Source organism: Pogonomyrmex barbatus, unplaced genomic scaffold (assembly GCF_055798465.1).
Source record: "Pogonomyrmex barbatus isolate J1 unplaced genomic scaffold, ASM5579846v1 scaffold2, whole genome shotgun sequence".
NCBI lineage: Eukaryota > Metazoa > Arthropoda > Insecta > Hymenoptera > Formicidae > Pogonomyrmex > Pogonomyrmex barbatus.
Window position 1 is genome coordinate 13,156,967 of NW_028297116.1, and position 123,737 is coordinate 13,280,703.

A 123,737-nucleotide genomic window follows, 5' to 3' on the forward strand; every position below is an offset into this window, starting at 1 on the left:
GCCCTTTTCCTTCCTCTCTATCACACATATCACAGAAACGTTTTTGAACGTTGACGTTAAGAAAAAAAGATTGCCATGGAAATATCGCACTATGAAGCACATCGATCCGTTTTATGTATCATTCATCCGGCGCTCCCAAGCGCGACTGAAATGCCGCGAGCGGTTCACAGTTAAGCAAGTGCTCGGCTTAATTGCCGCCATGATACTTTTATTGTGCATTAATTCTGTGATTGTCGTTACGAAATCAATTTGCCACGATACTTGAGGCGTCGTAAAGTTATTTAACGTGTATTATAAAAACAGCGTGCTTACGTGTTCTCCCACTTCGTCTCATTCCTGTTCTTCGGTTCTACACGGCCTATATGACTACGTCGGCTCATAAAGATCTACACATGATGATTTATCCTGATTTGCCGACAAGTTTCAATGTATTTTACCGATTTTACATAGCGTAATAAGGAAATTAATCATAAACAAACATATAACAGACGTGTTGTTAAAATAAGAAAATTATTTGTGTTGAAGCGTCTCAATAAATTTTATTTAGTTGTGATAGAATGACTAAGAAAATGGTGCTCTATCTTAGAATGAACTATTTTTTCTATATTTTTAAATTCTTGAAAGTATACACTCTTTTTAACTGTTTACACTTTTTAATTGTTTATAATATCTTGTGACATTAAAATGTATTTGGAAAATTTAGTAATGCATAAGAAAATGTTTTATTACTGCTTCAGGCAATATACTTTACACATTTCGTATTGGGCAATCAAAATTTTAGATAAAATTAAATAGTATTAAGCGCACCTTAAATAAATAAAATATAATAAATATAATAAATAAATAAAAGATAAAATTAAATAGTATTAAGCGCATCTTAATAGATAAATATTTTTAAAATAAAACTGATTATATAATCACACAGTATAATATTTTATACAATCTCAATTCTTGTTATTCTAAATAATTCTTTTAATCTTCATTCTTTTAATCTTCAAAGTTTTTCAAAAAAATTTGTACAAAGCGTTCATTTGCTGAGAAAAGTGAATGAAAGTTAGCAATGTATTTCAATATATTCCATAAATTCATAATTATCTTAAATACTATTTTATTATACTATAATTCAGATATTCTAATATGTAACATTCCACTAATCTTATATAATACATACTTTTCTCAATAAATAACAAATTATATTTTTTATAACTTTTTCTCATCTATTAATTAAAGTTTCACAAAGACTTCTTTTTTTTATTCCTTTACCTACATTTCTGTCTTCAAAAGATTAAATATATTATTAACTTATATTATTAACTTTATTAATAATATATTATTAACTTAGATTTGCTGTTAATTCTTATTTCTGTTATAATAGAATAATATTTTCTAGAAATTTTAAAAAATATTGTTGAGTTTTAATAATATTGTGAATATTAAATTCGAAACTTTCTCTTGATAGACAACAATTGATTTCGGCTTATCCTAACTCAATCTAACCTAATAATTGCTAATAAATTGTGCAATACTTTAGATCAAAACACTTACCATCTATTAATATCTCAGATCTGTCGAATATTTAATGTTTTCACTCATTTTAAAATAATAAGAGTTATAATAAATTTATAATGGCAGAAACAACACGCTTTTTACACAATTTCTCACTGTTTATGACTTTGATTAGCACTCGCAAATGGATTATGATAAATCGATATTAAAATCACCAAATTTTATTTCTTTTACAGTTTGCAACAGAATATACAATGCAATGTAGTCGGATGTGCCGCTCAAGAGAAACTGATCGTTCGGCTTGGTTACTGGAACCAGTCAAGTCCTTCGAGATCCGACGGCCGTCGCCAAAGACGACTCGTTCATTGTTTGCTCAACTGATTATCGTGATGTACGAACAAATACACGGTGCATCTTTCAAAGTTATGCCGTCGCCTTTCGTAGCCGAAACCAATGCCGTTTTCCCAGATGACTCGAGATGAAGTGTCAATTCAAAAACCTGTCGTGGCGGGAAAAAATTCGAGTCTGTGAAAACGCAACAGAATCTTTCCTTTTCATATACTGATCAAATGAATCTCCATATCTTGTCAGTACGTAAATAATGATGCAATGTACGATCTTTTATGATGTATGATATTTATGATATATGATTATATTTTTTGTACGTAATCTATAATATATAATTTATAAGAAATCTATTTAAGTGAAATATATTATTCAAACAGTTGGATATTTGTACAATTTATTCAGAATAGTATAGAAATATTAAAAATAATAAAAATGAAATGATAAAATTGATAAGTAATGCGACAATTATAAAAATAAAAACAAAAAAACAAAAATTGTGAATGCATATATGATGACAAGTATAACCTATTATTAAGAAACAGTAATTAATTACCAAACGTAATGTTTTTATGTGATATATTTCGTCGCGTAAATAGAAAGTTATTATAACTTTTTAAAAATTAAAATAAAACTTTTTATTTAAAATTTTATCATACCATAAAATCTTTACTTATTACTATAAAATATGTTATGTAATTATATAATATCATTCTCTTTTTGATATATGAAATGTAAATAATTGACAAAAAAAAACAGATACATAAAAAATTTGAATTAAAATTTAATTACTAAAATTTATAAAACTTTTATATTTTTTTATATTCCTTTCCCTGACATTTTTTATTATCATAATAAATTATTTATCATAATAAATTACTTCAAAATTTTTATTACGTGTTGCAAAAATATTGAAAAATTTGTTTTATATTAATTTTTTCTTATTTATATATATTATTTATATATATTTTCTTATTTATATATTTATCTTTTGTTTCCTTTGTTCCTTCTTATTATTACAAAATAAATTTATCATTTATAATTTATCTAGTTTACTGAATTTAAAAAATAAAATTAAAAAATTAAAATAAAAAATTTTCCCATTTCATATTTAAAAAAAAAAATATTTTAATCTTTCTATATAAACTGAGAAAGAATGCACTAAAACTCGTTAAAAACTGCCACCTAGCGACGCTCTTTGTAATGTTAATTCATACATGTTGGAAAAGAAGATACTCAAAAAGATCTTCTGTGGGTACAGCAGGAACTAACAGTTATCTTCTAGCGAATAATTAACTGCGGCATGGTAAATATTTACGTATTTTCAACATTTTTTGCAAAATTAAATAAGACTATATTAAATTTATATAAGATGAGGTCTAATTGTCTTTGAGTTTAATAAGTATGTAGTATAGTAATATTATTAACAAGTATAAATCTTAATATGTAAATAAATAAATATTATAAAAAATGTTTTTTAAAAAAAAAATAATTTTAATTTTTTACATATATATTTATGTAAAACATGGACGTTGACGTCAACTTTAGTAACTTTATGTTTCATGTGCATGAAATATCTTTCTTGTACAATTCAACAACAAAGAAATCGAAGAATCGAATAGAACGGACCAGAGGATTATGCGTTAATGAGACTTCGTATACGTTTATATCGGGGCAGTCTAGAGAAGTTTTAGTATCTGCTGAGCGCTACGCTGTAGGGATATTACCATCCATAAAATTTTACGAACCGAAAATATCAAGCTTACTTGGATACTCGTTTATACGCGTCTTGACGGCTGCCTCTTTTCAACAATTACAAGCGGCTCGCTTGATATTGAAAAATAGCGACGACGTACGCGCGAAAAACATCTCGCTCGCAATTACCGCGATTACAAGGGGGGCAAGATATTTTCTTCTTTTTTCGAAGAAACAATGAACCACTTAATGCCAAGAACCAGGACTGACACGATCCTTCAGGCAATATCTTTAAATTCGTGTAATAGGTTTACACGCACAGCGAATTTTATGAAGCGATAATTGGCGGTTAGTAGACGAACAGCCTTCTAACTTTCTAAGGATCAGGCAATAATTCTAGTCCTCGTTATCGCAACAAAGTCTTGCTAAATGCTCAAGAAATTAAATGTCACACATTATTTAGTACACATTCCCATCTAATTATTTTATTTGTTAGTTGTATGGCTCTGCATGTATTTATACAACTAATAAGCACACGTATCTTTTAAAACATTAAAATTGTACTTTTGAATTGCCAAGCCAAAGAAAATAGGTTTAAATATTTATCGCTGTTAATATTTTCATACAAAAATGTTTTATGTTATATATCTTTTTATAATAAAAATTTATTTTAAACTATTTAATTTATTTAAAAGTTTAAATATCGATTTTTTTTAAATAAAATTATTAAACGATAATATAATTTTCTAATTATTAATTTATTATATGTACGGCTGGCAAGATATTTTACCGAAATTGAATTTTGAGATTAGATTTCTTGCATTTGCATTTTATTGTAATCATTTTGATAATTTTATGAATATTAAACAAATGCATGTAAAGAAAATGCTTGTATGCATTAAATCAAGTTATCTGAGCTAAGAGAAAAATATATGGGTTTTGACGAAGTTGTGTGAGTACATATATCAAATATTATTCGAATACATAAATATTATATTACTCCATGATTATTTTGCCATCATTTGATATCTTTTAATTGTAAGATTTTTTCTGCTCTCAGATTCCTTAGTTGCAATCACATAACATAATACAATACTCATGAAAATACGATCAGTTATGATAATGAACTAATTATATAACAATTATATAACAATCATGCGACGTTTTGTATGACACTTTTGATATTAATTAAGCACGACATACAGCCTATTATGAAAAAATAACATATTCTAAGCTATGATTCATAATGTACCAAATCCATAGGCAACATCAGAGAAACGAAAGCGTCCTTGAGAAAATCGTCATTTGTAAAAATAACGAAATAATAATTTATTATAATTTTTTCTTTATTCTTCTGATTTCTATTTTTTTAAATAAATTACGCGAAATATCTGTTTCGCCGAATAATCGTTATTTCGATGTTGAGCAGTATGTGTATTTTTCCATGCGGGATACGGAGCAATTATAGCATACAATAATTTAGTAATTAGAAACTGTCTATTAACCTAAATGGTTTATCATGGTACTTGACATATATTGATAGATCGTGTATAAATACCGCATACTGAAAATGCAGGCAACAGAAAGCATTAAAATGGCTGGGTGCAAAATTACGTTGCTGCTTCTATTCTTAACGATTACAAGTATGACAGGTAAACCAATTTTTCATTAATTGCTCATAATATTTGATGATATGATCAATGATCTAACGTGTGCATTTTATTAAAAGCACATTAAAAGCACATCGTTAAAAGTATATATATAACACTATATATATATATACAAAAGTATATATACACTCATAATTAATTTTAAATATCGCTATAGTTATAAAATATTTTTTTAAATACTTATTTGTATATCTATAATCATATCAATAGCGAGATTTTGTAATTTGAGCATGAAGAGTTTACAATTTAATATTGTTAGATAAAAGATATTGTTTTAATGATAAAAATACATGCAAACACTATACTTAACTATTTTCTAACATTGGCATCGTTAATTTAAAAAAACTCACTATAAAACTTGATAAACTTTTTTTTGTGCTTTTATTTATTCATGTCGAGATATTAATCCAATCGATTTATTGCTAATATTTTTATTGTATTTATATAAAATAGAAATTATAATAAAAGATATTTTTATATTAAATTACTCTGAACAACATTTTTATTATAATTGTTTATATTAATAAAAATTTTCTGTAATATTTTATGATTTTCTTAGTCGCCAACAGTTCTACATCCAAAATAGAGAATACTGCAATTGGGTCTAAATTTATTCATCATCATTGGATACATAACTTATTGGGCATACATGAAACTCCAAAGACTTCTACAGATTCGAACCAACCAATGATAACGGACAAAGATTCAGAAAATGGTTCTTCGAATGACACAATGACAAAAGAGATTCCGAAAAATTTTGCGGATTTAAATAAGTCAATGGATATATAGACGAAGATTTCGAAAAACTTATTACAACTGGTAAATTGTAATATTTGCAAAAATAATTTTTTTTTCCTGCAAAAATAAATGTAATCTGCCATTCAAATCAGTTTAGAAAAGAATGATTAATAAGTTTAGACTTACAGTGTTTTAGATCATGTACATTAATACGAAATCTTTTTCAATACATAGAGAAAAAAGACAATTTATTTTAGAAATTTTACAAATCATTTTTACTATGAATAATATTGGATAACATATAAAATAACTATATATAATTAACTATATTTTTTGATAAGTGTATTCTCGATTGTTTCTTTAAAAATAAAAAAAAATTAAAAATTTGTCATGATTTTTAACTTTATGGCAGTAAATTTTTTACAAAACGCTGTTAAAATTAAATCTAGAATAAAACCTGTAGAACAAAATTTTTATTCAATTTATTTATTCTTGAAATTCTATTAGCGGTAATTAAATATCTTCACACTTTTATAAAAATTTAATACTGAAAGGTAGTAATTAATTATTTATTTTGAGTATTAAAAGCATTGAATAACAGTGTTTTTAATATTCAAAATGAGTAATTTCTAATGTTGGCCAGTATTAAATTGAATTTCAGTAAGAGCAGTTACATTTTTTTAAAAAATTTTTGTTACGAAAAAATTGAATTAGAAAATTATGTTTGATCCGAAAATATTTCCTAACATATTCAAAGTTGTTGCATTATTTAAATATATATCGCAGGATACAATATAGAAATATAAAATATATGAATATACGTAAAATATAGAAATGTCAGATAAAAATCAATTAATGATGAAAAAACAATATTAAATTGATCGCTTTTACATAATTTAAAAAAATAAGAACATTTTTATGACCTTCTGGATAGATTGGCAAAACCAATTGGCGATTCAGCAGCTGCTACCGCATCAAAAGTACCGGCGGCCAACGACTTTCTTGTTACTTTCACGAGAGACATATTGAAGGACTTCATTGCGAAGAAGGAAGCACATTACGTGATCGTTACCAAGGAAACAGAGCATGTGGCACATTTTTATTGACAAATAAAAGAAATCGTACGCAGCCCTTGTCAAAATGGAGCACGGTTAAGTCACTGGTTGTAATTGTCACTGATGATATTTGCTATCTTTATACATGTTTAGTTTTTAACGCTTTATGAAAATATATTATTTAACATGTAACACGACATTTGTTTCAGAAGAGTAATATGAAAATATTGATTTGCACGCAAAAATGTTTATAATTGCACAGATATGAAATAAATAATATATTTTATATTGTTGTTTTTAACATTTTCTTTATATATAAATATTATTTATAAGCGTATAGATTTATAGAATATAGAAATTTCAAACATAGCTCGATAATACCTTTTCAAAAGTATTCTTCGCCTTTCCGATTATAAAAGATCTTTAGTTATAGAAGAAGAAGCAACTGGAGGTTATAATATTTACAGGCGCAATAAAAATATGCCTTAGCGACCTATTCATCTAAACCTTCTGTTGAAGGAACACCATGTCGCGGAACGTTGACCGTACAATAATGCCAAATACGCGTGAAGAGAATGCGATTCTGAGATGTTCGAGTATCGCATCCGTTCTAGTTTTACTGCTTTTTTAGCTTTTTTTCGCCACGTTCATTCTTTTTATCTCTTATTTTTAGTCTTGGTTATTTTGTCACGCAATTTTATAAGTTACGTGACATTGGTAATCACTGACGATAAAAAAGAAATTCTTTTTTTTGTATATATTTATATGTTAATTATATATATATATATATATATATATATATATATAAAAATTTATTTTTATTATAATAATATTTTTGGATGACAATGTTTGGTAACAATTTTCTGTATCTCTAAAGAAAATTTTTTTATATATATGTTTACTATGTATTTATTAATCTTTAATAAAATATTTTTATGTTAAATTTATTTAATTACTATAAATTCTTTGAATAATTTTGTTAATATTTGTAAAATTAATAGGACACTAAAAATTAATATAATTACAGTGTTTCTATAATTATTTGGCAAGTTTAAGATTTATTATTGAAAAGACTTTTTATTTAAAAAAATATATTCAACAAAAGAATAATATGCATTAAAAAACACAATATTATTTATAAAATATTTAAATATCACAGTATGAGTATAGTATGAGTATATCATGTTTGCAGACGAGTCGCCATTTTGAAATGAAACCGCCAGTTCCCACGTAGTCGCAGTTAATTTATCGGATTTTCCTTCGGTCTATCGTATCTCTCACGCCCATGAACCAAGATGGCCGACCTGGTATCCATGGAAACACTCTTTCGTAGCATCACTCTGCCAGAACGATTCGTCCTGTGGCGTGAAGGGATGAACGAAATAGCGTGCGCACCACGTCAACTAAAGAGGGGTGGCGCACCCAAGGCAATGAGATACGAGCAGATATTTCTCGTATCGCCCATTGAACGAGCCATCTAATCTACAGACCCCGTTTCTTCGACGCGGGATGACGGGGCTGACGACGAGACCGTTATTATGTGCTCGAGAATTTGCAATCCAATGCAGTTTACGCGGTCGTAAAGGGGTGCAACTTAGTCCGTTCTTTTTCTTAATCTGCGGGGAATGTATGCGGAAAACCGCCGAACGGTCTCGTAAACGCGTAGCATCAATAAGCCACCCTTTTCTAAACGAAAGTTACCGTGATGATGTAAACACTACCACTAGTCAGAATGACAACGATAAATTTATGAATTAACAATCGAGCAATGCGCTGACACGTTTTGCCAATATGTACATATCTCGTCATGAGATGCTTGTATGGCAATGCAAAAATCATATAATCGTCGTCAGAATAGTTTTTATGCAGCAGAAATCTTCGTGGATTTATTTGTATATAAATCAAATTTAATAATAATAATGCAGCAAATTAAATTCACGGTATCAAAACATACAAATTGCAACTGTAAAATTGTAATATTTCAGAAGACTCGTATTTGTGCAACAATCTTTTTTGAAAGTAAAATTATCTTTGTAGATACTTATACTCAGATCAAAATATCGAGATAATATGTAATAATATGTAATAATTTCTTAATTGATATCTTTTTTGAATGCTTAATTCAATCTATATAAAACTCAGTTGCAAAATATTTTTGTCTTTAAAAGACGCAATTATATATATTTTTTATCGATACTACTGATATGTAATAATTGTGTCAAGAAATGCTTCAAGATTAAAATATTACACTTCATTGCTTGAATAAACATTAAATTATTGGCTTCGATATAAAAATAATTGTTCTTCTGATATAAAAAAATCAAATTAACAGAATATCAATACCAGATATAAGTTTATAAAATATTTTATGAATCTTATGAATAAGATTCTTAACTATCGAGAATCTATGTCACGAGTTTTTATTCCGCTAAAATTTTAAATTTTGTACAGTTATTTTTGAAATGACTTCACGTTTTGGATAGTATTTACCTTCCGTATTTGATAATATATCTTGCAACAGACTTCCATGTTTGATTCGATTTTAATTTATTTTACATATTCTATTTGCATTGTAATTAATTTGTACCAAAAAAAATTCTATTTAGGATTGAAGCGATTTATTAATTTTTAAATGTATATTTTATGTCTGATATTAGTTTTTATTGGTATTAATTTTATTTTTCGATTTATTTTTAAAAGCCTTGAGCGGCACTGAAGATGACCCTATTAGGGTTGAAACGTTTGCTTTTTCCAACTATTTAATTAATTGTATAATTTGTATTGTTTTATAATATAAATATTGCATATGATATCCGGCATTTACAGTTTACATTTCTTATTATTGCATTGTAAACACCTTTAATTTATTTTATTCTGATATCAATTTTATGTATACATAACTACAAGAGAGAAAGATTTATGAAAAATATTACATTATGGTAAAACTATATCACATTACGCACATTGATATTAATTAAATATTAATTAAAAATTATAATTTAAATTAAAAATGTTGTGTGTCGAAAAAAGCTAATGTATATCGCTCATTTGTTACAATGACACAACTCAGAAACCAAAGATCTCTAGAAAATAAATTTGAAGTAGATAAGAATTCACAATATATTAAATAAAAAGCTTGAATATTTTAAATCATTTAAATTTTGTAATATCATTTTTAAATGCGATTTTGGCATAATAATAGATTAAGAAGGAATAATATCTTACAGTTTTTTATTTAATGTATTACATTTTTCAATTTTTAAACTTTCATTCTAAAAATAAATCCTAAAAAATTATCCTCTTTGACTTATAATATTGTTATGCCCGCGCGCGAGTGTTCTGCGGCCGAGTGAGGTCGAGCCGCCGTTTGGAGTAGAAGTGAAGCGCTCTCCGGGGCAACGGTTGTGTTGTTTATAGATTTACGGCGCGGTGACTCGTAGCGTACAGACGTGTGTCCGCAAAATTGTTGTTGTTGATTAATTTGAATAAAGCCTATTTTATTAAACGGCGTTGTTTATTGCCGAGCGCGACTTCCTCGCGAAACGCGCGTTAAATGAAAACGTTAGTGATCGCTGCGGACGTAATAACAAACGTATATTTGACGCAAAATTCGCTCGAATGAGTTTTAAAAGATCAGTTATATCGTTATATCGTTTAATAATAAGAACTCTATAGACTTAATCTTTTTTTGCAAACAACTAAAAAGATCTAACTAAAAAAAAATATTAGAAATATTTACAATTCTTATTATAAATATATATAATTATTTTTATACTTTATACCGATCCATTTTATGTGTACAGAATGTCGCAATTGTACAAATTAATACAAAGTTTAACAAAGTTTAAATTAATTTTTCTTTGCCAATATGTTTATGGATATCATTATCTGCTTGTTTAAAAGAGAGATAAGAGAATTAGATTATATTTATATTTTGTAAATAAATATATATAATTAATTATGAATAATATTTTACGGACAATTTATTTGCTTAACTTAATATTTTATGATTTTTTTCATTTAATTGAAAAAAATAATGCAAAGTTATAATTAGTGTTATAATTCTAACTAAGAAATTAAACAGAACTTATATAAATGCGATTATAAATGCAACAATATGTTTATTGTGAGTATAAATGTGATAATATTCTAGTTAATAATTTATTATTCAGAAAAGTAATATTATATCTACGTCTAGATATTTATAAATATAAATTGCGTTCGTTTCTTTTACGTTAATTATTAATTATTATCAATATCATTAATATGTATAACAACATGATAAAAGTATTAAAAATGTTAAAAATATATATAATAATAAAAAATGACGTAATATATATCACATATATGTATATGTATATGTACAAAGATTACATAATATTATGTAATAAAGAAATATTTTATAAAATAACGTTCCGTCTTTTGTTTTCACGGAATAAAAAAAATGTTAATGTTTTATTATTTAAATTTATATTATATATTTTGTTCCATACATTTTCGCCAAGACAATTTTGTTTTAGGTTACACGAGTGTTTCGTATCTACGGTTAAGAGCTCATTTCTCGGAGAAAGATACTGGATGACGGCCTCTATAAAACATATTATTAGGTACGACCGGGGGCCACGTTATGACTGAAGCACCAATGCGGAATAAGTCTCGGGAGGGTTGCTACCAGGAGATCAAATGCCTCGCTGCAGCTTGTAAAAGCGTTTGCTCGGCCAATAGCAGCGAGTCACAACGCTCCCCTAACATACGAGTGCGCCCCTTTGCTCCCCGAGTTTTAGTCGTACCGCGGATAATGGCGAACATTCCGCGGCTGATATACTTCTACGACTTCCATCGAATGTTAAGCTGCCGTAAATTAATCTCGTAAAGGAAGAACAAAATGGAAGGAATGCTTGGTAACTTTTTTCTTATCGCTCTAAATGCTGTATTTTAAAAGTAAAATTCACTAATATAAAAAGCGCAATTACTCTAAAATTTATATACGTTTTAAAGGAAAGATAAGTGTTAATTTTTTGTGTGTTTTTTTTACGGCATCGTTTTATGATATACAAATAAATAAGTGAATGTATCAGAATATCGTATCATTGCCATTCTCTCAATTGTATCATCAACGTCAGTGTCTGATGAAAACTATGTCAATTGAAATCTACCATTAATAATAATAATGTAATCGGATTAATGGATTAATTCACACATAATAAACATATAAAAGATATTTTGATATTATTAATAGAACAAATAATCGATATAATTTTTGACATTCTTGGCAAAAATAATATATTCATATATCTTTTGATAATAGCAAATAAGCATGGTAATTGTGATATTCATTACATTTTAGATACACTCGAGAAAAAATACTATAATATAATATAATATATCTGAGATATACAGAATGTCCCTCCCTCCAAAAAAAATGGCCAAGCGGTCATATGCAAGCAGAGCAGACTAAACTGAGTCGAAAAGTCCTGTACTATTTTGCGATTTTCGCAATAGTTAATAAGTTATTAATGCTCTGCATATGACCGCTTGGCCATTTTTTAGGGAACACTCTGTATAGAGATCAAATATAAAGTAAATAAATGACGATTTTTTACGCAATTATATATCTGATAATCACTTTAAAACATATTTAAATTTCCTGCGGACAAAATGTATTTTTAATAATAAATTAATAACAATTGCAAAAAGATTAATACGCTTACCAATATTATCCGTGCCATGATACATCGTTAAATGTCAATGTTTCCTGAACATTGTAAATTATTTAATCATCAGGATGAAGATATAACAATGTATAACAATATGAATAATACCCGTAAATGTATTAAACTTTTAACCGCGGAAGCCTTAAAAGTATTATTAAAAATAGCAATTACATATTTTTTGTTAGGATGCGCGTAGAATCTTGATTAGAAGCTAAATCAAGCTAAAAACTACAAAATAATTATTTTTAAAATTATAATTTAAATATAGATATAGAATTAAATAAATATAGAATATATACAAATAAAACATTTGAGAAAATCTTGAAGAAAATAAAATAAGGTTTTTGTAACCGTAAATGATTATTAGTTACAACATCTGAAGTAGTGAGTATTAATTACAACATCTGAATTCATAACTAGATATTATCATATACTTTAATCTAAAAAGGTATAACAACAAAAATGTTAAAAAAAGCTTTTAACTTAATTCATACTTTTATAAATATAGCATCATCATCAAACATCAAATACAGATTTCATATTTTTAATCTATTGAATTAATTATAGTAATCATAGCTATGTAAACCTGCTGATAATTGCCTAATGATCTACTAAAAAATAATTACTGCTGAAATAATAATTACTAAAAAATAATAATTATTATATATTTTAAATAATTTATACATTAACTCTATAAACTCAACGATTACATTAAACGCAGTGACTGCCGATTACTATATAGTTAAGTTTTTTCACTTATGATGTGTTTAAAGACGGCACAATTTATTTAACTCGTATGTGTATAATATAAAGAACATTTAACATCTCGAGCAGCACTATTAGTTGGTAGAATGTTAGCTAGACGTTAGCCACTGTTGGTGCGACGTTGGCAATGATTCGCCGATTAATTTGTGCTACTCGAGATACTAATTCTACGATTACACGAAGTTCACTTGATAAAACTATTGCATCTATGCAATAAATACTGTACCAGCGCATAACATGCCAATTGGCTGACACTTTTTTTAGCGCTTCCGATGCTGTACATTGTATTTTTATAATTAAAATTTCTTAATTAAAGTTCCAACTCAAATGTGAGAATAATTTTGATGGATCATGGGTGCATAAATAATATTAAACTGCCAATACCGAAATTCAAATGATGACGTCTCTTACAGAAATTTAATTTAATACTGGCCAATATAATACTGAAAATTACTTATTTTGAATATTAAAAACACTGTTGTTTCTTTAGATATTGATTAATTATAATTAATCAATATCTTCCATTATTAAATTTCTATAAGGGATAACAGCAATTATGTACGACATTTAATGCATTACAACAAACATTTGATATTTTATAGAGTAAATATGGAGTATAAGACTCTTCTGATTTTCTTGTACTTTTATAAATTTCTGTCTATTTTCATGCGTAAAATATATTCTGAAAAAAAAAAGTTGTTCAAATCCCGTTTCTTTATTTTCCATTTTTGACGTCAGTCAAAAATTAAAAAAGATAAGATAAGATAGAAAACGATAATTTAATGATAACTTTATCTGCATATTTATCATATTCTTTGCTTTAATTAATTAAAAACAAATTACTTTCTTATATAATTTAAATTATAGTAGAGAATAATTCGTGATTTAAAATTTATACCTTTTATTCTCTTTATATGAATTAAAGTTCAAATATCAAAAAACTTTGAAATTAAAAAAAATCTTTTCACTATCTTTACGCGCATTACGATTTACTTTTGGACGATAATAACTGCAAAAAAATAAGTCGACAGCTTGAATACTCCACGACATAGCGACATAACTGATCGCGACATCTATTGACATTGCGATTTTCGAGCTATCGAATGCATAACCTTTCAGAAGTGTGGCTCGTGCAACTTCATGAGGATCATTTGGTGGTAACAATTTAGTAACGATGATTACTTCACGAGGATTGAACTTATTAAAAATTGTATATAGAAGTAATCAAAGTAAAATCGGCATAAATGCGGCGACGAATCTTCGTCCCGTTAGATTGTCTCATGGGTAAATAAAATTATTATATAACTCTGTGTTAGGTTAGGTCTCTAATATTTTGCTGTTATTGTTCAATAGATCAAGTACATCTCATTACGTGATCATATAAGAGCTCCTGTCAAAAGGAATATGTTATATAACTTAATTCTTTTCTATAAAGTGATTATTATAATTTATTATATAGATTATGTTCCACTATTTTGCTTATTATTCAATATCAAGTCTAGATTTGTTTTTTAAAACTGTGAAATAATGTATATTTATTGTATTTAAAATGAAATAAATATATGTTTGAAATTTAATGAAAGAAAATAAATTTTAGTGCAGTCCAATACAGGAACAAAAAATAGGTTTTATACCTCATTATACTATCATATGAGAACTCTTGTTAAAAGGGATGTCCTATATAATAATTAAGTAATTTTTGCAAAGTTATCATTATAATTTACTGAATTTTTTCTTATCAGTCATGGAGTATATCGTGATATCCCACCAGAAGACAAGACATGGGTATATGCAGCTGAAGTTATGGGAGGAATTATGTGGTGGTGGATATTATGGCATTTCTGGCATGATTTTGGGCACATTGTTGTAAGTATTATAAACAAAGATGTTAATTTTCTATTAAAGTTTGGCCTCTGGCGTTACATAGTAAACTATATATCGTTGGAAATATGTGACCTAGTAAAGTACGAGTATCAAAAGTCAAACTCAATATTTTTTATACAAGTATCACTTCTAGCCCTCCAAAGTTCACTACTGGAAATACCCATGTATGTGCCTATACATGCTCATAGGCGCATGGAAAACATACATACTGATATATTTGCTTCTCCTAAATATAATACAATTATGATTCATGTGTTATAATACATAGATTGTTATTACAAGATTATCAGCTATGATTTATATATATTATGATATATAGACCATTATTGCAAGATTATCAGCTATCCTTCTGGATCACTCAGATTGTTTTGCTTCATCCTGAGTTCCCTCGAATTCGTCAATTATATATGTATATAATGATGTACATACATATAATATAACACACACACACATACACACATGATATACATATTATTATGTATATATTATATATGTATATGTTATATATGTATGATTGTATATGTATGTTTTCCATGCATCTATGGGCATCTCCAGTAGTGAATTTTGGAGGACCAGAAGTGGTATTTATATCAAAAATATTAAGTTTGGACTTACTCGATATTTGTATTCTACTAGGACACATCTTTCCAACAATATATAATTTACTATGTAATGCCGCGAGTCAAAATAAATATCCTTTTTCCAGATTTTTATTTATTTCTAATATCATAATCTAATATCATAAATCCTAACATGAAAAATGTTTTTGTTTAGGGAGAATTTCCATATCCAGATCCATCCCAATGGACAGATGAAGAATTAGGAATACCTCCTGATGATTATTCTGAACCTGCAGTTCATACATTATAGATAATTCTACAACAATGTTATGTGAAGGTAAAAAATATATTTATCATTATATCAAAATAAGAATTTCCAAATTTTAATATTCAAATGGTAGAATAAAAAAATTATATCTAAAGCTTTAAAACATAACTATTTTTTTGTCCTTATTTATAACCTTATGTTACATATGTAATCACATAATTTTTTATATATAACTAAGATGTGTGTAAATATTTATATATAATATGTTTTTTTAAAACAATTTCCTAATTTTACATCATGAATAATAAATTGCATATGTCGTTTCATTAATATTCTGTTATAAAAGTTTTATTTAAGATAATTATAAGAAAAGTAAAATGATAATTAAAAAATTGTATTTCAGGCAACTTGTATATTAATTTCCTCTTGTGATACTGATAGAAACTGTTTTGATCTCGAGATATTCCTTCAAGCCTTCTTCTCCCCTAAAAAAGAAGTTATAAATTCAACAACATACTATTTAGATCAGTCCAGTTTAATCAATTATTACTTACAATTCACGTCCTATACCAGATTGTTTGAATCCACCAAATGGTGTTTGGGGTGTAATAGCATCATAACAATTTACCCTAAAAATTATTGATAGAAATAATTATTACTAATAATATATATTAGAAAGTATTATCATATATATTCTGTCTGCATACCAAACACTACCCGCTTCTACAGCTTGAGCAAATTCTAAAGCTTTATTAATATCTTTAGTAATTACACCGGAAGCCAGACCATAGTTAGTGCTATTGGCACGTTCGATTACTTCATCCATAGTATCAAATTTCAAAATTGTTTGAACCGGGCCGAAAATTTCTTCTTTGGCAATTCTCATGTCATCGGTTACATTTGAGAAAACTGTAGGCTGTACAAAATAGCCAATATCACCCTTGCGATTTCCACCAGCTTCCACAACAGCGCCTTGCTGTTTACCCGAATTGATTAATCCAATAACTTTGTCGAACATCTCTTGATCAATCTGTGGACCCTGATCTGTTTTAGAGTCGAATGGATCTCCCACTTTCCTATCAAGCGCCAACTGTTTAGCATGCTTTACGAATTCATCATATATCTTAGAATGTACGAATGTTCGTGATCCTGCGCAACAATTTTGTCCATGATTGGCAAATATCGCATTAGATGCAATTTTCGCAGCTTCTTTCACTGTAAATAGATGGTGATATAAATAAAAATAATTATCAAAATATTAATAAAATATACTTTAAAATGCCAAACTATTCTCACAATAACATACCATCAACATCATCGAAAACAACAAGTGGGCTCTTGCCACCTAATTCAAGACTGACACGCTTAAGATTACTTTTACCAGCAGCTATCATTATAGCATGTCCAACCTAGAAAAGGAATATAATTTATATCATAATGTCTAATTTATATCATAATGTCATATCTATTTTTTTATAATAATATACATTGCAAAAATATATGTAAATACCTCTGTGGATCCAGTAAAAGCAACTTTACGAATTTCTGGATGTTCAGCAATAGCTGCGCCAGCAGTTGAACCGTAACCTGGAATGACATTTACGACACCCGCTGGAAATCCTGCCTCCTTAGCCAGCGCTGCTGCATAAAGAGCAGTCAAAGGTGTTTGTTCCGCTGGCTTTAAGATCAAAGTGCATCCAGTAGCCAATGCAGGACCCCATTTCCAAACTAGCATCAAGAAGGGATAATTCCAAGGGATAATTTGTCCCACAACGCCAACTGGCTCTTTTCGTGTTAATGTAACATTGGTGTCGCCTAGTCGAATAATAAATAGAATTACGAATCGTTATTCAATCGTATTTCATATTATATCTTTACAGTGAAAAAATAATTGATGCGCGAAATTTAAATAAAGCATAATTTGCTGCATTATTATCTATTTAACTTATATTTAATTAATAAAATTTTTGATATTTATATAAAAAGATATATTGCAGATCAAAATCAAAATTATATTATAAATATAATCACATGCTTATATAATTATCTAAAAGTGACGATAACTTCAAAATAGACACCTGTTGGAATAGTAGTTCCAAGTATCTTATCACACCAGCCTGCATAATAATGAAGAGTAGCGATACTTGCTTCTATATCTTCAACAGCACTTGCATATGTTTTTCCATTATCAAGAGTTTCGAGTGTAGCAATATAATCTAAATCGCGCTTAACGAGATCTGCAAACTATTTTATTGATTTATATTTATTTATTGCGCAGTTAATATTTATTAGATATTAAAAGTTTAATGCAATAAAATTTTACTTTGTGCATAAGTTGTCCACGGACGTATGGATGCATAGTACGCCATTTCGAATTTCTATCAAAAGCTCGTTTAGCAGCTTCTACTGCTTTATCAACATCAGCCTAAAAACATATTTTTTTCTTTAAATTAGCCAATTAATTTCTTATGTAAAATAAGTTTCTCTTATTATTTTATAATACACATAATTTAATAACCTAATATGTAGGAACTTATTAATTTTTAACATTAAGTGTATTGATTATACGCAATTGATGTTCAAGACATTCTTTCTATTAAAGTTTTCTATAATTTTTCATATGTTTTTATACGGGAAACTCAAAAAAGAATTTAAAGTTTAGAAGACTTGTAATATTTACGAATAAAAATACTAAAATGCTTAACTAAAACATGCTTAATCCATAGTTCGAAGCAATTAACCTTGTTAGAGCTAAAACAATTTCATTGGTTTCAGTTTAAGTTATATATATTCTTCTATTCATGGTATATGAAGTGTAAAGGATTACGATACGATTTTTTTATTCTGAAAGATGTTTCAAGCATTCTATTTACCGAATACGTTTTCCATCTTTGTATCTATTAAGTGAAGCAAACAAATTCAGGATTTATGGAGTGCACAATTGTGTCATATAAAAAAATGATTATATAAAAAAATTGACATATATTATTATGTGTCTAAAAACATATCGTAATATTACATACATTTACACGTAAATATTATATATGTTTTCTACATATAAAAATATCAAATAGATAGTAGAACGCAAATATGATAAGATAATTCTTTATTACTCTGACTCCACAGATAGCAAATTATTTGTGCTTAACAAAATTGAGAATCATTTTCAATTTTTTCCAGTTTAATTTTCCAAATTATTAAATTATATAAATTTTTTATTTATTTCAATATTCATCTAAGTTCCAAATCCTTTGTCTAAATTATAGGAAACACAGAGGAATTTAATAAATTTTCAAATGCAGAAATTTTCTTTTAATATAATAAAAAATTTAAGTTTATGTAATTCTTTCTTTTTTCATTTAACTTTTTTTTTATTTAAAGCAAACAAAACTTTTATATTGATTTTTCGATAATTTTGAATTCTCATCTATAATTTTTCTAGTGCAATTATATTCTAGATACAATGATCTATAAAAAATATTACCTTATCCCCTTCAGAGATTTCAGCGATAACTGTACCATCGGAAGGATTTATTGTGGGAAATTTACGACCACTTACAGCATCCACAAATTCATTGTCAATGAATAGCTATAAAAAAAATTTGATATGATGAGATAAGAATAACATGCTAACTTAAAAAGTGCTAAGTTAAAAAATCATGACAAGGAATTGAAATGTCGGTAAATTTAAAAAATATTTTCGGTTTTATTTTTCCTTTTTTATAATTATTTTTTAATTTTAAATAAAATTTAAGATATTTTTATCAAATTCGCACATGCTTTTGTAATTATTTAAAATCAATTTAATTTTAAAATTGATTGTTTTTAAATAAATATTAAAAAGGATGCATACATGTATAATGTAAGGATTGTTTCAATTAAATTTTTTATTTAAGTATCAGTAATTCGTGCTGATTCTATAAAACAATGTAAAATATAAACTTACTTGAGTATATTTAATTTGCACTTGCTTTGCCATTCTCTTCTTTGTGATGTCTACACTCGACAACGGTTGGTGGCTAAATGACTTGGCACGGTGTTTATAGAGACTACCACATGACCATTCGTTGAAAGATTATTTCTGGAGCATATGATAAGATTGCATTGAACATCAACTTTGTCTGTCTATCCCTTTCGAATATTTCGATTGACTGAATATAAAGACTAGATAATATTATATTATGATATCAGTATATTATATATTAATGTAACAAACATGAAAATTTGAATATTAAATATTTATAATAACATATAAATATTTATAAGCATCGCTAATATATCGCAAATATTCATTATTTCAATGTTGATATTTTTATCTTTTTTTTTTTGTATACTTTATTTGCAATTGGTCATGATCAATACTTTCTAATTCTAAAAAAAATTTTTTTGTTATTTTATAATTCTTTATGTTTGTCTACAACATCTATCTAATGATTAAATCGTGCGATTTATTAGAATAATCAAATTATTTCTCAGTGACAGAGATGATACTACATATTCTATTTCTTCTCAAAATTCCACTAAATATAGAACTTTTTGATCTATTTTGATCTATTTTTAGAATATCGTATAAATAGCTTGTTAACTCTTTATCAAATTATCTCATATTTAATTATACCTAAGTAACACGCGATTGTCGCGATAAAGTCAAAATAATATATAATGTAATTTGTAAATTTTGATTGAAAGATGATACAGTTTCAATCAAAATGATATCATCTCGCTCTTCATATAATCGTAATAATCATGTATTGCTTGAGTATTATAATTATTGATTATAGAAAATTACTTTGGATTTAAAATTACTTTGGATTTTCTGTTTTCAATTTTTTAAATATACATTCAAATAAGAAAATTTTGTATTAAATAATAATATAATTAAATTGCTCGAATTTATAATCTGAGTATTGGCAAAGAGATGGAATATTTTCGTGCGTATCCAACTTTGATAGGATAACACCAGGTCATCAATATTTTTGTATGCAAATTACAGTATTACAAAATACTTATACGAATAACATGATAATATTTTAATAAACATTTAATCGAATCATTATTCTATTTTAAAAGGACACATTGATTATTACGTAATGAGATAATATTTTTATATTTTAATATAGATATTTATTTTTATATTAAAAACTAGATATTTAATAAATAATAGATATGTCTAAATATATGAACTTAGTCACTTATAAGTATTTCTCATTAAAGAGAAATTCTTTTGGCAGAAAGACAATACACTAGGTTAATTTAAATCATCTCTTCAAGAGAATGAAACGATTCGTCCAACTGTATGCGTATTAAATCGATAACTCAAGTTTACTAGACGTATTTCCGGGCAGTAGCTTAAATTCACAAAAATTTATATATTTTCTGTGAATATACAATTTAAATATATCACATATTTAGTACTCTTTTAAAATACGAATTATAAAACACGTTACATACATTACTTCGTTCATCTTTAGTCGAAATGTCTGACATTCTGGATGAATGTAATCATTCTGTCGATATCTCACAACATGTCGCGCAACAACAAAATGCGGTAAGTTTTTATGTTATTTATTTACATATGTACGTACCCCAATGTACGTGTTAATGACAATATCTTATTAACATCTTATTAACTGTATAAATAGGCTGTTTTTAGAGAAAAAAAAAAATATATATATATAGAAAAGTATATAAAAGTATATATAAAGTATATATATATATAGACAGACCATGCCGATGAACGTATAAAGAAAGAAAATTGTATTTATTTATTATATTATTCCACACATACACATACATACACAATTTATTGTTTTCATCCCCTAACAAATTTTGAAGCAATCGTGCTGTGCAATGGATCATGAAAATGGTTGCGGAGATATCGAAAAACCTCCGCTTTATTTACCTCAGCCCGAGGATGAATATCCATCAAAGCCGGAACACACAATGGGACCTCTTGGTCCATGGGCTACGGGCAGAATAACCTGTTCTTGCAAGGGTGGAATAACAGGTTTAAGACCAGTTGCAGATCGATATTCCGTCACTCGCTATGGACCGAGTGAATGGCGCGCGCACAATTTGAGTGTCTTTCAACAATCAAATGAGAAAATCTGCGATGCTCAGTACGTGATTTCATTAATTTGTTGTAATTTTCAATTATTTTGAAATCGCGGTTTTAGAATCTAATATGAGAAAGAATTTTGGAAAGAATTTCAAAATATTCTGTACAATAATTACGCATTGAAAGCTAAGCATTTATCCATAAATATGAAATCTAAAATAAAGACATAAGATAGTCTTAAATATTTTGGGTTTTGTGTTATCTCTGGGTATAATCTCATTGATTTATAAAAATGAATTTTTTTAGAGTTACAGCTACCGGTGCAAAGCAATGTGTGGAACAAGCATACACGGCAGCCGATAAAGTGCAATCGGAAACAACGGAACATTTAAAAACACGGGCCAACGTGGTATATCATTGGAAAGCGGAATTAGAAGAGGCGATTGCTGCTATTGCAGAAGAGATTGAATTATTAGAGACCGAACGTCGTCGTGTGCAGCGATCTTTGTCAGTATTACTCATTCCTATGTCGATCGCAAGCGAATTTCTACAATTACGCACCTCTCGTTTGGATTCGGATCTCGTTCGTGACAATGTTGAGAAACAACTTACGAAGGTTGAATCTCGAATTACTTGCCGTCATCAACTCCGTCTCCTTACGCTTTTTCAATTCATACTACGTTTTAGGAAATAGCGCTTTGTTCAGAAATACGAGATTTGCTAAACAAAACTTATGAAGAAATCGAAATGCAGATGGTTGAACTGAAGGCCGCGAAAGCTCGATTAGAGAATGATTGGTCTGATAAAATTCATACTTACAATATAGATTCCGTATGTGTAAATTTATCTAATGATTCTCCGCTCCTATTGTGGAAAGCAGGAGCTACAAGAGTCCCAACAGAGTAAGCGTTGCACTACTTTATATATGCGAGACATGAAACGAAAAAACATCGACAAAGAATAAATTTGAATATAAAAAATAGCGATGATAATTAATAGTAACAGTACACGAATCTAATCCGTGTAATCAGTTTTTCTTTCGTTTCGGAATAATATAACTTTGCTGTTTCCAATGGTATTTGTGATGTAATCACTTTGCATAATCGATATGTGTACATATTTTTCTTTCTTGTTTTTAGTCAGTCTTCTCCTACAAGTTACGAACACTTTACACGAGAAGCACTAGCTGCCAGCGAGACTACCAAATTGAGATCAATAAAATTAAGGTCCACTTTAAACGATATATACGCTAAGTCCATTAAAGATTTACATAACCAAGCGACTCGCGTTGACATTGCACTTGCTGAAAACATAAAACTCACACAAGATTGCCTTCAACAACTAGAAAAGGAATTACTTGGCGTAAGATCAGTAAACGTAATAAAAAAACAAAAGATGTAGAATTTTAGAAAAATCTTAATGCAAAAGAATATTTTTATTTTTAGTGTTTGCATCAATTAGCAAATACAGAAAAATTGATTGAAGAACTTCGAGATTCAACAAGAGGATTAAACAATGCCATGAAATTAGCACAGACGCGATTAGACAACAGATTGGATCGACGTAATGTTGAAAGTTGTCGAGATATACCTCAATTTGCGTAAGTCATTAAAGAAGAAAGATTATTTGGCAAATAGTATTAATGGAGTATTGCCAAAACAAACAAAAGAATATTTATTTTGTTTAGTCTTATTGAAGAAGTGAAATCACTTGGAGAACATACCACTGCTGTGTTGGCAGAATTAAAACATACTGAAGAATCTCAAGCAGAATTAGTCAAAGCAAGAGGTGTTCTTGAACATGAAATAATGGTAAAACGAAAGACTTTTTATATAGATAAGGAACGAGGTCTATTATTGCGTTCATTCTTCCCTTCTACTACAGAGTTATCCGGATTTTAATAAACTTGATATAAATAAGAAGAGAAATTATTTAACATTAAATATATCGATCAATTCTGTTTCATTAATTTATTTAATTTTTTATTATATATCTCTCTGAAATAAGAAATATTAATGTTATATCAATTAAATTTATATGGACTAAATCTATACATCTATACATTTCATATAATATATATTTTCTTTCCAAAATATACAGTCTTTTCATTAAATAAATGCTAATATTTGAAGAAATATGTGTTTTATGATTTTAAATGGTAACTCCTCTGCTGCGTTATATATTATTTTCTTATATTATGAATCAATATATAATTATTTCCTATATATTTATGTATTACTCTTTTACAACAAATTGTTGAGAATATAGTCATTGATATCATTATATTAAATAATATATACATTTTATATTTATATTTTATAATTTCTATTTTATAATTTTAGAATACTTTCTGCGATAATAATGTTTAATCAAAATTATGTATATTTTCTGTATTTATGTATAATAATGATATACACTTATAATGATATACACTTAATAATATACTTATTGTTATCTTTCATTTTACCTCTAAACATATATCTTGATGATAGTATTTTCATCAATAATCATTTTTTCTATGTACTTTCAGATTACTTCCTACACACACACACACACACACACACACACACACACACACACACACACACACACACACACACACACACACACACACACACACACACACACATATATATAAAGTAATTATTGGATATTGAAAGCAATTGTATTCATTATACTATAATATAAAACGCGTCATCAAACGTGCATGGTAATCTTTAAAATCTTTAAATTAATACGTTTAATAACTATTTGCTTTAATCATTTTAAAATATTATAAAACGTAGCAACTTTTATTTAAAATATTTTAAAACGTAGCAACTTTTATTTAAAAAAAATGTTAATAAGTTGAATATTATACAAATACAAATACAAAAACTTGTATATTAAAGTTGCGCATCTAAAATTGGCAACAATTTATTGTTAATAAAATACTTAAAATTTATTGAATAGCAATAAAAAAATTTGATTAAGTCAATTATCAAGTATCATTTTCTCGTTTATAAAAATTGATGTTCGCATTTTTAATAATTTAAAGAGATAATGGAGAAAATTATTGTAAATGTTTTAGATTTTCGCGTTGCATTAAATATTTATCAGATTATATTCTGCCATAAATATACTTGTTAAAAGCCATTTTTATTAAACTTTTGTTTTTATCAAATTTTATTTTGTTATAATTTATTGTTATAGTTATATAACATATTTTATTTAATATTTATTTAATATATTTTATTTGATTATGCACTTTCATTTAGTCTATTATTATTTTTTTAATATTAAATTATATTGTACAAAAAATAATAAAAAATAAATAAAAAATTTAAAATATATATGTAAAGAAAAAAGGACCGCTGATTAAAATCGGCGGGGGTGGTAGAGGACTTTGACACATTTCCATCAAGTTTCATATTGTTACGAATATTCATAACTAATATAAAATTATTAATTGTTGAATTTTTAACCTTTAAATACTATACAATTTTTTAACTAGACTAGAACTATCGGAAACTCTTGAGAGATGTTAAAATATTTAATTCTTCTTGTACTTCAGAAAAGGATGTGTCATGTTGGTCATGAAGATAATATATTTATTTTTTGTTTTTTAATTTAAAAAATACAAAACTTTGTTTAAGATTTATCAAAAATTGCAGAACTACTGAAACTATCATTATTTTTTAAAAATTAATAAAACGTTGTTTCAACTTCACGTAATTTTTTTTGTCATACACTAAAGTACCGATTAATTTTAACATTAGTATATACATTTATCAATATGTTCATTTTATATGAAACGATACATAATATTTTATTTTAATATCATTATTTTGTTAAAAAATGAGAAAATTTCTTTTTTTTAAATATGCTATGTGTATGATATGTATGTACATATAAATATAAACATATTGATAAATAAATATATACTACGATAAAGTTAATTAGTATTTCAATCTATAACAAAAAAAAAAAATTACGCGGAGTTATAAATGTAAACATAATTCTTGATAAAGTTTCTTCGACGGTACGGACGCGACTGTCTATCTTTATCATTCTTGCGTCTAGCACGGAAGAGAACCACAAAAATGTGCACATTACCTACGCGAATAAAGGTACAGCTAAAACGCGTTTATGACCACTCTCAGGCCTCTCTCTGTTTACTGTATTAATTTTTTTAATTGTAAATAATAATTAAAAATATATAACTTTGTAGCTTTGTATTATTTACCAAAATTATTAATTGTATAATTAATAAATATTAAAATAAATTAAAACATGCGTGCGAAAAAGAAAACTGCCAATTAAAATTGGTGAAGATGATGGAGAGCCTTCACGAATTTAGATTTTATTCGATAAATATTCCGATTAAACAATAACAATTTTTATTACCAAACAATACAAATTGTATTATTGTATTGTATTATGTATTATATTATGATATATTAAGTTGTATTATGATGTATTATATTATTGTGTTAATATTGTGTTATGATGTTTCTTTTTTTCGTATTAAACTTTTACTTTTCGTATAAACTTTTGTATTTTTATTGAATATTATTGATTTATATTTTATATTGTAATAATTTTTTTTTATATTGTATAAAAAATAATAAATATAAGAAAATTTAAAATTTGCATATAAAGAAAAGAGGACGTCAAGAAGTGAAATTAGCGGGGGTGGTGGAGGGCCTCTACAAATTGACCAGTTTCTAAAAACGCAAGACAAATTATAGTATAGAAGTTTACTATAACTAACGAGATTTGTTAGAATTGTGATAAATAATCAATACGACACAATTCCGATTTTATGAGACAAAGACGGATAGAGATTGATCGTCCCTCTCTATCTAACTAACTGTCAGTTCTGCATATAGCAGACAGCACGGAACAAAACCACAAAATCGTGAACATAGCACGAATGAGAACTATCCAATCGTGAACATTGCCTACAGAATCATGGACGTTGGTTATGTAGTTCAATGTCCATGTTTTTATGGACATAGAGGCGCTTCGAAAAAAGTTACAGCTAAATCGCGGACATGCCTACTCTCAGACTTCTCTCTGGTTTTATTTCTCTTTGTCAGATGGGATATTCAACATATTCAGTTTAATCACCATTTGCAGAACATTTATTTTGCAATTAATTGAAAGTTTTCTGTGCTGAGGTTATATTTCTAGATTTAGGAGAATAATCCAATTTCAGTGCAAGGAATTTCCAACAGTTACAAAATAAACAGTCTACTGAACGTAACCAATAACGATTGATATTTGTAGTTGCTAATGGTTGCCTTTGTTGACATACAACTTTAATCAACATGATACGTTCATACTCAGTAAGATCTAGTAAGGTTATCTGACAGGATTGAAAAATTAACTGTTATAAATGGCAGAGGCAAAGCGAATAAATCAGTCTATGAAACATGATCCAAAACAAGATTCAACAGACACAGCACAGGAAGAAGAAAAAAAGCACATGAATTTGGAAACTTTTGAGGATGTTGGAGAGACAGTTCAGCAGCCAGTTTATCAGATTCGACCACATCTTCATGAAAAGTAAACTATTTATATTTACAAATGACATTGTATTTATAAGATGGATTAATTTTGATTGAAACTAATACCTGGTAAAACTAATAATATTACATTAATATTACAATTTCCTACTTATCAATATGTAACACAATATATACACGTAACAGTTACATTGCTGAATGGAAAATTATAACATTATACTAATACTAAATATGATTAAAATACATTAATACATATATTAAATATGATTAAAATTTGAATACTTAGGTTTAAACCTCTAAGTGCAAAAGAAATAATACATGACGTGCTATTTGATCAACTTGCTATGAAATCATATGATGCTCAGGCAGCTGCTCAATGGACCAAAGATATAGCAGATATTATTGAAATAAAAATTAAAGGTAATATTTTTTTGTACATATGTGTAATTTAAATTTATATTAATCCTTTCACTATCAAGGATGAGATATCTTGGTTCCACGATGTCATAGATACAATACTATGGATGTCTTGCTATCATGATGTCTATACAACATACTATGAACAAGATATCTTGCATCACAAGTGAGAGTATTAATCCTATTACAGGGCAATATATAAGAAAATTCAATATTATATTAGATTATAATAAATACTTGGGTGGTATAGATCATTTAGTTCAAATATTACACTAGCATTAATCTATATGGAAACATTGAAATTATACAAAAAAATTTTTTATTCATTTAATCGACATTATCATTTTTAACAGTATGGCAATTTAGAACTGTTTGCATAAAAACCAAAAATTTATCTATAAGGAAGAAATTATTTTGAGTTTAGTGGAAAAATACTGCATGAGGGACAATTACGATTGAAGTAGATAGTCTAATATAAGAACACCATTCCATTTTACTTCTCATTGCTTTCCAAGTAAAATACCACCCACAGAAAAAAATCTCATCCAACAAGACGATGTATAGTTTATACAAACAATAGTATATTTCAATGGAAATAAAGGTACGCCAGATATCCATATCATTGTATAGATGACATCATGGAACTGAGATATCTTTCTTAGTAGTGAAAAGGCTAATCATCATTTTTAAAGTCCTATATAAATATTTATCATACAGCACTTTTTTTCTTTTTATATGTTCTCAGAATTACAATTTAAGAGATATAAGTATATTGTCAATGTTGTTTTGGGACAGCAACATGGTGCTGGAATAAAAATAGGTACACGATGTATTTGGGATGCTGAAGCTGATACATATGCCTATGATAGTTTTATTAATGTAAGAAAATGATAAATATTTTATATATAATTTATTATTATACAGTGGGATGTTATTTTTATATTCTTCTTTCTGATTTGATTGCATGTGGTTTTTCAGGATACTATATTTTGTGTGGCTATAGTATATGCAGTTTATTTTTATTGAAAAACATTTTCTAGAAGAATGTAAGTTTATGAAATGTACATGGACAAAATGCATGAATGGAAAAATATTGTTTAGAAATATCAGCAAATTTATTAAAATACAACTTATTATTGCCATACATTAATACATGTGCGACACATGTTAGATGCCATAATATGACACAATTTTTACATATAATTACAAATAACATCCATATAACACATAACGTTATGTGCACGATTATATTTGCAGTGATATTTTCCATTTACATGGTTCTTTTACATACTAAAATTATTATAGCACCATAATTCACGGTAGTATATTATAATTAAGATTCGTTTATCCTATTTATTACAATATTTGTCATGATTTGTTCTTATTTATTTTTAGCAAGTCACTGTTTTAATAAATAATTTAAATGTATTTAATGTAATTTTGTGTTCAGAATAACATTAATTGTAGGAATTTTGCAAAAGAAACATCTTACAATTTGATTTAAATAATCCATTATCAATATTATACGAAATACTATATTTGCGTTTCTTGCATGAAAGTTATACATTGCAACAGGCAATGTAAATAAAAATATAAAAATATACTCATATATTAATAAAAATTTTAATATATGAAAATATTTTATATACTATTAATTAATTTATTATTCATTTTGTTTATTATATATATATATATATATGTCTATTATTGTGAAATATATAATAATAGAAACTTGAAACATATACAAAAGCAAATGTTATATTGCATTTAAAAATTCTTAATAATTTGTCACTGGAAAAAATAATATTTATAAAAATAAAATAAATAGCTTTTTGATATATTTCTGCTATATTTATAAATAACTATACTTATGTTAACATAAAATTTCTCTTAATAAGTATGTATTAACGACTATTTTTATGTAACAGGACAATTTACTTTGATTATTTGCCTGCTAAATAATCTGTCACGTATTAAATATTAACACATATATATGTAAAATTGTTCCTTTTAACCATTTAACCAGTTTTTATATTTAAAATGAGATAAATGTATAGCTTAAAGAAAAAAAGAAAAAAAAAAAAGCATAACATGTAACTCGACGAACATATCTCATATTGGCAAGGAAGAATTATGAAATTTATAAAATTCTACTCTAAAACTATATATTTTTCTGTTAACTTTTCTGTTTTCTTTTGATTATATCAATAACAAATTTAAATTGTGTAAATGTATATGTGTCAAGTACTTCATTAAATTATTAATGTAATAATAAGTTACATGATGACGCATGGTAATGCGCAGCATAATGGGAGGCAAACTGGGACAACGGCACCTCCTTTGCTGCTTTTACTTTTGCTTTTGCTAGAAGCCTCGTGTTCGTATTTTGCGCTAGCTTTTTCCCATCCTCCCTGAAAGTTTGTAGAAAAGATTGATTAATTGAATATCGTGAATTTAAAAATTATTTCATATAACGCATAAAATATTCTTTAACTTACACTAGATTGTGATATGGCTGAACTAGATTCTTCCTTTTTGGTGAATTCTGCCGAACCTGGAGGATAATAGACCGGTGGCCCAGCAACATTTTTGCTTTTAACTTTCGGTGGTGTATGTGGGACGAAATCAACTTCTTTTTTCGTAGCCGGTGATCCCTTTTTCTTCTGACGTTCTTGTTTCTCTATATCTTCCAATACTTCTCGCTGGAATAAAATACATACATAGAATCATTATCGCATAAATAAAATACGATATCGCATAAATAAAATACGATATAAATTATTACTTTACCTCAGAATCAGAGAACGAAGCCATTAGATCTTCCAATTTTGTTGGTGGTCCTTCGCCATTAGCGACTGGCTTAGTAGGATATACTTGAGCACCAGTTGGAAATGGTTTTGGCAGAAGGACCTCGTGGTCATCGGCATTCTTGCTCGGCGGTACTGTCGTTGTAGTATTCGAAAACTTGTAAATCGTTGTGTTAGATTGTGGCGGTGTACTTTGCCGCGGATAATAGCTCGTGTCTGGTTTGTCGGATATCGGATGACGTCCACTGGACGGCGGCTTGCCAGATCTATACTCTTCGAAACGATTAATGGTCCTAGTGTGCGTCTCGCTTACAGTAGGTGGTTGATTTTGATATATGACGGTCGTGCTGTCGGGATGATCGCCTGGTTCATGACCATTAGGGTAATTACCGTCAACCTGGTAATACTTCTCGGTCACAGTAGTTTTAGTTTCAATGTTCGACGGTGGACTGCGATAAGAGTAAGAAGGCTGCGTCGGTTGACCATGGTGCTCCTCACGGTAGAACTTCGATTCCTTGTGGAAGGTTTTCGACTTCTCGGTGATATCGGTTGGTGAACTGCTGTATCTGATCGGTGTACCGGGATGTCCCTCCGTCACGGTCTGATAAGTGATTGTCTTATCTGCGGTGGTAGTTCCGCTTCTTGGTAGGGTGTACGTGATCGTTTGATCGCCAGGCAGCACAACGCTCCCTGGCACATTGCCACCTGGTAAATATGTCTCTGGCGCTCCCGGTAGCTCATAGGTGTAAGTCTTTATGGTAGTGGTTACCTTTGTGTTTGGACCAGGTGCCAGATTGATTGGTATCGATGGACTTGGCGACGGGACTACATATTCGATGGTTTTATATTCTTGCGGACTTTGTGTCGGTCGTGGCTCGACAGTTTGGTAACCTTTGAAAACAAAAGATCACTCGTTTACTCTAAATGGTAGATTAAAAAGTAGTTATAATTTTTTAATATTCTTTTTAAATTACCAGTCTCGTGAAGATACTTGACATCTTTTTGAATTCCTGGCAGAGGAGAAGTTTGTTTCGAACCAGACGTTGAACTGTCGCCGTAGATCTATATAGTAGATAAATATAATATAATTATGTTAGTGTTAATTGGATTATATTTATTAATATTTATTAATAAAAATGTTTCTAAAAATTGATTTTTTGACATGTAACATATATTTATAATAATTTTGCTCACCAGTTCTTTATTAACTACTGTTTTTTTAATAATCGGTTCCGTACTTTGATATGTATATGGGCTTGCTGGAATTTTAGTCTCCTCGTAAGTAGTTTCATGGATGTCGTCCCTGTAAAGATAAATTTTGTTATGTCTATACTGCAAAATTAATAAAAATAGTTTTAGATGAATTATTTGCACCGTCTGCAATAAATTTCTTTCAAACGACATGCATAAATTACAGACAATTGAGAAATATGAGTTTATTTCTATTTTAACGGAAAATATATGTTACGCGATCGAGTCGAGTCACTTGGCATCCATTCAGGAAATGAAGGTATTTTGGAACTATGAGGCAGAACTGTGTGTACTTACATCAAGGGCGCGCCAGTGAGAGGCTGTTTGCTTTCTGATATGACCCATGAATCTAGAATAATAAATCATACGGTATGTTATTATTATGAGTGTCCAAAACACGATAATAAATTTAGAAAAATAAAAATAAAAAAATCTCAAATTATCCTTAAAAATAGTCCTCAAGTGGATTTTATTGATACAAATATTTCTGATCGAGATAAATATTCTCACCAACAGTCGTCCTTATCCTTATAATATAGTAACTCGCGTGTGTATCTCTTTTCTATTAGTTCTCTTTCACGGTCTTTTTCTCTTATCTTTCTTTTCGGAGAGCAATGGAGTCATGAAGAAATCGGGTCAACCTTCTGCCATAAGCGGTCCTAATATGGCTACACTTGTGTGTTATGCGTGACCGCAAAGAACATGAGCGTACCACCTCTGCCAAATACAGAGATACAGGGAAAACCTTCTTACTTCCAATACGTTTTCTTTACGACGAAGATGAATAATGCTTTGAAAAGTTCTCTCTATTCTTCCGATTTCTATAATATTTAATGTTGCAAAGATATCGCAAACAAATGTACTTGAAAACATTTTTAAAAATTAAATTTAATAATAATTAAAAAGATTTTCCACGCTTGGCGTGGAAAATATAAAAAGATGAGCCGATTGCTTAATATAATATAAAAAAATCAATTCCGTGAGGTATTTCTTTATTTAAAATATTCCTCATTAATTCGATATATTATTTTTGCTAAATTCTTGTTTCCATTAAGAATCCTGTTATACACGTGTTTGAGCATCTTTATTGAATTTCATGAAAATAAACGCAACTTCGAACTTTAATCTTTGGAAAACAGCGATAATTAAGATAGGATAAATATGTTATCTCGTTCTTATACTCCTTTCCTTCGCAGTACAAGTAGTTTGCACTAAAGATACGAATAACGCTCAAGTCTGATTCGTTTGATTTTTTCATCAATTAACCGTAAACCAGCAAGGCCGTTGCATTCCTTAAAAGGCGTGACATGAGCAACCGGCTTTCCTACCTTCCTTGATCGCTTCACGTTCGTGCGCTATTCAACGCGACCCGACGGTATTATTTGTCTTAGTTAATTCAAAGAATCTTATAAAAATCCGTTTTGCGACAATATCGCTAAACTCTATGCAAAGCTGTGTATAATATAATAAACAACAAATATATGTTATTTATCAAATTTCAAATTACATTATGTATCAATTAACGTAAATTTTCCTACCTGGTTTCCCGTCCAAATCTTTGTTATAATGATATGAGACCTGCTTGTATGCTATCGTTTTGCTTTGACCGGGTTGGACCTGCAAACGTAAAAAGAAAACGTCACGAGGCAGAATCTCGCATGTATCTCGGTATGCATAGGCATTCAGGTCATCCGTTTTTATAGCAACGATCCGATCGTAACAAATTAGTGCGAGCGATGCGTGGGCAGTGTCAGCACCGGACTCTCCTTATAAGACTTTGATTATGACGGTCCTACGTAAGACACATGGGCGGATCGGTAACAATATCTGAATTCCGGAGAACAACTCAGGAATGAAGATTATTTTAACTGCAAAACGCAGCCACGCAGTAAAGTTATTAAAGTGTGAAATAAAATAAATTATTTTTAAGTAAAACAAATTATTTTTGTTTTAAATAAATAATTATTTTTTAAATGTACCTTTTTAAATGCTATAACTTTTTAAATGTATAATTTTTGCATAACGCGTTATTTTGTGTGCGATAAAATTTTGACACGTTGATTCCATAAATTGCAATGGCACGTAAATAAGAGGTGTGAGAATTTTATAGATTGTTTCGTTACATTCTATCGTTTCAGCTAACGATAGGCAACGTTGCTTAAAGATCTTAGAGCCCATTAAGTTTAAAGATATATCCGGTTGAAATGCAAGGAGTGTAAGAGCAAACCAATTTATTTTCATTGAACGTCGGATTACAAGCCATACGATCAGCGAGCGCTGCAATTACCTACCTCGAGGCCTCTGTTACACGCAAGACTGATTCTGTGCCTTATCATGATCCTCTAATGTCCAGTATATCGCGTAAAATGGTAATATCATTACTATAATTACGTGGCTGTCCCGAGCATCATTATCGAGTCGAACGTTTTAACGCGTTTCTATTTTCTCTTTTCTCTAGTTAGGAAACTGTCTCTGAAAATTACCAATGTATGAGGAATATATCATTGCTTGCAAGCATTTTAGAAAGTGGAAAATCACATCCAGTCAGACATTTAGAATATAAATCCTAATCTTTATCATAATTTAGATATCGTCATACAAAAAGTAATGCAACAATATTGCAAACAAAATCAAATTTTAATTATTGTAATAATTATAAAAGAAAAAAAACTTGAGATTTATAACGTTTTACTTATTTAAACCATTATTCTCTTCACTTATTAAAGTATCGTTCGAAACTTCGCATCCAGGTAAGAGGTCAGTAGATAAATACGAAAGCGAGGGTGTGGTGATTATGATCGTTGGGCATCATAATTTGGCTTCCAATTAGACAGTTTTACGAGCAATTATTCTAATATAATTACACGTCTGATTAAACTATTTTTGCTTAATGCTCGATTGATTCTTCGAATATCATGGAAATCGCGATTTTAAATATACGAATGATCTCGCTTATTCCTCGCAGAGGAATGTCTTTAACGAGAGATAACATTGAGCGTTCGCTAGATGCATTTGGAACCCCCGGGGCAAATAGATGCAATCTACATGGCGTATAATTGGAGCCACGGCGTCCAGCGGGACGCATAAAACTCGGTGAATGTTAACATAGAAGTGATTTAATACTTTGCATTTAACAATCTACCGCGCTTAATTTATATGTATAATACTGTGTACGAGTGTTGTAAATTTGCTTTTAATAATAATGTCGTTGGATTAATGTCACTGATAAATGAATACACGGTACGATTTATTAATGCTAATCGATTTTCTATTGTTATCTACGTTTTACCTCAGTAAATAATATTAATATGTATATATATTTTTAAGTGTGTATTAATTTATTTATTTACGACTTTTAAGTAGCAAAATCAAATAATTGGACATGTTGAACATAAAAATACAATCTATTTTTTTTTATGAAATATTAAAAATATATAAATGATTAAATTTTTAAATCAATTAAATTTTAAAATAATAATTTTTGCGACTCAATATTTTCTTTTGAAAAAATTGTCTATTGTATATATCTATTATATTGTCTATTATATATATCGAAAATATAATTTATTAAATTTTTATTTTTTGCTTGGTTACGCTTCGACCGGTATTAACTTTTATCTGCTCTTAAGTAGCTTTACTTAATTAACATAAAATAATCGAAATAATCGTTTTCTCTTCAAGAACACATCCAGTAATCTCGGCAAAAGCATGGCAGTATGCGAAACTAGTTTCTTGCATGCATTAATCACGCAACGCATTCCTTTTTTTTAAGAAACCAGTACCGTCAACATCTACGTGATTTCATCCAACACGTGTCGAGATTATCGTTTCCCATTTTTAAATTTTATCCGCGGGCTAATAATCGATTTTTTGTAGCAAGCAATAATATGGAAACTCATATTTTAAATTTAACTCCTATATTTTCATGTTTTGTAATCTGTTAGTTAATAAAATCTGTTAGTTAATAAAAAATGTATTCATTTTTTTGGAAAGTAGTAACGCGATATTAAATGATATTGAATGAGACAGAATAAAATTCACTTGTACCTATAAAACTATAACTTCTCAGGACATAAATTTATTTGTGCAGTAAGATAAGATTTCTTTGTAAAAGCAGAATTGTGTACAAATCCAAAATTGTTCTTCAATTAATAAGTAAACAGTCATACTACATTTTCTAATTAGACGTTAAATAAGCTATTGAATATTCAATTTACAATATTCTAATAACGCAAATTCTTTTGAATTTAAGAACTTACATCTTGCAGCTCCGCGTCCAGATGTTCCAGTCCCGGTATACCGCTCGGTGTACCAGTTGGACCGGTACTGACGAATTTTTCAGTGGTAGTCACCCTCGAACGAGTCGGAGACATGGGTCTGGAAAATAATTTTTAAATTAATATTTATTATGATATATTTTTACATAAAAAAAGATACTATTGATCGCATAAGAGATATGTCATTATTGGATTATCGTTCAACTTGATTTCTCACCTGCCCTCAGAGACCACTCTAGTGGGATTGGCAGCTACCCGATATTCAACTTGAGGCAAAAGTGTTCTGTCTCGGCTAGGAGTGGCACTTCTCGAAACACTCGTCTGCAGATCCTCGAGAAGTGCGTCTAAAAGAGCCAAATGAATCAATTTAACATGTCATCATTAACGAAAAATAGAGAGAGGAGAAAGATCTGAGAAGATGAATCTGAGTATCTGAACGATTTCGATAGTTCTTAATTCTCTAATTAAAATTATGTATTACATAAATTTTGTTTTACATAAATATTATTATCAATCAACAGAAAGAAGAATAATTACATCATTAAAAGTTTGATAAATCGTTTGTGTGTGCGTTGTGCGCGCGTAACTAATTTATTCGATGAAAAAAGAGAGGGGCGGAAACGAACAACGGATGGATAGGGTTACACATCTCTGGTGGCACATTTAAAGGTTTACCCAAGTTGTTTTCGAGGCTGCTGGCCGTGGCTGCTCCGTCTCTCTGGCCAGATATAGGACCGCCATGACTCACGATCTTTCTGCTGGTGTGCGTCGTCGTTCGCTCCCTCACGGCTGCTGACATTGTATTCTTCTTAAACCCTGCCTCACGAAATCTGTAACGGGTAACATGGAAGGCTTGACCGACATCCCGATTAATTTGATTAATTTTATTGTAACCTACCAATCAATTTTATTGGGAATATTTATCAGATAATAACAAGATCTTTGGAGCACGTCGAGTAACTGGAACGACTGGAACGACGGTAGTATGAACGGATATTTCTCCTTGTAACGCGCTACTTATAGAAGTATGGGTTTATAAATAGAATTGATATTAGGATTCGGGTCTCTACAGAGAGCTACAGACTTTCGCAGAAACTTTCGCACCCGCCACTCGAAGCCGGTTTATGAACAAGATTCGCGCAACAGCCGTGACCAGGCCTGGCCAGTTTTAGGTCCGAGTGGGTGTAGATTCCTGATTTCCGTCGCGCATACATGATTTTTACCTTAATCGTAAAAAGCCGTTTCTCAACTATTGAATACTTGACAAAATATTTTCCAGGAAAAATTCGTGGACTCAAATAATTTTATATTGACAGTCTATTAGAAAATATCACCGCGTTTTACTTTAGAAAACGACATTAAAGCATTAACATTAAGTTCTATTGAAATTGAATTCGAAATATACGTATAAGAATATAAAGGAATGAGATAAGTCTGAGAACTAAATCGGCGGAAATGCCAAATAGTCTCATATTTATTCCGGTGGAGGCTCCAATGCGAATGAGGCCAGGGGGCCAAGGAGGCCTTCCAAGAATCGGCAGCTAAAGAGGTACTCATTCATATGATCGTCTCTGAAACCTCAAAACACATGATACTTTCTAGAACGTATGCGTATTTTAGTGGCTATTGCGCGAATAATTCTGACATGTTGATCATAATATAAAAAAAAAAGAGTTGCGATCCAAATTTGGTAATGATTGGCATCTCTTATTGGAGACAAGTTTTGGCAAAGTGGCCCAAGGTCAGATAAATCCAAACCAAGGTCAATTATAGTATCGTGCGTGCCTCCACGATGAATGTCGTTGTCTTGATTGTGGTTTACGAGTTGTTAATGACTCCATACTCGTATACGCACTTATCAAGAGTACTATTAAAGATATTTTTACTCTCCGAAAAGACATAGCAATGACAACATGTGAATTGTTTTCACAACTTAACAATTTTAACTTGCACTTGATTATGTCTTTGCAAAGATGTCTTTTTTGTAATATAGACATATCTGTATATAATATAAATGTATCAATATTATAATATACAAAAGAATATATTTTATCGTAATTTTGATAATTTATTCTAACATTTACACTATTAATTATATTTCTTTGATTATAATATTTATAAATAATATTCATAATTCTCCTATAGTTAGATTGATTTATAAAAGAGATTGAGAATGAAAAAGGCGATAACGAGTTTATGCCATTTAGATTTGAACTTTATCGCATAATTTCATTTTCAGACAGCGTTATAAGTTGACTTCAAAGGCATGCCGCGTCATTCCTGTTTAATATAGAGCACACGTAACTACTTGATCAGCTCGAATGAAGAGTATTGGATGCAGTGGCGTAATTAAAATGCGAGTTGTTTGACGTCTTAGAAAAAAAGATCGATAAAGCTCATTTCTTGTGGCATTAAACCATATTTGCAAAATATTCATGAAAAATGAGTAATTTCTTGATATATGGAATGATAAAATAATCATAATTTGTCAATCACAATTAGCCTAATTTGAACTTTGGAATGATTACATGTAACCGTATAATATTATCAATTGCAACAATTACGCCACTGATAGCAGACGATGTAACTGCTTTAAGCAGATAGTTAGCCGGTCATCGTCAGTGACATTGTACCGTGCCCTCCAAGGTTATCGAGTCAATCGAAATGATGATGACTGCGATTCGTTCAATTCTAAGAAGACTACCTAATCGGGATTCTACTTGGGTTAATACTAAATACTAAAGACTCGATGGATACGGAGCATTTATCTCCCCCTTTCTTTTTCCTCCGTATTATTCGCTTATTTTTTTAAATCGTGAATCTAATTTGCACGAACACAGATGTATTCTTCAGCTCGCAAAATAATAATTTCAGCTTGCAGAATGTACCTGCGCATCACCTGATCGTGATTTTTGCTCAATTATTTTTGTCTCATTCAATCATAAAAAAGTTGCGCGCAGTAGGAGGAAGGGAAAAGAACAAGGAACATTTGTACTGCAAAATTATTATTGGTCCATAGATACTATTTATTTAAAAATGAGTGTATATTTCTTTCGTGTTAAGATGTTAATTTAAATTTCAAACAATTCCAAAAAGCATTAAATACTATTGCATTAATAAAGTATCTTATTTTATTATGTAAGTAATATTGTTATATATTGTAATATTATTATATAGTGAATATTGAAGCAATGTTATTCATTCAGTTATTTCCTCGAATTAAAAAAGAATAGAATTTTTGAATTTAAAATGAAATATTTTTGAACAAAATAATTTATAGATTTGCAATAGTCAAATATTAGAAACCATTATAACACGCAATTATATTGTATATATTGATTTATAACCTTTTGTTAACAAAAATGATATATTTTATTATAAAAAACATATTTTGTTTTAAAAAAATATTCTTAACGAAATTATTTAAAATTATGAATATTCCACACGTCGACAAAGATTATTAATATCATTGAACATAAATAGGAATATTCCTAACAACAAAAGAATTATAAGAAAATGCATTATTATTCTAAACATTAAAAGAGATTGTGTTGAACACTAAAAGAGATCGTGTTGCAACTACGTGATTATGTTACATCGTTACTACTGCTGCATATTAACGCATCATAGCATTTCTGTAATGCTGCGTTACGAACATTGTCTTATATGTTACAGCCATATATTACACATTCAAATGTATATTACATAACAATATCTTATTTGATTTTTGATTCTATTAATTACGGAATTATACTGATTATAAGCTATTTGAACAGTATAATTCATATGTTTCGATTTTACTAAACATATGGTGAAAATGTATAAAAGATATAGACTTACAACTGTATCAACGAGAGAAAGTTCTGTATTTGCATTCACAACACAATTGCGCAAACGATTGTAAAATAACATGAATAACTCAGTGGAATGAGTTTCTCTCATTAAGTATTCATTGAATTTCAAAAATATTTATAACATTTTCTGTTGACATTTACATAAAAAACACTTACAAGATATTTGTATAAAATTGATATTAATAACAGATATTTTATTCTCATTTTCAATTGAAATAATTTACTAATATTTTATAATTACAATATTTTTTGCAAGTGCTATAAAAAAAATTTTGTGCATAATATATATGTGTGCTGTATTATGTATATATGTTTGTGTCGATATAACGTTTTTATAATATAATTATTCTAAAAAACGTAATCTGATTTTCTAATATTAGAAAAGAAATTATTTTTTTATATGAAATTAGATATACATAATTTAAAGTATCTTTGTGAAGTATTAATTTATGTTTAGATAGTCCTTTTTTATGATTTTTGCCTTATTAAGAAAAAAAGAATTTCTCATCTTAATGATCGATTGTGAAACTCCCGATTTAAATTCTTGCACCGTATTACTTCGAACTAGTAATTTGACTGTAATTGAAACGTGATGTTATTATTGATTATGTGAATGATTATTAAGTCTCGTGATACTCGAAGAGAAATTCTCGTGTCCGATGTCTTAGTATTTTGCATGTGTAACCATTAATGAAAAAGAAAGAGCATAAACATTCCAAGTTTATCTTGTCAAATGTGATTAACTCAACATTTAAGTATATAAGTTTATATAAACAGATACTATCAAACTTCCTTATCAATCATGACATTGTAAAAAGTAATAAAATTATAACAGATTATTATATATTATAAAACTTTTTTAATTTTGAATTTTACATTCTTACACAAAACAGGAATATAAGATATAATAATAATATAAGAAAAATTTAAAAGAATTTAAGAAAAATATTAAGAAAAAAAATATAAAAAAAATATTAAGAAAAAAATTATTTTTGGAATTGCCGTTTGTAACAAATAAACTTCAACACAAGTCATTAATTACTCATGTACATACGTACGAAAGATATAAAAAAATATAAAATCTTGTATAAGTTTAAGAATAACATTTAACATTACGTGGATGGCAATAGTCCAACTAACTGGCGCCCAAAATCTCATCTCATCTCATCTCATCTCATCTCATCTTATCTCATCTCCCTTTTTCATTTCCTTCTTTGTCCGTCGCCGTTCTTTGTTTAACTAGTTTAAATATAACCCATTCACTTTTATGTCGTTATTTACTTCTTGGCTAACAGATTTCCTACTGTCAGCATATTTTACACGAATAGTGGATTTTTAATGGCATTCTGACAAAATCCAATTGCTAGTTAATGCTATTTTGCAAACGTGCACAAGCAAACCGTGAATTTTGGCATGTTTACAGTGCCAAGATAAAACTTACACGTGACTGTCATTAACTGTTTTCAGCAGCTGTATATCCGTAATGATTTGAAATGTATAAAAATAAAGGAATATAATCTTTAATTTTAATTGAATATTTTTTAAAAAATATTGAAAATTTCATAATACCAACGGAGTTCTAATATTAAATAATATGTTTCGATATCAGAAAATTAAAATTTGCAAAGTTTATTGTTTCGACATAAAAAAGCGATGAGAAATATACATGACTCTATTTTTGGCGCGCTAACCCGATGGTAAGAAGCTTTATAAATCATGAGCCAATATGTTTTTGGCTTTGCGCCTATTTTTACATCTACTTTCGTCACATCGCGTCCTCTTTTTTTCTCACCTCAGTTGTACAAATCTGTTTCATTTATTTTCTTACGAGTCAATTTCATGCAAAAATATATCTTTTGCCAAATAATGCTGATAGAAACGAAAATAGGGGGGAAAGCAAGGATCAATTTCCAAAAATATGATATTACAAGTCTCAACAATTAGTTTCAGTCTTTTTTCCTTGATTAAACGTTATGCTAATGAAGATGAGATAATTTACAACCGTGTTAAAATATTGCACTGTGTCAAAGAGTTTCCGTTTATTCTCGAATGTTATTCTTATGTATTATGCATTGCTTACGAAGCTCTTAATGAACGTTGTAACGTCTATAGTGACGCATGAATTATGCATATGTATTTATTCTGAGCGGTCTTTAAAACGCACCTAACATGGATGAGAGATCCGCGAAGTCGGAAAGTGGGATTCGACCTTCCGCCTATCTTCAATCATCTGCTTACCGTATTACATATTGTTGAACTTCTAATTGACATAGCGGACTTGTAATTAGTATTACACTATTATATAAAATTGTCGCATTTAAAAATTTTATTTTTAGAAGACTTAAAATAAAATTTGATCGATTTTTTTTACATATTGTATCAAAATAACATGCAGTAATTTGGATCTCAATAAAATAATTATAAAATATTTTACATATAATTTATAATAAACATTTACAAAACATTTACAAAAGAAAGTACTATAATCTTAAGATTTGTTGCTAAAATAATTCGTACTATAAATTTTATAAATTATATTTGTTATAAATAAATACAAAAAGATATCTTTTTATTTTTCTTATGTGTAATAAAAGATCAAATTACAAATTGAATATTTGTTATTTTAATTTATTTGTAAAAATAATTTTTTTGTGTTCCATGCAGTAATGAATTAATTAAATCAGAAAATTGAATTGATGTAAAGTACTTCTAGAGAGAAATAAGTTAGCATTAAATTAAATCTGCATTATAACAATCTGGAATGAAAATTATAAATTATTTTCAAGTTGAAATGGCTTTTTTAACCTCGTAACGTCAGGAATCATGGCGTGTTAACCATGACATGTGTGGCATAATGACGGTCGCTGTTTGCAGTCATTCAAAGGCATTGAGGCATTTTCAATGACGGAAGATTAATTACTACATGGGCTGATAGTGTAGCAATCAGTGTTACTAATAATAATTCAATACAAACAGATACATAATTGCAAGGGCAACTATATATTAAGGTAATTAAGATAATGTTAATTCTGATTTCGCTAATTTGCTAGCTAGCAATTAATTATTGGACTTAATTTATTAGTAAACTTTAATTGGATTCAATTTACAATATGATCAGATTATTAGAATCATTTATATCTAGATTATAATCATTTTTGTTATTTATTTAAATACACGAATATAAATCAGACTACTTCGTGCAGTATTTGCAATTTTTAATTTTTTTGCGGTATTTAGTCTATGATAATACATTAAAAATATCCGCGTATCATCAGTTTACAAATATTGAAAAATTTAATATTTATATTAAATTCTTGTACATTTTAATTGATAAATTTTTTTCGATATGAATACATTTACAAAACTCGTAATATATATATATTATATAAATTTAAGTATAAAACTAAACAGATTTAGATTGTATTTTCGGTGACATATCAGAGAAAACATATTGTAAAATAATATGTGGCCATTCTTCATACCTCGCGAGAAGAGGGTAATCCGAAATTTACACACCGGCTAGATCACTTTTTTCTCCGTCTCGTTTTCTTTCCAGCGACTTTGCTCACGCGTCGGATCCAACCGATCAATCCTGGCCGAGCGAGCGGTTCACGAGACACCGGATTGACCGTCCGTCCAGGACTGGTCACATACACTTGCTACGCCGCTCGCCAGAATCCGTCGTGGGTAGACAGGACCAGGGCGTGCGCATGCGCGATAGATCGCGAATTGTTAGATGTCCCCGACCCGTGGAAACCTTCGATCATCGTGTTCAAGATCGAAAGATCATCAATATTATGAAACGTCCAATGTCTGATGTTTGATAGATTCAAGATTAAATCGGATCGATAAATATATAACTTTCATTGCAGTAAAAATGTAATTTTAATGAAATTTATGTAAATTTAAAGCATATACAATCAAACATAACGACATAATTAAAAATTGTTTAACAATTATTTTAATCACTTTGGATGTTGTAACATGTATATAAGAACTTAATTAAATTTTCAGGAATTTACATTCATCCAAGTTTTCCGGACAAGGTATTTGTATGTAAAACTTACTTTATTTCTACGTCTATAAACACATTACGTAATTAATATAATAAATTATTATTATAGAAAATATCAATCATCTTTCGAATATATACTCTTGCTTATATTATTGTTCTTTCCTTTCGCTCATATTTTTACAGCCTTGTAAGTGCTATTAATCTAGAAATTATTATTAATAACAAGTCTGATAAATAATGTAATGACAATGCAGATCAATATGAGTTGACAAGCATAAATTGATTTATAGTTACTTCCGGTATTTTTTTATTAATAATAATAACATAATTCATTTGATCATTATATATATATATATATATATATATATATATATTATATGGTATGCACAATTATTGACACTTTTTGTTTTTTGTCATAAGTGCTTCTAATGTAATATGAAAAAAAGTCAAAGAAATTAATATACAAATCTTTTTTTTGTAATTAAGCTGTTGATGAAGAATAGCTGTTTATTCTTAAAAGGTCTGCGGACCAACTGCTTCGACGATGACGTCATGACGAGAAGAGATGAAAGATGACAAAAGATACCTCAATCTGTTGCTGACGTCAGATTTTGCCCTCGCCACACTGTCGGGAATGCATATTTATTTGATGTTGTGGGTAGTCGAATGTATACATAGCCAATTATGTCATTGACGAAAATGACGGAATCATTCATTGGTGTTGAACTTGTTTCTAGATAGTAAGTACAAGTTTTCTTACCAACAACTGTTAAAGGAGTAGATGATAAATATGATAAAAATTCATGAATTGTTTTATTACTATTTTATTAAAGTCACTTGATTATATATATTAAAATAAAATTACATTTATCTTTTTTTCTTACGTACATTTACATTTTCTTTTTTAATGTATGTGCATTTTTCATAAAAGAAGATGAACTTTACTTACTCGAATATGCTAATAGATGTCACTAAGACAACTATTTTATTTATCAAAATACAATAGAATATAAAATAAATATCTTCACATTGCATATTGCTTTTTTATATCCGTAAAAAAGAAAATAAACTTCAATTTTAGAAAAGTACAAATTGCGTACAGTATTATTTTATTTATTGTAACAATAATTTAAAAAATATAATTTATGTTATAAATAAATAATCTTCCTAAATTTATATAAAAATTTGTTTACTAAATGTACGTAAGAAAAAAAGATAAATGTACTGCAGCTTTTCTTCCAGCTTTATTTGCTCAGTCATCTCTTTTATTAGGACAAGGATATGGTGAAAGTAACATGACTCTCTGATGGCATAATTAGAACGTATTTTTATATGCTACAATTAAATGACAGCTGGATAATTTTTCATTTTATTATTAGCTATTAAATCAAATGCTCATAAATTATTTTAAGAAAATAATTCCATATTTTAAGAAAATATGAAAAGTTTGTCGAAATGTTTCGTTACTTGTTATATGCTTTCACCATAAGTATGTAAAATAAAATTTTTGGAACAAACCAAGATACTTAAGAAGTTGCCATGTTATTGATTTTTTTTGTTTTCTGCTGGTGTCTTGAAATAAATATTAGATACACATAATTATAAAATCTAACACTTATTTTAACAACAGGGCGCTAATGCTAACCACGTCTCTGACTTTGAAGCTCACAGAGACACCTGCGTAGGTGTGGGAGAGCAACGACTTCTCTGAATAAAGGTGATACACCAATGGAGATTTATCCTTGTGTGTGTATATGTGTACATGTATGCATACATGTGTACGTATGTCGCGTACGCGTGCGTGTATCAGGTGGCGATTGTCGGTTCAGGAACAACGCTGTGGAGGGCAAAGGCCGGGGGGGGGAGAAACAACGAAGTGTGGTCGAGGGAAGCTGTATAGCAAGAGATGACAGTCGAGAGGAAGAAACGGGAGATGTATATGTAGTCGTTATTTTATGTGTGAACGAGGATACGAATGTGTTAGTCTTATCTTACTTCGGTGCGCGTCAGGGAAGAGCGGGGAATGATATTACCCGGGAAAAAAGAAGATATAAAAGTAGACGGGCGATGTCAACATGGCTGTGAAATCGCAGATGCCACGTTTGGGATTTTCCAGATTCGCGGAGGCGTCACATCCATTTAAATGCCATCGCGTGGAATTGACGTGGTCTATGGGAACCTTCCCATCTATCGTTTGACGTTGATACGTGGGCGATGTATGTCATGATTGAGAAATAGAAGCTTATCGATTGTCGTTTTCTATATCTACCAAGCAAATGTCATTTTTTTAATAAATTTGTTATAAAACTATACGCTTAATCCTTCATCATCTTAAACATATCAGTTATAACAGTTCTACATAGAGAAATTTTATTTTTAAATTAAAGCATTAGAAGGAATATAAAAATCTAAAAAAATATTTTTATTTTTTATTAAAATATTTTTATTTTTATTAAAATTTTTATACATTTTTTGATACATTTTTTCTTTATATCTTATCTTTATATATTTTTAATATATTTAAATTTTGACATCTAAGGGATTGGGATATAAAAGAAGATATTAAGGAAATAACTAGAAATGGCACTAAAATAAAATGAGTTAAAAAAATGACATGAATAAAATAAATTAATAATTATTAATAAGTAACATTGATAATTATTACAAGATAGCAACGTACAAGATAGCAATGTACAATTTTCTTTGATATTCTTTTTAAAAAAAATGTTTCTTCACATTTGTTTAAGAATTTTTTTGAAGAGGCATTGCTTGTGTGCATTGCACCTGTTCTATCGTTTTTATCATACTATATGTTACATTTGCATAGTTTATTAAATACTACTTTTAGCAATAGTGTCAGGGAATATCAGAAAAAGACGAATGTTGGCCAGTAAATTACTTCATGGCTGTAGAAAATAAAATTAGGTAGATCTACTACGAATTATTCATTCAGGATTGTACACATACTAAACTACACAGAAAAAAAAAGTACAAATTTATAAATAACCGAGCTCTATCTATTATTTCGCTTGTACTGCCATCTTCTAGTTACGCTACTGGCCTCCCTCGCACACAACTGAATCATTCTTGTCTGTATATCACATACACCAGGAACATTTATACAATGTATGCAACAGGAGCAAGCGAGAGGGAACGATAATCAGAAGGGAAAAGCAGAGCGACAGTTGGTGGGAGTTGAAGCAGCGGATGCAGTGATGGCGGCTGCGTTGGATAACCAGCCGGCCAGGTCGGAAGAGCGAGGGAGGCAGACAAAGTGGATAGGAGAGAGAGCCAGAATCGGAATGGAAAGACAGCCAGGTTGCTCGACGGGGTGGCGGGGGTGAGGGGGCAAAGCCGAAGAACGGCTTAGCCTGGCGCTGCCTCGGTCGTAGCCACGAGTGGAGTGTTGAGAGAGCAACCGAGGTCCCGTTGGCCCTGGTGGTCGGCCCGCACCGGGTGAGGCGTCATGAAAGCGCGCCAGTCGACCGTGCGCACCTACAGCCGTACGAGAGCACGCTGAACGCTTCGTTTACTGCCCATTTCTCGGTCCTTTCTTGCCGTCGCGCCTCCGTCCGTTTTCGGAGCACGACACATTGACACGCGGCGACCGGCGCGTTGGCGGATCACCTAGGACTAGTTTCCCCGATCCTCGGTCATTCATTGGGATCGCAGGATGACAGAAGCAGCAGACGGACGTCCGGCTGGATCGGCGATCCCGTCGATGAACGAGATTGCGCGTTTAAGGGATGTTTTCCTTCTCGCTGAGGAATCGTGATCGGAGAGATTGAAGGAGTGCGGTCAGTGGCCTGGATTTTTGATTGACATCTTGGGGTGGTGATCCTAGAGAGGGAAGGACTCTCTATTATATTTAATTAGAAAAGCAGTGTTATTTTACGGTGTTTACTTTGAAATCCGACTTTGTTCTTTTTATGACGACGTGTGTGTAGCTCCTTTCCCGATGGCTTAATGAGGGTCTAGGGAGCGGCAAAGACAATGGCTTCGGAATAATGCTCAGGTGTGTGCTCCTTTGTTAACCAAGACAGAGCGTTTGTATTCTTAACTATTCGGTATATCTTGCTTCTCATGATTTTTCATCCCTATGGACGGAAATTCAGGGATAGCTTCGTGTCATTAATGTGACGTTTTACGCGGTGAATCTTCTCACGCATGATATCTTGCATATGAATTGCGATAGATTAACGCAAGGAAGTCTTTACGGAGTAAAGTAAGTGGACGTATGAAATCGCAGGACGATTTAATCTACTCATAATCCGGCCGTAACTTATATTTCATATAAAGTTTCCGTATCGTATTCCGTCGTGCAGCTGAAATCGTATGCTTTATTAGCGACATCAAAGAAAGCGGAGGCGAAATAAAAGAAATCTATTGGCTGAATACATGTACAAGCATAACATAAAAAAAAATCGGAATTATTGACATTTTTAAAATTTTATACAATTATAGAATTTCAACATTGTATAAGCATCGTCGGATGACAATTGAATATCATCGTAACAAAGCCAGAACGAAATACATTGTAAGTAGTAAATGCAACAAAAAATCGATCGGACCAACCCTTCGCTGTACAAAATCACGCGTTTCCGATCACCGAGCAATCTCTCGGCTATTTTCAATGTTTTGTGAAGCTTGCTTCGTTACCTCATTGTTGTCACGTTGACCGCGCCGAAGGGTGCCACCCCTAGTTCGTTATTCCGTTCCACACTTTGGAGCACTCAAATCGCGGAGTAACGAAGGGAGGAAACTAATCCAGTCCAAGAGTGATACGCATTTTATCCGATGAACAGACAGATGCGATGAGAGAAACGTATTTAAAAAAGAGAAAGAGGAAAGAATGCTCTATAAAATAAGAATATGCTTTCTTTGCGAAATAATTTTATAATTATTTCAGTTCAGTTGCTACGTTAATGTATTATGTGATTTCTTTACGTCACATATTTCAAGAATAACGTCAAAGAAAATAAAGGTGCCTGATGAGCGAAAGAACCGGTATTCTATTTAAGAACAATATGAAGAAAGGGAGAACAAAAAGACATGATATGCGCGAGAGATAAAGTAGAGGCACGATCATCTATTATACTTACTTTGTAAATATAGCCATTTATGTATGCACCGGTCATTGATATACATTTTCAACGTTAGATAGATATCAAAATGTAAAAAAAAAGTTGTAATAAAAATATAAATGAAAACTATATTAAATGTCTGTATCGATTAAGCCATTTTCTAGTTTTGTATGAAAGAAACATTACATATGATAGTCAAAATTGCTGCAAAAAAGGCATTCCATGTCCATGAGCGTATTTAAAAGAAGAATAAAACTGAAACTCTCTGCGAAACAAAGTTGAAGAATTTCAGTCCGGCACGTGAGACTGTGCGACTTTATAACGAGCACCAAGATTCAGGAAAAGAATACGTTCAATTTTCATTCTTATTCTGGAAAAATTTACATAACTCTAATGCATCTGACACGGCGGATGCGCCTGGCCTAAGTGAAGAGGGGGGGGGGAGGGAGTCCGAGAACAGCGACGTGCGAGGTCCGCATGTTAATCGAGTCATCGTTTCCTGGTGTTTTGAATTCACGATAACGTATAGCCTCAGTCAACTAGAAGACCCGGCGACACGCGGTTCGCCGACTGATATGGCAGCAGCCGACATTCCAGCCACCGCGATCCCTCGGCTCCTCCGCCATCATCGCCGTCACTATCTCCGATACCGGCGTAGCTGTCAAACAACCGAACAGGTGTTACCGCGAGGCGCCCGGAGTGGGACACGCGATTTCTTGTGATACTACACACACGGCGTACGGCGACTCGAAGAAATAAGTCCCAGTGTCGTCGATCGATCGATGTGACACGCACATTCCTCGCGCATTCCTCGTTACTTAACTGGACGCCGAAGGTGTCTTCGTGGGTGTCATTCCGTGAGGTGTCTGTGAATATCTGGTGGGTGAGGGGGTGGACCAAGAGCGATTGTTCTTAGGAATAGAGTGTTCTGACGTTGGTGAATTGCATACTCATCGAGAATGACGGGCCGTAAAGTTTCCTGTCCGGTATCCAAATTCAGCAGTGTCTTTCTGTTGCTGTTGATTCTTTTAGCCGAGGTGAGTATGATTACTGATAATCACATGGATCTGGGACATGTCGATAGAGTATCGTTTTATGCTGTAGACTTGGGTATTAGCGCGAAGGACATGCATTGCTAACGTGCGTACATGTTTGTAAAGTTACAATTTTGAGAGCGATATATTAGTTTTGAAAAAGCGGAATCAAACACTTAATTTTTTTCGAGTTCTCTCGACATTATTGCTCATCTTTACTTCATGTTTTTACTATCTTAAATGTTTCTATAAATAATAACATAATCATAAATTTAAGATTGATCAAAAATCAACTTTTAATAATTAATGTAATTTTACTATTACGTACACATTTTTTATAATTTGTCAAGATAAGACGTGCAACAATTATACTTACATTACTTTTCGTCGTTTATCTTTGCATTAATGAATTTATTTTGAATACATTTCATTTTGATATTTTTTTTGCTTATGATGAAAAAGATTTTGATTCGTTACTATTTCTGGCAGGGACATATAGAGCGGCTGAATAATAATCTCGATCTAGGACATTCCACTCTGGAGAATGTCCTTTTACATTGAAATGCGCGATTACTTGAAGCAATCTAAAAGCAATGACGTATAAAAGCATATTGCATAAACTTGCACAAATTTAAATTTATAAAATAGTTACACTGATTGAGTTTAACAAGAATGAACTGAATAAATAATTGCATATAAAAATTGGCGTAAATTAAAAATTTAATTTTAAATTTGTTACTTTCTTAATTTGATCGGTTCAAACCGATGTCAATAATTTTAAATTCACAAATATATTTGAGGCGATATTTTATTTTGATAGAAGTAAATAAATAATAAATATAAAAGATATGTCGGATTAAGATTTACCTTTTCATATGAAATTTCTTTCAGAGAAAGAAGTAATTACAAATTCAGATGTATATTTAATATTAGTTAAGAAATAAATATCAGAAATTGTGCGATCGGAATCAGAGTTTGAGTTCTGGTCAACCGATTGGTGAAGGGGAACGCGACCGACATCCAGTCTTCTTTGCTCGATCGAATCGTATCTTGACATTGCGAAACTTCGCCTGGCTTTCTCAATCGCGAATACATTGCTTTGAATGCCGATGTCTACTGACTCCTGTATCCGTCATTACGGCGAATGTCCATTCGTATTAGTGTGTCATTAGAATAGATCTGTGTCTACTGCATACGTATTTTTAAAGCAAAAAATTCGTAGACGTAATAATAATTCATTTTCTCTCTAGCGTTAAATTAATGTCTTTAATTCGAACGCAGCGAATTTCAATATTTTATCCGTTTTTGCGCAAGCACAGTATATCCAGTCGGACACCAGTACTAGCAGATTAAAGAGGCTTAAGCGTCTGCCGTAGATAATCGAAATGATTAGTTGTTCGGATCGTTTGCCGATGGTTAGACCGCGGATTACGAGATTTTCCTCCCTTTCCACAGAGGAGGAGAGAGAAATCCTGCCTTTCCGGGTAATTTAAATATTTAACGCGCCACGGAGTGCGGGAATTACGTAAACGAGTTTTTATTATCTTCTCCGGGAGCTAGTGATTTCGTTGTGTGATAGTTGAACGCGACGACAGACATGCGTTAAGAGAATATCATTTTGCGAAACAACGCGATACTAATGTATTCACATGAAAATCACAATATAATTTGCTTATATAAAAATATCTTAATTTTTATAACTTCTGATTAGAGATTCATGATAAAGCTTTAGAAAGTTAAGTATTTTTAGAAAATAAATGGAATCATTTATTTTAAATAGTTTTCCTTTTACATTATTTGCATTGTATATTATTTTTATACTTATAGAATTTTTAGAAATGCAGAGATTGTTCCAAGAATTAATTATAGATTGATTCAATGCGAAGAAAAAGCAAGATTGGTTTGGTTACGGTTTATTGACCAAAGAAAAGTTAGCGAAAGTATATCGCATTATATCTAATGAAACTCTAACGAAATATAGTAGACAAAATAAATTGTGTAAGTGTTCCATATTTAAAAGAAAGCCGACGTCTATTTAACTCTTGTTGTATGATATTGTCTTACACGAAATTGATTTTATATGAACTCTTTTGTCATAAAATATTTCTCATTATCGATAAAGAATTAAAATTATCACACTTGTTGTTAATTTTACAATATTAAATCTGTTTTATTGATATCATTTCGTTGGGAAAGTAATAAAATCATTCTGATTGCAAAACTAATTTGTTATGAAATCTTTTTCTATAAAACAAAAAATAAAGAAATAAAGATTGTTGCCTATATTTTCAATTATACATGAAATACATGAAAAACATATATACAAGAGCCATTATCGAATTAATATTGCTTTATTTGATTACAAAATGAGTCATAGAAAATGATAAAAATATCCATAAAAAAATTTATGATGTAATGTATAAAAGATATATGCGTGCAACATTATGACTGACTGCACTGATATCGCGTATATATATATATATATATATATATATATATATATATATATATATATGCATTTTAAAAGGAAATACTTGCCACTTGGCACGAGGTACTTGTTAATTAAAACATAGATTTCATAAATCCGGTAATTAATCGAATAAATAATTGAATAATTAACATTCAATTGCCAACAATATTTTATTTCAAAATGGTCAATTTCGCAAAAATTCGAGAAATCGAGCTTACGTGATTAAGAGAAACTGTTGATACATATCCCATGATAAGAGAGATATTAATTAATTTAAAAAATCTTACCAATTAAAAGTTTAATTAATTTTTTGATTGACTTAAGATTATTAATGTAAAATATAAATATATAGAATAGAATTGATCAAATTAATAGTTAATTTTAATTGTTCCGGTTCTCATGGCATTTCCGGTTCCGCATGTGCTTGATTTTTTGCTCATAGATTTTCTAATTCTGCGGAATATTCTACATATTTTTATAACATGATCAAGTTAACTGGATGTTTATTTGTTTTACATTATTTACTCATTGTTTACAAAATTTATATTCAGAGAAAAGGAATTAAAAGTTTTTAAATTATTAAACAAAATTAAGATGAAGTTCTATGTATCAGTTTTCTACAGATAAAGGTAAACAAATGAATATAAACTTGACACATTTTTATATATGATTAAATTATATATATATATATATACCTATGTATTGTTAAATTATATTTTATAATTAACACAAACATATACATACACAAGTGCATATTCCACAAAATAAAAATTAAAGTTATGTAATGAGATTTCTTTCAGATAATATATTCGTATAATATGATTAAATTTCAATACGTTTTTTTTCTTTTTCACATGTTTCTAGGAAAACGAAGTGGATATGACAAAACCATGACATTATTGGCCCAGAATTCGAGGCTCATGACCGCGCTATATTAAACTCTTACCACAGAGACCCTGTTCGCCGAATGCTTCGCAAATAGTCGGCGTCGTCATTTTTAAGTCGGGCGTTACGCTACATATGCGATAAGTTACCTTAACATTCAAGCCTATCGTTGATTAGTCTGTTGCGAACAAAAATCGTTTTTTCCCTACAATTGAAATTCCCATCGGCTTATGACGAAGCTAGCTTTATGTGACTTTTGCTTCTGATGTCAATGAATATGCAATGGATATGTTTTTTACTGAGCGACTGAAATATTGCCTTGTTTAAAAATTACAAAAAACGTGCGTATTTCTACGAAGCTCTTGCATTATATGCGATTATATACAATTATTTGAAAAAAACAGTTTAATTATTATTATTATTAATTGAAATATTATAAATTACTTAATAGCTCATATAATGGATTATTGGAATAGATGATTGAAAAAATAATTAAGTAGTTAATAATGCAATATTTATTGCAATTTTTAATGCAATCAAGTCCAATATCTATAATTATTATTAAATAAAAATCTCTTGGCATTTATTGTGGAAATATAAGAATAGTAATTTAATCTATTGAGATTTAAAGTTTACTCATATTCTTTCCCTCTTTCTTCTTCTTTTTATATCAGTAGATAGATTATTTATAATAATCTGAAAATAGTAAATTTAATATTTCCTTTATTCTGTCACGGTTGCGACTTACCGGAAACGGCATCTTGCAAAGGCAAGGACAAGCCGCACGTGGTGCTCTGCTGAGTGTCAAACGGCTTCGGTTCATCCGGATGTACGAGTATATCCTGGACTAGCTGGGAAGATACGGCTGCACACACGTGACGAAAATAGAGCAGACAGGGGAAATAAATCACCGTTCACTCGTCTGAGCCACAATCGAGGCCTTCAATCGCGTCTAGCTGTCGTGAATAGCTTGTAAAAACTAAAGTTACTAAAATTTTTACAAATAAAAGCTATCCACAAAATGAGATTATTAATATTACATTGTGTATAATTACACATTATTAACCTAGGTCAGGTTATACGTAATAATACGAAAATATTATAATATAATACATTGATGAAACTAAATTATTAGTTATTAAAGGAGGGAAGCAGACCTTACTTTCTCTTACTTTCTTCGTAATTGACTTAAAAGCTGAAAGCTTCCAATTTAATCTAATTAGATAAGTGTGTAATAAGAAAGTAAACATTTATATATTTTGAATTTGAAATGAAAAAAACTGAATGATTTATAATTCTAATCCGCAGAATTTACAATTTTTCCATTTTGCAAATCTTGAAAAATAAAAATGTCTGTTTTACTTATACATTTCTTGTATCTTTTTCTTATTATACTAATATCAAAATCAGTAATATTAAAAAAAAAAAAAATTTTATTTTATTTCAAAAAGAATACTATCACATACTTAAATTAAATTGTTATCGATAATTGCTAATAGATAATTATTTACATTACATTAAACAATTCACTATTATTGCTAGCGTAGATAATTAATACGTCAATTCTTAGTTATCATCATTGTAATATTTCTCTGAAGCATTTCAGTGCAAATAAATATTTTACTCACGCTCTTAATCCGCTTGTTCATCTGTTTTCTCGCGCATGGTGTTACAAAAGACCCGGAATAAGGGACAAAAATACGGGTGATGATGCATCACGTGCGCGGTTCCCTAACGTCGTTGAGCATAAAAGAAGAGAAACAGCTTGGTGGTTTTTTTGCCACGCATCCCGACTCATCCCTCGCATCCGCGTGCATACACTTGCAGTTTCACTCCCGCTTTCTCTCCCGCTCTTTCTCATTGTTGCTCACTTGTTGTCCATCCAAATACATTCGGATAAATTGTACATCGTTTTTTTTTTTTGTTTGAGAAAATCACACGCTTGACGTCACCCGCTGTCCGTGGCGTCTCTTTCACGTTCAAGACTCGCAGCGGGATTCTCATCCGGTTGTGTTTTTCTGTGAAGACCGCGTCTTAATTAAAATGAGTTGTATCTTACATCCTGCTTTATCCTATGCTGATTCAGCTTGTATACGTCGATGTCTAGTAACTGTGATTTATACAAGAAATCCTTACTTGTTTGCGAAGATAAATGATGCTTATGTGACAAGCACTTAATTCTACATGGATATTTCTGGTTGCGTTTGCATTGAATTTTCACAATATATAGGAAAATAGCAATTGCGTAACTGTATCGATCGAAACATTTTGCAAAACATAAGTGATATTTATATTGGTTACAAGGAAAAAGAAATATGCTGGCATATTTCAGTATATTTCACATTATTATAATAAATTTTGCCAGTTATTATACAACGAGAAACAAAGAGAAAAATTGTTAAGTGTGCTAATTAATTAAAGATAATTTTACTAAATTTGTAAAATTATTTTACTATTTGTAGTATCTTAATTTTAATTCTTTGTATAAGTTGATTACTTTGCTAAAACAATAAAGAATAGCGTAATTTAGCTGTAATAAATTTACCTTTTAATAGTAATTTATGTTATAGGTGTAACTTTCTTAATCAAATTTTTCTCTTTTTATCAATAATGTAAAATTCTGTGCTGTAATATCGAATAATTAGTAACGATAACAATCTTCGACCACTTTCACGCGGAATATGCAGTAGTAGCTACGATTTTTTGCTGCGATAACAAAATTCCTTTTCTCCATGTAAATATATTTACGCGATGATCGAAGAAATATCTTTTTTAAAATAATATTTTGCATTGATATATATTAATACTGCACCAAAAATATAATCCGATTAGAAAAAAAAACATAAAAATACATAGCAGAGATTTATTCACAAATGCTAAAAGTTTGTATAATTGTTTTTCATTGTGGTATTAGTTAAAATGGAATAAACTATAATTTTATATTCACAACCGCTCGCAAATATTCATTATTATGTTCGTATTGTTTTTAAAGTCTAATTTCGCTAATTATAGCTAAAACATCTGAAATACATAGTTAAAATTAAATTATTGTATTTATAAATATGAATGATATAATAAATATCTTATAGAATGTTGTCGACCTGATCGCATACATTTCTAGAGGCATTTATATTGAAGATAAATCCTTCGATCGTTATAGTCAGACATTATAGTCACACATCGTAAAGCACAATTATTCCCTCATACATTATTTAATTATTCATCAAACTTACGTCGTTCAAATGTTATCAATTTAAAGATCTAAGTAATATAAAGAAATGAATTTTTTACGAGATTTCTGCGATTCAACTATTATACATTTGCAGATTTAATTCAAAATAGATGTTCGAATATAAAAATGAAATTCGCCATACCATATCCGAGGAATGTTCATCTATCATGCTAATTATTAAATTTCCGGATACTCTTTGCTTTTAATTGCTTTTAATTTATATTCAAAACATGTACAATTCTCTGAGAAAAAATGATAATTATTTTTATCAATGATAATTATTTCTAAATAGTAGTTCTAAATTTATTATAAATGTTCACTGATTTGATATTGATGTAATTTTAATTTTTTTAATCATTTCAATCTACATAATATTTATTTATATTTGAAAGTGAAGCCTTACATAATCTTAAGTTATTTCATGTAATAAACGAACTTGTAAACATGAATTAGTTGTTTATTGCCCATTTTATATATAAGAGTTTTACAATGGCTCATAGCATTTCCTGAAAAGTCAAACGCCAAACTTTTGTGTTTGCTTTGCCCCAAGAGTAGTATAATTGCATGAATGATGACGCAAGCCTTAATTACGCAAAGTCAAAAGTTGCGCGGCGGATAAATGCGTCACGGATAAGCGAGAAACAAGCACGTATTTTATGTTAAAATTTGCAACGGACAAGTTACTACAGCAAAGTGTACTTTTTTCTCGATTAAACGCATTAAAGCCTTATTTCAGCAAACTGGCTGTGCTATTGTTTTAACGCGCAATGTTTTTTGTAAACATCATATGACATACTATTATATCTGATATGTCAAAAAGATTACTTACACAACTTTAGTATTTTTCAAATACTTTTATTGTCTTTAGTTTTATTTAAAAAATATTTAAACTTTTTTTATTTTTAAATATTATTACAATGAGTATTTTTAAATATTATTACAATGACTATTTTTGAAACATAATGAATATGTACATTTTTTAACATTGCTGTGCATATGTTATTGTAAAAAAATAAGTACACCAAACTTATTTTGAACGTATAAAATGTTCAATTCACCGCTTTTATATCGTAGCAGATACAATAAATAAATCCTGATGGGAAAAGAGCACGTCGTTCCGTACTCCTTTGTCTCGCAAATCGCCTCGTTCATTTGCTAGCGCAAATAAATCCAAGGGTACTATCAAGTGTGAGATATTGCATTCTCTGGAACTTTCGGTACGGTAGGTAGAGGCATCCAAGCCTGGCGAGCGACCTAACGATCACCTACAATGTCTGTATCGTGGGTTACGCAATCATCAATCACCTCGCGCGCAGGTAAATGCTTTTTCACAATGACTCGCCGTCGCGCTGCGCAAAGACTCGAATTACCGCCGCGAAGCCGCGGGCATTTGGTGGCAAACAGGAAGCGAGATCGTTAAGTGCACGCGGATCTTATCTAGGTTTATCCTACAGTGTACCGAACGCACTGAACGCGTCAGGTGCGCATCGGATTGTTACCATCAAAAATATCGGATCTAGACGAAGATGGAATTTATGCAAATGTCATGTTATTGCCAGACGCTATCTTCGATGCTATCACGTCCTTTTTTCGCTAGCAACAACCGAGATGATCGCAGCTATGAATAACTAGCTAATAAGCGATTATAGCTGAATAAGCGATTCGAGATAAATCTTCGTCAAAAGCTGATTTGCAGATAAATGAAATTGCTCCGTTATATAACTAATGGATTCGACGTATCACAATCGCTTTTTTTCGGCAGAAATAATTGTCACTTCGCGTAAATTGCTTTTTCATTCCACAATAGTTGCACTTGATGTTTCTCTTGGAAACTATTTTGTTCTTGCAGATAAGCTTGAAGTAGTAAAATTCTTTCAGTGGAATGAAATTCTAACAATGCCTCGTATTACAGGGAAACGACATTTCCGCATTCATTATCCGCTGATAATTATATTACAGCGATTCCTTTGCTTGTCATTTACCTTTGCTGTTGATAAAAATTTGAAAAATTATAGAGAAGTATATTTCACACCTCACAACAATGTGTTGTTGTAACATTTATGTGTATGTACAAAATACAATGCGATTAGCATACCATTTGCCTGATGCATCAATAACTTATTATCAACTTATAATTATAAACATATGTTCAGCAGTTTTTCATTGAGGAACAATTGTAAATATTATTTATTCTAAAATTTATTGTCGATATGTATGTTTATTAAATTTTAATTAAGAGAAAACATGTAATTAATGAATTAAATGTGTAATCAAACACGGACATAATATGTTAATCGATGGCCGGTATTTTTCAGTTTCTTTTTAACGCGGAAAAGATTTTCATAAGCAGTTTCATTTCTTTTAATTGTCTTTACAAAAAATGTCAAAGCAATTTGTCAGGCATTTAATGAGGCGTTATATCGCGCTCGATATGACACGCCGCATTTATCGCTTCTTTGGAAGAAAAAAATTGGCCGAACACATTATCGTAAGATGTTTTTTTGTATTTAGCACGTACGTGACGTGTTGCTCGTTGGATGATATTATTTCGTCGTTGTTTGGCTTCTCAGAGGTACCACGTTCCGCTGCGTTCATCAAGACTAACTGAAATATTCAAACGCTTGACATTTTTACTTTTTTACAAGACGCTGTGTTTTCGTTGTCACATGTGCACAGGAAGAAGTAATACTGAAAACGGATTATCGAGCGATAACTAAGTATAAGCAACGTTATCGCTGCTCGGAATGTCGTTACGAGTGTTTCGTTAACAAGATTGTTCGTCTACGTATGTACAATTGTACCGATCGTTTCAAGCGTTGAGAATTGGTTCCAAGTTTACAATGAAAATATGCAGCGAATGCAAATAGAAGGTACACTGAAAATATAAAGCTATTACGATATGGAGATAAGGCAAGTAAAACTCGTCGATTCGCTGTCTGATATACGTTGTGAAAACGCCAATGACTGGCGAACGGGAGATTTTAACGCTGCGCTCTACATAGAAACGGTATTTCTGTTTAATAGTCGCGTTTCCGATTTGCTCGCAAGTGAACCTCAACAACACACACACACACTGGAAATTATCCTAATGACTATGTTCCCAATTACGCGGTAATTGCATTACGGTCATTACCGATTTTTTTTTTCTTCCTGCTGCGTCCCAAACGGTCGCTTCAGTGCCACGCATCGCCAATGACGCGGACAATGTAACAGGATGATCACGCGATGCACGTTACACGCTGTAAAAGTTACATAATGGGCCAAGAGAGAGAAACAGCCGGATCGGAGCGTTAATGCAACGTCCGGTTGTAAATTTACAGCTTCACTCATTTGCGTGTTGGCGCAAGAAACGCCACGCTTGTTTATACGGACGATACGGGAATGTGGGTCGATTCGAGGTTCGATCAAATGTAGGTGTACAATACGAATCCGCGAGCAATTTGCAGGTAAAACGAGCACAATAGGATATCCGCGGCATGTTTCTAAAATACTCCGATCTAGTAAAATACGTTAGCGCGCATGAAATTTTTCAAGTAATCAAAAATAAATTTTCGAGCAATTCAAACTTTCTTCAACTTTTAACTTTTATTCAGATTATTTCATGTCTTTTTGACATCGTTTGAAAAAATATACTCCAAAAATTTATACTTTAATATTTATTTAAAATATTAAAATAAATGTAAAAACAATATATTTTAGTTATTGTAAAGAGAAAACAAAAGAGTTGGTCATTTCTGTTTACAATATTAATTTTGTTTGAATTTATTTTGTAAAATCTGATTTATTTAAATTGTCAAATATCTTTGAACATTGAAAACTAAAAAATTAAATTCGATCATTGCTTTTGTTCTAATTTGAACATTTCTTTTAAACTGTTTTATTTTAAAAACTTATTTTACTTTCTTTTTTAGTCTTAAATGTATACATATTTGGTGGATTATTTTAATCTTAAATGTACGCACATTTGAATAAATCTGTTCTGAAATAGTGATCGATAACGGCAGGGAGAGTTTGTCACGCGAAACGTGCGTGACGTCAGTGTAGCGATAATCTAAAAGCAACATGCATTTCGTTATTACAGGCGATTTATCTCGCTGTTATTATTTAGTTGTCCGGCCATTAGCAAATTAAAGGACTCCTATTGAATTAATCACGCACTATTAATTATCGTGAATTGCAGCGTCGTTTCCATCACAATTTTCCAAATATAGCGGAACATAATAAAGAGTTTTTGGAATACTTTCCAGCTTGATACGTTATAAATATTTACATCGTATTTTTGTGATATAAATCTTATCACGAAATAGATAAGGAAAAATGATTCGACTCTATTCAATGAAGTTTAAAAAAGTAGATATATATATATATATATATATATATATATATATATAATTATTTAAAAATAAACATGAGGACATTGAGTGGCAATTAAAAGGAAAAAAAGGGAAGGCCACCGTGCACGAATCGAACAAGGTCGTGCAACAGGTTTTACAAGGGGTAAAGATGGCGAAGCACGCAAGCTACTTAGAATCTCCCGAGTGCACGTTTGAAACGAGTATCTTTCCTTATTTTCTTTGTGTGAATAAAACGATCGTTGGATTTACGATACACTGGATTTTGTTCCGAATGCGCTCATAATAAGAACATGGAAAGATAAGGTCATAGCACACGTCTTATATTTATGTGTTTTGTAAAATTAGCAAAAGAAATATATTTTACACACGTCGTTACTGCCATTACTTTCGTCGTTCATACAGTGGCCTCATTTTTTAAAGCGTTAAGACAGCCTCTAGACGTTTATTTTGTTCTCAGCGTTGTTTGTCCACGTTTAAGCCTGGAATTTTTTCCGAGACTCGTCAGTTTGTCCTCTTGTTTCTGGTATTCTATACACGACAACGGTCTCACTTATTTACGAATTCGGAGCCCGTTCGTGAGCCAGAATGCGTTCCGCGCATTTGTACCTTTGATACCTTCCTAACTTCAACTCGATGACAAAGGAATATTGGATTCTCTTGTCATGGTATATCGACCAGTCTGCTGTTGCTGTTGCTTTTGTAACCAATGTGCGAAATGAAATTTCCAACAGAAATTTATCTCACCTGAAATGACATAAAGCAAAGTCGAGACTATAACTCTCGAATAATAACCAGTTAGTCTTATCTTTTCTTAATAGATTCACAAATAATTCTTGTTAATAGAAACTTGCAAAAGAAGACGATATAACGATACCGACAAAGATAATGCATAATATCGAATGATACGAATACGGTAGAGGATGCAGTCAGTTAATTCCGATGTAATGCACCGGATGGAGAGTAATCGTGATTTAACACGCGCTTGCTATACTTATTTTATTAAAATTAATATTATTTTATATGATCTCTTGAACATTTCGTGATGTAAAAATTATATCAACATTTTCGAAACAACATTAAAAATAAAAATTTAATAAAGATAAGCTTCTTTTTCTTTTAAGAATACATTATTCGAACATTACATGAAAAAAAATGCAAGAAATTTTTTCGAGGTAATGCATAATACTGTCATAAGCAAGTTCTATGCACAATGATCCATTAAAAAAAAAGAAGCAAAGCTTGCTATATGCCCTAATAGCAGGATACTAAAGCGGAAAGAATGGGCGACGGACGACAAACTGCAACTACGACGAGCTAGACGCAATGCTGATGGAATGTCACGAACACACGTCACTTCCACCTCTTCCGCTTACTTCCATGTACTACATTGAGCGCGAACGAAAACCGTTTGCAAGGTCGGAAATACGTTAGGCGCGTGACAACGTTCAACCGGAAGTGACGCGAGCGCTAGACCTCAAACATGCGATCGAGAGCCGTGTATACTTTGTGGAGAGTCGGTAGATGCAACTTTCTACTTTCAAAATCTCAACCGGGAACGATAAGCTGCCGTCACTATCTACAAAGACCAATCTTTTCAGTGTAAAAGGAGAAGATGAAAAATTGTTTTAAAGCTAAAACGTGACTTTGTAGGACAAAATTTTAATGTATTTTTGAAGCAACTTGATATATGTGCGATGTATGAATACTTGAGAATGTTTTGTTTTCTTTTTTTTTTTTATTTTAATGATAATTTAACTGAAACTAAATGCAATTGCTCCGACTCATTCAATATTGTTTGAGAAACTCATGACGAACGAAGATACGATATGAATCGTGCCAGACATGTTTTACATTACGATATCGCATGTCATATAATAATAATTTAATCGTATTTATAATTTAAGTAAGTTATCTTTTTTTCTCGGACACAACCATATTGATATTGATATACTCGGCTATATTACTCATATAAATTTTAAAAGGATTGAGATAAATATATTTTAAGTGCTTTTTAAATTCCAACGACGAGTCTCTTTGCAAACACGAAAAATATTTTTACAAAAAATTTAAACTCTACTAATTTAAATACTTTTCGCCTCGACAGCTACTAAATTTTCCGACTTTTACTAAACTTTTTCGTTGCCGTTTGCAAAATGCATCGCGAAATTTATATTGTCGGCATGCCGCGTTTAATCATCGTCAATATGCGCATAGCAAATATCTTCAATCGCGAACTGAATTTTCCCTTCGGGAGAAGCATGGGGCAAACGAAATTCTTGCGTGCCTCAGCCACGTATTTTCCCGATTCTCTCTGCCAAGCTCTGGCGTGCTATTCGGTCCTTCTTTGTACAATTAAGAGTTTTTGTCGTCGTCCATGCGACGGCAGACACGAGGGATAGGCTGCCTGTGGGGGGTACGATTGAGAGAAACGAAGAGAAGGTGGGAAAAGAGACGTTGCGATAGAGAGAGAGAGATAGAGCAAGGATCAATATGCACCTCACTGTGCACCGCGAGCGGTCGTAGGAAAAGCAATTTCGTCACTTTAGGTCCAAATAAATGTTAAAAAAATTTATTTCATTGTTACCGGTAAATCAAACTAATAAATCTTGTCTTTGAGTATTAATCGATTAATTGATAAATTCGGCATTAAATATTATTAAAACGTTTTCATTATAAAATTAAATAATTTATAATCTTCTTTTTACACATTTTGAAACAATTTTATGGCAATTATCGTAAAGAGATTTTGATGAATAATAATAAATATTTCCTCTGACAATTTCAATTAAAATTTAATCTTTACAATTTTCATTTCATTTATTGTTTTTTATATTTATTGTTTTTTATATTTATGTCTCTGAAAATTGACTTGTTATGAAATCTGATATTTAATAAAAGAAATTGTATTTTAAAAACTTTAACTAGCAGTACTTTTTTCTTATGAATCGAAGTTTTCTATTGGGTATTGGATGGCTGGTATATTGAATATCAGATGCAGTGAGCTCTCTATTACGTGTCAGCGGCAGCGTTATAGGTTTGCGGTACGTAATCTTTCCCACGTCTGGGAACGCGTCTTGCTTCTCAGTATATATGTCATGCACATATGCTGTATGCCTGTAATTCATAAGAATTCATAGCTGTGAGTAGCCGCAAATACATTCGTTTAAAATTATCCGTTTTTTATGGTTTTTTTTTTTTCATATACAATTTTCATAATAAATCTTTTGCATTTAACTTAGATGTTCTAGGCAATAATATAAAGGTATATATAAAGGTATAATAATATAAAGGATAATCAATTTTTTCTGACTTATAAAAGTTTCGTATAAATATTATTATACGTTATCGTTATGTAATAAATTTATTAAAATTGTTAATTTATTTTAAAAATATTAATATTTAGATAGCTCCCAAAAATTTCTTTTCGAGAAACAATCTTTCTCTTTTCTTAGGACTATATTCCAAAATTCATGTAATACTGAAACTTTATAGTTCATGGTAATGTATATTATACATTGGTGTTGACAATAAATTTCGAAACACAGCCTAGTGCATTGCTGTAGACACGCGGTTGGAAAAATGAACAAAAACGTTTGGTACAAGGGACTGGACGATCGTGCACTCGCAAGCTAATGGCCAATATTTCGCGGTGGAGAAAGCGAAGCGTTGAACGGAGGTCGTGGGCCTCGTTAAACGCCGTCCATAAACTTAGAAGAATCGTTTCACATTGTGGAAATCATGATATTGCGCGAGAATCAAATGTGTTAAATCAAATAACATTATTGTATGAGAGCGCGCAAGTTTCTCATTCATCATGGATGTTATCTTTGTCGGCGGAAATAAAAACAGATGAGAAATCGATGACGCGATAAATAATCTTTTTTTTTAGCTTCTTAATTATTTTCTTTAAGGACGCTAGAATCTTGAAATTCAAGATACATCGCTGATTTATAACGGGTCCTTACTAACACGGGAGAACTCTTACGAGACTTACAGAGCATAGTTACGATATCGCGTGGCGAGGCCGTAAAAGCATACAAGTGTTAAGATGAGCCCGAAACAGTTAGACATACGCATGTTCTCAAAGAACTAGGTTGTTACATAAGAATACCGCATAATTCAATTCTATTCAAATATAAGCGAATTTTTATCTCGCTGTATATGATTAACTCACACGTACGCATGTATATTTATCAAATCATAAATTAATAAGACACGTACGCACGGAAGAAAAGAATTGTGCCGTCACAGCAAAACAGTTCCCGCTACTTTATACTCAATTAAACTTTGCTGTTAATATGATTATATGATATTACAATGAATTTGGTTTTTCATGGTAAAATAAAATATCTTGCTATATAAATATGTTTGTAGAAACGCGAATCTGCAGTTAAAGAAAATTTAAATTGTTAATGAAATATTCCTAGCAAAAGTATTTCGTTATTATTCTTTAGTGAGATTCTTTTAGTGAGATAAAAATCAATTTGTTGGTATACCGAAATAATCAGATTTGCCAAAACTATTTTCAATATATAAATAAAATTAGTATCTTTTAAACGAATCTCTTGGTTGTTTATATAATAATAATTAGCAGCACATACGGTAATTGGTACGACAGCTTGATATACGTTGCACAAGTTTCTTCATGCACTAAACACATTATTAATGCAAATTTTATATAGCCGCGGAGTTATTAATTACGCAAATGATACGGGCGTGTGAATTAACGGCGGTTCCTATGTGTTTCGCCTCAGGTTACGTACTCGGCCGATCTCGCGATCGAGATACCAGGCAACCTGAGTCAGGGTGGTTCCTGGTACCGTTTGGATTACAGCCCACCCGTCGGCTCTCCACCGCCAAACACCACCATAGCTGCCACCGACATCGGTGATGTCATAAAGTTCAGGGACGGCCTGCCTGGGACAAGATACGAGTACTGGCTATACTACAGCAACAGCACTCTTCACGATTGGCTAACATGGACCGCATCGATTACAACACGTATGAAATCTGATTCTGTTCGATACTATAAATATTTTTGACAGTATATATTTTTTTAAATATAGTCTATCTTTTTTCCCAGCTGTTATCATTTAAACTCTTTATGTGCGATTTATCTTGATGATTTTAATCAATTTTTAACGTCCAAGCAAGCAAACGATTACTTGTTTATTACGATAAATTTCACTAGACTAGATCAATTAATATAATTTAATTCATTAGCACCCGATCCTCCATCAAATTTGACGGTATCGGTGCGAAATGGGAAGACCGCGATCGTATATTGGTCGCCTCCGGCCCAGGGGAATTATTCCGGTTTCCGGTTGCGGACGCAGAGCTTCAGCGATACCGGAAATCCCAAGACCACTGTCATCCCCGTCGATTCGGTACCCTACACACTTCGTGATCTCACGCCTGGTGCCACGTACTCGCTTCAACTTTTTACCGTGTTAGATGCCAAAGAGAGCGTTGCTTATACTAGCCGAAATTTTACAACAAGTACGTAAATACATATCTTGAAAATTCAAAATATTTCGTAAAGATTGATATATTTATGTATATCTAATGTTGAATCATTTATAGAACCGAACACTCCGGGAAAATTCATAGTCTGGTTCAGGAACGAAACGACGTTGCTGGTGCTATGGCAACCACCTTATCCAGCCGGAATATATACACACTACAAAGTTAGCATAGACCCACCTGACGCGATAGAATCTGTTCTCTATGTAGAGAAGGAAGGCGAGCCACCTGGTCCTGCACAGGCAGCTTTCAAAGGACTCGTTCCAGGTCAGCTGTTTGCTATCATGTAATCACATTCGCATATTGGATCGCAGAACTATTAGGCACACTAAATAATCCAGACTTTGTTACATAAACTTATTTCAAGATACATTACATCATTTCGTGAAAAATCAATTTTGAGCAAATAGAAACTGTATTTCAAATTACAAACAAATAAGGTTCGTGTATTCCATATAAATATTTGCGTATATCGAAGTCAAATCAATTTCATTATTTTATTTTTCTAGAAATGAAACTCATAGTAGAATCACGGAGAAAGTATGCTGTAAATAGAGCAGTGCATGAATTGCAAGAGGATTCCACAGTTGTATCAATATTTATTATTCTTAACATTGAAAACAAAATTAAGGTCTTTAATAGAATTTAAGTAGGCCTGCTAAGGAAAGTTAGAGATTGTAATTTATTCTCGTCTTATCTTAGTTAGAGATTGTAACTTATCCATATATACAGATACAATGAATAATTACGAATATATTTATTTAGTTTTAATTGAGTCGTACATTAAATACTTCGTTTTCCATACTTGACATGATACGGACCTTGATACGCTTGATTATACAAGCATGCAACGGAATTCGTTATCACTATTGGTATCTGCGGTGTTTCTTGGAAAGCAAAGTTGCGCAAGGAAAAATCTAATACAATAAAAATTTAAAGAGAAACTATTTAAAAAAGACATTTTAAAAAACACAAATAGATAAGCAAATTCTATTTGCTCTTATCTCTCAAAACTCTTAAAATTATATTTTTATATAATAAAACAAAAATTAATTATAGGTTTTAAACTATTTTACAAACATTTAATATCAATAAGATCACTTTTAGAGAATTTTGAATACAAACATAGATTAAATATATATACATTTTGACATTTATAAATTTATTTCATTTATCGTAAGTTAGCATTAATTTTTAATTAAAGTAAAAAATACATTATGATAAATTGGAATTCTACTTACATAAATAATTTATTTGTATAAATTTATTACTTTTTTTAAAATACGGAAACAAAGTATGTTTATTTCTGCTAAATTATTTACATTTCCGGTAACAGGTAGAGCATACAACATTTCCGTACAGACCGTTTCCGAGGATGAAACATCCGCGCCCACCACAGCCCAGTACCGTACGGTACCGCTGCGTCCCCTCAACGTGACTTTCGACAAATCTTCTGTGACATCAACTTCCTTTCGTATGTTTTGGAACCCTCCCAATGGAACATCCGAGTTTGACAAGTATCAAATATCGCTTGGTAGTAATCGGAGGCTTGCGCCGGTCACGCGCAACCGAGATGACGAGAACAGATGGGAGTTCAAGGACTTGGAGCCTGGCAAAACATATCAAGTAGTAGTGAAGACGGTCTCTGGCAAGGTCACCAGTTGGCCGGCCAGTGGAGACGTTACTCTAAGTATGTTCTCTTTTATGTCGCGTCTCTTAATTTAGAAATCACTGAAAATAACGTCCTCGTAATTATTTAGCATTACATTTTAATTTTATTCTTTATCATGTTTGTAGGACCGCTACCTGTTCACGATCTTAGGGCAGTAATTGATGAGAAGACTGGTATGGTAGAGGTTTCCTGGAGTCCAGAGAATTCCAGTACGCAGGACAGTTACAAGTTGCAATATCACGAAGTGGAAACATCCATTGGCGGCGATAGTAACACTTTAACAACTGATAAAACGAAGGTGAACATATCACAGACTATTGTGCAAAAACCTCTTTTACGTTGTCTTCGTTTTTTTTTTTATAATCTGTCTGACATAATTATTAACTTGATAGGTAACTCTGGAAGCTCTGCTGCCAGGAAGAAATTATTCCATAATAGTTCAAGCAATTAGCAATAAAGTCGAGTCGAATGAAACTATTCTATACCAAGCGACACGTCCTGCCAGTCCCGTAATTGAGGATCTTAAGCCCATTGAGAAGGGTTTGAATATCTCTTGGAAGAGCGACGTCAATTCGAAACAAGAGAAGTTTGAAGTGACTCACAACAGAAATGATACTGGAGAAAGTGCAACTACTCTAACTACAGAATCGCACATTGTTTTGGAAGATCTTTATCCTGGTGCAGCATATGAAGTCAAGGTCTTTGCCATTAGTCATGGACTTCGAAGCGAGCCGCATGATTATTTACAAGCCGTTTGTAAGTAATGATTATAGTCAGATTTTTATGTTATTGTCTCTCATTCAACATCGAGAAGTACAAGTAATTTACTGACGATTTATTAAATTTTTTTCAGTACCTCATCCTCCGAAAAATCTTAGTATCGAAAAAGTCACGAGCAACACTATTGTCGTGCACTGGGAAGCGCCAACAAATTCAATATTCACTGAATACTCCATCAGATATCGCACTGAAGATGAACCCAGGTGGGTTAAACTTCCCAGCGTGCGTGACACGGAAGCAGAAGTGGCAGATATGACACCCGGTGAGAGATATACCATACAAGTGAACACTGTCAGTTATGGCGTCGAAAGTTTGTATCCACTGCAAGTGAATCACACAGTCCGTAAGTATATCGTAAATTATTGCATAATTCTTTTAAATTAATAATTAATAAAACTGGAATAATTAACGGCGATGTAAAATTTAGATTTGGATATATTTTTTATGTGTAATTTTAGGACCTAACCCAATTTTAAATATTACCCCGATTATCGACTCTACCAATGTAACTTTGGAATGGCCGCGGCCTGAGGGTCGTATCGAGACCTACGTTATAAGATGGTGGCCAGTAGAAAATCCAGAGGATTCCAGAACAAAAAATGTCAGCGAGAGCAATGATGTACCCGATATCGAAGAGAATTCTATACAAACCGAGAGGATTTTAGTGAGCGACCTAATGCCTGGAGTGCAATATTTCTTCGTTGTCTACACAATTTCCTATGATCTAGTTAGTGACATCAGCAATTTAACTACGAGAACGAGTGAGTGCATCGATTTCCTCAGTTATCAGTGATAATGAGTGAAATTATGTTAATATATCTACTACTTTTCGCTGTTTAACGATTCATTAACGAATTTCGCCTGAGCATGAATGTTATTGAATATATCCTAACCAGTTATTAATGTTATATTATCGTTGTGCTCTTTATTATATATTTCTACTACATTGTATTCGTCTAGCGTCAGAATTTAGATCTATTCTTTTTGGCTGACCTGGTTGTACTAGTTCACAGTTTATTTTTCTTTCTTATATTAGAAGAAGAAAGATAAACTCTGAATTAGCCAGTTTAGTTAAAGAGAACAGGCTCTTTATCTCCATAATTTTATTTGAAATCTGACGGGTAGCGGGCGACTAAGACAGTGGTAGGTTGATTGGTAATCAGACAAACAAAAACGAAACTTTGAAATTTAGTGCCACTGATCCAGTCCGAAGTCGTCGTAGTGGTCGATCGGGACCAACCGGGGTCATTAACGTTGAGATACACGCCGACACCGATTCAGTCCTCGAAGTTCGATCTTTATCGATTCAGGATTAGCGATGAAACTAATACCACGAAGGAACGTATGGTGGATGATGTTGACACCAAGATTACATTTGTTGGATTAACACCTGGGAAACTGTACAATGTGACTGTTTGGACAGTAAGCGATAATGTAGAGAGCAGACCTCTCCTTCGGCAAGACCGACTCTGTAAGTATCCATGTGATACAGCGTGAATTAAAATGATTAGACACTAATTTCGTAATTTTAATTAATATATACGAGTGCGTCTGCTTAAAAGGATGAAATTTGTAGTTTGTATTATTCTTATATCTAACGTAACATACTTAAAAACTACGACTTCGCAAATAATCCACCTAAAAACATGGTATCATTATGTTTTTTTCTTTTGAAATAGTTTTTTATTATTTCACAACCTAACATTGTAATTATTACTTTATGTACAAATTATAACTGTGAAAAGATCGCAGTGAAGGAATTAAATAAGATTTATAATCACATATGACGTTTCAGTTTTTCTATACGTATATGTGTATCTAAAAAATATTTTTATAGCAGCCGCAGATCTTAATATATATATATATATATATATATATATATATATATATATGCTATCATATGTTTATCTAAAAACCTTTTGAGCGAAAACCTTTTTTATAATATTTATGTAAAACTGATCAGGCATTTATTTTTGTCTATTTTTATTAGCCCGAAGATAAATATAATTTTTAGATCCTGAACCGATCACTGCGATCCATGCGATCGACGTAAATGATACGAGGATCACTTTGACCTGGGACACCCCACACGGAGAATACGATACTTTTGAAGTACAGTACATTAATACGGAAGGAAACTACATCCAAAATATAACCTCGGTCAATGTGATCACCATCTTTGATTTGAAACCGCATAGAAATTATACGTTCACGTTGGTTGTACGTTCGGGTACAGAATCATCTTACCTGAGAGTCTCAAATCCGCTCAGCGCCAGCTTTACCACCAGCGAATCGTATCCAGGAAAGGTGGAGAAGTTTCATCCCATCGACATTCAACCAAGCGACATCAGTTTCGTGTGGTCTCTTCCTAGCCAGGAGCAAAATGGCATTATTAGAAAATTTAGCATTACCTATGGTTTAGAAGTAAGTTTTCCTTTCATGAAAATATATTTAAGTATAATTACCTAAAAAAAATATGAGACATATTACGGATAAAGTTAGTTTGAATTTTTTTACACATTGAAACTCATGTCATGTGGTACTTTAAATTATATAAATGTTCTCTTACAATTCTACTAGGGTTCAACACATACCCAGATGCAAGACTTCAGGCCAAATGAACTACGCGGTGTAATCAAATCCCTCATACCGGGCAAAACTTACATCTTCCGAATTCAAGCGGAAACTAAAATTGGCTTTGGCCCTGAGGCGATCTGGAAGCAGAAGATGCCAATACTAGCACCGCCAAAACCGTCCACGCAAGTAGTACCGACCGAGGTCTGTAGAAGTAGCACAACTATTCAAATCAGATTTAGGAAGAATTACTTTAGCGAACAAAACGGTGCGGTAACGTCATATACCATCATCGTTGCCGAAGATGATAGTAAGAACGCTTCTGGACTGGAAATGCCTAGTTGGAGAGATGTTCAAGCCTATAGCATTTGGCCACCCTATCAGGTAAATTTTATTATTAGATTATTAAATTATTTTTATAATCAAGTTAAATGTGATTACAAAGTAATGCAGATTTTATTAAAATAGCACAGCTACTTTGCAAAGTTCAGATATTTGTTGTATGAATTTTGAACTTAAAAATGATTGATTGGTCAACAGATTATAGAATAATCTGTAAAATAAATATTTGAAAACTTACACAACAACGAAAAAATTAAATTTCAACAACAAAATAAATATAGTAATGTGTTTTTGTTACAATAATTAGCAATGTCAATCTCAACTCAATGTACAAAGAAAACGCCAGAAGGATAAGAGGCAAACTAAATCGTTCAAGATAATTAATGCAGTACATTATCCCGCACCGTGCTTATTGACTTGCAAGATCATGGACAGTTGTCGTAAAATGTATGCGTTATGACGTAGATCCGCAATCGCACATAAATAACTTACAAGCTATGACTAGAACATTATGCGCAGAACGAAGGATACGTATAATCTAGTTGTGATTTAGAACTGTGAAGGTGTAGATGTGATCAACGCGATATATGAACATTTTACAAAAGTCGCGAAATTATATTTAATTATTTATATATTTACTATCGAATAGAAAAGCAGTGCGTGTAAATCAAATCTAATAAATTTTTTGTAAAGATAATACAATTTTAAATTGACAGAACTTTTAATTTTTTTCTTTTATTCGATATTTTTGATAACATTATTAAATTCTGTACTTTTAGGAATATTTGAAAATAATGTGCGAGATTGTGAAAATATAACGCAGATATAATTACATCAATTTTGAAAATTATATAGTATTAAAGAAGTTGATTGTTCAATGGCCATTGTACTAATTGATTGCGGTCTTTCCTTACGATTGTGATTCTTCGAATAGTATTACTGACGTTAATAGTAACTGCGTTAAAGAAACTGCGTAGCAAAACAAAAGCAAAGTTCATCGCGGAATGTATAGCAAAGAAAATTGTGATTGCATTTTAGTTGTGAGAAAGTTTAGAAAATACGAAGATGGATATTTTGAACAACTTTATTTCAAAAACCAAGAAAATAGTCATGCAGGTGTGATAATAACTATATATACAAATTATGTACACACACACGTACAAATTCGTAATTATATAAAAGTATTTGCTTAAATTACTTAAATTTATATAACAAGTATATTATAAATATTCAAAAACTTAATAAATTTGGAGATATAAAACTGAACAATTTAATGAATTTAAAGAGAATTTATATTATATTTACTCATTAAATTGCAATATTATATAATAATATTAAATTAGTATCAGTTAGTTGATTACAATAACATGTATATTTTATAAATCCTTAGGTAATGGAGCCATATTATCCTTTCAAAAACGGATCAGTGGAGGATTTCACAATCGGCTCGGAGAATTGTGACAACAAAATTGGATATTGTAATGGACCATTAAAATCAGGATCTACTTATCGGGTGAAAGTGCGCGCATTTACAGCACCCGATAAATTTACGGACACCAGCTACAGTTTCCCCATTCAAACAGGTGAGAGCGATCGCGTGAAAAGTCTTAAAACATGAAAAAAATCACGTCCCATTAACGCATCCGATGTCTCTCTTTCTCTCTTGTTCTTTCTTTTTTGTGATTTAATGAGAACTTAGGCATATTTGAGCAGGTATACATTATAATAACAATAATGGTATGTAATAACGATGCATCCGATGCGATAAGTGGTTTGTAAAATTTTAGAGGCACACTGCGCATGTAGTGAAAGCCTCGCTAAATTCATGCCTCGTTATTTCGTGTACATGTCTGCCCAAGGATTGCTGCTGGCAGGTAAGAGATCTTGGAATGGTAGTTCGAAGCTTTATTCTTCTCGTGTGATAAGTGTGATATCTTTTTAAAGAAACAAATGTATAACTCACGCGACTGTTCTTGGCAATCGTCTGACTCATGATAATGCTCAAAATTCGCTGTGCGTGTCGAACAGATAAGGACAACACGGCCATCATAGTCGGTGTCACCGTCGCCATAGCATTGCTGCTGTTTCTACTGGGCATCGGATTGTTCATGCGAAGGAGAAGAAGTCAGGGTCGCAAGACAACAGAAACCAGGGCAACCGATAATTTGTCATTGCCGGACAGCGTTATTGAGACTAGGTGCGAAGAAATTACTTCAATTTTACTAAATTGAGCTTGTAACAATAACACTGTTACACTTTATAAGATGATTATACCATACTTTCATTTTGCCAGAAATGCAAATTATTAAAAAATTAGAAATTTCATTTATCGATTCTTTGATCGGCTCTTTAATGTAAAATCAATCTTCTTTAATACAAATTTACAGGTAATTTCGTGCATTATTCTTATTTTCATTTTTTAATGTTATTATGATGATCAAGCATTAGCTTTTATAATCATACTTATGAATGAGAATTTCTTCTTTTATTTTTTGAATCCTTTATATAACAAATGTGTTAATTTATTAAAAAAAATAAGAAACTTGGGAAAAATTATTTATCGTTTAATTTTTTAATGTGAAGTCTACAAATGACAAACCTGTTTATAGTGCAAAAATATTTCATCGCGCATGTTGGCTAATAGGCTGAGTGGATACGCGTTTGTTCTTTAACGATCTTTAATAATTAATAACTCGTTATTAATTGTGAAAATCGCAAAATGATAGACTTTTACAATTATCGAATCGGTGGACTTTTCAGTTTGTCCTGCTCTACCTGCACACAAGTAATATATCATTAGGAATTAAACACTCTATGACTATAATATTTATTGTTATATTCAGCCGGCCCATCAAAGTCGAAGATTTCGCTGAGCATTATCGTACCATGTCGGCGGATTCCGACTTCCGGTTTTCGGAAGAGTTTGAAGAATTAAAACATGTCGGAAGAGATCAACCGTGCACTGCAGCGGATTTGCCTTGTAACCGGCCAAAGAATCGTTTTACAAATATTCTTCCATACGATCACAGTAGATTCAAACTTCAACCTGTTGATGATGAAGAGGGCTCCGACTACATTAATGCCAATTACGTACCGGTGAGAGAAAAACTGGCCTCTTCTAAAACTGTTAAATTAAACGTTTCAAATAATTTAAATTTGACAACAATTCCTTTGATATATTTTTTTTATCATATAACAGGGTCATAATTCACCACGAGAGTTTATCGTGACTCAAGGACCGTTGCATTCGACTCGCGATGATTTCTGGCGAATGGTGTGGGAAAGTAACAGCAGGGCTATCGTAATGCTAACGAGATGCATCGAGAAGGGCAGAGAAAAATGCGACCATTACTGGCCGATGGACACTTTGCCAGTTTATTACGGAGATATCTGCGTCACAATACTCAATGAGACGCACTATCCGGATTGGAGTATCACAGAATTCATGTTATGCAGAGTGAGTAGTTATTTTTTTTCTAATATTTTTTTAAAAGCATACAACTCTTATTAATAATTAAATTTTCTAAATCTTTGATTAAAATTTAAAATGACGTGCTGTAGGGTGATGTAAAGAGAGTGATACAACACTTCCATTTCACTACCTGGCCGGATTTCGGCGTTCCCAGTCCGCCGCAGACTTTGGCGAGGTTTGTCCGAGCGTTCAGGGAACGAGTCAGGCCCGATCAGAGGCCTATAGTGGTTCATTGCAGCGCCGGTGTGGGTCGTAGCGGCACCTTCATCACTTTAGATAGAATACTGCAGCAAATTCTTGTTTCGAAATACGTTGACATCTTCGGAATTGTCTGGGCGATGAGGAAAGAGCGAGTCTGGATGGTCCAGACGGAGCAGCAGTATATTTGTATCCATCAGTGTCTTTTGGCTGTTCTGGAGGGACAGGACACCACTGGACCACCACGAGAGATTCATGACAATCAGGGATTTGAAGGTACGCCCCGAAATTCTATTATCTTCACGAGATAATCAATTGGGACAATTCAATTGCGGAACAAGGGTGATTAATCACAAAGTACAACTTAGAGAACACATCACAATGGGTAATCAAAATATCAATTGTTGAAGAGTTGAACAGTTGAAACCGATGAGTAGTGCATGAAGGGGTTCTAAATAGAATATCTGTGATATGTCACCTGTTTTCTTATGCAAAGTCTTCCCTTGCATGGAGACAGGTTAAATATTTTCTAGCAAATATTAATATTAAATATTAATATTAATATTAATATTAATAAAATTATATTAATACAAAGTAGAATATTTTATAAAGCGCAAGGAAACACGATATAAAGAGTAAATTAATTGGTTATTTTGCGATGGTGACGGTACGATGTAGGCAACGGTGATGGCTATAAACATGCATTATTTTATCTTGTGATTGAAAACAACGATGTAAAACCCTTTTTGTAAAATGTTATCACTTCCTCCGCCTAGTAACTCACACCCCCCTTTCTGCAATCTTTTGCGACCTTTGTATTCAGGCAAAAATCGAAGCTCGGTCGAAAGCACTAAGAGTCCTGCCGAGGCTGAGAAGGAGAGGTGACCTTCAAATAGCGACTCCTGCATCGAGGGTAATTTCGATCGTTGCTTTTTTTCTTCCCTGCATGAATATACACGTTACGGACACTACCAAATAAATGCTAAATTTCTATACTAATCATATATTTGCATGTGAGAACAAAGTAACAATGTATGTTTTATTGAACACTGATAATATTCTGTCAACAATGAAAATGCCTACCTGCGTTACACAAATTATAAATTTAATTATTACGATTTTTCATACAAATTTCAGCGAAATAATTGCAACAACCAAGATTATAAATTTTGCTTTTTAGATATATTAAATTTTATATTAAATTTTACCTGTTCAAATATATATTGGAATTTGTTATTTACACAATTTTTTAGAATATTACATTATTTCTTATTAGTATCATATAGTTACCATCTACAATATTCGAATATTTTTTCAAAAATTTTATTTTACTAAAAATAAAAGAAGATTTTTATCTGAAATTTAATTAATCACAGATTTTACAAAACACTGATTTTATTTGCAATCACAAAAAGTAACAATAGTAACACAAAAAGTAGCTTGTAAAGTAGCATGATCGCAACGTACATGATTAATAATAGTTATAATGAATCTCTTCTAACTTAATTTCTTATTTCGCAGATGACGAAGGAATAGCCGAGTCAGGGATGTGATGGTTCGATTACTGGTTAGGAATAATGTCGATCGACGATGACAAGAGTGAATCTCATTTTCCAAAGGTGCTTGAATCTTTAGGATTCCTCAAGTTTTCTTGGAAAAGAAAAATATAGTCAGAGAAATAACAGTCCAGATGGACTGAAAAGATGAAAGCGAACAATGCATGAATAATCATTTGCAAAGCAATTAGGTTGCGTTGGTATAATTAATGGAAGAAATCTCCTGGAAGAAGCGTTTTACATTAAGGGATGAAATGAGCACGTACTTTTATTCCTCTATCGGCTACATATCGAACTTAAGCGTATTCCGTGATACACGTAGAGTAGTTTCACGAATAGGATAATTCTATCGGGAAAGTGTAAAAAGGACAATAACAAAGAAGGAAGAAAAATAACAAAGGAGATGGAAGAAATGGGAAAGTGTAAAAAGGACAATAACAAAGAAGGAAGAAAAATAACAAGGGAGATGGAAAAAATATCAAATCGAATATGCTGCCAAGTGTGGATTTACGAATCAAATGCTTGCGCGTTCTTTTATACGCGTTGTGCGACGATCAGAGAGATTACGTCTTTATTAATATATAACTCATACATATCTATGTAGTATACATATCTATGTGTAAGTAGCAGAAAGTTGATAAGGCGCGCGATGTTGATAAATGTAAATCATAAATTATAACGAGTGCAGAGATGCATATTCCACTGGTTGTGTCACGATGGGGCCATCGCACATCCGCAATGAGTCTATCGATCGTCTTTCTTAAGTCGCAATATGTAAGAAAATAGCATTTTAGATCAGTTGAATCTCATGCAGACATTGCGAACTGGCGTCTTGGTTCCTCTCCCGATGCAAACACTCTTCTGAGATTACCACCAATAACCACTTTGTTCATATTTCGCGTTCTATGCGAACGGACGCGTGAAAGATTATCTTTATGTTATCTTATTATCGTTTCCAGATATATTATCATAGTCGGATGAAACTCTCTTAAAAGCGATTCGAAAGCGAGACGAAACGCACTCGATGATCACGCTGGTTGAGTTATCGTTCAGAATAGCGAGCCGTCCGTCCAAGAATCATACCGAAGACGCGTGTTAGACCGTTGGTTTGATAAGTAATAATGTCAAAACAAGTTATCTAGGAAAAAAATCGGGAGAACAAGCGGGTGTGGATGTGCGGAACTTTTGATCGATCTTTCTTTCTGAGATGAGCGAAACGATATCAGTGGGAACAAAAAACTCGCATTTTCGTAGAAGCCATATCATTTTTTGAAAAGGATCAGTGTGCGTGTATATGCGTGTGAGTATGCGTGTAGATATGTGTGCGTGCGTGTGTAAGTAATTGATTGATAATCAATTGACGCTATGTATTGTCCCCTTCTATCATTGCGAACCGTTGAAAAGCAATAGAATATCGTAATATAGATGTGCGATAATCCCCAGGTAGCTTCAGATAGACAAATAGACAGATAGACAGAATCTTGCAACTCGTAATTGATTCTCAATGGTGAACATTCAAGGTAAACAGACAACTAGAAAAATTGAATAATCATTTCCAGTATTTAATGTCGCTTTTGCGGCGATATATACAAATATTTGTACTTAATTTTATATTCTTGACATAGACGTGGCAAAACGTAACTGATTGCACGATGTAGATAAATTATTTTTTATTTCGTAATCGAAGTTAGTTGAATTTTATCTATCAAATTATTCAAAAAGATTAAATTTGAAAAAAAAAAGGAAAAAAAAAAGGAATTTCGTGTTCATCGATGCTGTATTTTTGGATGAGCATTTTTACAACGGTTCATATCGTGAACCGCAAACCTATAAACGATTGCAGGGGCTGTTAAAAATTACATTTTACGATAAGCACTATTCAGAATTTATATTAATCCGCTATTCGCTAGAAGCGCCGATAACATGCGTAGTTAAATAACATGTAATTAAATAAATAAATTGGAATACATCAACATGAAACGTATATATTTTAAATAAATTTTTTTTAAAAGCATGCTTTTAATAGTTTAAAATAGTTTTAAATTGTTTAAAGCGGATTAATAAAAAATCTATGTGATTCATCGAAACTGTCTGTATGATAATCTTACATAACGTACTGTACGTATGCACGTTGATAATAATTGTGCTGTTGATATGCTAATGCAGCACGCTATCAGTGTTAGTTTATATGCGAAAGATGCGGAAGATATATTAAAGAAAAGCATGAAAAAGTATGAACGATATTCGAATTCTAGCATTCTGTTAACTTTCATTTTTATCGTTTGTACTATTGTTTCCATATTTGAGAAATTTAATCAAAGATATGTATTGAAATGCTATTGTTGAAACAATTTAACAGTGAAATCGATGATTTTTTTTAATACTCAGATAAGAGTTATTTCAAAAAGGAAATTAATTTTTCTATTGTTTTTTTTAATGCAATATAGTTGTTATTGGAACTTTATAAACTGTATAAATTTATTTGTATTGCAGCTTTTATTTTTATATATTTACTTTAAGATCGGACCTACTGGACAGAAGGTTGTATTTTATCTAACTATAGACATATAACATAATGTGTTGACATTATTGAATGTGTATCATGAACGATAATTTTATATCTTATGTACATTTCCTCAACGCTATAATATAGCGTACTTGCGATTCCTGGTTAAATGGGACATTATTTATAATTGAATTCTTCTATTGATAGCTGAGCTCAAATATTTTCTATATTTTGTTATCGTTAATTAATTATACTTTTTTAAGTTATAGTTATAAATTATGCATATCTATATATAATATTAAAACATTTTTTGTAAATCTTACAATTAGATTAGAGAACTATTATTTGCAATACCGATACCAATGTTGAAAATTGTCTTTCGTTTTATTAATTGAGCTGAAATTTTTTACGATAATGTACTTGAACAATAACTATAAGGATACAATTATGTGTTTCTTTTTAGAAATGGGATTATAAAACGAACAATAATACTATATTCCATATTTAGATCCGCAGATAAATCTGCATGTCTATAACTAAAGCAAAGAATCCAGCAATGTTGTGCAATCATTGTTCTTTTATAGTTAAGGTATCATAGAATTTGTTTTTAATCTGTGGATGAAAAGTCGCATTGAGGACAGGAATAACATGCATTAAATGTCAATCCATCAGATTTACAATTAGCTTAGTGCTTGAACTATTCTGCATTATTTTATTCTGTGATAAAGTATAATCGTCGATCAAGAACGAGGAACAAAAGACCCGTCAGGCACAAATGCGGTAGATCTTCCGGAACGAATTAATAGCAAAATCGTTTTCACCACCAGCGTTAGTATGTGCCAATCGTTACTGTTATATCAATCGTCGACATCGAAATCCGAAACTTGCAGAACGAGATGTTAATATACGCCTATCAAAGAGTTTACTGGGCGATATTTTGTATATAATTTTATATTAAGATCGAGTTTTCTTTATGTCAAGTTTATTCATCATCAATCTCCTTCGCTCTAAAGAACTATTTTCTGTGAAAAATGGCGGTAATATCGCCATAAGACAAATTTATTCCAGTATCGACTATCTTTTGAACAAAATATTTAACGGCGAAGTGACACAGATGCGTTTTCACGACGATTCGATACGATGCAAAGCGATACGGAATACGAAGAGAGTACTTGATATGAATAAAAACAATAGGAACTTGTTGCAAATTATTGTCGCGATTTTTCACGAAGAATCGATAAATTTACACAAGCGCACACTCGGCATAGGTCTATAATCTCTTTTGTAAATATATTTTATATCGGCTGCGAGGGCAGTTTGTTACGCGTGGGCGGCTTCATAAATGAAGAATCCCATCTGTCTCTCGCAACGACAAGACTCGTAAACTCGTACAGTTATTTCTGTCACGTAATATCGTAATACATATTAGTATATATCTGAGAATTTGTACAACACGTGCGAAGCACGAAGGGGCACAGGTTGCCCTACAATATCGTATTATACAACATGCGAAAAAGAAGGGACACGCTTGCATAATAAACGTGGCTCTTCCAGTAATCATTCTTTCTCGCTTTCTTGTTTTATTCTGTATCCTCCATCATCAATTATCAATACATATTACAATTATCAATACAGTATTTAATAAGTAAATAAAAAATAAGAAAATCATGTTTATGTAAAAAATTTTTTTAGTAAATTATATATTTCTTTCTATTTTAAATATAGTTGATTGTGCTTTTATTTAATACATAATTTCTACATTCCAAATAATTACAAAGATTTTTTATTAATAATAATAATATAAAATAAAGATTAATACAAGTATCTTTTAGATTGAACAATGTTTGGACCGATTTTCTGGACGCTGATAACGCCTACATAATGTTAGTTGTTTTCGAATTTAATGGCACTTCTGATGGCAATTCTAATGAAGAATTAAGTTTGTTGCGCTTATGTGAATCAGGTTTAATGGTAGTTCCACTCATGGGACGACCTATAATTAACATATATTATTGAATCCTTAATTCAAGATATATATATATATATATATATATATATAATTATATTTATATTTAAAATACTAGCAATTTATCAAATATTTTATTAAACTTATAAAATTCACTTTATAATGTTGAAAAAGATATACAAATGTTAGTTTCTGATAAAGCATAAAACAAAGTTTTGCTTAAAAGGAAAGTATTTAGTCTGCACTCTAAGAATCATTGAGTAAAGTTTGAAGTCTTGACGACAAGTCACGCCTGTCTACTACAAAGAGTCGCGACAAGTTTCTTTGAATCTTTACTTTCCTCTCAGTTGGCTGAGCATTCTAGAGAGAATTCCACGCCCGGTGTCCTCCGTGGGTTTATCGATAACTCCATTGTCCTCATTATGAGGATGCCTACGTAGTATACGACTCAGCGATCCTGCCCGGGGACGAACAAAAAGTTTCCTGGGCGAACCATCTTTGTCAACGAGCTTAAGCATCCTCCCCAAAGAGTTTGTCTTTTCTTTCTTTGATGCTTTTTCATCATAATCATTGACGCTCGTCGCATTCTGCATAAGGTACAAAATGCTTAACGTTGTTAAGAAAATTTGTTATGCCGACTTATTCGAATATTATTACGTAAAAATAACATGTAACATGTTACTATTATTAAATTAGTCTATTACATTAGTCTATTAGTCTATTAAATATTCAGTTTTAATATAAATATAATCGACGCCTAATTTTGATTAATGAATTCTATTTTGCAAGCATCCAATCCATAGTGATTATTATATTGACATACTGGTTCACTGATTATAACAGACTAATCAATTAAACGTTTATTATTTGTTAACGAGATTAATTTAGACAAACAAATTAGGTTGTTTCAAAAAACTTTATATATTATTTGGTAATATTAAAGTATGTTAAAATATATTTTAATCGTTGACCGAAAACATACATTACTTGATACAATATTTAAAACCCATTAAATTTCTTAAATATTAAATTATTTAATGAAGACTTAGAAAAGTTATTTGAGAAAGAGATTGTGTTGTAGGCTAAATTAATTTTTTTTCAGGCTTATTTTTTGAAATAAAGTTAATAAAAAGTACGTAAAAACTTTTGAAATGATCTGGTGCAGATATGAAACGCACAATACGTAGGCGGACAAAACTATTAAGATGCATTCAAGGTTGGATGCGGCCTGTATGTATTACAATTCGTTTTCACTATCCTGACACTCTCAGGATTCAAACTTTCTTCATATATCATGAGATATTACTGAAGCCCGCACGCACCCAGAAGCATCTTACATTTGTGAAACATGACGCCCTAAGGATCCAAATTACTTACGGTGTCCAAGCCTAAAGAAGATCTTCCCACAGCAGACATACGCGTCTTAAACATCTTCCCCATTCTATCCAACGTGACGCTCTTCAACCTCCTGACGTCTTGCCTAACAGCTTCGGTCCTCGACATCGTTCGAGTTAATTCCGGTAATTTCCTTGATTCTGATGGGCTCGAGGTCCATCGAGTACCTGTAGAATCTGTCATCGTTTTGGAAACTATAAATGTTACTTTAAACTATGGGGAATCTTTTACATTATAATATAGCATTTGTTATATTAATGTATTTTACGAAAAATCATTATACAACACAACTCTTATTATTTATACACTACCGGTACAGAGTGTTATTGTTAATATTTATAATACATATTGTTAAATTGTAATATATAAAATCGATACAGTGACACATAGAGCCTATTGCGTTTCGCGGTTTACCTTTCTAAATAAACCATTTGTCGTATATCGCGATTGGCAAATCGATAGTACACCAATCACACGGCAATAATAAATACGGATGAGTCTTGCGATTGAAACGCGATTTGCGAATGTAAATTGATATGTATTGCCAATCTTTGGAGAAAAGATCAAACGAAAAGTAATCTCATTCGTCACCGTGACTGAACTGTAAGTCAGGAAAATTACGCTTGCATGGTCGAACGAACATGCTTTTTTTTTTTATCGAAGCGCAGATGGTGCGGCGAAATAAATCACGAAATAATTCCTTCAAAGTTTCATATCGAGTACGAATGCGGAAATTTTAGACGGAATCTGGTTGGTTTTCCAAGCCAACATTTTCTGCGATCTTATCTCTCTATTCTTCCTACAATACTTTATTCCGTGCACGTGCACATTTTTCATCGCTGTAAAGAGCAGAGAGACAAAAAGAAAATTATATGAAGTCTGCACATAAACGTAAAGCATTAACGATGCTGTTAAAATTTCAATTCTTCGTTCGGACAAAATACGGTGAATGTATCGATATGGAACGTCGATTAAAATAAACAGATCGCTAGATAGATTCGAACGATAGGGCAATAATTTTTAAATGGATTTTAAATGAAATGAAATTAAAAACACATATCGGAATTGATCGATTGCTAGGCGGAAAACGTTTACGTTATTAAACTCTTTACGGTCATCTATAATTATTTTCACTCAATACGTCTATATCAGATAGACAAAGAAGGAGGAAAGAGAAAAAATAGAGAGAACATTGTAAATAATTACATATAAGAAAAGTAATTAATTATACCAAGAGATGTATATTATAATTTTACAAATAATACGTTATTTAGTTGTTTCTTATCTTGTGAGTGGAAGTAATTAATTTATTAATAAAAAATTATTAATAGAGGTGCCAATTAATTAAAAGCACCCAACTAGTTCCCATGCCGAAAATTATCTGAAAATTTAATGCGACAAATATGCAACGTGGAAGTAAATTGATTGACTCACTCGGAGATATCCGGGAATCACCGAATTCAGCCTCAGCCTCGTCGATTACTTCCTGTTCTGTTAACGCTCTGTCATTTTCTTCGTGACGAATGCCATTAACGCCAACCTAATATAGATACGTCGGTGCAATTTTGTTTTACCTCCAGATTCTGATTATATTTAATTAACAACTGTCGAAACGAATTAGCAAAGTGACTCAACTTAATCGAAATGCACGTTCGAATAAATTCATTCAGAGCGTAACTAACCTGATGCTGTGATTGATCTCTCTTGAAAATTTCCGCATCCGGCTTGTTCACCGGCATCGCGCATTCGAGAGTAATTTTTAGCTGCCGCGGGCGTAATCCTCAATTCCTGCATGAATTTCCGAGTGAATGTGATACGAACGCGTGGGCGGCTACAGCACGGCGTACAATCTAATATTAAGTACGATATTGACATACACAAGTTACGAGAAATAATCGCAAAAAACGATATTGATGATCGCTATTCGCTCATTCCGACGTAAAAAAACGCAATTCGAATATGAATTCAGACAGTTTTATTTTCATCAGAAAGCGTTCCGTCAAAAATCTTTGCGTTGGATATTTCGACCAAGATATCTTGGCTTTTCGCGAAAGCCGACGCGAATAAGATATTGAATTTCGTTCAAATGGAAAAAAATGATCTGTATATAGATCGTCACGTCAATCGTCTGATTGACAGATTTGGTTTATGAATCATCATCAATACCTTCTGTTCTACGGAGATGAAATCTTCGATAATGTTGACAGAAGAGACAATTCTGAGAACTCTCCTTTATCGAGCACCGAATGGATAGTCTTCACATTCTTCTGCCTGCACGTGGATATATAATTACTAATATAAATTGAAAGACAACTTTAAAACATTACTTTCGCCGATATCGTTTGCAGTCTACTGCCAAAAATCTTTGCGTTCTTGGGAATTGGCAATGGCGGAGTTGGAGAAAAATCACGGGTAGCTGTTCGTTTGTTTCGTTACTGAATAAACACGCGACAATCAATCTGCATTCGTTTACAAATCAATGTGATTCAATCATATCGTACAATAGGGAATAGAGATTAATCATGAACTAATAAAAGTATTTCTTTTCAAGACTCAAACAATTTTTTTGTATATAACGTAGAAATAATACTGTATATTAATATTTTAGATATATATTTGCATTGCATGTTTATAATAATACAAAATACGGAATAAGTTAAATTAATTAACTGAAACAAATTGTAAATTTACATAATGTATCATGTTTATGTTTTTGTATTTATGTTTATTAGAATAATATTTGAGATTGCTGTCCAGATTACTCGCATACATACATAATTTATATTATGATATATAAAAATAAAATTTTTTAATTTACTCCGTTTTAATATTAGATAATGTATATTATTATTAATTTATAATTAAATTTGAGTATTTAAGGCACTTTTATTACTTAAATACATTTATAAATGTATTATTTAAATAAGACTATTTTATCTTAATTAACCAACTTGATTTTAAAAATTCGTTTAACTCTCAGTGGTTTGCATGAATTTTTTCTTAGTTAAAGCTTCGCAGAAGAGGAAAGGTCCCAAGAGAGCGAATTTTGTACAGAACGTGACGGAACTGCCAGATACGTAAAAGGCCATTCAGTTTTGCGCATTCCTTCTACACGCGCTGTAAAATTTAATACCTGAATAATCCGTGATTCGTAATTGTCATAGCCGCCTCCGATCATTGCGATTAATAGAAGAAAGATAATATAATTAAGGAGAACAAAGTGCGTCATTAAAAACGATTGTTCTTTCGTCAAAGGATAAAATAATCGAACGCGATTCTCTGTACCGGACTGCAATTCCTTTTGTGAAAAAGCTCACGCTTTTCAAAAAAATAAAAGATGGATGGTAAAAATGGACAATACAAAAGAAAGCGTTTATTGTGTGTCACAATACTCTGACAATACTCTGCTATGGTACTCTTAATATACACGAAAACACAACAAAATGTTGTCCTATTTTTAACCGTTATTATGAGGTCGAATACAATTCTTCAATATAAAGTTATTAAGTAGAATATAATTATTATTGTAATTTACTATGACAGGTAATAAACGGCACAAAGAGTAAAATTCTGTGAATCAAGAAAATCAATTACCGCACTTGATTTTGCAGCTGAAAGTTAAAACAGTTAATATCGATTTATTCTTTTTAAATAGAGTTTCGTTAACAACTTCGAATCGTAATCACAGGTTGCGGAAAATCGCTACAAAATTCATTCGACGGGTTACATGTGTAACTCATCGCATTCGATACTGGAGAACTATCGAAATTCTCTTACTGAATATTCCGATAGCCGCAGAAATAGTTGCTGGACGAGATCGAACTAATTCAACTTCCCACACGAGTGAGAATTTCGTAAACTACATTGATGTTACAAAACTACGATGTCATCGTATATGTAATAAATCATGTCATCACATATCAGCTTTAACTCATATATTTATCACAAGATAAAATAAAAATTAAAAGCATCCAAAATGTATATTAAAAAGTCCTAAAAGTCCAAAACGTATATTACAACTCTAATTTATTATAATTTCTTACATTTGTTATGTTTGTTTAAAAACATAGTTATATTAAGAGATTGATACGAATACAAATCTGACAAACTTATTTCAAATGTAAACGCATATCGTATTTAATCACTTTATACATCTTTTTTCATATAATTTGAGAGAAAACTTCTCACCTTAAACGAAATAATGTCATCAAGTACAAACCAATATTTACTTCAACTTACATATTTTACAATGTGCTTATATGTCTTTTAAGAACTTGTCAGAACAGTTTGCGTGACAGATGCTGATGGGGAAATTGTTACTGAGAAATCGTACTGACCTATACATACATACATACAGAGATGTATCTCTAATGCGTATCTAACAATATTAATCTGACTATCGTCTTGACAATGAGAAAGGAAATGGAAAAATGTATCGCGGTGTGTCAATGCTGACCTCGCGCTTTGATTTTAATTGACCGCAAAGGCGACCTCGTCTTGTCGTGTTTCTGACAAGTGATCGATTCAAAAAGGTTAAAAAGCCGTGTTACTATTTCCGATCGCGATCGATGATCCTTTATTCGCAGTCACGTATCTACTCACACGATTACGACGGAAAGTGCCGACTGAAGTAAGTTCGCGATGGAAGCGGATGTGGCTAAGAAAGGCGCCGTTTCCGACTTCCGTGGACTTCGATCCAATCGAAATCTCTCTCTCATCGCGATTCGCACGATTGCCTCAGAATTTCGCTTTAAGGTAGCAGAAAGCTTTAGAAATTAGCGACGGAAAGTTTGTAGATCCGCGTCAGCGCTTCTCCAGATGGATCGCGATTAATTAATTTCTCTCGCGTGATTGTAGATTTTTGAATTATTGGGCGTACAATAGCCCGCACGTAGGCAGTTAATTTTCAATCCTGATTACATTCCTATTGGGTCTTCCCGATCCGGCTCGTGCAGCCTCTAGATATTAATTATTTTTTCCAATATTTTCCATTGCGTATTAAATTCGATTTACTGATGTAGACGCGTACTTTCGAGCCAACTTAGAGATTAAATTACTGAGCAAGTTTTAATAGACTATGAGCGATGATGGTTCCGCTCAGATGTGAGAAATGCAAATGTGAGAAACAAAAAGATATAAAATAGTCCACCTGAGTCTCGTCTAATAATAGAGAATTGATCTCCTTTTTTGTCCGAACAAATAGCTCAATCATTACTAGTTACGTAATTGATAGGTTTTATTTCAGATTATTAAATTTCCTTCAAGCTATCTCTTGCGTTATAAGCATATAAAAATCGTGATTATAAAAGTACAAAAAATATACTTAATATGTTTATATAAATAAATACATTTCTCAAAATAGTTATATTCATACATTTTAACAGGAAAATAAATTCCTATTAAATAATATTGATCATTGTATCAATTATAAGACAAAATATGCAAATATTAATTAAATTATAAATTATTCTATTATGAAAATTATGTACGTTTTTTAAATTTATATTGCCTAATATACAAGATGTCTAATTTCTAATGGTATATCGCTTGTATTGTGCAGGTAAAGCGGATCAAACTGAGCAAGAAACTCCTCTACCATTTTGCGATTTTCGTAATGAGTTATTAATTATTAAGATAATCGAATGAGCGCGCATCTGTCCGGTTCATCGATCAATGCAAGCGCGCAGTGAAGTGCAATCGTTCAACACGTGTTTGCGGATGATAGGAATGCGGCGAAATTTAGAGGTGAAATCTACATACATGACAGAACATCTACTTATAATGGACACTTCTAAATATTTCGTCGCGCTCCTATCGCGAACGCGCGTAACATTAGACAGTTATATCTCGCTGCGCATTTGCATTGGCGTGACGGATATGCGCTCGTTTGACTTTATCTTTAATAATTAATAACTCATTAGTAATTGTGAAAATGATTGCAAGATGATAGAGGACTTTTCTGCTCAGCTTCTGATCCACTTTACCTGCACACAAACGGTGTACAATTAGGAATCAGACACTCTGCATAACTTTATATATGTTTTTCGTATAAATAAATACACATACATGTACCATGTTTCTTTATTCAAATATACATATTTATTTATTTAAATGATATTAAAACATTTATCAGTTAATATGAAACTCTATCAAATATTGACAATGTAATATATTTTATACTCTCTGCTCGATAATTAAGCAAATAAAAATTCACATTCGGACATGGATTTTATTTACTTGAGCTTTAACGTAATTTTATGTATGTCGTATATCATCGTTTGGAAATTTATTTAAGTATCATAGAACCTGTTTAGCAACGAAATGACCCAAGAAAATAGTATAGAGTTGCCACCTGAGCTCGCGCCGCAGATGGGACGGAGACATTTTTTTAAATGATAACACGTATCTAGTACAAAGAAGTATGCCAGTGCTATTTGACTGCTTTGGCGGAATTTGCATATATTTCATGTACCGTCGACAATTCAGTCGAAAACGAGGTGGCATGGCGGAATATTTAATATAGACATTCTTTGATAGAAGGGATTTTGCGCGATTTTCGTGATCGCGCATTTATGCGGAATTTAAAGCAGCTACCGTCTGATATAATTCATTCCACATGCATAATTTTGAGTTGCACAGGAAACTGAATATTTCCGGGACACTGTAAAATAACTCGAAATGTAATGTTAATTGTGGAAAATTGAGAGAGGAACGATCTGCATTGCAAATCTTCGATAAGACAAAATGAAATTTAATTGCGATTAATCACATCGTATTCGTACACTAATGCTTTAAGTGATATAATGCACTAACGCATATTTTGACATGCATATCTGAATGCGTAATTAGAACGGAGCAAGATATGTCAAACTTGGACGTGGAACTTGCAGTTTACGAAGTTTGAGGTACACGTTACATCGTGTTCGCAATGGCAAGCCACAAAGCAAGACGTACGTGTACAAACTAAATCAGTAATCTAAGACGAAACTTGCGGTGAAACGTTTATCAGATATTACTTCCAGATTTGCATAAAGGAAAGCTATCTGACTGTGTACAATTTTAACACGGATGCAACTGGCTCTGATTTACATACGATTTATATACGATTTTAAATTGCTTTATACTTATCGGAATATCGATTGCAACGATGAAAGGAAAGGCGCATATTAATTATTTTCCTACTTCTTTTTCTGTACATCCAACATTCCCTACAAAATTACTTTTGATTTGTGCAAATTCGTGTGTATTTATAATTTATAATTCGCAGCAGCATAATTTTTCACTCGACGCAGTCTCGACGCTACATTATTGAATTGTAAATTTAAATCGCAGAATCCGGTATACACTCATAGTTTCTCATCTCTCTCGTTACTTTCGTTCCTCTTTCGTGCGAGATGATTAATCACCTCGCGTAAGAAAGCGCACGATGCCCGGAGCACGATCTGTATACAGTTTATTTGAACGAGATGTAATCCCCGCTTTACGGGGATAGGAAACACATGGTCCTAGAAATCTCTGGAATGCTGTTTAACGTGCTATTTAACTGTCAGAATGATGACGAGCAAGAGCGAGCGAGCACGGCATCAATGTGACTATTTGTTATTTACTATTAGTTCATCAACGCTTATCAAATTGCCGTCAAAATACAACGAATATTACAATATTACGTTGATAGCACAAAATATACGCGCTTCATTAGAGTCATTAAACGATCCATGGGAGGTCACGCGTGCAATCCGGCCATGAAACAAATAAAACGGAAGCGCATGGAAGAAAATTGCAAGATTCCATGTTGCAGCCATCCGTGTCGTCTAACACACGTGTCGCGTAATTACTCATCGATCTACCTCGCGAAGGTGAAGTTTTCGCGACAGAGTTTCGCGGTCGCATTACCACATCGCACTTTTTTCCACTTTACTTTATCAGTCAGTCGTAGAATGCGATTTCACATTAAGATAGCCGATCTAAAAAATAAGTCGAAAAATTTAGGAAAGCACGCAGCATACAAAAAAATAAATAAAAAAATGTGTTCATGTGGTACATGAACATATATACATTTGCACATCAGTTTTGAATAAACAGGGAGAGGTAAGTTAGATTATTTCAAATAAAATTTTTATACGTGTAATTTTACACGTTTCTACAAAGATTTCAAAACCGAGAATATAAAAACATCGAACGTATTTCAGAACGTATCTTGTAGAAAATCAAAATAAAAGTCTGCTTGAAACAAACACCCATTTATTTTTCCGTCAAAGTTGACTTATGGACGTAACTGGATATGTTAGCTAGACACTTTTTATTTATTTTTGTTCATATATGTTTTTAAATTTTTTGATCTTTTTATAAAATTTCTCCGCTGGATTTAAAGAAAAATTGAAGAAACAAAGTGAAGAAATAAAGCTCGGGAGTTAAATACAAACTGGTGGCAATATGTTATTTTGCGTTATTCAAATATTTGTCATAGTTACTCCTAGAATTAGTAGCAAGTTTGTTCGAGCTAGTATAGCATGTTATGCACGTATGCATATATTTGTACACGCCCATAGCATTAGGATATAACCGTTTGAGATGATGCAGTTGCATCGTTAAACAAAACTGACCTAAAGACACGTATGTCATAGTGCGATATGAAGGTACGATGAAGGTGACTCAAGAGCGCAATGTTAAGGAACGCTGGTAACATTTTGAGGGAGCGAGCAGTGGTCGAGCGATGCCATATTGGACCATGGCTCGTTTTCGCACACCAGGCATTATCCTACAAGCGTAGTGGAGCACTCTATTACATATATCAACAAAAATGTCTCTGTTGATAGTGTCTGCCGCCTTCCAGACACAGCCTTTTAGATATATAGAGTGAGTAGAAGGTTGTGTATATCGGAGAAAGGATTATGGAGAGATGTAACGCTGCTTTTCGCGACGATAAATCTCGTGGTCGTATATATAAAATGTTTGTCACCATCTTATTTTCAACCCTCGCAGCTTTGTACGGTGTATCCTTCATATTGAGTTTCTTTAATGCTATGTGCTGCTAAGCAAGTGAGTTGCCTGAATCTATTCGAGTCGCTTAAACCGACAAACTCCCCTCCTCCGAATACGAGGGAATTATACAGACTTCGTTCGTGGATGAAATCGTGGAAAGTACGCGATTGCCTCGAGCAGCACATTTCGCATCTGGTACCTTCGGTGCAATTCGTAGAAACTATCTCTCTCTCATTGAGAGTTAATACGTCGATGCGAATAGTGTCGACAGAATATATCGCAGAGAGGAATATTTATATTGTGATATTGCGTAAGGATTGATGCGTGCAGAAGGGTGGCGCGAGGAACATAAAGACATACGGCTCGTTCACGATTGGCCACGGCACATTGGAGTCGAGGCGAGGTGTGCGAGGTATCCCGGACTAGTCCGGAGCCAACCTGGTTTCAGTCAGCGGCGCAGATCCGTCGCGTACGCGTCGCTGATACCGGTACCACACGTCGACCGTTACTACTTGCTGCCGGACGTGAGAAACGCTAACTCCGTATGCGTAAAAGTCAAATCCTTGTGATACCGATTGATAAATTAAACTCATGATCTCTTACATTAGCAAAAATTAAATGTCAATTTTAACACAGCGATCCGTTATTGCCCGTTATTTCTGGAATACAGTTTTCAAAGTTCTGAGTGAACAAATTTTAGCAGGATATAAATAAATTAAATGTTAGTGATAAAGATATAAATGCCCCTCTATGTGAATTTTTTATTTATTTGCTGTGTTATTAAAAATAAATTATTCATTGTTAAAAATTAATTCTTAAAGTGGTATAATAGTTATAAGATTAATAAGTAATGTAAACTTGCGGTATATAAAGTATATTAAAATATCTGGATCTTTATCGTAATTAAAACTCAAATAGAAAGTGAATAGAGAAGTAGTTACTTCCTTATCATGAAAATATTATATTAAACTTTGATGGTGTTTTTTCTCAAACTATATCCAACATATCTGTGTAAATTTGATAATTAAATGGCACTTTATTCTGATATTGTTCACAAACGAATAAAAAGACTATTAATAATAATCCACCTGCTAAGTGATAAAATTAATATAATAAACAACATAATTATAAAATAAAATTCTCTTAAAATAAATTTATTTTATGATACTTGACAATTCAGTCATAATTTGAAAAAGTAATTATAAAAAATAAAATGTGAATTAAGCTGCTTATCTTTTTATTACTATATGTTCAAATTGTACTAGATAGTAGTACATATGTAAGCTGAAGTATCATTTGAAATAACGTGATATGAAATTTAGAAATGTTATGGAGAGTGAATGAGAGAATGAGTAGAGAAGCAAATTGGCATTCATAAAAAATGCATTTGTATGCACGTTACGAAAAATTCGGTTTTGTTTGCAAGCGTATTCGGGCCACAATGGAATGTAAAGCTTAAGTTACATAATTTATTGGTTATCGAAACTGCAGCTTTGCTATCATTTTTTTCTTTCTTTCTTTTTTCCAACTATTGTATAAAATTCAAATTGCGATATCGTTTCGGAAGAGAACAAACGAATAAAGATAAAAAGTTAATCGACGAAAAAAAAGAAACGTTATACTACTATTTCGCAATTAATCGGGTGAAACTTGAAGCAACTTTTAACGACTAACAGACACAATTAAGCTTCTTTAGCTTTCTATCGGCTGATATCGATAATGATACTTGACATCGTAGTGCTATGCAAAGTGGGAAATAATAGAGAAATTCTCCTTCTCTTTCAAAGTAATCGCAAGTCAACTGTTCTGTAAAGTGAGCTTCTTTCGACAAACTCTTAAACGCGTCGTTCCTCCTCTTGCACATGAATAGCTTATCACAAAAGTATTGTACAGTTAAAAGTCACATTTTTTTAAAAGTCATATTTTTTATTTTATAAGTTTATCCTAATAGCGCATAGTTTCTAAATTGATTTAAATATAATTAAAATACGTGCTGTTCAAATTAACTTGGATTCTTCCGCGGCGTAAAATATTGAAGTTGGGATAAAATCGTGATCGTGTTGTTTTATTTCTCTTATAGTGATACCAAACTGTGCAGTGACTAAAATATCCATGAACATGACTGCCTGTTATACATGTTTGGATAGCGAAGTGAGCACGATTTTACGCGATACGAACGTTTTAGCTGGTATATCGACATTTTCAGCTTTTAAAATATCGGTGAGTACAAAATTCATAACATTTTAACCATGTTTGAGTGCATATTTGATTTTTTTAAAAGATTTAATTATTAATTATTATATTAATTAAATAGTATTAAATTATTATGTGTTAATATTAAATTATTATGTGTGGAACATTATCTAAATCAAATTTATATTTTATTACTATTTGATCATAAGATAATAATTGTTATTCCTTAAATTAATTTCGATTAAATTTGTAAATTGTAAAGTTAAATTATGCTAAAAGAGATATTGAAAATATTTTATCAAGGAAACTTTTTTGTATCATCTATACTTCTATTATTCGACCGCATGTATGGGACCACATCAATTTTAGTAATCTGCTGCATATATCTCATCTATTCATTCATCATGAGGCATTGATGTGTTGCACGTGTCAGAACGCCTTATGTAGATTTTCGTCGTTATTAATTTCAAAACATCCGTGTAATGTTATAGAAATGCAATCTACGTATAATGGTCGTCGCACATAATAAATTTAATGCTATGTACACTAATCATTGCTACTGTACATAGAAAGCATGATTGACCTTAAAGAGCCTATCACTTTATGATGACTACCACTCTATGATAATAGCAGATTTGGATTTCACCGCAAACTACGCGACATGTACTAACGCAAAAATGCCTTGACCACGGAAACACTTAGCATAAATTGTAGCGTACAATATGAATCGTATTAAGCACGCCATTGGCGAATCATTCATATATTACGCATATGCTTTTATATCAATTAGTGTACGACAGCCTTTATCGCGTAATAAAATCTACTGTAAAAAAGAGAAGCTAAACTGAAATATCGCAAAAGATTAATGTATCGAATAACCATTGTATTATTTTCGTTTCTCTTATGAACTTCATCTATGTTATAAATTGACCATGACAATTCGGTGAGATAGGAAGAGATCAGATTGAAAAAGGTATCAAGGATTGATATTTTGGAATCGTTGAAAAAGCGATTTACCATTCGCGAAGGTTTATCAGTTGTTCTGCAATCTATCTATAGAGTTTTAACATTTAACATAATTTATGGCCGTTAGGAATTATTTAAAGAAAAAAGTAGGCTCAAAAAATATTGTAAAAAGCATTATTACGTGTAAAGTACGTATAAAGTTAATTATTAAATTCTAATTCGTAACTAGCTTTAGGTCAATGATGGGATTGAATCAAAAATATGAATATAATCAATGTAGAATTGTTAATAATAATCATGACAATCAGTTTTAAAAATCAAAGATTTTGATCTGTCTGTTGTTAAATGATTAATCAATATTCTTGATTTTTTATTGCTCGCTATATAAACATTATTTGCTAAATTAGCGTGGAAATTTATCCTTGTGTGAAACTAATAGTATTTGCTGTACGTTATTGGGATTTATTCGAATGCTGATCAACAGAGTAGGGAAATAATTATGTTTGAACGGAAGAAATTAGCCTTGCGGCTGATACGTGATCAATACGGGTAATAATAGGTTCAATTCTCCACAACCAATTTTGTACAATATATGCCGCACAATATTAACAGATATCTGAAATATTTATAAAAAAAAAATCAATAAACTTTTAGATTATCAAATAATAAAAAATTATTGTAAAAGAGAAAGAGATTTGATTCAAGACAAGCCTGAAAAGTCAGATGAATTTATGTTTTGACCCTTTGTCTTTTATGAAGATTAATGGAGTATTATATCGTGTGAAATATGTACCATTACATTCATTTTGAATGTCGGACATATGCTTTGTTCAACGAATGGGACTATTTGCAGTTTGGTTCAATTCAGATACCGTACACATGACGGAAAGTTAATTGAGCAATGTTAAACTGTAATAACACTATAACATAACAAAATAATCCGCGTATACGGCATTTATGGATGGTCAAGCTGATTCGGGTTTAATGCTAGAACCGCATCTGGGATAACAGAAATTCACGCGAACAATCGGCATATCGTTACATTCAAAATGTCACCACAGGTTTTGAATTTACTTGATCAAATGCCGTACAATAATTACAATGATCATACAAAACATACAACGATAAGGCATATAATTTTTACAATTATAACACGTAATTATATATCTATGAATTGGATTGCATTTTTGAAATTACATATAAATATAATTGCATATAAATATGCATGCATCAGCAGATAGAGATTATCTTTTCATTACACCTTTTACAGTTTTTTTTATTACACCTTTTAAAGTTAAAATTAACTTTAACATCAAAAAAATTTAATGAAAAAGCTTTGTGCAGAAACGTTTAAGCGCGATTAGAATAAAAAAAAAAGTTAACATGAATTTTCTAATTTTTTTACACACACACACACACACACACACACACACACACACACACACACACACACACACACACACACACACACACACACGCACACACACATACACATATACACTAAGAAGAACGATACTATAGGTATGCATATCCCATTTGCTCCAGGATATTTCGTAAAAATCAATTCGCAAGAGATTGATAACAAAAATTGTAATATAACATTTTATACATTTTTCCGTCCGTGCATCAGCAATTGCTACACTGTTCCATCATGATTTTGTGATGATCGCGTGGTACGTAACATCTCTCTTGCAGTGCAACCTGACCCGACTTGTTCGGGCAATCCACCCGAAGGCGGTGGAGTGAAGCGCGCATACAAATGACAGGAAGTATCTTCGAACATTTATTGCAGCACTGCATTAATAATTTGACGTACTACATTGTTTACGTCTTCCGTGTCTAGCCGTTTCCATCCGGTGGTCTGAAACGAGATGAGATGTGTCCCTGCAGCAATACATTTTCTCGTATCCACATGCTCGCGATGAACTTTTCTCGTCGCTTTTGGACGTCCCCCATTCTCGAACGAGCTCATTAAAATTTTCCTATAATATATTCACATCACTCTGAGTATCTGAAAATTTCAAAAGGTGATGCCCGCGGCGATAATAAATGAAAGCATTATAGCCGCTTTCATTTACTAAAAGAGCGCTTAGTGTTTTATGGAAGACGCGACTTTCTGCACAATCGCGGATTCTATGATAAAATTAACGTCAACTTTTCCTTGAAGAAAAATTAGCGGAAGAACCATTATTTCTTTCTTCGAATTTTTTTCCTCCAGTATTTCTGTAGACGAGCAAGGACGTGCACTCTGTATATTCCGGCGCGGCAAATTATAAATTCAATTGGAAACGCCCTCGCTATCAGGACACTCGTCGTTTGCTGTTTAGCTGTGCAACATGGCTGTATATCGAATAAACGAGTGTATTCGTGTATACGTGTAAAGAGGATCGGGTGTACAGCGTGTATATATTATCTTAGTTCTAACTTCAGAGAAATTCATTTTCGCCTCGCCATTCCTAGAGGTGTTGAAGTATATAAATGGAAATGGGCGTCACATGCTTCCAACCGGTTGTGCGCGGCAGCAATTGTAGAAACTGTCTTAGACATCGAGCGCGTTAACGCTTTAACGCGTTAGCTCACGAAACGGCCTTCCGGCTCCCTTCGGGATTTCGGTTAACCTCGAAGTCAAGCATTCAGAGCGAAAATTCGTCAATTTCCAGGAATATCCTTCGTCGCCGCGCGCTGTTGTACTCCAATTAAGGATTCGTCTCTGCGTGTTGCCACAGGATGGCTTGATGCTAAAATCGATCACATAAAATTCACTCACAGAAAATTTATTGAAAATCTGTCGCGTGCAAAAATTTCAAAGCTTAAACGCTTGTTTGACTTACGACTGAACAACTCGCGAATAAATAACAAGATAGGATTATTAATTAATTGTACGCGAAAGCTGGTTCTGTCACAGTTTGATTTTTGTGCGCAATATTTTACTCCCCAACCAATGGAATCAATAAGATGGAAATATAAATTTTATTAATTTTATTAAATATTGCTGCGATTTTTAAAATGTACATACGTTTATTGAGAAATCGTTTGTATTAAGCTATAATTTATTCGTTTTTATTAAAATCTATGCCGCACGTGTAATCGTTAAAGGAACATATAAGTAACCGAAACTCATAAATCATTAAAAGGTCGTTCTGATAGGCCTTGTAAATGGGTTGTTGAAAACATGTACACACCTCGAGCAAATTTCATCCGCGATTTTATCGTCACGCAACAATGTATTTGTTACCGCATCTTGCGAGCTTGTCGTGCAAATGTTACCTCGTATATGCACAATTGCGTTAAAATTTCAAAAAAATTAGGTCAAGCATCACCGGCATGTTTTTACGTTTTATTTTGACAGGAATGCCTTCTTGCCTTGTTGCCGCGATCTGGAAATTTACCGAACGTCCGCGTAGTATTGTTCGCAATTTTCGTGTCGATCGCGCGGAAAATGATTAATACTCGACAGCGATGATAACCATGAATGATAAATCAGATATCCGCAGCACGTCGCGCGGCTGCATATTGCAATTCGTAAGTGAAACTGCGGTAGACCTAGAACGAAAATCGGATCGGATCCTTCGTGAACGGAATCTTAATCAGCTGTCACATCACAGATGCAGGCAGCTTGTTTTTTAATTTATAGAGCGCCTTTACGCCTCCGTATATAATCTTTATGTTTCTACTTGTTATGCTTTAGTATTATCTTGAAGGATAATACAAAGACAAACGGGATTACGTGTTCACGTCATCCGATGATCTTGCATTATTGAAGATATAGGTATTATGGATCTAAAATGATATCCTTGCGGTAACATGACAACGGATCTTTTTCACAGAAAGTAAACCATACGTACCGAGAATATGAGAATATGAGAAGAGAAATTTAGACAAAGTAATATATGATAACAATCTAGTTGGTAGCACACACTTTTAAAAATTGCAGGAGTTTTTAATGAACCTCGCGGCAAATATATTTCTGTTCCCTTTAAGTTCTGACTAACGTCAGCATATTTAGAAAACCAAATTTTCTATAGAATAATATTCCAACCATCGTTGGAAAAATGCCAGCGAATAATCCTAATTAATATGCGAGCACTCATTAAATGGATATAATGTATGATTTTTTATTTAAGATTTCTTCCGATAGGAAAAATTGAATTATTTACATAATTTATGATAAATATTATATATATATATATATGCACACACACACACACACACACACACACACACACACACACACACACACACACACACACCACACACACACACACACACACACACACACACACACACACACACCACACACACACACACCACACACACACACACACACACACACACACACACACACAATCATTACAATAACTGAACTGACCTGTAAACTAATAATTATTTATAATAATGACAGTACTCTTGCTACAATATTTTACATAAAATATCAGTTTCATGGTTAAATGTAATTTTAAATATATATACGTGGATATATACGTGGTTAATATTCCGTCATTTCATTTTAAGTATTTTATTTTTAATCTTTGTATCTGCATATATTAATTTTACCAGAGCTCATCTCATTTTCAAAGAGAAGAAAAAGTAATTTAGACTATGCTGATAGCGCCGCGTAATATATAATAGTACAACAAAGGAATTATATTCAGCTTCGCAAACGAAGACGAAATGCATAAAGTGTGTCAGAGACAATCGGAGCCGAATATATCAGATTCTCCTATTGTCGACATTTAGCAACAAGCAAAATACATAGATATTTAGCATAAAGGTAAAAGGGAAACAAGTGAAATACGTAGGAAGCACTGTTGATTCTGATAAATTTTGAAAGAATCCGATAATTGCCTTAATTTGTAATTTTATTTAAACCACTTTATGTAGTTTATTTATTTGTAAAATTTAAAATCATTTGGCCTTTTCAATCATTACTTCTCATAATACTTATTCTTCATAAAAAAATTTGCCTTTAATATGTATCATATCTTTTGAATAACTGCTAAATAATGATAATAATATTATAATTATAAAAATATTATAATAATTAAAGTAGAAATCAGAATATAAATTGTTATTAATAAAAATTAATATAAATAAATTTAATAAGTTTTTATATTTTTTCATTGATTCAAATTATAATCCTTTAGACGAGTTAATTTTTTTAATTACGTTAACAAAAAGAAAATTTAAAGAAAACATTATAAATAAATTGTACAGTTTTTCTCATTACTATTCCTACTTCAATTTATTTCATTTTTCTTCATGTATATTAAGAAATTTTTGTAAACAGAAAAATGTTTATGTTTTTCAAATCAGTCACGAATTCCTATAGTTTAATAAAGAATGCATGTCACGATCATAATGATTCTCTTCCCTTAACGAATGTGCTTCATCGACAGGCACTATCAGTAATATAGTGGAAAATTGCACGAGTGAGAAAAAGAGTTACCATGATAAGCACCATATTTCTTACGTGCTACAGAAAAAAAGAGGACGGTGGACACGAAAGAACAGCGGTATAAAGAGCTCAAAGACTAGATAACGCGAAACTTTTTTATTGAAAGAATGCAGCCCAAGTTGTTTGATGTAAAGAATCATAAAAAAATGTAGCGTAAAGAAAAAGTGAATAAATAAAAACATAATTGAGTTAAGTGAAGACGATGTAGCTTTTAACTTATTTTGTATTTTATGCACAAAGTTAGAAATGATGGAAGTAACTTTTTAAAAGCATAAAGTCGAGTAAATGATAGCTTAAAGTTGAATTAATATAAATCAAATAAACTCTGTATATGTGTGTGTGTGTGTGTGTGTGTGTGTGTGTGTGTGTGTGTATTTCCTGTGTACATTTCATGCTCTACTGGATGGAACGAACGTCGCATGAATAATAAGAATCATGATTAGCACGAATGGAAGAGTGTCGAGCGCAATGATACTCGAGGTTTCTAATAATACAAGACATATCACATGATCCATTTGCGAAAGAAAGTAATGTGTCAGCTGATAACACGTCAGATATACATAAAGAGCGAATAATTAATGGGGAACGCATAATACATAATACATTACTTTGATAATTTTTAAACAAAAGATCATCATGCTAACGAGATTAACGGATTTGCACGCTCATCTTGAAACGTCAGTATTTATTAATTTAAAAACTAGATTTTTTTTCTTTTTTATATGTTTAATTTCTTGTAAAGTTAAATGAATTTTAATCATGTGATATAAACGTTAATACGCTTTGTTACTCTGAATTGTGTTCAGAAAATTTTTATTGTTACATTTAAAAATAAAATAAAAAGAGATATAAATAACTTATTTGAATAGCGCATTATACACAGATTATTTAACGCTTAGAGATTTGTATATCCAAATGCACACATGCATCTCCATTAGTTACACTACATTGCTTACAGAATTATTACCTGATGCTTAATAATTTATATGTTATATGTTTCTGTTGCAGACGTTTTCATCGAGAGATAATCGGAAATTTCAGAAGACCAAATAAAATTGCTATCATTTCAAATGCGGACAGTGAGAATCTATTAAATTTATTTTAAGCTAACACTCCCCAATATTATTGCTCAAAAAATGCTGTACTTAATAATTGCTGAAATTTATTAAAACAAATAGATCCTTTGCGAAACCTTAACAGACCATGTGAAACCACAGAACGTGGAAGTTATGCTTTAAGCGTGTGCTTTATCGTAGTAGTTCCGAACCAAAGTTTTAAATGTGAGAGAACTAACAAACTGTGAGCTTGAAATATACATTCAAGAGTACAGAAATGTGATAAGAGTTCGATAAAGTGGCATTTCAAAGCAAAGTAAAATTCGTTATACCACGGCACTCTCACCGGTAGGAACGCATGAATCGACGAAGAAGACAGCAACGAAAAATCGAAGAGCACGAGTGACAGGAAAATGTCGATTCAGGGGCGCAACCTGTCCGATAATCCAGTCTCCACAGAATATTTCGGTGCTTTAGAGGCCGACGATGACTCGTCGATCGTTCCCCGGTTCTCCACCATTACTTCCGGAATTGCGAATGTTACCTCACCAGTCATCCCGCAGTCATCGGGTCAAGATAGTCTCCTGGAGAATGTTATTATACCGCTGTACGGTATAATCTTCTTCCTCTCCATCGTCGGGAATTCCTTAGTGCTTATCACCCTGGCGAGAAATAAACGGATGCGCACGGTGACAAATGTTTATCTGTTGAACCTGGTAAGTCTTCGCATTCTACTTGACTTCTGTGTTAAACAAAAACTTCACAAATATTAATTGCATTAATTATTTATCTTTTTACGGAAATTGTATTCAATTGGAAAAATTACAATAATTTACATATATATGGAAAAATGGAAAGATAAGAAGTCATAAATTTGAATAATAAATTTTGGCTTCATAAATTTGCAAAACATTCAGCACTAACTGATTATTTCTCAAGATTTTAAGATTTTATTTATTTGACATAGTAATGAAATATTTTCTACGATTTATTTCTGACAGGAAATACGCAATGTATTACTCCTTTCTAAAATCGACAGCGAAGTCTTGTGTAATATTGTAATACATAAAAATTATAATGCAAATATCATAGCGCGATACGCTTTTGTAATCAAAGTATCTTAAAAAGGAATTTAAACAAAGCTTTTTATTCATGAATATGTGCAATGATATCATTGTTTAAAATTCATATGACAGCGCATTCCGTTATCGACACGGACAACACTGCAGAAATTGTTCATCGAATATCTCGTCGATTGATCACAAATTGGCTTTCATATTTTGCACAAGATACGATGGTATTTGGACGGTAACATGCGGTAACATGGTTCAAACAGCTGATTATTTTGGGAATATTGTCGACAACATGTGACATCATTAGATTGCTCTATAATTAATCTTAATTGAATCTAACCGAGATGAATAAATTCTGACGGAATCTTTTACATATTTATACATATTTAAAAATAAAATTCTTATTAAAGTTGCCAGTTAATTTTTCTCGCGCACACCGTGTCTATGATAAACTAATTTATAATAAATCGAAAATACTATTAAATATTTAATAAATATTGTGATATTAAACGTCGTATCTATATAGAACCATAAATATCGCTTTTTAAATACATAACGATTTTTATTAAGACCTGTATCGCCTATCGAATCTAATTTTTTAATTATTTAATACTTTTTTGTTGCGATATATGTATTAGAAAAGAGAATTATGCCGGAAAAAACATATATTTATATAAATTTGCCTTCCTGATTACGTCCTGAACACTAAATATGTTACTATTCTGACATAGCAATTTTTCATCCCTCAATAATTCCTCGCGCGGCAAATGCATTATTTAAAAATAATGTGCAACCGTTACGTCTATAGACTTAGCTGAACAATTTTTCAAATCAGATACAAGATAAAATATAACATTGCGTGTCTGCTCAATGAAATATTTCTTGCAACTTTTACGATGTCTCGTGCAGGTTTCTGCGCGAGCGAAAATATCCGCTGGCTCGCGCGTGAGTTAATAAATAAAAGCGGAGGATGATAAGAGAGGCAACGAGACCAGGAGATTCAAGGACCCGCAGTGTCCTGCGCGCATCTGTTTGCAGAACCATTTTTGCATATTTCGTGCGAGTAGCGCGCTAGAGAAAAACTGCCAACAGCACCTTTTTTTCGGTTGCACCGGTTGCTAGTGATTCGTCACGCATGCATTGTCATCATTCTTCCAGAACGAAGAGAGATGTCGGTCACGTTCGCGAATGTCGGGAACCTGAGATCTTCCCTCGTTATATATTCAGTGAGAGCAAACAACTGATCAGTAATAAAGTAATAAAGAGCTTTCAAAAGAACATTTATGAACACACCATGTTTAGTTTGTCAATTATATTTTATTACGTAAAATCGCTACATGAGAAAATCTCCAATCTACATAAATTTGAAACTTATCAACTTGTCACTTGTCTATTATTACTTAGTTATTCATACTTTATTTATTATTTGATTTGAATTTTTTAATATATGATATTTTCAAGTGACAATTGCAAATTTTTTTCGATCCAATTAATAATTCAATTAATAAATTTATACAATTAATAAATTTATTTTAAAAAATTCTTGTCTCTTGTTAATTTAACATTTTTTTTTTCAAAGAAATGGTAGTGATAAAATATATTTTATTGCTAGTACTACTAAAGGACACAATATAAAAAATATGAACAAAATGCAAAACGGTAGAATATATAATTAGTTAGGTGTTATCAATAAATAAAAATCAATATAGATAAAATTTTCGTATAATCTTTAACCCTGATATATTTTATTTTCTGATGTAACTATTGATATTCTCAATATTCTCTATGCGTATTTGTTTTATAATAGTTGCTCGTTTGTGCATGCAATATGAAAGTGTAATCAAACGTAGGCGTTTTTTTTTTTTTTTAGTATACCATGCGTTGAAACTGTTTGAAGAAATATGAGTTTTTGAATATTTATATTGAACGAAAAATTTCAGTATGAATCGTGAAAAGGATGTGCACAAAAGAGAAAGAGCACGCACATAAATAATGCAAATATTATTTACAAATATGTAAAATACAACAATAAAAATATAAAAACTGATAAACGGGGCTTAGTTATTTTCTTTACTATTTTGTTACTGTACATTTCCATGTCAAAGTGTTTAATCGAACGCCGGTATATAGATTTTTCAACACTTTTCTGCATATAGATAAATATATATTACTTGCATGAAAAGTTATTTGAAAGAATATGTGATATGCATATTATTGCTATTATGAAAAATGTATTTATAAATAAGAGCAATAATGAACTTCAAATATTACAAACATATGAGTAAGAATTATTTCAAATATAAACTTCTTTGTTAAATATTTGTTAAATGTTTCTAAAATTACTGTGTAACTTCTTTTATTTATATGTATATAACTAAGAGACATATACATATTCCTAATATATAAAATATTTCCAATTAAACTAGATAACAAAATTAAAATGTGATGGTATTATATTGGATTAATTAAAATTTATAACTAATAATATTAGAGTTATTGTTATTATTAAATTATATGAAATAAAAATAATAATTTAAAAATAAGATTTACTTTGCATATATTAAAAGAAAAAATAGATCTTCATCTTCTGGATCTTTAGACCTTTAGAAAGCAGCATTGACGCAACTCCATAACTGTAGGAGTTATGTACGCTTTTTTACATGAACGTTATTTAGTACAAAGCCGTTTACCATGGAAGTAGTGAAAGTTGGTAATAACTGTCGTATCATCAATAAGTCGCTTTGTCATGTGACGCATTTTAAGTAAGAAAAAGCTATGTTGAATCTTTTAAAACAAGACTTAGAAAATATAAAGCGTCGTCTTTAAAAGAGAGAAAGAGTAGAGAAAGAGTATTTTTATCTATAGTATAAACTGTCCTATATACAAAGTACTAAACTTATATAGTGCATAAAAATTCTAAACATGAAATTTTGATTTAAACATTAAGAAATTAAAACTAAATTAACTTAAAATAATACAAGACGAAAGTCTGTTTTCTAAAATTAAATAATTAAAAATAAATGAGTTTATTAACAAATAAATTTTTTAAGTGCAAATAAATATTATAACCTCAACTTTTACTTAATTACAAAGATATTTGATATAAAATCAATTACAATAAACGTAATAATTATAACAATTTATATAAAATTCACAAATGATGCAAAAATCATTTTACAAATATTGATTTTAATTCTATTTTATTGGATTTTACTTATTCAATGATATTTTTTTTTGTAATCATTACGTTTTATCATTAACTGATACTGAAAGCTTTGTATCGTTCTGTTGATATTTAATCAAGTACTCATTATCATAGCTCGCGGTATTTATACTGCTCTACTGCTCAGATCTTATAACTATGCAATCTCATAGAAAAATATTTTTTTTTAATATTAGGAAAAATATATGGAATATTGTGAAATCGTAGTTAGATAAATTTTATTGCAATTTAATGAGTGATTATTAAAAACTATAAAATTACCAAATAAATAAATCTTGACATATAACTTTATATATTACATAATGCACTGCAGAATGAAAATGTGAAAGTAGCATTGAGATTAATTTATTATTAAAAAATATTAAAAAATAGCAATTTTTCTTAAAATAAATATATTAGTATTTTATGTATATTTAATATCGTTTTAATGTCCGAATTTCATAGCAAAATCTTCTCTGATTATATAATGCATATATTTTACAAATATTCTATTTCCCGTTTTGTATTTCCGCAATCTTCCCTCAATAAGGATTCATCGTACTGATAAGCGCCTTAGCAGAAACTTCAACTTGGTGTTGGAAAGCTTTTGCGGAAATGTAGGCAATAAATAGTCTCCTATATGAGTTTGCTGTATTCGGACAACGTAGATTATCGTATCGATATGCTGTAGTAATATTCTTGCAAATAAATAAAATCATCCTGTTTAATTTAATTCCCCGAAATAGAAAACATCTATTTTTATATATTTATTTCATATGATTTATTGTGTAAATGAATCAGCGATATATTGCTATCTGTTGTATTCCGTATTCCCAAATATTCCGTGTAGTTTGCAATGCGCAAAAGATTATGTACACGATAAAACGATTTCCCGGTTTTGTATTTCTGGTATCATAAAATGGAAACCTGAAACTAGTGCATAAACATCGGAGAATGTAAATTTAATCGCTAATACTTTTTATGATCCACGTTTATTTATTCTGTGCCGGTGGTGTAGAAGTTACTTATAAAAAAAAATTTAGATATTCCTTGCGACTGAAATCCTAAAGAATTCACTTATTCATATAAATCGTCGTCGTTCTAAATTCGACTTTTATCTCCCACATCACACATATGTATTGCACGCCGAGCACGGATTCCTCGAATTTTAAAAGTATATGCCAAATCATCATCATAAATAATATATAGTGACTGAATCTCATATAATACTAGCTCATATAATATTAACTTTATTTATGCGTGCGTGAATGTGTTTTTGACATTACAGGAGAAAAATGATAATGTCTAGATATGCACATTCAAATTTACTGGACCCAATATCATGGATTAACAATTTTCGAAAATGAGGAAAATAAAGACTGAATTGCGACATACGTCGTAAAAAATTTAATAATAAATTTACTAATAAAGAATTTAATATTTATTAGATTTAATTTATTAGATTTTGCGTAGGTTTCAATTCCAGGTAATGGGTGTATCGGCATTTAAATGTTTTTTCACGCGAGATTTCACGTTTAAACAAGGATTTCTTTTTACGTCGATCTGAATGTATGAAAAAACTTTCTCGCGTAAATTGGTTTACAGCGGCGGGTAAAATGCCTTTTTTTCAATACGTTACTCGTATGGCAAAATGTCAAAGTTGAGATTGCTTAAATGCTGCGCTAGTGTTCCTATCAAAAAAAAATCAAAAATGATCGATGCCATGTTCTAACTCAATACCATTCATCTAGCCCCCCTTTCAACTTCCTATTTGTTCAATATACCCAAGACCACTAAATCAATATATAGCAATTATTTTTATAACGCGATTTTTATAGCCATAACAATTTAGGAGTAAAATGACTATCTACGTATTATATATTTCTTTCATCGCATTCGTATAACTTTAGAGATATCGATTTATTCGAAATTTTATTTATCTTCAATGGATGACACTCTGCATCATCAATTTTAACAATTAATTATTCAACTACATTACGCATAATTTTTTTAAATGAAATTGAAATTGAAGAGCTTTAGAGATTTGAAATTATTGCGATAAGTAAACGTGCATTAATATTCGTGATATTCATTTGTTATTGAAAGTCAAAAGTTGATCTTTGATTGTACAGTTTACGAATTTATATCAAACTTAAATTTCAAGATTTTCAGCACACGTTCCAATTTAACGTATCTATCTTGCTTCTAACGCATCATCGATTTTGCCGCGTCATTGATAAAGTAAAAGTTCGAGTCTGTCTGTGACAGAGGATCGACAATTGAAAGGACTAAAAACTATTTCGTGTGTAGGAGTCAGTTAACAATTAAAAGGTGACAAAGGTGACAAGTGTATGACATTTCCACGATTGCGCTCATCATAACGAATGTGGGAAGTAATCGAAATAAAATGGAAAAACTGACAGATTAATATAAACAAGAAAGATATTTGCCATGTTATTAGAAGTCTGAATATTTTCTGTGTGTCTATAGCCGATGGGTATTGTGTAGCTTTTTGATAACATTAATTTGGATATAAGATCCCATCTTGAAAGATGGCATGATTACGACTTTAAGAAGAAAATTTTCTTTAAACGAAGTTTCGCGAACGAGAGAAATGCAACGGAATATTCTTTATAGTCATAACGTGGATCTTACCGATACGATAAAGGATAATCCCATGTGTTCCATGAATTCTAATCTGCTAACAAATTTTAGGAATATGTTTCCGCTTTCGTAATTGCCAACTAAAAATAGCTTTTCAACGCAGAACAATATAATCCTTCTTGTTTAAACTTAACAAGTTGTTTGATATATATTCTTAAATAAATTTGGATGTATTTTCCGATGTTGCAAAACTCGAACAATTATTTATTAACACGAATTTAACAATTGCATAATTAAAATGTGAATCTTTAAAAGACGCAATCTTTATTTCCTTTGCATAGTAAATTTATAAAATACGATAAAAGAAAATTTCAAAGGGTTAAATTTTAAATAATTTTTCTTTGATATTTACAAGAAAGATGTTTTTATCCTTAGAATTAAGTACATTACTTCGAATAAGTAAATTACTGGATATTTAAAGTAATTTTTATTTTAGATAATTTAGATATTTAGTAAATTTAGGTAATCTTTAGACAGTACAAGAGAAATTAAATGGACATCTAAATAATGAAGCATTTCAATGAATCTTTTATTTGTAAATCCATATAAATGTTTTTCTTTTTTTTTTTTTTGAAGAAAAGAACACAAGTATGCACTCCGATTTCTGCTGGAACGTTGTGTGCAAACTCAGTACTTTCACATTTCTTTTGCTTTACGACTGCGCCTGACCCGATTAGAAACATCAAGGCAGAAAGAGAGAGAATAAAATTTTATTTCTTTTTCTTTCAAATAATCCCAATTAGAATCATTTATTTTGTAATGAACTCACAGAAAAGTAAATAGAACGGATAAATCGTTTTTTGTACTGAACAAAAATTGATTAACACTATTAGATTGAGATAGTCCATTTTGCAACTACAGCCAGCACATTGTGATTTCTAAAAAATTTGATGACTCAAAATAAGATTGTATATTTGTCTTGATAGTTGGATTAAAATAAAAAATTAGATTTTACACATAAATTAATCTTTTTAAATATTTTTAAATATTTTCACAGTATGATCAAAATTAATTAATTAATTATTATAGAATTAATTATTATATATCATTTTATATATATATATATATATTAATTATTATAATCAATATTACGGGATTTTTCATATTTAATTAATATTCAACGTTTGAATAATACTATTATGAGTCTACTATTTATATAAACGTATTTATATATATAATATATTTTTTATAGCTATTTGTTCTAAAACTTAAATAATAAATATTATAAATTTTCTATATTTATTAAAGTATTTTATAAATTGTTGAAACGCAGTAATCACATAATATACAACACAATTCGCCGAACGAAAAGTGTTGTATAAATATGTGCTGTCGGAATAAACCTAACTTTAGTAAAGCTGCTGAAACATTCATTCAATGTTTTATAAAGTATAAATACGTCGATGGATATACGATGAAAATCCAAGCCGTTAAAGCACGAGTTTACAAAAGAAGAATCAAGATGCTGTTGTACATTTTGCGTGACAATCCTTCGAACGGCGAGAAACTTGGATATCTCGAAATGAAACTCTCGACTGTATGCGAGGCAGGCTGGAAAGTTGTAACGCGTTGAAAAAAGCCTGCCACTTGATGGAAACACGACAACATTTCAAGAACAAAAGGACTATTTTATTCGATAAAATTCTTTTATTCTAATTTGCAATTATTTGCATTTTAAGTTAATTAACTCCCGCTAATTTTGCCGTTTATGTAATCTGCTTTATATAAATAAACATTCTTTGTAATGCAATAAAGTTAGAAAAAGAAGATATATTTTCACCTATATATTGCACAATATTTTTAGATATATATATATATATATATATAGATAGCGTAAAATTTTTCTAAATATATGTTATGGTTACAGATTAAATCGTGTTCACAATATTCATAAAGTTTTCATGAAATTTTTGTAACATTTTTGTAACATTTTTATAACATTTCTCGTAACGTCGCTTTAAAAATCATAACCGTACGTTTGTACATAGAATAATAACATAAATGCACTGCTTAAGCTTGTTGGAAAATCATAATTTCTGTTTTACGGCTCCCCTGCGCCACATTTGCTGAACGTGCTGACTGTGTAATATGAAACAACTCATGTTTCGCAAACGCAAACAGGATTATGACATTTGCACTTTTTACGCCATTTTTGAGCCTATTTCTCGCAGATGTTTCCTGAATAAAGGGAGATAGCCAGTGTGAACATTGATGCAAGCTATAATATTTATCGCGATGAAATAACACGTCCCTACATTTCGAGGTACTCGTTGCTTTTATTAACCGAAACCATTAAATCGGTGCCTGATATAAAGATCCTACTATATCATTGTTATCGCTTTGTCCTCGTAAATTTTTTGGCCGTCATGTTTTATCCCAATCGAGTGTTAGATTTATCCTGAAAATGCTTTTTAAGATTAAACTAACAAATAAAATGCATACTGTGAGAGTTAAATTATATTTTTAGAAACATTCAGTTAATTTTTTTCACTAAGTTTACTTTTCATTATAAAATCTATTAAAGTTAAAGTGCACAGTGTACATTGAGTTTTGTAATGTCTTACAAAAATCAAAATTTAATTTTTAAGCAACTGAGAAATTTAAATATTCTTTTAACTAGGAATTTTTAATTATTCAGTCTAAATGTGTCTAAATGCGTTATGTCCGACTACTTGGAAACATTATTAAACTTGTGACTTTTCAACTTTCCGCTAGAATAGCTAAACCGCAAAACGCGAGGAATAAAAGTTTTGTAAAGCCATTAGTATGAAAGTGTACTCATAGTAAAGCTATTTCGTGTATTGATATTGCTATAGTTCTTGTTTTTTAATCCATTAATATGATACGAAACGATAAAACGCTTCATATATTTGCGTGCTTGTGTACTAAATTATTCTATCTTTTTGCAATAATATGTAATTTTATATATATTATTCAGCTCAAATAAAATATTGAAACTATCACAACTAGAATGGAATAAAAGTTTCTAATGTAATTTAGTAAAGTCACTGTTAATTATAACTAAATTACATTAGAAACTTTTACTCCATTCTAGTTGTGATATTTTCAACGTTCTATTTGAGCTGAATAATATATATAAAATTACATATTATTGCAAAAAGATAGAATAATTTAGTACACACAAGCACGCAAATATATAAAGTGTTTTATCCAAGCTATTATAGCACACATTAACGATAGTTTTGTTTTATTTCTTTGTTTCGATTTTTCTTCATCAATCTACTTCCAAATATTTCTATATTTTAATCATTTATTTATCTACTTTCTTTTAATCATCTGTTTTAATTCCTTTTCGAAAATTACATCGTGTATCCAGCAATAAAACAAAACTTTTATTGTTGAAATTATATCAATGGACGTTGAATAAAAGAAAAACAAGAATCCTCTTCCTGCTGCTTTCCCAGATCAGCTAGGACTTTAGTTTAATTAAAAGTAGTCCGTCTTGTTACGTGACAGAGAATATTTTCTTTAGAAAATTGTTTCTTGCATCACGCGTTACATCGATTTTTGCATTCAGTAAAGTATTATGTATTAACAAAAATATACATACATATACATTTAATATATCCCAATCATTTAAAATTATACAAACAATCTCTCGAATCTTCGGACTGCAAACAAAATTGAAAATTTTCAACATCTAATTTACTGTGTCGTTGAAAGCCATTTTCCTGTTGTTTACTGATGATCGATCAGCCTGGACCAGAACTCAGAACTACCTTTGTTTGTATCTTCACAAGTCGAGAGAGTGCACGAATGAAGAAAGGATAAAGCATTTATTTCTACGACACTTTGGTTTAAGACGTTTAAACATTTTGTACAATAGCTTTTATGTTTTGTCAAAATAAAAACCAAAGAAATTTCCTGATGTTACTGGTCTTTGATTGTTTTGCAAATTGACAATACATTGTTTATTTCGTACTGCTTGAATAGTATAATATCTATACGATGTTATTTTTTGCAGACTGGAACTAGTAATTAACAAAATTACTTCCGATCTTTGTTGCAGGCTGTATCAGATCTTTTACTCGGTGTGTTCTGTATGCCCTTTACTCTTCTGGGTCAGATTCTCAAGAATTTCGTTTTCGGCCTCGCAATGTGCAAGCTGATACCATATTTTCAAGGTAAGCATCGGCTCACTATTTTCGAGATGATATAAAGATAGGATATTATTGGAAATAAACGTCCAATTTTTGCTCACACCATCCCATTATTATAAGGATCAAAGAAATTTTAGATAACACGAAAAATATGTTTATCGCTTATTCCTTAAGACATTTGCCAAAATACGATTAAAAATGTATCAAATAAAAAATTACCAAGCTGATGAAGATGATGAAGATAATCGATTTATATAATATCAATGATCTTTCCATCTCGACAACTTGTAAAGAGAGTCAGAGGTTTTTGCTTTAAAGAGTATAATTAAACTGCTATTCTGCTAATTTAACTGATGTTGAGGGGCATTAAATCGCTAATCTACTTGACAAACGGATAATTATTTGTTCGAGATGTATTTTATATGAACTTAGCTAATGATATATTTTTTTCTCATTTAACTCTTTCAAAATATAATTTAAAATATTTAATTTAAACATAAACTAGCTTTTGAGTGACTTGATAATAACACTTACGAAAGAATTAAATATATATAATAAATTGATCTTTCTTTATTATTATCACCAAATAACTTTTCTGTTTTATTTTATATATATATATATACCGAAAATTTCCAGAAATGTTTAAAAGTTAATGAAAATTTGATTCCATTGATAAAGCGCGCGCGCGTGTGTGTGTGTATAAATCACATTTATAAATGAGGTCTAATTAATTTTAACATACAAATTTATAACATTATTATTCAAATATAAACATAAGTGCTGTGATATTGCTGTAACATTTATAAGCATTATAAGCATTTTCTCATAATAAAAATTTATATTTTGCAAATGGCATATCAGTGAATTAATAATTTTTATTTTATTTCTTATTAAAAACAAATATTTATATTTATTTTTAATTACATTTTTCTGCTATGCCGTGTTTATCTTGTTTATATTGTAGATATAAAAGTGCTTTTATAGAAAGATATTAGATATCGATTTCACGTATAAACAAAAATCATAAAAAAGAATAAAGTTAAAAATAAAGATAATAAAAAAACAAATGCGTTAGAATAAACGATCATTGAATTGAATTTAAATTAATTTCTGCGCTTGTGTAACTTAATATACAAAATAGACTATTCATTATTTGAAACGATTTCAATCTATGACGATGGTTGCATCGATCATGTACACCATTATCATAGATAAAAATTGAATGTACCTATCACATAATAAATGAACTTCGGTGTATCGCAATTTAATTTTTGATTAGTTTTCCACGGATAATTCGTTTTCTTTGGTGATTGGTTTGATTTAAGTTGCGGAAGTGCGCGAGAAAAATCGAAAGCTAAATTCGCTTTTATAATTTGCGCCTTTTTCTTCTATCTATTTTCGATGAAAAGAGAGAATCGATAGTGAGATATCGAGCGCAAGTTAAAATTATTTGTTTTTTTTTGCTATGTATAATTTCTATGTTTTATATTATTTCGCCGAAACTTCTTAAAATTTAATTATGAATAATTATTCAGATAATTATTATTCAGATAATCAATTGACGGAACGCATCTGTATTATTTATTTCTAATAAATACGTTCAATGATTCAATTTGATTTTACATTCTTTATCTGAATTATCTTGCAATGAATTTATCACCTTAATTTTTCATTTTTTGAAAAAAGTCTTATTTCTTTAAAAAGATACATCAACGCGAAAAGTTTGTGAGTAAATAGCATGGTACAACAAGTTTTTATTCTTTGAGCTTAAATTATAAACACATACACTGTGCTACTACAATTTACGAACAATTTCTGTATAAATAAAAATCGTGTTACATATAAATAAAGGAATTGTACTTAAGCATTCATTATTACGTTCATTTGTCTCCTCTGCTTCAAATCTCCATTGTGATCTAAATTCGTCGTTTTTCGACGTTCGCAGAGATATAAATCTTTATCGACATTGAATTTCCGTTTGAAAGTACGGCAATACACATAGATACATAATATCATGATAAGTCAGTTGTCAAAGTACATGTGGTTCGTATCCGACGCTCTTACGGAAATCGCCTCTAGTATATAGCAATTTTAAGATCTCATATCGAGAGGAAAAGAGGGTAATGCCAGGTAAAATGCGACACCATTAGAGAACATTCTTAAAAGCATGTCTTTGTTATTCTGTGACGACGTGTAATAACATTTTCGAATAATAGCACTCATAGGATAGTGATCAATTACGTATACTTGAATTAAAAATTAAGTTATGATCACAAAATCTGACGAGACTATGGAAATATTTTATGCTTAGACGCATATAAAATTTCTTTAATATAAATATATAATTATTTTTTATATAAAATATTGTGTGTGTGTGTGTGTGTGTGTGTGTGTGTGTGTGTGTGTGTAATTTAAATTTTTCAATATTTCATAATATAAATGCGTGTGCTCAAACTATCACACAGATCTGTGATGTGATGATCAATCTACTACCAACTCAAAGAGCTTGTAGCTGTCAGGCGTGATATATTTGTTAAACGAGCAGCAAATTACCGTTGCGCGATGCATACACGAGTAATTGCAGTGATCTAATGCTAATTTTCTAGGTTGCTGTACGCAGTTCACATATGAGAGTAAGTTCACATATGAGTAAATACGTACCTATAATAATTTCTGAGTTCTCTCTTATATGGTAACATAATTTCACCTATATGAGGCAACTAATTACTAATAGTCTACCAAAAAAGACGCGCTAATAAAATAACTTGAGAATATTTTTCCTCTATTCTGGGGATGTTATTTCATGTGTAATGCATGTCTTCTGCGTTATATATATATATATGCTGAGTTATTTGCATAAATTTCTACAATAACTATTCTCTTTTATGTTATTTAAAAAGCAAGCATTAAGATATCGGTTTATTTCTCATATAGTATTCACTCTGTATTATATATCTGAGACTGATATCAAACTGATACGCGTATTGATTATTAAAATATTTTAACATTTCCACATATTGGTTGATTACATTAATAAACTGTTCTCAATTATTGGTTCATATTGTAATATTATAATTTAATATATTTAAATAATACACGAGAATGTACACAGTGTCTATGAAATAGGTTCTATTTCATATGCAAATTTAAAAACAAACTTTATTTACATGTAATATAAATTACACTCATATAAATTGAGAGAAAGTGAGATTTATGTTTTTTTTTTATTTATATATTATGTTTTATTTATATTATTGTTTATATTATTATTTATTATTATTTATATTATTATTTTACATATATTATTGCGTTATTATATATTGGTAATGCAAACGTATTATTAAATCGCGTATTGAATATTACACCTGTGTATTAAAGAGAACCTGGCAATGGGATATCGTGGAATTATTCTGTTCCACCAGAGTGACTAATGCGCGCCGGCGGACTCGAAGTCGAATTCCCGTCGCGGGGAATATCGCCCCAGAAGAGACAATTCCAGCGTACGCATATCTGTTGTGTATCATAACATTCCGCGTTCCAATTCGTAGAATTTAAAGGTAGGCGTGCGCGCATCTCTAATGATCGTACCGTAAAAATCGCGTCTCAAATGTTTCGCGATAAAGGAAAACGATCGGGCGTACTTCGGCGATCACGCAAACTTTTATTGCGCTCCTGGTTATCTCGGGGATACTTTTCTCCAGGTGCGTATAACGCGCTATTAAGTTCTGCCTCGCGCTCTTGATCCACCAACATCGAAATGAGAATCTCATCAGATCTCGGAATAGCACAGAAATGCTCCGATAAAATGTACAATGTTGTTCGTTCGAATTCGTCAATATTTTCTATATCATCGCTTGTATTTCTTTTTTTTTTTTTTTTATCTTTTTTTCTATCTTTTGATTTTTATTGTATATTGAACTTTAAAATCATGTGGTTACATAAAATAAAAATGTATATCATAACTCTTTATACTTGTGCTAAATTGAGTGCGAATGCGCAATGTGGGTGTATGAAAAAGAGGATATAAAGATCATCGTATATTATAATTTTATTATGAAATTTTATTTTCGTGAATTTCATACACTTTTTAGAATAGAATGTTCACAAGGCATGAAAATCATGGATTTTCAAGAACACATATACACTCAGCGCATACGCACGCGTGTACGTATATGTAGGATAATCTTCTTCCCGGCGAAAACCTGTCAAGAAATTGAAATCGCGTGAACGTTTTTCGTCGCGCCGTAGATATTCGTTTCCTCAAGACATTTTTATTATTACAGCATGTGTAAACGTGGAATGTATAATCATTTCCTTTTTTTTTTCTTCTATTGTCGCGGATTATATGTGGTCGGCCCTGTCTTGGAATGACCCAAATTCACACAACGTCCCTTCTCTCACTCGTATAAAGGGAGAAGGTTTTAACGGCGACCTTTTAAGAATAAAGCGATATAATTTATAGAGAGGCATGATGTAACGAAACCATTCGTGAAGAATTTCCATATTGTACATGTACTATTTTTACGTAATGGGCGAGCTCCGTGTCGTGGCCATATTAATTCGTACATTAATAACGTCAATTAATATGCGTCGGTAACACGAAATCCAAAACTCTTTATGCAAATTTTTATAAGAACGTGATTGGCTTAACTGAAACTATAGGCATTATTGCGTATTTTGAATGTAAATTATTGAAATATTTATTGTAACGTTCTCTAAAAATAACAAATATCTGTTACTGTACTATCGCGATGAGAATATCGTACACACACACACACACACACACACACACACACACACACACACACACACACACACACACACACACACACACACACACACACACACACACACACACACACACACACACACACACACACACACACACACACACACACACACACACACACACACACACACACACACACACACACACACACACACACACGCAGTGTGCTCGGCAATATTATTCCACTGAAAGAAATTATAATTTAAAATAACTTTTGATTTTCTTTCTGATTTTAAAACATTAATGCTACGTGCACGAATCCAATAAGTAAAGGTCACAAAAGCGTATAGGATAAATCAAAGGTTGAATAGATGCACTTTTCGTTCATCTTGCTATATAAAGGCTTACGATGAAGTATATTTAGAAGGAACAAACGGATATATTGATTCGGGACCTTTTTTAGAACATTCAAAAGGTCCACGTCCTTTTTGATTTAGCTACTATATTCTTCGTCGATCTTACGTGGCATGTATTTTCTTGCAATTTATATCAATAAGGACAAAAGCGACGAAGGATTCTAGTTTCTTGTGATGCATCGACGGAAATGGCGATTCTTTCTAGATAAATTTATTTGAGAGGTACGTGCTAGTCTAGAAAATCTGTAGCAGCAAACACATTGTAATAATTAATTATGTGCGTAATAAAATATTAATTTAATTAGCTAACTAAACCGTATAGAACAGTATAAGTATAGAATAATGCTCAAAAGAAAGTTAATATTAAATTAAAAGTTAAAGATTTATGTTCTTAGATTTTTCTTAGATTTTTGATACTTTAAAAAGTTTCTTATTCCATTAAAGCGGATAATCTGTAAAGAAAGACTTCTTCTTAAATGACCAATTTACGTAATAGAATAAACGAGTACTACGCGACACTTTCGTCTGTTAATTTCGCTAACTTTTCGACTATCGCTGCTCCGTATAAATTATCTTCCGGACATATTCATTGCATTCTTTATTTTTTAAAACGTATAATTAACATTTTGCTGTAATTCGAGTAAACTAACTCACAGAATATATTCATGCCTTTGTTTAAATATATCTACGTTTCATATGTCATTATGAAGATTTTTTTCCTTAATGTCGGTAGATTTATTACAAAATAGGAATATTATTAAATCATACCACTTTCTATTATTATCGATAAATATACTTTTGAGAGATAATGTTTCATGAAATTCCTGAAATAATAAAAAATGCTATAATAATTAAAGACATCGCGTAACGGAAATACGAGAAAATAAATGAGTGAAAATCACGAGGAATCATACGAATTATTGGATGAATTAAATCCTTTATGGAATGAAAATTTATGCACATTTTAATGCAAATGGTGCCAATCGAGTGGAAAATTTATGTCAAGTGAAGTAATTTCAGGTACCTGCTTGAAATACGCATTCTTTTAAATAAAATTAAAACTGATTTTAATGTGAGTAATTGCGACGCTGCAATGTTTTATTTTTCGCACATTATTTTTTGGCAACAAATTTTTTTTGACTAAATCGAAATTTATTTTTCTCAGCAAAAATATCAGTGTATAAAAAAATAAGAAAAATTATTTTACAAATTAAATTTTAAAAAGCAAAATGAACAACAATCCATAATATCTATAATTCTTTTATATAAAATATAATGGAATTCTTATTTAAAGTATTATTTAAAGTATTTATCTATGTAAGTATATAAAAAATTAGAAAATTTTATGATAAGAAAGATACTTTCTTCAATAATTTTATCAAGAAAAGGCTAAGTCCATATAGATTCTGTTGTACACCAGAAATGGAACATCCTATATAAATGTAAACAGTTTAAATTTTAATCTGATATGTATTTTCGATTTTATTCTTTTACGCGCACAATACTGCTATTTCTCCTTCGTGGCGTTGTTATGCTACAAACTAAATTACAATAAATGAATAACGCATTTTTCAATCGGGTGAAGGATGTTCAATAAATTCCTATTTTGATAAGAATTTTCTGTTAATAACCTTGACATAAAACATTAAGTAAGTAGGTCGCGGCCATGAAAGAATTTCGTAATTGGATTCGAGGTCATCGAGAACGTTTCTCATAAAGTCCTCTCTTCCTCCATCTGTGTACTTTAAGCTATACGTTGTGAAAATTGTTTGGCGCCACTTTTAAGTCGAAACTTCTCCATCCGCAGCTTTTGTACGAACGATAGGCGAGAAGAAAGCAGACTGCTGTAAAAGCGCTCCTCTGCAGAAGTGCATGTCACGTGCGTTCGTTCATTTTTTGCAACGTACACCGCTGGTCCTGATAGTTAGCTTCAACCCTCCGATTCTGTTATTGAATGTCGAACTCCTTTCCATCATCGACAATTGATACTTTTTTTGCTGACGATTGGATGTATTCTCACAGTTAGCTCGGCGTTGTCCCACATCGAAAGAAAATGGAAAATATATCTCTTTTTCATTTTTTTTCTATATTCCGAGACAATTAAATTTATCGATGTATTTTTAATTTCATGCTGAACGATATGAATCAAAGTATATATTACAAATCGATCGGCTGTCGATACTTTGTATCACGTATAAAGCCGTATTAATTTTTTACTGTCCGCGACAGACTATCAAATGTTACAAAAAACATTGGCGCTAAATTAGAAAATATATAAATTCTGTATTCACGAAGACAGACAATATGCCCATATGTTGCAATGCAATGCGATTTAAATTTAATATGCTTTTTTTCAGCCGTGTCGGTGTCGGTGTGTGTCTGGACGTTGGTTGCCATTTCACTCGAACGCTATTTTGCCATTTGTCGACCATTAAAGTCGAGACGATGGCAGACACAGTTTCACGCTTACAAAATGATTGTTCTCGTATGGACTGTCAGTCTCATATGGAACGCGCCAATTCTCATCGTATCCCAGTTAAAAAGTTTAAGTGGAGGTAAGAGAATGCTGACATTATGAAACACTGCCTCATTTTTAGATAAATACAAATAAGCAAATTGACCATACAAATAAGCAAATTAATAATAAACGACTAAATAATTTCAGTTCCGTAACTCGAAAAGTAAAGATCGCATTAAACTGCTTTATTGATTCAGTTTTCTTACTAATTAATTCGCGAATAGATCAGTCAAAATAATTCGCAAACATTTGAATATTACAAACATATGTATTCTAACGGGACATTTGCAAGATCTGTCGCAATGTTATTTGTTACAATCGCTCGGCAGATGGAATTTTTACACCATCCTGACATTTTCATCTCAATTCAATACCGATATCCACTCTAGTCTTTCTCTGAAAATTTCACTCATCGGTATGCCTTATGCATATATATAACTACTAGCATATTGAATTCTCAACAATATTGAACATCTATAAAAAAGTTATGCTGTTTGCAACAATGAAGTTTTATTAGATGATAGACATTTCTCGACAGGGACAAGAAGTATTTCCGTATCATTATTTTAAATATAATATAACAACTTGAAAACAAGCACTAAATTATTAATATTAGCAATTTACTTTATATAATATATTAATTGATCATGTATAATATTAGTCATTATTCAAAATTTATTTGTATAAATTTAATATTAAATCTGTAATAAAATTTATAAAATATTACTTTCGAAAAATAAAAAATTAATCAGTGTAATATCGACTTGCTGTTATTGCGCAATCAATACGTAGCAAAAAATAATTATATTTATATGAATGATAACATATGCGTGGACGTTTATGCTATATCGTGTAATTTCTTCAGTATGTCGTAATTCCTTCGATATTCCACCATAATTATTTGCTTTGACGTTTCTCGAACTTGATATTGAGATATTGAAAGCGCAACTGCGCAGCAATATCAATATAATCGATATCGTATGTGACTTACTGAACTCAATATTGAGGCAATGAAAGTCAATTGCCAACAGCAACATTGATATATCATCGATTAAGTGTATATATAAAAGAGTTATATTGAATGTAACAAGACATATATTATTAACGTTTCGACAAGTATAACAATCCTGCGTGTAATTTTATTACAATGGAAAGACAAAAAGATCACGAGACTTTTAATTTCTTTAGACTAAGGTTAAAACTAACAAATATTCAATTTTAATGACTTTAATTAACGGCAACATTTAAATTTTCCGCATGAAGAAATGCGGAATTAGATACGAGGTTCCCCATCTTAACCACGTGCTCGTTTTTTCGTTGAGAAAATGTAAGAAGTCGAAAGGCAGCAATATGCTCTCTCTCTCTCTCTCTCTCTCTCTCTCTCTCTCTCTCTCTCTCTCTCTCTCTCTCTCTACTCTTGATTATGTCGAGATTCCACGCGTTTTATGGTTAAATAGTTAAAAAACTTTTTCGCAATTTTAGGAAGGCATAAATGTCGCGAAAAATGGCCGAGCGTCGGCACCGAAAGAGCGTACAATCTCTTTCTGGACGGTACGTTGCTCCTGATACCATTGCTGCTCATGTGCCTGGCTTACTCGTTGATAGCGATGAAACTTTGGCGCGGCCTGAAGCTCGAGATACGACAGTCATCAACATGTACCAGGAGACGTAAGTGAAGTGTCTCTTCGATATATGGACGTAGATGTGACAGTACCAATTTTCGCGTCGAATCCTGCTGTGTCGGCATCGCGAGCGCCCTAGAAAAATATTTCCCAAAGCTGCCACTACGTCAATCTCATTTTATTTGCGCTGATTTTGCGCCGCAAAATCTATTGAACAGAAAGTTTACAGTACGTCAACGAAATTACGTATATAATAACATTATTACTGATATATATGTTTGTTAACAGTTATTGGATGGACCTTAAAAATTGTGCATACTTTGTCTGCTATCAATATTCTTAATAAATTATTGAATGAACTTTAATTGAACGAACTTTAAAAGCATATTATGTTTGCTACCGATATCCTTAATAAAGAAAGAAATATATGTTTCCGGATATTAAAATTAAACGATATGAAATATGTGCTTTTTTTTAGACAGTCTGTATTAAAATCGAAGATTGTAAACTTATAAATTACAGTCGCGAGAACGGAGTCTAGTGCAATAATTCGGGGCTCAAATTACAACAACAACAATGATCGAGATGCAAGATCGACAGTGGTATTTGATGCTTGCGGCCCGACTTCAAGAACGCGGCGGAGCTTCTCGTCTTCCTCGAGGCACTTCCAAAGCGCTTCTCAAAGTGCACCACCTAGGGTGAGAAAATACTGAGAAAATACTAAACATTGCTTTGGGATAGAAATTAAGATTATAATCTATGTTACGTAAGCTGGAAGATTAAAAGTCAAATGCATTAATTGCTGAAATTATTTGATTTATATTACTCTTTCTCAAGTCTGCAATAGTACATTGCAGACTTGCAAAATCCAGATCCGAGTAATAAATTTGAATGGAATAAGCGTTGGTAATAAATATTTTAATAAAAACGTTTATTATACAAAATGTAATAATAAAATCATCATCATGTTTATACAAAAGATCCGAATTTAAATATAAATTTTTGTTAAATAGAGTAAATAGAATAGAAATAAATTGCAAATTACAAATAATTGTCAAATATTCATATTACTTCATTTTTAATATCTTATTAAAAATTCTTTAAATTTAATATTATGATTGACAAGATTTATTTCTATGTTATTACTGCTTAATAAAATTAAAGTGAGTAATTAAATGTGACATTCAATAAATGTATAAAAACATATTTGAATTAATAATATTGTAATTATTCTCGAGATTAATACTGAATTCTATTATTTTCACTTATTAATTCTATTATTTTCTATTATTATCACTTTATTAATAT

The 123,737-nt window shown here is 31.1% G+C and overlaps 8 protein-coding genes and 1 long non-coding RNA gene across 22 annotated transcripts in view; 5 read left to right on the forward strand and 4 right to left on the reverse strand.

Annotated features, from left to right (window-relative positions):
- The first annotated feature begins 14,581 nt into the window (after positions 1-14,581).
- On the forward strand, positions 14,582-18,049 carry Ndufb2 (NADH dehydrogenase (ubiquinone) 1 beta subcomplex, 2, 8kDa). 2 transcript variants are annotated; one of them, XM_089076203.1, is made up of 4 exons: positions 14,582-14,772; positions 15,231-15,354; positions 16,147-16,269; positions 17,254-18,049. In XM_089076203.1, exons 1-3 carry the CDS (start codon positions 14,663-14,665, stop codon positions 16,240-16,242), a joined length of 330 nt encoding a protein of 109 aa, XP_088932329.1. In that variant the 5' UTR covers positions 14,582-14,662; the 3' UTR covers positions 16,243-16,269; positions 17,254-18,049. The 2 variants fall into 2 exon arrangements, with proteins under 2 accessions (XP_088932329.1, XP_011639077.2); XM_011640775.3 differs by having other exon boundaries at positions 17,758-18,049.
- Positions 16,522-20,275, reverse strand: LOC105428442 (aldehyde dehydrogenase 1A1). 2 transcript variants are annotated; one of them, XM_011640776.2, is made up of 9 exons: positions 20,147-20,275; positions 19,685-19,789; positions 18,524-18,625; positions 18,279-18,444; positions 17,711-18,015; positions 17,507-17,609; positions 16,908-17,415; positions 16,755-16,829; positions 16,522-16,685 (listed from the first exon to the last, which is right to left on the reverse strand). In XM_011640776.2, exons 1-9 carry the CDS (start codon positions 20,177-20,179, stop codon positions 16,616-16,618), a joined length of 1,467 nt encoding a protein of 488 aa, XP_011639078.2. In that variant the 5' UTR covers positions 20,180-20,275; the 3' UTR covers positions 16,522-16,615. The 2 variants fall into 2 exon arrangements, with proteins under 2 accessions (XP_011639078.2, XP_088932328.1); XM_089076202.1 differs by lacking the exon at positions 20,147-20,275 and having other exon boundaries at positions 18,279-18,437; positions 19,685-19,724.
- Position 20,276: 1 nt separating this feature from the next.
- Tektin-A (Tektin A) lies at positions 20,277-24,351 on the forward strand. The gene is made up of 7 exons (XM_089076201.1): positions 20,277-21,748; positions 22,036-22,319; positions 22,565-22,874; positions 22,946-23,160; positions 23,398-23,620; positions 23,704-23,858; positions 23,946-24,351. The coding sequence occupies exons 1-7, from the start codon at positions 21,677-21,679 to the stop codon at positions 24,157-24,159; spliced, it is 1,473 nt and encodes a 490-aa protein (XP_088932327.1). The 5' UTR covers positions 20,277-21,676; the 3' UTR covers positions 24,160-24,351.
- Positions 24,352-27,227: 2,876 nt separating this feature from the next.
- LOC105428439 (dynein light chain Tctex-type protein 2B) lies at positions 27,228-34,612 on the forward strand. Of its 2 annotated transcripts, none has more exons than XM_089077196.1 (4): positions 27,228-27,808; positions 28,055-28,188; positions 28,931-29,064; positions 34,382-34,612. In XM_089077196.1, the coding sequence occupies exons 1-4, from the start codon at positions 27,639-27,641 to the stop codon at positions 34,403-34,405; spliced, it is 462 nt and encodes a 153-aa protein (XP_088933322.1). In that variant the 5' UTR covers positions 27,228-27,638; the 3' UTR covers positions 34,406-34,612. The 2 variants fall into 2 exon arrangements, with proteins under 2 accessions (XP_088933322.1, XP_011639073.2); XM_011640771.3 differs by lacking the exon at positions 34,382-34,612 and adding an exon at positions 29,164-29,613 and having other exon boundaries at positions 27,231-27,808.
- On the reverse strand, positions 29,279-44,131 carry LOC105428440 (uncharacterized). Of its 2 annotated transcripts, none has more exons than XM_011640774.3 (11): positions 43,891-44,131; positions 37,196-37,350; positions 36,738-36,864; positions 36,503-36,620; positions 33,782-33,860; positions 32,541-32,592; positions 32,187-32,295; positions 31,967-32,054; positions 30,976-31,883; positions 30,684-30,887; positions 29,279-30,596 (listed from the first exon to the last, which is right to left on the reverse strand). In XM_011640774.3, exons 2-11 carry the CDS (start codon positions 37,317-37,319, stop codon positions 30,462-30,464), a joined length of 1,944 nt encoding a protein of 647 aa, XP_011639076.2. In that variant the 5' UTR covers positions 37,320-37,350; positions 43,891-44,131; the 3' UTR covers positions 29,279-30,461. The 2 variants fall into 2 exon arrangements, with proteins under 2 accessions (XP_011639076.2, XP_011639075.2); XM_011640773.3 differs by having other exon boundaries at positions 43,857-44,130.
- Positions 44,132-44,876: 745 nt separating this feature from the next.
- On the forward strand, positions 44,877-81,629 carry Ptp10D (Protein tyrosine phosphatase 10D). 3 transcript variants are annotated; one of them, XM_089077193.1, is made up of 22 exons: positions 44,878-45,129; positions 46,020-46,106; positions 47,527-50,510; positions 66,204-66,450; positions 66,673-66,948; positions 67,033-67,239; positions 68,309-68,662; positions 68,770-68,942; positions 69,037-69,400; positions 69,498-69,767; positions 69,883-70,185; positions 70,617-70,895; positions 71,439-71,848; positions 72,005-72,382; positions 73,731-73,923; positions 74,200-74,214; positions 74,369-74,537; positions 75,184-75,436; positions 75,540-75,797; positions 75,902-76,286; positions 76,834-76,923; positions 77,532-81,629. In XM_089077193.1, exons 3-21 carry the CDS (start codon positions 50,433-50,435, stop codon positions 76,893-76,895), a joined length of 4,674 nt encoding a protein of 1,557 aa, XP_088933319.1. In that variant the 5' UTR covers positions 44,878-45,129; positions 46,020-46,106; positions 47,527-50,432; the 3' UTR covers positions 76,896-76,923; positions 77,532-81,629. The 3 variants fall into 3 exon arrangements, with proteins under 3 accessions (XP_088933320.1, XP_088933319.1, XP_088933321.1); XM_089077194.1 differs by lacking the exon at positions 74,200-74,214 and having other exon boundaries at positions 44,877-45,129; XM_089077195.1 differs by lacking the exons at positions 74,200-74,214; positions 76,834-76,923.
- On the reverse strand, positions 57,531-60,157 carry LOC148936682 (uncharacterized). Its single transcript, XR_016139344.1, has 2 exons — positions 59,613-60,157; positions 57,531-59,081 (listed from the first exon to the last, which is right to left on the reverse strand). It is a non-coding gene; the product is annotated as an uncharacterized LOC148936682 (long non-coding RNA).
- A 741-nt stretch (positions 81,630-82,370) lies between the features above and the next one.
- Positions 82,371-84,461, reverse strand: LOC112552721 (uncharacterized). Its single transcript, XM_025218583.2, has 2 exons — positions 83,416-84,461; positions 82,371-82,625 (listed from the first exon to the last, which is right to left on the reverse strand). Exons 1-2 carry the CDS (start codon positions 83,614-83,616, stop codon positions 82,371-82,373), a joined length of 456 nt encoding a protein of 151 aa, XP_025074368.2. The 5' UTR covers positions 83,617-84,461.
- Positions 84,462-92,663: 8,202 nt separating this feature from the next.
- The window catches only part of LOC105428437 (cholecystokinin receptor type A), a 37,293-nt gene continuing 6,219 nt past the window's right edge, over positions 92,664-123,737 (forward strand). Inside the window, exons 1-7 of one of the 8 annotated variants that reach the window (XM_089076466.1) lie at positions 92,673-93,610; positions 94,496-94,635; positions 102,038-102,800; positions 113,054-113,168; positions 120,647-120,844; positions 122,290-122,475; positions 122,952-123,127. In XM_089076466.1, coding sequence (XP_088932592.1) covers positions 102,498-102,800; positions 113,054-113,168; positions 120,647-120,844; positions 122,290-122,475; positions 122,952-123,127 — 978 coding nt within the window. In that variant the 5' untranslated portion in view covers positions 92,673-93,610; positions 94,496-94,635; positions 102,038-102,497. The other 7 variants (XM_089076468.1, XM_089076469.1, XM_089076467.1 and 4 more) reach the window with 7 other exon arrangements.

Excerpts from the sequence above, each read along its gene's own strand:
- Ndufb2 (XM_089076203.1), top strand. The coding sequence starts at position 14,663 with ATGATTACTTCACGAGGATTGAACTTATTAAAAATTGTATATAGAAGT. Across the intron at positions 14,773-15,230 it reads CCCGTTAGATTGTCTCATGG|TCATGGAGTATATCGTGATA; the intron begins GTAAATAAAATT and ends TTTTCTTATCAG. Across the intron at positions 15,355-16,146 it reads ATGATTTTGGGCACATTGTT|GGAGAATTTCCATATCCAGA; the intron begins GTAAGTATTATA and ends GTTTTTGTTTAG.
- LOC105428442 (XM_011640776.2), bottom strand. The coding sequence starts at position 20,179 with ATGGCAAAGCAAGTGCAAATTAAATATACTCAA. Across the intron at positions 18,445-18,523 it reads GTGGACAACTTATGCACAAA|TTTGCAGATCTCGTTAAGCG; the intron begins GTAAAATTTTAT and ends TCAATAAAATAG. Across the intron at positions 17,416-17,506 it reads TGTTTTCGATGATGTTGATG|TGAAAGAAGCTGCGAAAATT; the intron begins GTATGTTATTGT and ends ATCTATTTACAG.
- Tektin-A (XM_089076201.1), top strand. The coding sequence starts at position 21,677 with ATGTCTGACATTCTGGATGAATGTAATCATTCTGTCGATATCTCACAA. Across the intron at positions 22,320-22,564 it reads GAGAAAATCTGCGATGCTCA|AGTTACAGCTACCGGTGCAA; the intron begins GTACGTGATTTC and ends GAATTTTTTTAG. Across the intron at positions 23,859-23,945 it reads CGAGATATACCTCAATTTGC|TCTTATTGAAGAAGTGAAAT; the intron begins GTAAGTCATTAA and ends TATTTTGTTTAG.
- LOC105428439 (XM_011640771.3), top strand. The coding sequence starts at position 27,639 with ATGGCAGAGGCAAAGCGAATAAATCAGTCTATGAAACATGATCCAAAA. Across the intron at positions 27,809-28,054 it reads CGACCACATCTTCATGAAAA|GTTTAAACCTCTAAGTGCAA; the intron begins GTAAACTATTTA and ends TTGAATACTTAG. Across the intron at positions 29,065-29,163 it reads CCTATGATAGTTTTATTAAT|GATACTATATTTTGTGTGGC; the intron begins GTAAGAAAATGA and ends GTGGTTTTTCAG.
- LOC105428440 (XM_011640774.3), bottom strand. The coding sequence starts at position 37,319 with ATGTCAGCAGCCGTGAGGGAGCGAACGACGACGCACACCAGCAGAAAG. Across the intron at positions 36,865-37,195 it reads CAGCCTCGAAAACAACTTGG|ACGCACTTCTCGAGGATCTG; the intron begins GTAAACCTTTAA and ends TGGCTCTTTTAG. Across the intron at positions 32,055-32,186 it reads CAGTAGTTAATAAAGAACTG|ATCTACGGCGACAGTTCAAC; the intron begins GTGAGCAAAATT and ends TCTACTATATAG.
- Ptp10D (XM_089077193.1), top strand. The coding sequence starts at position 50,433 with ATGACGGGCCGTAAAGTTTCCTGTCCGGTATCCAAATTCAGCAGTGTC. Across the intron at positions 66,451-66,672 it reads GACCGCATCGATTACAACAC|CACCCGATCCTCCATCAAAT; the intron begins GTATGAAATCTG and ends TTAATTCATTAG. Across the intron at positions 75,798-75,901 it reads CAGAATTCATGTTATGCAGA|GGTGATGTAAAGAGAGTGAT; the intron begins GTGAGTAGTTAT and ends GACGTGCTGTAG.
- LOC112552721 (XM_025218583.2), bottom strand. The coding sequence starts at position 83,616 with ATGACAGATTCTACAGGTACTCGATGGACCTCGAGCCCATCAGAATCA. Across the intron at positions 82,626-83,415 it reads CTTCTTTAGGCTTGGACACC|AATGCGACGAGCGTCAATGA; the intron begins GTAAGTAATTTG and ends TACCTTATGCAG.